At 41.7% G+C, this 136,001-nt stretch overlaps 2 protein-coding genes and 1 non-coding gene across 5 annotated transcripts; 2 read left to right on the top strand and 1 right to left on the bottom strand.

Moving 5' to 3' along the window:
* Positions 1–17,159: 17,159 nt before the first annotated feature.
* On the bottom strand, positions 17,160–98,157 carry KDM5A (lysine demethylase 5A). Of its 3 annotated transcripts, none has more exons than XM_060113708.1 (28): positions 97,621–98,157; positions 95,053–95,130; positions 93,585–93,707; positions 85,369–85,539; positions 83,272–83,406; positions 77,080–77,185; positions 75,824–75,915; positions 75,060–75,218; positions 73,508–73,627; positions 72,645–72,803; positions 70,377–70,558; positions 68,757–68,919; positions 67,541–67,660; positions 64,450–64,644; positions 56,494–56,675; positions 55,978–56,102; positions 55,379–55,529; positions 53,935–54,049; positions 51,667–52,022; positions 47,920–48,058; positions 45,106–45,195; positions 43,403–43,564; positions 41,193–41,744; positions 40,666–40,809; positions 33,990–34,149; positions 32,890–33,110; positions 30,605–31,012; positions 17,160–22,704 (listed from the first exon to the last, which is right to left on the bottom strand). In XM_060113708.1, the coding sequence occupies exons 1-28, from the start codon at positions 97,783–97,785 to the stop codon at positions 22,498–22,500; spliced, it is 4,980 nt and encodes a 1,659-aa protein (XP_059969691.1). In that variant the 5' UTR covers positions 97,786–98,157; the 3' UTR covers positions 17,160–22,497. The 3 variants fall into 3 exon arrangements, with proteins under 3 accessions (XP_059969691.1, XP_059969690.1, XP_059969692.1); XM_060113707.1 differs by having other exon boundaries at positions 45,106–45,285; positions 97,621–98,156; XM_060113709.1 differs by lacking the exon at positions 83,272–83,406 and having other exon boundaries at positions 45,106–45,285; positions 97,621–98,156.
* LOC132499645 (small nucleolar RNA SNORA33) lies at positions 61,138–61,267 on the top strand. Its single transcript, XR_009533881.1, has one exon. It is a non-coding gene; the product is annotated as a small nucleolar RNA SNORA33 (small nucleolar RNA).
* Positions 98,158–106,380: 8,223 nt separating the features above from the next.
* On the top strand, positions 106,381–135,512 carry CCDC77 (coiled-coil domain containing 77). The gene is made up of 12 exons (XM_060112419.1): positions 106,381–106,443; positions 109,466–109,518; positions 113,266–113,509; positions 116,510–116,652; positions 124,325–124,421; positions 125,314–125,386; positions 127,196–127,287; positions 128,214–128,362; positions 131,714–131,930; positions 133,169–133,294; positions 133,393–133,545; positions 134,613–135,512. Exons 2-12 carry the CDS (start codon positions 109,481–109,483, stop codon positions 134,757–134,759), a joined length of 1,479 nt encoding a protein of 492 aa, XP_059968402.1. The 5' UTR covers positions 106,381–106,443; positions 109,466–109,480; the 3' UTR covers positions 134,760–135,512.
* The last annotated feature ends 489 nt before the right edge of the window (positions 135,513–136,001 follow it).

Genomic DNA, 136,001 nt, shown 5'->3' with positions numbered 1-136,001 from the left:
TTCCGGCTGCACCATACGGCATGGGGGATCTCAGTTCCATGACCAGGGATCGAACCCGTGCCCCCGTCCCCGACTGGGAGCACAGAGTCTTAACCACTGGACCACCAGGGAAGTCCCAAACTCTGGGCTCTTTTTCTTTTTTGGTGGTGGCCAGTGCACAGCTCTATTAAGTAGAGAAGACAACGTAAAATGAATACAGAGCCGTAGTGCTACACCCTTCCTGGCCCTTTCCTAGACTCATCCTGGGATTGAGGATGAGATTGGATGTGGCCCACGTTCAGTGAACAACTACTGTAGACTAAGTGCTTTACATACAGTTATTTCGTTCAATCCACACAGCTCTGTGATGTGAGCAGTATTCCCTCTGCTTTGTAAGCAGGAAGCTGCAGTTCAGAGAGGCTGGGTGACACGGGTGCAGCCGTGTGGCGCAGCCGTGTGGCACAGCCGGGACCTGAGTCCACGCTGCCTTGCTTGTTCACTTACCTCCCTCAGTCATACTGGCTGGTGGGTCTAGTGTAAGCATCCCCGACTGTATATGGTGGCCCCCTCTCTGGAGAAGTGGGGACACACACTTCTTTCTACTCCCCAAGAAAAGTTCGCGTGAACACCACTTTCTCGCAGGAGCCCCAACTGGCCACAGATTCTCCTGTGGCTCTGCCTGCCCAGCGGGGCTTCCCTGAGGGATCCAGAAAGTCAGAGGGAGGTCAGGAACATATTGTGTATTTGATAAATGAATGGGCTTCAAAGACTGTGGGTTAAGAAGGAGAAACCCAAGCAGCTGGCCCTCAGAAGCTTCCCCAGTCCTTTTGGGAAGGTCTCCTCATGTCTTGTGCAGGTTCTGGGGCTGATGGATGTCTTCCAAGGATAAAGCACCATCTCCCTCACTTCTCCATTCCCCCAGACCCTAGAAGAACAGACCCCTAGGAACCCCTGGGTCCCTTAGCCACGCTGAGTACCAGTCCTCAGAGGCAACATCGTGCAATTGAAGGGCAAGCCTGGGTTCAAATCATAGCTCTGCCCCAGAGACCACACGACTTCAAGGAAGTGAATTAATTACTCTGAGCCTCAGTTTGTTCATCTGTAAAAGCGAGGGTGACGGGCTACACTCAGCCATGAAGATTAAATGAGGAGATATATATACATATATGCACTTCACAGTATAACAGGCACTCAAATTTTTATTTTCTTTTAATCCTGTCAAAAGTTTTACGTTCTTTCAACTTTCAATCTTGTCTCAGAAAACAGAGCCTTGATTTTCTTAGAAGTAAACCCAAACGTCTTTCCTCTCCATCTGGGGTTCTCTTTCTCCAAACCACATTGGCCCTTAAATCAGCAGCCACTGAAGTTTCAGAAAGTCAAGAAAATAGCATATAGTCTTTGCATATCACACATAAATGTCATAGTTTCTAGGAGAGGATCCAAAAACCCTTTGATTGTAGGTCCCATGAATCCTACCCGCCTACAGTCTGAGACCCAGAAGCAGGAGAAAAAGAGAAGAAAACAGCACCAACCTTAGTGTAGTTGCTACCAGAGGTCCTGTCAGAGGGGAGAAGAGCTATCCAGGGGGAAAGGGAGGTGCTGGCTATTTAAAGTGTGGTTCCCACTCCTCTGGCACTTGTAATTCTAAACTTGACCCCGCCCACATTCCGCCCTCCGTCCCCTGCTCTCCTCCCCTCCCCTCCGCCCCGCCCCGCACACTCACACACACACACAGACAGACACACACGAGTGATTCTGTGCACACCCACAGGTCATGCCAGCACGTGTGAGCTGGTGGGCAGTGCACTCTCCTCCTTGGTGGCCTCGGGTGTCTGTCAAGGGGTCCTGCCTTCCACCCCTCTCTCCAATGCAAGTGCCCCTATGAACCCGCCAAAAGTAGGCCTTTCTTTGGTCAAGTGCTGTGTAGGTTAATTAAACACATATTCATCTTACCCTTTTGCAGCTTAGGATTTGGAATAGACAGTGATTTAGAATAAAGATATGTAGATTACAGAACTCTGGACAGTTAGAAAAACTTGCCAAACACACACACACACACGTGCACGCACGTGCACGAGCGCACTTGCACTTATCTGCATATAGAAAAGTCTGAAGAAATATTCGCCGAACGGTTATTAGTAGCTACATTTGGAGAGTAGGGTTGGGGTCAGGAGAGGAAGTAAAGAGACCTTTTTCACTTCTGCTTTTTAAGCTTTAGTATTGTTTGAATTTTTAAATAATGTGCTAGAATTGATTTTTTAAATAATCGTCTCCACCAACACAGAAGAGGAAGTGCCAAGGTTCACAGCAAAGCAAAGTCCTACCCCCATCACGGCACGAGAGCTGACAGACGGGAAGAGGACAGAGGAGGGTGGAGGTATCGTAGCCCCAGCCCCACCGGGGCGGATGCGCAGAGTGCACGTGGAGGCTGCTCTCGGGCTCCAAGGCCCCGTGGTCCAGGGTCTGGGTCCTGCTCCTCTCCCTTCCCAGGCTGAGGCCGTGAACAAGGTGTCCAACTTCCAAGAGTCCGATTTCCTCACCTATAGAAAGAGGAGAAGCGAATGGACCTGGAGGTGATCATACTAAGTGAAGTAAGTCAGACAGAGAAAGACAACTACCGTAGGCTATCACTTATATCCTAAATCTAAAATATGATACAAATGAACTTACCTACAAAACAGAAATAGATTCACAGACACAGAGAACAAACTTACAGTTACCAAAGGGGAAAGGGGAGAGGGAGGGATAAATTAGGAGTTTGGGATTAACAGATATACAGGACTATATATAAAATAGGTAACCACCAAGGACCTACTGTATAGCACAGGGAACTATACCCAATATCTTTTTTTTTAAGTGTTCTTTTTTCTTTAATTAAATTAATTAATTAATTAATTAATTAATTTGGTTGCACCGGGTCTTAGTTGCGGCAGAGGGCTCCTTAGTTACGGCACATGGGCTCCTTAGTTATGGCATGCGAACTCTTAGTTGCGGCATGCATGTGGGATCTAGTTCCCTGACCAGGGATCGAACCCAGGACCCCTGCATTGGGAGCATGGAGTCTGAACCACTGTACCACCAAAGAAGTCCCTCAATGTCTTATAATAACCTATAATGGAAAAGAATCTGAAAAAGAATAGATACACATGCGTATGTGTAGCCAAATTGTTTTGCTGTACACCTGAAACATTGTAAATCAACTATACTTCAATAAAAAATAAAAATTAAAAAAAAGAAAGAAAGAGGAGAATATTCCTTACCTTGCAAAGTTGTGGTAGGTTTCAGGAGATCTGAGTGTACGTAAAGGGCCTAACACACAGCAAGCCCTGATTTACCCTTAAGAAAGTATTCGCGGTGAGCAAGGAAGTTTCCTGAAGGGGACGGGACTGAGAGACCCCTGAGCAAAGCCGGGTCCTGCCAGACAGAAGAAATGAGTCGGGGGGTATGAGGGGTGACTGAGTGGGATCGTACAGATGTGCCGGTAAGGAGGGTAAATCAGAGACTCTAAGGCAGCTTCTATCCCTCTCATTCCCCATCCCCCATCCCCCATCTAGGGCGCAGAAGCACGTCCTGAAAGCACCCAAGGAGCCTCATGGAAATGATTATTCTTAAAGTTTCTGCCGCCCCTTCCCTCTCCCCTCCACCATCCATCCATCTAATTTAAGTGTGTGAAGCAATAGACAGCAAGGGTGCCCTGAGAGAGGCTGCAAACTCATGCAAAAAAGCCCGTCTTCAAAAGCAATTAACTTCCATCCTTACTTATCAGCGAGCCGTACTTACTAATGACCTGGCATTTGTAATCTAAAGTTACCGGATAACTGAGGTTTACCGAGGTCTTCTGAGAAGCCGGATGCCGCGCAGCTGTTGGCGATGCTTCACAGCCCTCCTGTGTCCTGACGCAGGGGAGCCTCTGGGATCCCAGTGTCCAGGATCAGTGGGATAAGTCTGAGTCAGTTCTGAGTTGCTGCTCTTGTACTAGGCAACGTCTGGTTTTTCTTGTTGATCCTATTATTTTTGCATAACTGCTGCCATGTTACCATGTTGATTGCTACTTCGTTCCTCTCCAAAGCTTTATTCCTCTCCAATTTCTTTTTCTCTATAAAGCAGGAGCGATGCGGTAGGTCTTTTGCCCTGCCTAGGCTGACTAAGCTTAAAGAAGTGTGAGAACCCTGATAGATGAGTGCACGTGACAGTTCCTCACAACTCTGTCTGGGGTCGAGCGCAAGTCCAGGAGGACAAGCCTTGCCTCCCTCGGGTCACTAGCATCTTTGGGTCTCCTGGGTGCAGGGTCTGGGAACTGGAAACAGTGCTTGAATCAGCATTCAAGGGTCCCTTCTCAAGAGGCTGCTAAGTTTCAAGACGCACTTGAGATCGTTAGTGAGGCTGACTGGAGTCTTTCCTCCCAGAGCAGTATCTACGAAACAAGTCAGACCCTGGAGAAGCAGGCTAGGAGGCCTTGGTTTCTATCAAATTGACCCGGGGTTGTTTTTGTTTTTGTTTTTTGCGGTACGCGGGCCTCTCACTGTTGTGGCCTCTCCCGTTGCGGAGCACAGGCTCCGGATGCGCAGGCTCAGCGGCCATGGCTCACGGGCCCAGCTGCTCCGCGGCATGTGGGATCTTCCCGGACCGGGGCACGAACCCGTGTCCCCTGCATCGGCAGGCGGACTCTCAACCACTGCGCCACCAGGGAAGCCCGACCCTGGGTTTTTTAACTGCCAACATGCCATGATCTAGTCTCCCAACAATTTTTTTTGGTCTCTCCTAGGAGTGGAACAAGAGCAAATAAATTTTTAAAGGAGCATGATTCGTTTCAGAAAGGATTTTTCCAAGCAGCTTTGGTTTCAACATTGGAATGGGTTGGCCAAGGAAGTGGCCTGTGGGGGCGGTCCTCTCCTCGGGAGATCCTGTAAATTAATGGGCATAGTTTCGTTTAACCACAGGGGTGAGGGACCTTTCTGATCCCTGTTGACCTTTTTAATCTCTTTTCAAAGATCACACCAAAAGGGAAGAAAGGAGCAAGCGGAATAAACTAAACAACAAATCATGGTTTGCTAAAACTGGAACAATTTGAGCAAAAAAGTGAATGACGCTGGTCCTGAATTTTAACCCCAAAGAATAAAATACATTCACGAGTTCACACTAACATAAATACATAATCCATTACATAAATAAATGGGGGGAGGAAGGCCAGCCCTTCCATACAGTGGAATTCCAACTAATAAATGCAGAAGAGAGAAATTGAAAATCAGCCCTAGACAAATTTCACCATGATAACTGTTGTAGACAAGATCCACCAATGAATGCTAAAATCAGTGGGTAAAAGTTTGAGAGGGACAGAGTTTACACAGTTCCAAAGTATTTCCTCCAAGATATTTATTAACTACAAGGAAAGATAGGAACTTCACAGTAGAGAAAGCAGAAGGCAGTAGAGGTGGCAGAAGCCCCCTGAACCGAGTGACCGAGGTAACAAGACATCAATATCCACATCCTGAACCGTGTCAGACAATTACTAAGAAGGACACAACGGTTCTGTGGTATTCTTGCCAAAAATGTACTTCACTCATGAGAAAACATAAGACAAACCCAAAGTGAGGGACACTGGGCAAAATAACTGACCACTAACTCTTCAGGACAGGGGACTAAGGGGAAATTACAACTGAGTGCAGTGTGGGTCCTGGGTGGAGTCCTGGATGGGATGCCAGAACAGAGAGGGATGTCGACGTAAAGAGGTCTTACGTTTAGTTTAATCGTACTCTACCGGTGGTAATATCCTGACAAACGACGCAATAGTTATGTGATTTGTTAACGTGAGGGGAAGATGGGTGATGGGTATATGGAAACTCTCTGTACTATTTTTGCAACGTTTCTGTAAGTCCAGAATTAACTTAAAAAAAAAACTTTTTAAAAAAGATGATGCGGTCGTGCCAAGTACTTGCCCCTGCGTTGCTGACGCTCCTTTTCACTAGCATCCCACCTGCTCCAGTGGTCACCTGCTTTGTTAAGGGTCCTTACGTCATGGGTGATGGCCACACACGTGGTAATCTGGTCCCACCCACCCCACTTCCCCCTCTAGTAAAACTCTTTTCCTCGACGTACCCCATTTGCTCCTGTCTCACGGGCCTCCCTCCTCCAACCCCCTCCTGGCACATCAAGACCCAGCTCACACCCCACACCCTCCACGCAGCTCTCAGCTGCCCCCCCTCTCAGCCAACCTTCTGTGCACTTAATTCAGCCCTTAGTCCTTCCTGGGTTGCTCTCTAACTGGTTCCATTGCGGGAGTTTGTGAACTCCTTAAGGGAAAAAGCTTAGTTTTCTCTATTCCAAGGAACACCATGGTGATGGACACACCTGCCGATTGATCCGTGTCAGGCTCCCACCCCGGGGTGGGATGTGCATGTGAAAACTGAGGAAGGGGGAGGCGGGGGTGAGCATGCGCTTCTCCCCAGGCATCATGCAGCTCATGCTGTCACACATGCAGTGCTTTTCACAGAGCGCCTGCCGAGGGGAGGGGCAGCTAACCCGGGAGCACGTGATGCTTCCCTGGAAAGTGATTCCCAGCACGGACTGCAGCAAACTCACTGTAGAGCTGTATAATTTATAGAGAGCTGAGTGTACCTATGCACAGCTGTCTAGCTAGCTGGCTACATATACATATTGTCCATAACTTATGTATAATTTATAGCCTTGGCCCAGCCTAAGAGCTTCTGAGCCAGTATCTCCAGGTTGGGGTCCAGATCTCTCGTACTTTCTGAGCCCCACGAGGTGCTGTTAATGCACAACCAGGGTTGGAGCTACTGCATCTGAAGAAGTTCCCACGTCGAAACCTGGCTCTCAGACTTTGTCCTAAACACCCACAGAGCTAAGAGTCTATTATCCGCTGACGTCATTTGCAAGGAGAAAGGTCAGGTCACACCCCCCACTCCACGTCCCCCTCCCAAATCACATGATCCTTAGCAATTAGGCGTTTTACCTTCACCCTGAGCCTATGTTCGCAGCCGTGGCTGCCGCTGTAATCACCGGGGAAACGTGAAAAAGTGACTGATGCCTGGCTCCCAACCCTAAAGACTGGGCGCCAGAGCCTGAGGTGTAGCTCGGACACTGAGGTTTTTTAAGGCTCCTTGGATGACTCCGCTGGGCGTGGAGCTGGAACTCACGTTGGAAATCTCTGCAGCCTAAACCCTCCGGCTGCTGCTCCCTATCTCTCATTCTGTCCTCAGGGAAGATGTACTACAGCTGGTCTTATATTTCAAACTCTTTTTGAAACCCACTCTCAGCTTTTTCCTATCCAAGATAAATAATCACAAACCCTTTCATCTTTCCTAAGAGGCCTTATTTCTTACCCCACCCACTGTTCCCTTCTCTCTTCTCTGGATGCTCTCCAGGCGTTAAACATCCCCGTCAGGCTGGAGCATCCAAGACGTCCTCCTGACTCCCCCAAGCCGTGTCCTGCTGACGCGCTGGGCTGTGTTCGCTCCAGCGGTGGCTCTGAGTTGCTGACTCAGTTCTTGGTTTCCAGCGATGACGATTTCAGCAATTGGGGAACCCTCTGTACACACCAGCGGACTACCAGGCAGAAGCCTGAAGAAGTGACTATTGGAGCAGGGCAGTGAGCTCTGCAAGGTGACCCATGTGGGGGGAAAGGCAGAAAGAAAGGGTATAAATGGAAAATGAGGCAAGAGCGCATTTCGGTGTGATGAGAACAGTGGATATCCTAGAGGCAGAAGCCACCATTCAGTCCTGGATCTGACGGCCTTGGGCTATCCATTCCACCCCTCAGGCCCCCCGTTTTTCACACGTGGGATAAGAGAGAGACTGGGTCATCTCTTGGTTTCCCTTCGGCTCTGAATCTTCCACAGCTGATCTCAGGCTGTGATAGAAAAAAGAGACGGTCTGCTCATTCCGCATCTCCCTGACCTGCCCCCAGTCTGTCTCCCAGTAACTCCAGTCGTCCCAAGAGGTATCACTGTCCCAGTTCTGAGGAGCAGGGAGTAAAGTCCAGACCTAGCGCCACTAGAATGATCTTCTCTAAGGCAGTACACTGTGTCGTCCCGAATACAGAAACGTCTCAGAGCACTCAGGACATTCAGCAGATACTTGAAACATTTGAATGAACTGAAGATATTTTTCTCAGTCTCCAAGAATTAGCACTGTAGATAATGACTGCAGTAAGTAGTGTTCACCTCTTCATCAAGAGCTGTACCCACCGAAACGCAGCACCATAGAAAGCCATCCGTATTGCAGTGATGGCCCTGTGCTGGGCACTTCAACATACTTTTTCCTTAGTCTTTATTGACAACCCAGGAGGACTGGCATCATCCCTGATTTATAGGTAAGAAACCGAGCTTCTGAAAGGAGAACCAAATTGCCCAAGATTCCAAACCTACTAAGATACACAGTTAGGATTTGAGCTCAGGCCTCGCGCAGACCCTCCCGCTTCACCCAGCAGAGGCCGATACACCGTTAACGAACGTTAGTGAAGTTAATAAAGCTTGAGCTTCACGGCCCCTCCCTTGCATAGGGTGCCTTCCAATCCCATGGCTAATTTTGAATTCTTAATTATGCACCATTTTGCATAAGGAGGGCCTCCACAATTGACTAAACTTCAGGTCCTAGAAAACCTAGATCTAGCCCTGCACGCAGCTTCCCCAGTTCACAAAAACACCATCTTGTGTAGTAATTTCAGCCTGAGGGCATTTTTAAAACATGAATTCGAGAGGAATCGTGCTGGCTTTCTGCTCTGTGAGCGATGCTGGTACTTTAATGAAGCAACAGAATGTGAATTCCCCTTGTACCATTTGAACGTGGGTCGTTCACTACTCATTCTTTTTCCACCCTTTCTTGGTACCCGTGGGATTCTCCCCCCATGACAGCTGTGGGTTTCCTTCCTGTCTCCCTGGGGCGGGCCTGCTGGAAGGAGTTTCACCCTGTGGGCTCTCCACTCCGGTTTTCACAGCCCTCTTATTCTGCCCCAGAGCCGCCCCTCCTGCTGCCTTGTTCTCACAGTCTGCTCTTTGGACCAGAGCCTGCGGCTGATGGGGATTGAGCCTCAGCTGCTTTTAGTAACCATCAAGGCACTGCCTGTTGGTCACTTGGAAAGGAATGACTTGAAAAAAGAGGAGAAAAGAGAAAGCATTCTATACCTCAATTTCTGTTACATGGGCCCAGAATTTTTCACATTTCATTCCACCTTCTTCTCTAACCCCATCAAAAGGTTCTTGTTTTTGGCTGCGTTGGGTCTTCATTGCTGCGCGCGGGCTTTCTCTAGCTGGCGAGCGGGGGCCACTCTTTGCTGTGGTGCATGGACTTCTCATTGTGGTGGCTTCACTTGTTGCAGAGCATGGGCTCTAGGCAAGTGGGCTTCAGTAGTTGCAGCACGCGGGCTCAGCAGTTGTGGCTCGCGAGCACTAGAGCACAGGCTCAGTAGTTATGGTGCACAGGCTTAGTTGCTCCGCGGCATGTGGGATCTTCCAGGACCAGGGCTTGAACCCGTGTCCCCTGCATTGGCAGGCGGATTCTTAACCACTGTGCCACCAGGGAAGTCCCCCCCCATCAAAATATTTTAACACTAATTTTTATCTAGGTTCCCTTCATCTAAACCTTAGTTATCGGATCCCTATTCTTTAGATTAAAACAAATTTTCCCTCTTTCCTCCCCTCTCTGCAAACCAGAGAGAGTGCAGATACAACTGTGGAAAAATACAGCTTAGAAAAGAAATACCTTGGAAACTGGGGATTTTGTGTGAACTCAGAACACCACCTGCTTCTCCCCCAACCCGTCCACTCACCGTCTGCATAGCCTCGATACCCCTGCACAATGGCAGCCATCTCATAAATCAGAAAAACCTTAGAAAGAGAAAGAGAGAACTTAGCTATTCACACATAATATTTCCCAGACACATTTTTCACACAAAGATTAGCCATCTTTGAGGAATAATTTAGATACTGGGTTGGCCACAAAGTTCATTTGGGTTTTTCTGTACCATCTTATGGAAAACCCAAACAAACTTTTTGGCTCACCCAATCCTACCCTACTGGCAGCAGAAGCTTGGAAAAACTGATATTAGGATGCCTGGAAATCTTAAGACTATATAATACTAAGACATGATTTAGTAGATCTACCTAGATCTAGATAGAGAGGTAGATAGATAGATAGATAGATAGATATCCATAGAACCTAGAGCAGTAGGGGACTTCCCTGGTGGTCCAGTGGTTAAGAATCTGCCTTCCAATGCAGGGGACACAGGGTTCGATCCCTGGTCAGGGAACTAGATCCCGCATGCCACAACTAAGGTCCTGCATGCCGCAACTAAAAGATCCCGCACGCCTCAATGAAGATCTCACACGTGTCAACGAAGATCCCATGTGCCGCAACTAAGACCCGGCACAGCCAAATACATAAATAAATATTAAATTAAAAAAAGAAGAAGAAATGCAAAGCAAACACACACGGCTAGCCCTGACCCACGCTCTGCTGAGGGGTAAAGTTGCCATAGTCAAGTGAACGTACAGGAATTGCCTGTCAGTAGCAGAGATGACAGTCTTATTACCTTATTACCTTGGAAAGGAATTATTATTAGTTTACAAACCTGGGATGAGATACTTTCAAACTCTGAATTCTGCTTCCAGTCTCCTCTCTCGCCTTACCCTTTCTTACCACATACCAAGAAATCAATTTACTAAGCTGCCTTACCCATCCCTAGGAACTAAAAAATAGGAACTCTCAGGATGAATGGGAAAGATAAGAGTCATTTCCGTGATGAGGGAATCCTCCCATTTCCGTATCTGTGAATGGAGCTCGGGAATGGAAAATAGAACAATTTTTGCTGACAGCCTCCAAAAGCCTGAGGCTACAGAGGAAAAAAGAAAAACGTACAGAGAGGAAACAAATTTGCAAAGCCTCTTAATTACGCATACTGTGAGTCTTATGAATTAAAAAATTCAAGGAAACCTGATTTCTTCATCCAGAATTGTGACTTAAAGATTAAAAGAACGCTTTGCATAGACATTAAAAGGGATATGAACAATTTGGAGTGTGTTCAGAAGAGAACTACCAGTAAGATCAGGGAACTCAGAACACTAGAAATAGACTTGATGAGATTTGGAGGTTTCTGTTTCTCTAAGAAGAGAAAATGTTTGTTCTCCTGAATGCCAGAAAGCAGTTATGATTATCCCAAATTGCGGCGGTCTTATAAACGTTTAGCCCAAGTGAAAAAAGTTACTGCTTTTCTTCTCACGAACATGAGAGAAACAAAGCCATCATACTTTTCCTTTTCAATCTAACGTGAGGGCTCCCCTGGTGGCGCAGTGGTTGAGTCCGCCTGCTGATGCAGGGGACACGGGTTCGTGCCCCGGTCCGGGAAGATCCCACATGCCGCGGAGCGGCTGGGCCCGTGAGTCATGGCCGCTGAGCCTGCGCGTCCGGAGCCTGTGCTCTACAACGGGAGAGGCCACAACAGTGAGAGGCCCGCGTAACGCAAAAAAAAAAAAAAAAAAAAAAATCTAACGTGAACAGAGTGAGCTCCATTGCGCTTCCTTTCTCGGGCACTGCAGTGTGAATCTGATGCAGCGTCTGGCTCACAGGGACTGTGTGAGGTAGGCAGACAGATCCTGGGGACCCCTGCCTCCTGGGGTTCACGGCTTCTGTGACCTCCTCCCCTGAAGTGTGGGCAGGGCCTGTGACTTCAAACCAGGAGAACGTGGTGCAGGTGACAGGCCGTATGTGATCGCGGGTATGTGGCCGTGTTATACATGACTGTGATGTCCATCTTGCTGGTCACCCCCTGCCTTGCTGGCTTTGAGGAAACAAGTGGCCCCATTGGGGAAGCGCATGAGCCCAGGCGCTGAGGATGCAGCCAACGGGACACGGAGGCCCTCAGTCCAACAGCCCACAAGGAACTAAATGTGATAACAACCACGTGGGCTTGGAAGCGATCCCTCCCCAGCCAACATCCAACAGCACGTTGACGACAGCCCAGGAGACCCCGAAGCAGAGGTCAGAGCCCAGCCCTGACTCCCGACCCACAGAAACTGTGCGGTAATAACTGCTGTTTTATGCTGAGACATTTGTGGTAATATTGTTACACAGCAACAGAGAGCCAACGCAGTGGGTACGTTGAGTGTAAACACACACACACACACACACACACAGAGCAGGTAGAAGTTTGGGGGTGACCACTTTTCCACACGCGGAGACATGCTAGGTAGATGCTCAAACACTTTGAAGAGTGAATGCAGATGCTGTAGACACCTGAGAAACGTAGCCAAGAGAGGAATAATCTAAAGAAACTTGTCATTCCTCGCATCAATTAATTCAAGATGGAACAAAAATTTAGTGTAGACAATAAAACTATAAAAGTACTAAGCAAAATCGTGGAGGTATTTTTATTATCTTGTAGAAGAGAAAGTCATTCTAAGCATGTCAGGAAAATTAGGAATTATAAAATTAAAGAGGTTAAGTTTACAGCATGAGATTTAATAACTTCTATAGAGAAAAAATATAAATAAGGTTAAAAGACTAAGGTGGTCAAAATTTTGCAACACAAGACAAAGAAATAATGTCCTCAATATACATAACTCTTAAAAATCATTAAGATTCCATTGAATGCAAAACTATACAGCCATTAAAAACAATACAAATCTATATTTATTGTCATATACAAATGTTGACATTAAGTAAAGCAAGTTACAAAGCGGTACATTCATGTAAAGGTGTACATATCTGTAGATACGCATACCTAAATATACACAGGGAGCTGTCTGAAAGTAACTTTGCTTAAATCTTAATGTGGTCATTTTTGGGTGGAGGATGACTTTTCATTTACTTCTTTTTTTAAATATTTTTGAAACAAATGTGCATGTACTGTTTATTTAAAAAACAAGAAATATATTTTCCCCCCAATTTTTAGAAATATTAGCGTATTTACAAAGAAAAATCTATATTTGGCAGAGAAGTTAGTCAGACAGCAAAACATCTGATAAAGAAACACCAATGTGAAGGATTCTTAAAGGAAAGTAACTTTATGCACTGGCTCGACACAGATACTTTGTAATCATCTTTGGAGACATCATCATCTCAGGGAGAATGCTCTAAGAGAACTTCTGTCGCTGTTAATTGATGAACCAAAGGGGAAAAAGCAGACTAGACATGTTTTTAAATAGCCTGGGGAGAGCATGGGAGACAATTTTGAATCTGATGTTACAAGGTATAAAGGGAAAATAATAGAATGGCCCATCAACTCCCATTATCAAGTTAATGATCTCATACTAGTATTGGTTACGTGTGCCGGCTAAGAGGGAGACAAAAATGTGAAAATGTGTGAAATACCCTCCTTACACACAGTTCTGAAAAAAACACTGATTCCTTATCATGCATTTAGTGCTGCGATTCTCAACCCTGGCTGCATTTTTTAAATCACCTGGAAGCTTTTTTAAAAATCCTAATGCTTGGGTCTAGAAAAGGTAAATCTATAGAAACGTTAAGTAGATTCGTGGCTGCCTGGGGTTGGGGAGTGGAAACAGGGAGTGATATGAATGGGCATGAAGTTTCTTTTTGGGGTGATGGAAACACTGTAAAGTTAGATCGGAGTGACGGTTGCACAATTCTGTAAATTTACTGATCACCCCTGACTTGTACATAAAACAGTGTCATGGTGCTGTACCTCACTAAAGCTGTTCCAAAACATACTCCTGCTTGGTCTCTACTCCGAGATACTGTCATTCAACTGGTCTGGGGCGAGAGTGGCGGGAATGGTTTTTAAAAGTTCTCCAGACGATTCAAACGTGCCACCACGGCTGAGAACCACTAATGCAGTGACATGAAACCACGTTACAAAATTACTTGCAGGTTACCACGGCCAGGTTCTTTGAGATGGAGCGTATACAGAGCTTTGGACCACCTTTGGTTTCCACTGTCCATCCCCAACTCTACAACGGAACCTTGTCATGGTCATCGCGAATGCCACCTTGTTGGGGTGACTATACAGACATATGGTTCCACTTTTAGAACTGTAGCTTGAGATGCTCTGAATATATATGCTTAAGGTGGGTATGCAGTACGTTGGAGTTTGTTCAGATAAATCCAATGAGTTTGAATTTGAAGGCACTCAAAGTCACAGCACATGAGAAGGAATTAATATTAAACGGGAAGATTGAGGATGAAGGTCGGGAAGTAGAAATAATGGCCAAACGCTGAAAGGCTACCAAACAAGGGCAGTTGAACTAGCTTTCAGATTCTCTAAAGAATCAGGATTGCCGTAGAAGGCCACAGGAGGATGGATTTCAGCTCTCTGCAAGGAAGATCTTTACAATAATCTTGTTCTAGGCATTGTGCTAATCCTGGAAATACAAACGCAGTGACTGAGAGGTTCTCCAATGCCAGCAGGCACTGCAATCACCTGGAGGGCTTGTTCACGCGCAGGTTGTCGGCCCCGCCCCTGGAGTTTCTGACTCTGAAGGTCTGGGGTAAGATCCAAGAATCTGCATTTCTAACAGACTCCCAGGTGATGCTGATGCTACGGATCCGGGGACCACACTCTGAGAAGCTGTAAATCTAAATGTTATCAGAGCTCCACGAAAGGCCATCTAAAATCAGACCAGGAGGAGAGGAGTGATGTGAAAAGACTTCTCAGCAGAGGTTTGGGGTGCGCTGAACTTTGGAGAAAGTACGAAGGCACAGAGTAATGCGCGGGGCGAGCGAGGGTGAATGTACAGCGAGAACACAGGCACAAACCTGCAGCCTCTCGAGTTATTTATTGGATGTTTCTTCTACACAGGGTTTGTTCTAGGTGCCGGGTGTGGAGATAAAGGGAAGAGAGCCCCTTTTCTCACGGAACTTATAAACAATCACGTCGCATGCTGCAAAGTCCCATGAGGGAGCAGAACCAGCTGTCGTGAGAGAACAGGGGCCTCTGAAGAGGAGGCATTTACGCCCGCACCTCAAACGTGAGACAGAAGCGTGGCGTGTTGAGGAAATGAAAATCCACGTGTCGGAAGTACAGTGGCTGAGAGTGTGTGGAAGCAGATGCACGTAGAAAGAGAAACACGAGCAGATTCCGGAGAACAGCGCAGTGAACATATCGGCTCTTTATAGACGGTTTATTGTGTAGAAATTTGGAAGATCAACTGGAGATCGACCAGACTAAAGACTAGTCTGAAAAAACAGGTGAGAGTGGTGAGAACTTGAAGTGATGCATCACAACAGGAACGGAGGAGACGCAGATGAAGATGGGAGTGAATCTAAAGGATTCAGTGACCACCTCATTGCTCACGGGAAGCGAGCGGTCAGCAGGGATTTAGGATGGCTCGCAGAGTTTTGGCTTGGGCACCTAGCTGTGCTTTCGGTTAGGGTATAGAGAGGAACTGGTTTGGGGGCGAGAAGGTGCTAAGTTCAGGTTTTGACACAAAGAGTTTGGAGTGATTAAAACAAATACAAGTGGAAATGTTTACCAGTTGATTAAAGAGCAAAGCCAGCCAGCCTGGGCAGGTGATTTTGATTTGGGAAACAGCTGAATTAAAGAGTTAGCTGGCAGGGGGCGGGGGACGAGGAGATACAGGAAGAGCCTCTGATGACACCGTTCGAAGGGTAAACAGAAAAGAAGACTAACGAGCAGCTGCAGAGAAGAAAAACTAGGAAAAAGTAGTGGCCAAGAAGCCAATGGAGGAGTCTCACCAAGGGAGTGGACAAGTGTCAGATGTCGTATATGAAGTGGAGTGCCCACTGGACTCGGCAACATGTGGTCAGTTACGGCCTCCGTGAGAGCAGCCTCAGTGGAACGTGGAGAGGAGGGTCCAGATTACCGCAGATTGAGGGATCGTAAAGTGAGGTGGGGGGACACACGGGGCTTGGCTACAAAGGACGGACTGAGAGAGCAGGAGATGGAGACAGGGTCAGGAGCACGTCAGAGGGAGAGACCTGAGCTTACGCACTGAGGGAGGGTGCGAGGTCTTTGGGGAGGTGACGTGGGATGGGACTCACCGGCTCGCCCGTTTGTCTACGGTCTGTGTTGGCCAGAGGACAGACACCTGTCCTGAGACAGATGTGGATGCCGAGCCCTCCTGCTGGCTTCAGTTTCCTCCGTGTTACAGGGGAGGCCTCTGATGAGGGAATAGAGGTGGTGGGATGGGGACTGGACAAGAGACCAAGGTCTGAAGTGTCTTTAAGAATGGAAGGGGTTGCTGGACCTTCAGGGCTGCTGCCCTGCTCTGAGAGCCGGCCTCCTTGAGTCAGTTTGTAGAGCTACCCATCAAGGGCGTGTACTCGGCAGTATTTAGCAGCGACGACCTCGGATGGCGGAACAGACCAGGGATGAGGTCCTGCAGGGCCAGAGTGACGGAGAAACAACCGACCACGAAGCTTAGTGCCAAGCAGAAAGGATGGCAGGGTTCAGTCAGGAGACTAAAGCCACCAAGGCCCGGGTGGCCTACTGGTCTCAGCAGAAAGCGGCCCAGAATGAAGAGGGCAGGGGCCGATGCTTTGGCGAGGGGGCGAATTTCTCACTAAGGCCAGATAGCTACCAACTCAGGAGGAGGGAGGGGCACAGTTAGGTCTGTCGGAACGTGTCTGATACACTCGTCTTACTGAATAGCACAGCAAGATACTGGTCTTGGGGCACACGTCAAAGTGCGTGATGAACTCCACAAAATTCAGACCCAAGTGGAGACTATGGGTGTGCTCTAATATGAACATTAGTGACCGAGACTTACATTTTCTAACAACAGAATATTCAGTAGAGCCTGTGTGTTCCCTCCTCAGGAGTACGGAATGGGAATTTGGACTACATATCCAAAACCTCTCTACTATCCTCCCTTCTCAATTCCATCAAAGTTTTTGTAAGAAACGTCCTTAGAAACGTCTGTCTTACCCTCCTTCAGGGAGAGGGGCTGTAACTTAAATGTCTTTGTATCCACAAGAACTAACCCACACATGGTAGGAAACAGATTCCAAAAAGGGAAGTAAGCAACAGAACGTCATACAAAGAGCTAAAACCCAGATCAGTTCATTCCTAAATCCAACATTCTTTCTTATGTAACCCTAAGTCCTCACCTGGGCTTTTGAAGTTTTTGTTTGTTTTGAGGGGGTGTTGTTTTTGAAACTACATTAGATTCTGAGCTCACCGCTATGTCCCTGGCAACTCACCAGAGTTCCTTACTACAAGGTTCACCAGCTGGAACCACCAAACCATCTTTAAGGCTGTTTGTGGCATCTTTATTTTGCACTGACAAAGATACATCCTGGCTCCACAGACGAGCTTAGAGAAAATCCTCGCCTAGTAAAGAAATTTCATGGGACTTTGTCACATGGAAACATTAAATCATCTTTCTGCCTACTAAAAGCAGGGCAGAAACACACTTTAAAGAGCAAATAGGTGAGAAGAGTCAAGAAATTCCAAATTGTTTGGTCACAGCATACAGTCCTTGAGTGTGTTCTTCTGTATGGTTTGTTCGTTGTGTTATCTGAGACTTCCCAATGCAAGGCTAAGCTTCCCATGAAGAGATTCTGGATCTTCAACGTACTGGTATCAACCACAATGCCAAGGCGCCAAGAAATACGTGGTCTAAACTGGGTGGATTCCACACAACTTTTCAAAAAGAAAAGAATTTGTCAATCTTATGAAATTTCGTGGTTTTTTTGTTGTTGGCAAGAAAATCTTTTCCAAGTTGCGATAACCAGTTTTTTCTTCCTCCTCCTTCCCACTAATTCTCCTCCCTAACACATATATACACAATCAAACACTTCATGTTTGAGGCCAACTTCACTGCAGGCAGAACCTTCACATTTTCAGCAATGATCTGTCCCTCACGCCTGCATGACCTGATAACCTTGGCAATGAGAGAAAAGGGCCATTTACTTCTCTGAAGTGTAAGGTGCAGTTTGAGCTAGTTTTAAGTACTAGGAGGCCAAAGGAAAAAGGAAGTATTTCTTCATCTTTCCTGCTTTTATTACTGGTTCGCTACAAAGGGATAAACCACTTAAGAAATCAACGGTGGGGAAAACGTCTGCTGGCCATCGCTGGACTCTTGCTGAAAACAGAGAAACGTGAAATCCGCAGGAATCACTTCTTCTACTTCACACTTTCTGAAAACACTATTCTCAGCAATGTAACAGGCTAATCACACCACTGGTGAAGTTATTTGAGGCCAGTTCTTTATTTTATAGAGAGCAAATGCACATTAGAAACTGTTCTGCAACAGGTTAAAAGTGGCTCTCAGATCCATTACCAAAATCTACCTTTACTTGGTTACCACTTAGAGTTGCCACCAATGTGAATGACAGGGTAGGGGGGACCTGAGCACACACACAATTTTTTTAATTTTTAGATGTAATGCAAATAGCCATACCTAACATTCTTTCAGAAAACAAAAGAAATGCAAAACATGCTCAAAAAACAAGAAATCAAGTTATACTTTTCATAAGGCACCACCAAAATCCCTGGTAAATTAGAGTCCATATAATATTTAAGTGTCTCACTAACAGGTAAATAAACATGTAAGAGAATAATCAATAGATCTTGAGGCTTACAAAAGATATTCCTGTTTAGACATCTTGGAGTATTGCAAAAGTAAGAATAAGCAGGACACATCTTTAAAAACCCGTCACATCCTTTCCCAGTGCACATCATTCGTTGCATAGTGGTGACTGGATATGATCCAGACCAAGAGAAGACTAGAATTCCAAAATATATTAATATCCATTCTTTCCTCTCATGCTGTAAATACTAAATGTCATGGCACATCCACATCCAAAGTAATGATATGCCTTAATTAAAAAAAAAAAAGTGGGATTTCAAAAGGTAAAAGGCAAACCAATTGCCTGCTTTTAAAAATTTATACTTAGGGACGTACTGCAAAAGCAACTTCTTACACACATATGAAGCTAGTTCATACGTATACCTTTACTGAACCTGGTTATGAGTGGGACTTCACTTAATTTTCCCACAATTTTCAAATCCCACTTAAAATTGCCACTTTCTCCTTAAAAAGTGGATAATCCCTCCCTCTGAAAGAAGGGCTTTCTCAGTTTTCCCTTTCACCTTCCTACTTTTAAGCACTGGCTGATATTCACACAAATATACTGTAGAATTAAAATATTGCCAAGTAGCGAGTTTCTCTTACATCCACTGAATTACATCAGAATCTAAAAATTAAGAGAAACAAACAAACTGACGTTTCTTGGACACGCGTTGAAGACAAAAGTAGAGAAGTGAAGCACAGGTGAAATCGTTCTCATCTCACAGGTCAGCCCTTGCTGGGGTTTTGATTATTCAAGTACATCGCATCACGGGAGACCCAGGTTTCACACCTGCCGTTTCAGTTATCTGAAGTGTGACGTGCAGTAGCTGTTGTTCCATGATGCCCACGTGTGAGTCAGGAAGAGCTGGGAGGCAGCCGCTCGGGAAGGAGCCTGGCCCTGCATCTCCACACATCTCTGCAGGGTCACTACAGGCAGCGAGGCCAACCCCGGCTGGAGGGACCACAAGAGAGCTGTCGTTGCACTTGCGCGGTTCCAAGGACCTACTCTTGACCTACCAGTTTTCATCTTCCTTTCTATAACCTTTGCCAAAATGGTTTATAATGAACGTAGTGAGAAAATACCTCTGAAAGAATTAACGAATAAGTTAAAGAACGAGTGGTGCAGAACTGCGACTCTGAGGAGATACGAAGGGTAAAGAAACATTTTAAATTGTTTTAATACGAAATGTTACAACACCACAGAATGGAGTTACGTTGTAAAATAAGTAATTTCCTCTAAGTGAAAAAAACATCATTTCTTTAAGATGAATCTTAGTTCACTAATTACAAAATTACACACTTCTACATATTTTTCTTCTCTTTCTTTTTTTTAACTGTCTCTCATCTGTTCTCAACCTTTGGTCTAAATGGTCAAAAGTCAGACCAAATCCTCTGTGACTTTCAAATAAATACAGAAAATCCCACAGTATCAATTAAATGATATATTTGAGTTTCAAAATGTCAGAAGATAAACAGGGAGCTATTTATGGTTGGAGAAGATAAACAGGGAGCTATTCATGGTTGGAGACTGCCTTGCGTTTTTCTCTCAGTCAAATATGCAGGCAAATACCTATCATGAACATAAATTATTCCCTAAACAGCCCCCTATCCATCCACCACACTCCAAGCAGAGCACCTTAGCTGTCTTTCTCAGCACCTCATGCCCCTCCACTGATAGCTGAGGAATGAAGGAAAAACAAGGTATTCTTAAATGTATTCCGGGCAGCCATCACTTAAGACTGCATTCAATTTTTAACCCACAAGCACTTGAAGACTTTTACAGAGAAGACCGAAAGGCAAAAAACATTGTGCTTTCTTCTATAATATCAACCAGATGAAATTCTTAACTAAGTAGTAGGATCTTTATGTATTGAGAGACTGGCAAAATGATAACTTATGAAACTGGTTACTTAGTTACCTTGTAATTTCCATTGAAATCTTAAATCATACACACACTTGAGATGAGATTTTAAGATCCATGCACACCAACACTTATGAACCTCTGAACAGGCCAAGACACTCAAAATGTTATATGATATTAAGGGAGAAATGACTAAAACATAGGCCGTAGAACCACAGAGAAAGCATTTCCAGAAACTGGATTTTATAGGAAAGGTTTTGCTTTTTTTAGTAAGATGCCTTTTGAGTTAAATCTCATACCCACGCAAACTGTGACTGGACAGTACATTTCACTTCTAGTTACTAGAAGACATTTCTTTAAGAGATCGGGGCAAAAAGGGAAGACAAGACTGAACGCTGCTCTCTGGGCCCACCCTGCTACCCCCCCTTTAAAAGGAAAAACGGATGAATTTAAGTCAAACCACAGATCTTTACACCAAAATAAAGGGACACAGGATAGTGAAGACAAAACACCATTTTTAGTTTGTTTGGTGGGTTTTTGGGGGTTTTTGTCCTTAAAAAAAAAAATCAGTCCCCTTCTAATAAAGAGTTGCCATACAGCTTACCTAACACCTTCACAAGGACAAAGAACACAACAGGAGGGAGGAGAACACAGCACCGTAGTTCCAAACTTTCACACACAAAACAGAGCTACCATCGCAGATACAGTATGACCAGAATTCCCCACAGAAAGGGACACGTCCCAACACACAAACGAAATATAATTACCTGTTTGAACAAAACCAAGATGGAAGATCTGGTCGGGCCAGGATGGAGAAGGAAGTGCTAACTCCTTGTACTACAAGGAAGGAATGGGATTCCTTTATTAAAAAGCAAGACGAGAAAGCAAGCCCCCAAATGGATTTTTGATGCTGAATTTCTGTCATAAGCTGCTGGTAACAGTAAATATATATATATATATACATATATATATATATTCATATATGTATATTAAAAAAGGAAAAATAATCTATTTATAGAACAGTCAGTAGTCAGAGACATTTAGAAAAAAGTAAAAACAAGTCCTTTTTTCTTTTTTTTAAAAATGGATTTACTAAAACAATTTTGTCACCCAGAGGTACTCTAAGCCCACGTCCTCTGATGAAGCCACGTGCTGGGCAACAGCATCTGCCGCGGGCCACGTTCAGAAACGGCCAGTCCTGGAAACCACAGCCAGTGGGGGCCGGGCTGCAAGGCAAGAGCTGTTATTTGCTGGTCTTGCTCGGGGCCATGCTTGAAGCCTGGTGGCACCTGGTGCACTTGTGAATGAAGGGTTCCCCGAAAAGCAGGCACCGCTGTGGCTCAGTAAAACATTCTGACTTGTCTTCTTTGCTACCGCAGAAGCCTGGATCCACGTACCTGCTCTTCTTTAAAATGTAGACCCAAGGCAGCAAGACTTCTCAAAGCCAAAAAACGGATCCTTGCCTTGAAATAAAATCTCTTCTTCCCAGAATCCAATCTAGTCAGACTTCTGAACTAGATGCCATCCTCCTCCTTAGGAAGATGAGGTGATCTGCCTCTCAACTGGGGTTTTCTTCTTGGTACAAACAAGCACATGGAGCTGAGGTCTACAGGCTGTGCCACGACCCATGGCCTCTCACAGGACTATCTTCAGCCCTGGCCCTCTCCTAGCTGGATGTGTAGGGAGTCGAATGCCAGGGCAGAGTGGAAGGAAACTGCTACTGTACTCCTCCCCCACTGGCCTAACTAAGGAGATCCAAGTGATCACACCTCTGGATGGTGCTGGCTGCAAACCTCTAACTAGTACCAACTGGCCAGAAGCCGCAGCCTACATGCCCTGCCAGCACACCAATGCATTAATGCCAACCAGCCACCCTAGCGCTCAAATGTCTGGCCTTAATGTGACAAGCAATCTGAGAGGAGACACGAACTGAAACGCTGGCTGCTGGACCAAAGCAGACACCCTCGGCACAGATGTGCTGACAGAGAACGCAGATCCCACGTCCATGCAAAGAGGAAGTCAGCTGGGAGGACTTGCTCAGAAGGCCATTCGTCTTTGGAAGCAACATTCTGAGTGGATCTAAACCACTCTACTGACTACGGTCTCTGTGTGGTCCGTTTTCCCCCATGTCCCAAACTAACCCAGCATCTGCTAACTGGTCTCTTTAAGATCCTCCACTGGTAGTTTGTAGCTCATTATGAAAGAAGGAGGTGGTGCTGGACCTGGGCTATCTGGCCCCTGCTTCTTTGCACAGTTTGTACAGATGTAATCTTCATTTTCAGCCATTTCTGGAGATACACCCACACAAACTTGGTGAAACCACTCATCACAGCCACCATCACACTGCACCCAGTCTACCTGTTGGAGACAAGATCAGGGAATGTTTAGGTTACATACACATTAAGCCTGCAATACAAGCAAACCAAAAAGCTTTCTTGGCTTAAATGATAGCAAATAATTGGGATGCCCAGAGATAGACAATGACTTCTTATGGGGTTATTTTTTAAAGAAAGAAGCTGGGAAGTTAATACCCCCAAATTATTTTTCCCATATGTTCACAAAATTAGGCCTCTTAGGTTCTCCATTACCTCATCAATACCTGGGGCTCCTTGTGAGGCAGAAACATGTCTGAGAAAATTTGACAAAAAGGAACTTCTAATAGAGCAGCCAAGTAGTTTTAGCTAATATTAACAATTTCTAGGCTCTAAGACAATGCAAGTATCAATCAAGAAGAGTACAACAGGGCCTCCCTGGTGGCGCAAGTGGTTGAGAGTCCGCCTGCCGATGCAGGGGATACGGGTTCGTGCCCCGGTCTGGGAGGATCCCATATGCCGCGGAGCGGCTGGGCCCGTGAGCCATGGCCGCTGAGCCTGCGCGTCCGGAGCCTGCGCGTCCGGAGCCTGTGCTCCGCAACGGGGGAGGCCACAACAGTGAGAGGCCCGCATACCGAAAAAAAAAAAAAAAAAAAAAAAAAAAAAAAAAAAAAAAGAAGAGTACAACAATGTGAAGGCAATCCTGTGTATTAGCTTTATTTCAAAGATATAAGCCAAAGTACTTAGAGCATTAAATACCTTTTTAGAAAAGCAGTCACATAGGCCACTTTTTAAACTAATATTTTTTATTCTTCTCTTCTTCCGTTACAAATACAACTCCCTATAAAAAGTCAGCAAATTATCAGAGGTCAAATCTTACAAATTAACCAATTAAAACAGTCAAAGACACAGGTCAATAGATCACTCTGAGGTTTAAAATTAAAGTCTGGGGAACTGATAGGTCAGTGGCAGATGCCAGGCAAGCTCTGACCCTTCAGAGGACATTGTGATTATAGGAGGCTAGAAAAGGACTACTGTTTGGTGACTTTAAGCCCGGGGCATATAGTGAACAGCGAGGTGATCTGGGGCTTTCCTATTTGGCAGCTGATTGGGGTAGTTTTTACGGCGGATTAGAACCTTTAAGATAAAAGAGCTACTTGCCCTTCTCTCCCCAGTACAGACGTTGGTAACTTCACCAGCAACCAAGTCACTTAACAACAATGAGCTTTGCCAGAAAACAGGGCAAAGTATGGAGTCTGAAGGGATCAATTAAGTACTTCAGTACAGCTTACGAGAAAGAACAGAGGAAGGAGGTTTGGGCTAGGGAAATGAGTCTCAGGAAAAGTGAGTAGTTTTCAAAACCAGTGTCCATATACTAAAAAACTTATCAGAAGTGTGATACTCCTGGTTAGTAGTTTCCAGGTTTTTAGTAAAGGGTGGGAGAAATCATTTGTCAACATAATCTTTTTGCTTTCACCATTCCTAGAGTTCTGGTGTAAAATTTGAGGCAAGTCATTTAATCTCCCTAAGGCTCCATTTCTCCATCTGTAAAATGGAGATCAAATCTTGCTCACAGGATTGTTTAGAGGATCAAGTAAAATAACGTCTGGCAAGACACCTCACAGGATTGTTTAGAGGATCAAGTAAAATAACGTCTGGCAAGACACCTGGTCCACAGCCTGGGACGCTGAAGGCACTTTTGAAGATCACAGTCCCCCGGCTCCACTCACTATCCTACTTTCCACAAAGCATTCTCCACCTTCAAGCAACTGCCTGGGGCAGTACTGGTGTCAGAATTACCTGCTGCGTCTGTTAAAAGCGTAGCTGAAACCCATCCCAAACCCACAGACTCAGGATATCTTGGGGGACAAACCAGAATCCTGCACTGTGACCAGCTCCCAGGTTAATTCTTAAATATTCTAAATTTGACCATCGCTGGCACTATGTGATCCTGCTTTCTGTAAGTTCGGAGTGACTTAATTACTTCCTAACATAAATGTTAGCTTTGTTCTGCAATTGTTTGTGTGATATTTAGCTTCTGAAGTCTGTGCAGTGAAGAAAACAACTGATCTAAATGTCCCTGCTGTGGCAAACTGTCCTGGAGACAAAAAAGGGAGACAATGACTCAAAAATACACATGCTACCAGCAGGTGAAGATTTATAAAGTGCTAATCTGACAGGGGGCGAGCTCAGCCCAACTGTCCGGCAATTTGGAGCTGGTCAGCGGAACTGGGAGAGCTGTGCTTCTCTGGGCCACCCAGCCTGGAGGGGCCACCCTGGTTGTGACAACCCTGAGTCAACAAGTAACTACTCCTGCCTCCAGTTATCTAACCAGTCCAGCCCCCACCGGGTAAGAGGGTTACCACTTCACCACTATTTGCTGCCGAGAAAAGCGGCCCCATGTCTTTTAGAATCTAATTGTGCACTACACGCCCTGGCTTCCGGTCTCCCAAAATCACATCTATTGCTGTCTTTTCAATCTTCCTTTTGTGATTTTGGCTAGAGGTCCATTCCTAAGCCCAGCTCTCCCACCATCCCAAAAAAGTATATAACTTTTCTTGAGATGCTGTCCCAGCCTACATGTTACACAACAATTTACCCTAAAAATCTAGCAAGGAAAAAATAGCCCTCTTGGACTTCCCTGGTGGCGCAGTGGTTAAGAATCCGCCTGCCAATCCAGGGGACACGGGTTCGAGCCCTGGTCCGGGAAGATCGCACGTGCCGCGGAGCAACTAAGCCCGTGCGCCACAACTACTGAGCCTGCGCTCTGGAGCCCGCGAGCCGCAACTACTGAAGCCCGTGCGCCGCAACCACTGAAGCCCGTGCGCCGCAACCACTGAAGCCCGTGCACCTAGAGCCCGTGCTCCATAACATGAGAAGCCACCGCAATGAGAAGCCCGCGCACTGCAACGAAGAGTAGCCCCCGCTTGCCCCAACTAGAGAAAGCCCACACGCAGCAATAAGATCCAACGCAGCCAAAACTAAATGAATAAATAAATAAAATTATTTTTAAAAAATAGCCCTCTTTACGAATATCTTCCTATCATGTTCATCTACTTACAATCAAAATCCAGCTCTACTTTTGTCTGGAATATCAACTGAATCTGCAGACTATGCAGTAGCCTGAACACTCAAGAACAAAGAATTTGGCTAACCGCATAGTAAGTTCTAATAGTCATTTCCCCTTTCAGTACTTCTGGGAGATATACTTATCAAATCAAAAAAAGTAATTACTGAAAAACTTCACAGCAATGAGCTGTTCAGATATTAACTGCTAAGACATTTAACTATAGTAAAAATAGCTTACTGGGTTTGGATTGGGGGAAACGTGTGCTTAAATGAGAAATATAATGTTAGTTTGGCATTTCATGTTTTGCTATATGGTTTCATATTTACACTTAAGAAAAAATATTTGAAAAAAATATATTTGGCACATTACATTTCTTGTTCATTTCTTAGCGCATATTACTACACTGGGAAAAAAGAAAGCCTCGTGATTTAGTGACAGTCTTAGCTTAGTTACCCACCTGAGCTCTTTTTATTTTGGCATTCAATCTCTTTTGCACCGAAGTTTCTTGCAAAAGCCAGATTTCAAAATTAAAACAATTTAATCAAGTATGACACATGTTCACAATCCCCGTGTATGTTTTTTTGGTGATCTTAACAATAAGTAACCAACCCTCCCAGTCTGCCCAAGATTAACAGGTTTCCCAAAACACAGGAATTGCGGTGCTAAAACCAGGAAAGTCGCAGGCAAGTTGGGACAGTTGGTTGCCCTATCATAACATCACCAGTTTGTGTGTGTCTCTGCGTGTGTCTGTGTGTCTCTGTGTGTGTGACTCCCTCATTTAAGTAATCCAACCTTTGATTACCTATGCCAAAAGGAGATATGAATGATAAAGCCACTGATAACGCAAACACTTTTGCTGAGACAACTCTCCACAAAAATCTTTTAAAATCAGAGTGGCTGGGACTTCCCTGGTGGTGCAGTGGGTTTGAGCCCTGGTCCGGGAAGATCCCACATGCCGCGGAGCAACTAAGCCCGCGTACCACAACTTCTGAGCCTGTGCTCTAGAGCCCGTGAGCTACAACTACTGAGCCCGTGCGCCACAACTACTGAAGGCTGCACACCTAGAGCCCACGCACCACAACTACTGAAGCCCGTGCACCTAGAGCCCACGAGACACAACTACTGAGCCCACGCACCACAACTACTGAAGCCTGTGCACCTAGAGCCCACACTCTGCAATGAGAAGCCACCGCAATGAGAAGCCCATACACCGCAACAAAGAGCAGCCCCCGCTCGCCACAACTAGAGAAATCTCGTGTGCAGCAACAAAGACCCAATGCAGCCAAAAATAAATAAATAAATTTATTTATTTATTTTTAAAAAAATCAGAGTGGCTAACAAATAGTAAAAGTGAGAGACAGAAGTTTATAAACATAGTTTCTCTTTATGTATCATGCCAAACTTCTTAGGGAGGTAGTAATGGGTAAGGAAAAAGCCCATAGTAAGAAGGTTAAAAAAAAGTAGGGCTTCCCTGGTGGCGCAGTGGTTGAGAGTCCGCCTGCCGATGCAGGGGACACGGGTTCGTGCCCCGATCCCGGAAGATCCCACATGCCGCGGAGCGGCTGGGCCCGCGAGCCATGGCCGCGGAGCCTGTGTGTCCGGAGCCTGTGCTCCGCAACGGGAGAGGCCACAGCAGTGAGAGGCCCGCGTACAGCAAAAAAAAAAAAAAAAAAAAGTAAAGGGAAAAAAATCTATTTTCATAAGTAAGATTAAATATTTATTTTAATGCAGAAAAATTGTTACTTAAATATTAGCTTGAAAGAATTTGCTCCTTCAAGTTAACTCGTTTAACTCTTGGTACCAATAAGATTGAATGAAAGTGGCAAATTTCATGGAGAAAAAGATTCTGAACCTTAAAACTAATTTTTTGAAAACAATTCTTCATTATTATTTTTAAAATTAATTTCAACTTGAATTTGATCATGATGGAAGAGAGAGTTTTTTTTTTTTAAACCTTTTACATTTTCTGATAATATTTTTCTTTTTTCTTTCTAAAACATCTTGAAATTGAAGCTAGGTACATTTAAGTTATCCTTCAAAGTTTTCTCAATCTGCACATTTTTAGATAAAAATAATAGTAATTACTAGTTAGAATACATTTACCTAAATATAAATGAACCCAAGAAGTTGTGTGGGTTTTTCGCTACATGATATTTAAAGAACACAGACTTCCTTAAAAAACATTCTTTTCTTGTCATCCTTTTGTTCTGAAGATGCGTACTATGCATTAATTTGTTTTCCTTAGAGAAACACTATACTTCAAATTCAGAAAGTTGTAAAATTCTTTACCAAGTTTCTAAAGAAACATACCTTCCACTTAGTAAAACTGGTGTCAGAAACAGACTTGGAGAAACATAAAAATTGCAAAACAGGAATGACGGGCAAAATGTTTATAATCTGAAATAATTTGTTTAAAATGAAACACATTGGGCTTCCCTGGTGGCACAGTGGTTGAGGGTCTGCCTGCCGATGCAGGGGACGTGGGTTCGTGCCCCGGTCTGGGAGGATACCACGTGCCGCAGAGCGGCTGGGCCTGTGGGCCATGGCCGCTGGGCCTGCGCGTCCGGAGCCTGTGCTCCGCAGCGGGAGAGGCCACAACAGTGAGAGGCCCGCATACCACAAAAAAAAAAAAAAAAAGAAACACATTATAGAAATACATCATTCATAAGTGTCTTTCATGTAGCTATTGACAGGTTAAGGCACACCTGCTCACCTGTGTATGCGTTCTGACAATTTTTGTACTAATCTTAACAAATTAATGTGTACAAATCTTTGTATGTTTTAAACAATAGACATTTTCTCTAAATATTCAGCTAAATCTACTTTTGCTCCATCAAAATGTAGATGATAACTTTCCAGATTTTTTTTTTTCTTGACCATGTGGCATGCAGGATCTTAGTTCCCCAACCAGGGATTGAACCCAGGGCCCCTGCAGTGGAAGTGCTGTGGTGTCCTAACCAGTGGACTTCCAGGGGATTCCCCTTTCTAGATTTTTTTTAAAAAATACCTATAATGTTAGGAGTAAATCCCAGGGTTCATCTAAAAATAATGATCACATCTTAACACTTAAGTTGCATTTTTGGTTAACTAGTGCTTTCATATAGATGATCTCACCTTATTCCTTGACCACCCTGAGAGGAAGCAGGACATGTGTTAACAATTCTATGGTAGATGAGGAAAAAACTGCCTGTAGTGTTTATATGCTACAGGAAAAGAACAGGGATAGTAGATGAACTGAACTGTATTTTAAATGCTGAACAGAGGAGAGGGGAGAGGTTATTAAGTGAAAAGGAGAAAAAAAGTGAAAGGTTCATGATGGATATAAACACTGTAGGAAGGATGATAGGAAAGCTTGAAGAAGAAACATACCCTGTTGCCAGTCCTCCAACTGCCACACAATTAGTTAAAGGAGGAAGAAAAGGGAGAAGGTCCTGCCAGCACTAGGCTGCTAATACTTCAGACCCAAGGAGAAACTGCTAACCTGTCATCAGCCTCTTTTAATAAACAGATTCAGATGAGAATAAATTCAAATGAAAGATAAAATAATACACGCACATATAATGTATCTACCAAAATGCTTTAAAATATTTATAATATAGAAAAATACTTAGGAAACTAATAAAGCAGATACAAAAGTGAACAGACAGTATGACATGATATAAAACAAACTATACAGGAAAAGAATTGGAAGGAAACACACTAAAATATTTACAGCTGTGGCCCTCAGAAAGCTGGACTATGGGATATATATTTTACTATATATTCATTTTCCAAAAGTGAGTAGAAAACCTTTAATAAGTATAATTTAAATACGTGTCATTTAGTTTTGCACTGTGTTTTTGTACTTGCATCTCAGTTACCAGAGGGGTGGGGATATTAGCGGAGAGCACCTGGTCTGGGAGCCAGGGTTCTACTTTTGGTTTTGCCACTAATGAGCTCTGTGACTTTGGTCACATCATTTATCTTCACTCAGTCCTGGCTTCATCATTTGTGAAATGAAGAGGCTGGACAAGGGGACCTCTTCAAGCTCTAACAAGTATTTAACTGAGGAGGAAAGTAAGGGAATAGTGATGCAGCTGTGTTTATTCTGTTGATATATTCAAGTTGAGGAGCTATTAAAATTCTAAACATCAAGTGGTGTAAGGAGATAATAAAATTAAAACCATGAATTTACTAATAATCTTGATGGGAACACTATAATAGATACCTTCAGCCATTTAATGAACTAGGATTTTTCATAAAGTCCATCTATCTTTCTCAGAAGTCTATAACATCAATTATTACCTTAAGAAAGACCATCATATCCTTGCTAATATTTAAAATTGAGGGCTGACATTTTAAAAATAATACCTTTAAAGGTCTTTATTTTTTGCAAGGGATGTGAAAACAATCATATTCTATTTAGGAGAGTATATACATAGGGCTGGGTGTGGATAAGACACAGACCAAAAGGGAAGATTTAACCCCCTAGTTTTGGGTCTTCAGAACTGATCTCAATGCAATTTGCCACAGCTCTTAGGATACCGGCCCAGGACTTTTCGGGCCACTGTGGCTAACTGACAAGATGTCTAGTCCCTCGAGGCAACCTGCAGGGAAGGGACACGACTGCTCTGAGCCCTGCTGTGCCCACGCATGAGACGCACCGCTCCTGGTAGCACACAGCTTCTCTCTGCTCGGTCAAGACTATCACCAGGTATGTGATTTCTAAAACACAACATTTCTTCTACTAAGACCCTCATAACTGAAAATGTTTCTAGAAACTGAATTAAACATGTGACGTCACAAGGCCAAACAGACCATCATTACCTCAAACCCAGGTGTGCCCGGCCGCTGCTCCACATCCCCGCGCACACTTGGCGGGTGCAGCTAGACTCACCTTGTCCTTGCAGGGCCTCTGGCAGTTCCGCGCGGCACACACGGCGTTCTCGTCGTCAGACTCCTCCGCTCCTGACCAGTCATATTTGGAGGGGATGTCCAGCACCTTCTTCTCTCTCTTCTTCTCCGAGCTCTCCTTCACAAGTTCAACTTTGGCTGCAGCAGCCTTCTCCTTCTTTTTCTTCCTCTCTTCTTCTTTTGCTAGTTTCTTGGCCAGTTTGTTCAGCTCCTTTGATTTTTCCGCACTTAATTTTAATTTCTTCTTTTTAGGTTTATCCATTTTCTTTAGCTCCTTGGACTTCTGCTTTCCTTCGCCAAAAAGCTGTTCTTTTTCTAGCTTCCGTTTCCGTTTCTTCTCTGAAGAGTCCTTTCCTTTTATTTTTAATGGTTTCTCTTCCATGCTGTCATCCTTCGTTAAGTATAAAAATAGAAACAATTTTAAAGCAAGACATTTAAAAACTGTTTTATTCTCTTACATGAGGTATCAGGAATAGGCAATTTCATAGAGACAGGAAATAGAATATGAGTTACCGGGGCTGGGGGGAGGGAAATGGGATTTATTATTTAATGGGTACAGAGTTTCTGTTAGGAATAATTTTAAAGTTCTGGAAATGGATAGTGATAACAGTTGTATACTATTATAAATGTAATTAAAACAACTTAATTGTATACTTAAAAATAGTTGAAATGATAAATTTTATGTTGTGTACATTATACCACAATAAATATTCTGAAGATATTTTAAGAAGGCAAATATAATATTCAAAGAAGATAACAGCAGAAAATAATGGCAAGCCCTAAATAAAATATCTGACTTATTTTTAGCTTATCAGAGGGAAAAAAGGCAAAAAAAAAGTGTCTGCATATATTAATATAGTCTGTAGCACCTCTACGTAACTGAGATGAAAACATACACAGAAAGCTAGATGTATACTAAATAATTATGTAATAACTCTTTGGGTCTCCACTTACTAGTACTAAAGTTCTTTATTAACTCAATAAATCCTTGGTGGTTAAGAAGTTATCAAAACTGTCCGCAAAACACAAAATTTTATCCATGATCTCATTACAAAGGGTAGGTAGTGACTTTCACAAGAAAACAGTTGCTGTCACGAAGCAAAAACACTTGCCTTTTTTTCCCAACTGTCTAATACTGTTGCTATTTATGTGCCAAGGTAGTAAACGTTAAAGATTTTAATAGTAAAAGTGTGTCTAGTAACAGAAAGAACAAGGGGTAAGGGAGAAAAAGAAATATTGAAAAACATAAGCTTGATAAGTACTTAAGAAATAACACTTGAGAATTTATTTTCCCACAGATTTGATACTGGAATATCTTTGACAGGAACTCAGAATCTGCAAATTCGTAAAGAACACTGGGTCACAAGTGTCTTAAGTCTATCGTATCTTGAATAAGATATTTAACTTCTCAACACTTTGTGTTTCCTTATATGTAAAATAAAGATCAGATGAGATAACAGATGTGAAGAAAATGCTCTGCGACTGGAAAATACTATCTAAGTTAGGCACCCTCAGTCTGACTTCCAAACCAAAGACAAACCACAGTGCACCAGGCGTATCCGTGTCAACTGCTGCTGACAGTGTACCTTCCGCCTCATGGAAACAGTCATGGAAAAGAATAATGAAAAGGATACTGGAGTCTAATGCCAGAGAGAGAACCCAGGTCTCTGTTTTTACTCCACGTGTGACCTCAGGCAAGTTTCTACGTCTCTGACCCTTACTTTCTTCACAGGTAGAATGAGCTAAATACTTGCCATGTCTATCCTTTCCCCCTCCCCCTCAGGGTTATGGTGAGGATGAATGAGATCATGGATAGAACAACATGTATAAACTGTATAAATAAGAAACTGTGTGATTTAAAATTGTATAAAAGTGTGTAAATTGTATAAATGTATGTGGACTCCCCCTCCCACCCAATCCACTTCTATTTAACCATTCCCTTGCTTCCTGTTTCAACCACTATATTGCCCCCTGCCTAACTTTTGGGCCTTTCACCAGTGTAAGTCTGGGCTAAGGAAGTTGTTCTCAACTTGTGAATTACAGTAACCCCCTTTCTTTTCGGCAGAAATGGCCTTTTTAAAAATTAATTATTACATAAAATCTCAATAAAGAAAACCACAAAGCAGAACTACTTTGGCTTAATGAGAAAGTAGGACAATCAGAGTACTACCCACCCAGCCACCCCTTGTGGCAATCTGTGGTACCTCCAAGGAACCTGGACATTCTAATTGGTTTGAAAACCACTGTAAGTAAGCTTCAAAGCCATACCTCCATGATATGCAGGAATCTGTCTTCAGAGGGTGGGTGTGTGGCCTGCAAAATCCGCCATATGTGTTGAGTCTCATCCAGAGACACCTCCAGGAGATCTCCAACCATCATAAGTTCTTCCAGCTGGGCCTTAGCTCCAGGCGATAACTCTAGCACCGGAGGCTCCAAACTACGGGGCACCAGAGGGCTCTTCCGAGGTTGTTTCCTTGGGGTGCTAGAACCTTTCCCCCAAAATATAAGACAAAAAAAATGAAAACTATTGAAAAAATGTAATGTTTTGAAAGTAAATATTTAGAAGAATGGTCCCCCCTCCTCCAACATTTAATTTAGAAGTTTGGGTTCACTGCATCAGTATGAAAGTGAAAATAAAATTTTTAAAAATACAGAACAGAAAGACCTAGAATTCTAATGACCACTCTAAAAATCTGGTTTAGAGTGAAAAAACAGGTTCCTTATTGATTCTTTACCTTGTGACTGGAGGGGAAGGGGAATGGGAGAGAATCTCCTACCCCATGCTCTCTCCATTTCAGAGAATACCAAAAGACTAAGCATATAACTGCCCCATATGAATAATATCTACTTAACAAACAGCAATAATATGCTGTTCCATAAAATCCTGAATTTTACTGTGAAGAGAGAAATACTCTCCTTTTTCCAGAGGTGTGACCTAAAGCAGTCTGACTTATTTTCACTAGGGACAAAGAAAGTGAACATAATAGAGAAATTATTTACCAAGGGATGAAAAACTAACAAAGCTTTCCAAAACCAGAATGAATATTCTTAAAAAGCAGCAAGTTCCTCAACAACCGGTAATAAACAAATAGAGGATAAATAACTACCTATCAGGGATTTGATAAAAATAAAATGGGACTAGAATGGGACCAGATGGCCTCTAAAGTCCTTCTAATTAGGATTCAATAATTCTATGGAAAATTTCAGGTTATGACCTAATCACAGAAAAATGCTAACAGAGACTGGCTTTTCCAAAGTTGCATATTTTCAGGTTCTATGGCATTTCACTGCCAGGATTTGTACTGAAAGAGAGATTCAGTATGGTTTCAGGCTTCTCTTCTCCATACCACTACCAAGGGCCGTAATACCTTGAGAACAGCTCTTAGAAGCAGACGAATAAGCATGCTCAGCACAGAAGGAGGGTGCCGTCCACATGTGCGTGACCACCTCCTCGGACTTGATGGGAATCTCTTCATCACAAAAAAGGCTGGGCTCCAGACTGCTGGAGGACTTCACACTGGCTGTGTCCTGCAGAAGAAACGAAGCAGGTATGGAGAATTAGAAACAACTTATCCCGTGACAAGAATCTAAATACAGGCTTTCAGGTTAAAGTTTCTAATATAACACAGTATATATATTTAAAAAATAAATAAATAAAAGATCTTAAAATTAAATATATGGTATTTAGTAAGACAGAAAATGTCCATTGGGGAAAAAAACAGAAATCACCAGTTTTTCAAGCCAAAAGGGAAAGAGTAAAGCTCAAAAGTAATCCTCAGGGCTTCCCTGGTGGCGCAGTGGTTGAGAGTCCGCGTGCTGATGCAGGGGACAGGGGTTCGTGCCCCGGTCCGGGAGGATCCCACATGCCACAGGGCGGCTGGCCTGTGAGCCGTGGCTGCTGGGCCTGCGCATCCGGAGCCTGTGCTCCACAGCGGGAGAGGCCACAACAGTGAGAGGCCCACGTACCGCAAAAAAAAAAAAAAAAAGTAATCCTCAGAGATAATAAACCTACAAGAAAATTACGATTACATAATCAACTTTCTACAGTCTACAACTCATAAAAACTCCTGTAGCCACAAGTTAAGGAACTTTGACCCTTTGAGAAAAAATAAAATGGACTTAGGAGGGGAATAAAGGTTTAGATGTGACATCTTAAGGACACAAATTATTTAATCCTCTCTAAAGGTTTTCAAACCTAGATGCTTACCAACTGCTCTTAATATAATAAAGAGCCTGACAGTATTCGAGCTATACAATTCTGACAAGTCTAATTAGGGCTCAGACGATCCTCCCCTGCAGTTAGGAGAGAATACCCCACAAGTACAGCTTCAACGGTCACAGTGCAATCAGGCAGACAGAAATCACAGGAAGTTCAACAAGGAGAATTTAATAAAGTGAACTCGTTAAATATACATTAAAGTCTTTTTTTGTTGTTGTTGTTGTTTTTTTTTTTGTACATTAAAGTCTTGAAAAGGCAAAACAGAAACACCAAAGTAACACTAAGGCGACTGCAAGAAAAAGAGTTGCCATCCCTAAGGGTTGAGGTAACAGAGAAAAGAAGTGGGGTTATTAGAACCAAGAAGCTCAGAGAAGGGGCCTGCAGAGTGGGGACGCAGACCTCTGAGGAGGAAGTGCTGGTCCTGCTATCCCTAATAGAACACAGTATGGCTGGCTTCTGGAGTGTGAAAAAAACATCAACTAGAAATTGGAACCAGTTGCCACTGCCAGGGTCAAAAAACAAAAATCAAACAAAAGCCCCCCCGAAATGAAAAACAATTGTAGTTCAATGATGACAGGAATGGGGAATAAAACAGGGGAAGGATCAACTCCCTTCTCACTGCGCAGGCCTTTTAATGTTCTCTAATGCCCTTTGCTGGCAGGGGGAGGGGGAGGGCAGCAGGCAAAGGATAAATGTGTAGAGCAGGGGTTGGCAAACCACGGCCTGCAGGCCAAACCCAGTTGGCTGTCTATTTTTTTGTTTGGAGTGTGAGCTAACGATAGTTTTTACATTTTTAAAGAGTTGTTAGTTAAAAAAAAAAAAGAGTAGGGAAGAGAAGGTGTAACAGAGACCAAATATGGCTTGCAAAGCCCAAAATATTTACTTTACATTATATACCTATAGAATATCACGACATATAATGTATGCTAATATAGACATGTATTACTCTACAGAAAAAGTTTACCAAGGCCTGGTGTAGAGTCCCAGACCTAGCATCACCTAGCAGAGTAGAAATGAGTAGCTTAGGAGACGAGAGACCACACCTCAATGACTAACGTAACACCTGATTTTCTTTGTAGGGTGCATGGGAGGAAGGTCTATTGTTACCACGAGCCTATCCTTAATGAAACAGGATACTTAAAAGGTTTCATAAAAAGATTCTGGAAGACAGTGTCACTCACTGAGAATTCAGGAACAGCGCAGTTCATGTAAGTCTTATTTCCTATTGAAGAATTTAAGTCTTAAAAGGCAACAGATAGGAGAGTACTTTAGTACTCGCCTACTGCAGTCCCCAGATGCGTCATCTCACTGACTGCAGTGTTTTTTTTCTAACCTTGACTCTACTCACTTCATTGTAACTCATGCAGGAAACTTTCTGTTAAGCTTCCTAACTAGGAAGGAAAGTGATCAGAAAATAATGATTGAGGATTTCCCTGGTTCCCTGGTGGTGCAGTGGTTAAGAAACCGTCTGCCAATGCAGAGGACACAGGTGTGAGCCCTGGTCCGGGAAGATCCCACATGCTGCGGAGCAAACTAAGCCCGTGCGCCACAGTACTCAGCCTGCACTCTAGAGCCCGTGCCACAACTACTGAAGCCCGCGCACCTAGAGCCCGTGCTCCGCAACAAAGAGAAGCCACCACAATGAGAAGCCCGTGCACTGCAACGAAGAGTAGCCCCCGCGCACAGCAACAAAGACCCAAGGCAGCCATAAATAAATAGATAGATACATACATAGAAAATAATGATGGAAAGTAAAGATAGGTAAAAATAAATTTAAAAAAATTACTTCCCCAGGGTGAAGTATGAAATATGAAGAAGTACTCATTGACTTTGGTAAGTTAAGGAGGCACTGTTAGCCCCAGAGCAATCACTGAAAAAAATAAAAAGGGGTATAGGTAAGAAGCCAATAAAGGAAATAAAATGATACCTTAAAAAAATTGTCCATTAACCCAAAAGAAGGCAGGAAAAAGCAACAGAGGAACAAAAACAGAAAAAAATGAAAAATAAAGATGGTCAACTTAAATCCAACCATGTCAACAATTACATTAAATGTAAATGAACACCCCCAATTAAAAGACAGAGATTGTAATACTGCCTAAAAACCAAGATTTAACTATGTATTTTACAAACGCATATATATGCAGAATGACACACCAAAAAGAACCCTACCACATGTGCTGTCTACAAAAGACACATTTTAAATATAAAGACACAGATAGGCTGAAGGTAAAACAACTGATAACAGCAAGCTTAAACAAATTACTCTTCCTAAGAAGGAAAATTACAGTTCAGTCCCACTAATAGCAAATATGCAAGAAAGGAGGAATGGCTTCTCAGTGAGAAATGTGTTTCACACACAGATCTGTCACTCCACCTTATCTGATATTAGCAGGACTAAAGTCTCAGACAAAATCTACTCTACAGTAAGTCCCCTACATACGAACGAGTTCTGTTCCGAGAGCACCTTCCTAAGTCCAATTTGTTCGTAAGTCCAACAAAGTTAGCCTAGGTACCCAACTAACACAATCGGCTATACAGTACTGTACTGTAATAGGTTTATAACACTTTTCACACAAATACATAAAAAACAAACACACAAAAAAACATTTTGAATCTTACAGTACCTTTTTAAAATACAGTACCTTGAGAAGTACAGTAGTACCAGCTTTTACGCTTGTTTCTGGACATCCTGGGCTTGAAATAAAGATGCTGTACTACTGTACTCTATACAGTACTATACAGTAAAGTACACAAAAGCACAACCACTTGTAGATCCCAAATGCCGCGGAGCAACTAAGCCCATGTGCGGGCTTAGCTGTCACACATGTGACAATGTACGCCAGACACGTGAACAAACTTAGGTGACTGGATATGCAAATGCACGTTCACATCTTTCAAAGTTTGCAACTTGAAGGATCATATATAGAGGACTTACTGTATTTCCACCAAAGCTCAAGCCACCCAAGTGTTAACAAGCATAGAGAAGAAAAAAAATGAAAGAATCCAACTGCTTAACTTACCTTTCTGTAAATTAAGCAATTACCAGGATAAAAAAAAAACTTCCTGGGAGATAATACCTACTACTATTTTATACCCTCCTTTCTGGTGTGTAATTGTACACATGTATGCATTTGAAAAATATAAACTGTAATATGGACAGACAGTTCCAGTAAAGGTAAACACTATGCCTTAAAAGGAAATAATCATATGAATATCTGAAAGGTTATCCCAGACACAATCACAAAACATCTGTGACAGACTTTGTTTCATTAAATATATATTTTCCTAAGTAACGAGTTTCTTGAATTGCTTGCTCCGATTATTTTAGTGATCACAGGGTATCACATGCAAAATGAAGTAATCAAACAATGCAAAGCACAAACTGTCTGTTTTAAACATTTCAACGCTATGATAACTAGGATTAAATGACTGATTTTATTTTTCTTTATAATTACCTACTCTTCTTCCTAAACCAGCAGGGGCTCTTCATCCTAGCAAAGATATTAAGTTTGAACTATTTTAAGGATGATTTCATGGTCACAAGCAGGGGAGATCATATAAAGGGAAAAATCACCAAGCCAACTGCAAATAAACTGGCAAATAAGATTTTCATTACACAATCGGTGCTTGAGCTGTAGGAAAATCCTCAAGAGTATAATTTTTTTAGTGCAAAGATTACCGCCGTCAAGGTAAATTTGACCTTGAATTACCATGTCTTGCCGCCATTCTTCCACTGTCCTAAGCTGTCAAATACACTAACATTATAAAATCCATAATCTTTATCTTTCTACCCTTCCAACACCCTCTCCTCAGATTGTAAGCTAAGACACCCATATATATTTTGCAAACAGAGGACTACTCCATACAACCGTATCAACCACTGCTTTGATCCCTAGCCCTGAAATCATATAATACTTGTGATGTTTTGTTTTCATAGGTTACCAATCTGCTTCCAAGCGAAGTCCATCCTGTTTAGCAATTCTAGAGTGCTGGCTGATACCTAATGTGCTAGAAAGATAACAACCCAGGTACTGAGGGCCTCTAAGCCACGGCAAACAGGCAATTCTAGTACTGGCTAACTTATACGTGGCGTGGGCAGCATTCCCTTTCAGCTGCTCCTGGTCATTCTACCAACTTTATAAATAAAGATGGTCATTAACCGCAAGGATAACAAGGTGCTTAGGAACCTTATTATTATTTTTTTGGTATTTTTGGTAATTAATTAATTAATTAATTTTATTTTCGGCTGCATTGGGTCTTTGTTGCTGCACACGGGCTTTCTCTAGTTGCTGCGAGCGGGGGCTACTCTTTCTTGCCGTGCGCAGGCTTCTCATTGCAGTGGCTTCTCTTTGTTGCAGAGCACGGGCCCTGGAGTGCGCAGGCTTAAGTAGTTGTGGCACGTGGGCTCAGTAGTTGCGGCTCACAGGCTCTAGAGCGCAGGCTCAGTAGTTGTGGCACACGGGCTTAGTTGCTCCACAGCATGTGGGATCTTCCCAGACCAGGGCTCAAACCCATGTCCCCTGCATTGGCAGGTGGATTCTTTTTTTTTTTTTTTTTTTTTGCTGTACGTGGGCCTCTCACTGTTGTGGCCTCTCCCGTTGCGGAGCACAGGCTCCGGACGCGCAGGCTCAGCGGCCATGGATCACAGGCCTAGCCGCTCCGCGGCATGTGGGATCTTCCCGGACCGGGGCACGAACCCCTGTCCCCTGCATTGGCAGGCAGACTCTCAACCACTGCGCCACCAGGGAAGCCCTGGCAGGTGGATTCTTAACCACTGCGCCACCAGGGAAGTCACTTAGAACCTTATTTTAAATGCTAATTCAAGTTTCAACTTTTCTCAAGTCTTTAATTCATGTAAGTTTTAAAAATTCCCTCATTAAAGCATCCCCTTGATCCATTTTTATCTTGAGAAAAACATTTTCCAGCGGGTAATTTACAAGCATCTATGATGGATGGTTTAACTTTATATCCTAGGAGTTCTAATGCTGATGGTATTCATGCTCTAAGAATGAGCTTACCTAGTATGCTAAAAAGACAAAGGAAAAGACAGTGAACAGACTGGGAAGAGAATACACCCTAGTTTTTTCATACATCAGAGTATGAACTCCCCGGTTACAGGCACAGATGCTAAACATTAGCTCAACAAGGAATAATACAAAACAGATCAAGAGATTAACTGTAAGCTGGCAGAGTGTCTGCCTAGATCATGATGTTATTACTAGACAAAAGACAAAGGTCTTGGGCCTGACACAAAACAACAATAAAAGGCCAAAAGGATCCAACACAAAACCTTCCCTTCATCCCAGTGTGGTGTCATTATCAAAACAATCATATTGAGGGCAAATACTTTGTTCTAACTGTGACTGTAACTCCACAAATTCGAACCATGGGCCCAAGTATAACCCATCCCTGAATATGACATGCTGTCTAGCACCATTCAGATAGGAGATCAGAGAAAAAGACTCGAAGCAAAGCTAGAATGGGATTCTTAAAACTACAGAGACTTTAACAACCCAAAGGAAAAAACAATGAAATCAGCCACGAAAGTTTTCAATAACTTAAATGTATCCTTTTTCTAGTCCCTCTAAGCCACAGGGTGAGGAAAATAAATACAGATTTTAAACAATTCCATCCTTTAAAAAAATTTGAGTTTCATCAATCTATATTTTTTTTGGAGCACTGAAAAAATGCTATCACCATAAACTAGGATAGATAGATGACTAGCTTTCTCTTCCACTTTCAGGCTTCAAACACCAGTGTTCAACAGCTTTTTTAACAAACTCAGTGATCAAGTACGTACCCACACAGCCTGTCCCTGTAATTACCTTCATGTCATAGCCATATGTCTCCCGAATGTCTTCATCAGAATCTGTCTCTTCATCATCATAGTCCACCGTTTGCCGAGGGGAAGAAGATACACTGCTCACCACCCGGTTAAAAGCAGACTGCTGGAAACTAGGTAAGTGTCCCTAAACAACAAGCAATCCCAAGATGAGCAGAGAGACACACTGAAAAAACATGAGTAATTAATGTACGCTTAAGACCACCAAAACGTAACAAACTTGCAAACTGGCTAACAGAATTCAAGTTAGTACAGATCAAATTATTTGATTATAACGCTAAGGTCCACCTGAATGATATTTCCAGGTAATACTTCACTGAAACGACCTTACGTATATACCCAAAGAAAATCCTATGGGCGTACATGCAAAGAGGAAATAATGTGTAATATAGTTGCTAGCAACTTACTGTTATTTTCCTAATCTACTGGTAAGATAGATTTGATTTACTACTTACACGCTGAGAAATATTATCCCATGAAACAGGAAAAAAAAGAAAATTCTAAACTTGCCTGTAAGTCTGGATTGGCAGCGGCCTTTTGGAGCTCTGCGCTGATGATCTTTTCAGTTTTCTCCCGAGCTGCCTGCTCCACCATCCGCTGGCTCAACACAGAGAGCTTGGCCAGGGCAGAGGACAGCTCATCTGTGGCCAGGGCTTGCCGGGCCCTGTCCTGCCAACTCATTGCACGTTCTGTCAAACACTGAAGGGCCTCTCCTTCGGGCAGCCGTACAGGCAACTTCTGAAGGGATACCAGGAGGGACAGAATAGTCTCTAGCCTCGGTCTTCGAGACCGCATACAGAGAGGGCAAAGGAATTTTACTTCTTTGGCCTGCCAGCTAGACCCTTTCTTCTGGGAACTTGACTTAGGAAGAGGAACACAGCTGTTATGAAACCAGTCTTTGCAGAGCTCACACTGGAGCATAAACCCACTCGCTGTCTTGCGGCAAATGCAAAATTTTACTTCTTCTATGCGGTCTACCATTGTCATCTTGGCTAGGTTGGCTGCTCTGAGGGAATGCATGGCTTCAATCTCTTTTTGCTCCCGTTCTTTGAAAACTGCCACCTGTGTACAACAAACATTTAAGTGAAGGGAGTCACTGAAAATACTCCAAAAGTACCAAATCTTCAAGGCTAAGGGATCACCTCCATGTTGTAGCCTCACGGTGACAGAGAACTGTCTTTTTTTTTTTTTTTTTTTTTGGCCACACTGCACAGCATGTGGGATCTTAGTTCCCCGACGAGGGATCGAACCCGCCCCCCTGCACTGGATACACAGAGTCTTAACCACTGGACTGCCAGGGAAGTCCAAAGCATTGTCCTTTTTAAAAAAAAAAAATCAGCAATGTCTTAAAATTTGGGGCAGCGTGACAGTTTCTGTGCAAACATTCCTCACCTGCAGAATCTACAAGTACTCACAATTCGCATCAGTAGAGTACTTTGTAATTCTTCTACAGGGCGCAGCAGAAAGATGGTGTGCCATGAAATCAAGCAGCCTTGGTAGGAGGCCTGGCTCTTGCACTTAACAGACCCCTGATCCGGGTTACAAGTTTTCTGAATCTCAGTTTTCCGAAAAATGAAACCACTATTAACCTCTTTTTGCTGTTTTAAGGATTAAATAAGATAACATATGGAATGCCTAACTTGGTGCCTGGCATAAGCTAAATATTCAATCAATACTGACTCCTCATCCCCTTGTAATTCATTCTCTGGGGGAAAGTTTGATACAAATTGATATTTATTTCTTTCTAGGACTTTCCAACTTATGTAGAAGAAGAATAACAAAGCCTGATGACTAATTATAACAAGGTTTTAAGTAACTCATTTCAAAAAAGTATATAATAACAAAATTTAATTATTATGAATATTGTCAGGGCATTTTCTTTTTAAACTCTGGCAGCTTTGAAGCAATTCTGAAATAATGTCCAGTGCTATTTTTCTGGCAAGACTAACTTATTAGGCAGGCTCTCTAACAAGAAATTACTTCCATTGGCCTCGAAACGGGGTCATTTGTAGGCAGGAAGAGCCATGTGAAGTCACTTAGTCTACGCGAGTCACTACTACTACATATCGCCCAAACTCCTTTTATTTTCTATTTCCTCAGTCTCCTTGTAATTGTAACATATTCCTCCTACTCTCCAATAAAACCCATAATTTTAAGTAGCTACAAACATCTTATTGCACACTCACTATACTAATGAATGCTACCAGTAGAGGTAGACACTGCAAATAGCAGCTGCTGTCAGTCAGCTGGTGTGAGTCCTTTGAAAAGCACAATAGCACTAAGCACCAAATGCTCTGAAATTCTAGCCCAGTAATCCCATTCCTAAGAGTCAACTGTAGGAAAATGATTTGAAAAAAAGGAAAAGGCTATACAAAGAAGTTCACTTTGCTATTATCCACAACAGCGAACTCCTAGTAACAACAAAAATGGTCAATATCAGAAAATTATGGATAATTTGATGGAATATTAGATGACTATTAAAATAACAATAAAGAAGAGAGATGGAAAAGCCAATGTTAGGGAGAGAGAACAGTAAACTTTTTATATTCTTTGATTCCAAATATGAAAAAAGATGTGAAATATGTATAACCATACAGCCAAAGATAAAGTACACAAAAATAAAAATAGTTAAGAACATTAAAAAACAGTGATTCTGCTAATATCTTCACAGAATTCTGTATTCACCAAGCAAATTCAAGATGCACTACATAATTTCTTACCACTGTGGCTGTATCTCTGGTTTCCTCCAATCCCTCCTCCAGATCACTCAGAGGTTCAAGGTCCAGATCCTTTTCTTTTTCTTTTTCTATTAGTTCTTTTACTTTTTTCCTTCTATTTTTTCCACTCCCATAAATACCAATGTCAGTTCGGGGACTAAGCACCTACAAAAAATAAAACCAAATATGGAGCTCTGGTTTAAAAAAAAAATCTCAAAACTGAAAATAAAATGAACCACTTACTGACCACTCACATGTCCTAGACATGTTCTTATGAACTTCATATGCATTATCTAATTCAAAACTCCCAACAAGCCTCTGAAGTAGGTGGTATTATCGGCACTGTACAAACGAGGGAAACCAGAAAGGCAACAACTTGCCCACAGACACAGGGTTAGCACTAGGAAGTCAGTCCTCAAACTGGAAAATATCTTACTCCAAAGTCTATGCTCTTAACTACTATGTTCAACTGTTCAACATGAAAAGGGTACTGAGTATTGAAATCTGTGCTTCTCACTATTCACAACAGCCAAGACACGGAAGCAACCTAAGTGTCCATCAACAGGAATGGGTGAAGAAGATGTGGTACATACATACAATGGAATATTACTCAGCCATCAAAAAGAATGAAATAATGCCATTTGCTGCAACACGGATGGACCTAGAGATTATCACACTAAGTGAAGAAAGACAGGGAAAGACAAATATTATGATATCACTTCTATGTGGAATCTAAAAAAATGATACAAATGAACTTATTTACAAGACAGACACAGACTCACAAACATAGAAAACAAACCTATGGTTACCAAAGGGAAGAGGTGGGGGGAGGGATAAATTAGGAGCTTGGGATTAACAGACACATACTACCTGTATATAAAATAGATAAACAACAAGGTCCTACTGTATAGCACAGGGAACTATATTCAGCATCTTGTAATAACCTATAATGGAAAAGAATCTGAAAAAGAATATATACACGTGGGACTTCCCTGGTGGCGCAGTGGTTAAGAATCCTCCTGCCAACGCAGGGGACACAGGTTTGATTCCTGGTCCGGGAAGATCCCACATGCCTCAGAGCAACTAAGCCCATGCGCCACAACTACTGAGCCTGCACTCTAGAGCCCACAAGCCACAACTACTGAGCCCGTGAGCCACAACTACTGAAGCCTGCGTGCCTAGAGCCTGTGCTCCGCAGCAAGAGAAGCCACAGCAACGAGAAGCCAGCGCACCACAGTGAAGAGTAGCCCCCGCTTGCCACAACTAGAGAAAAGCCCACTCACAGCAAGGAAGACCCAACGCAGCCATCAATCAATCAATCACTCAATCAATTTAGAATATATATGTATAAATGAATCACTTTGCTATACACCAGAAACTAACACAACATTGTAAATCAACTATACTTCAATTTAAAAAGTTTTTTTTTTAGTTTGTGCCTCTGAGAAATAGTATCTTTCAGTGACAGAGTCCATTATAACAGCAGAGATAAGATCAGGCTGACTTCTTTTTCTAGACATAGATGAACCGGAAACAAGTCTGCCCAAGGTTCCAGATTACTGGTCAACATCTGATATTACCCAAAACGAAATCACCTGTGTAACCATGACCAGATAAACTGAAAACAACCCTCACCTCAGGTATTAAATCAACAACTGCTGATGAGGGTGCTGAAGTGCACACACATAAAGTAAACCGCCCCTCACCTGGAGCAACGTGTGGCTGGAATTCTTCTTAAGAAAGGTCCTCCCAGTCCGTTCTCTCCAGGCCCGTGCTGCCGCCACTTGTGACTCCACCTGGGGCAACGCATCAAGACGCACAGGGAGAGGGCGGCCTTTAGCAGATAAGCTTTCCAGCTGCTCCAAGTAAGCATAATTGCTGCCACTCTGGAGAACAAAGGGCATCCTTACACAATTTGCAATCTCTTAGGAAGTCTGGCAATATATTGTTGGTAGACCTCACAAAGACTTTAGCGTTAATTTTTTCATTAAATATTATTCTTTGAACCTAACTGTATCAGTATCTCTTGAATTAACAGAGCCTTCCAACGTCCTTTAAAAAAAGTTTGTGTAAATTCACAGTCAAAGATTTTTGTTTTATTAATTAACAAGGGACCCAGTGAGATGTAAAAACTAGTTCAAAGGACAATCTAAAAACAAACATATATAAATGCAATTAGGAATGAGGAAAGGAATTTGCTAGTAGATGGAAACAGGTATTTAATATCATACCCGTCAATGGAATCATCTTTTCTATAGTGTGGAAAATCACTTGTTCCTTACAAATTTAATTGCTTTTCTACAGACTAATTCACATTACTATCATTTTTAAACAACTGAGAGAGTTGTAAAATAGCTTAGTCAAAGAAAGTCTAAGGCATACACTCCTAGAATCAAATAATCCTGGATGGTTCGCTAAACAACATCCACCGTTCTACAGAAAGGGCATCAGTAATCTCTTCTGCCTGTTTCAAAGTCTTTCACAATTTTTCCAACTACTACAGAGCAGTATTTTAGTTCTGATAACCACCTCCATTTTATGTCCTACAAACACAAACAAGAATGGATATTTTCCTTCTAAGTCACAATGTTTCAATACTTCCACGTAATGAAGTAATTATTGTCTTTCGAATTTATACGGCTTTAAATTCACCAAATAACTGAATCATTACAGGAAGTGAGAGTTAACGAGTAATCCATTCCAGGGACTTGGCAAGAATATCAGAAGTAGTAGGTTGGCAGCCTGCAGACAATAATTCAGCATGACAGCTCAGAGTGCATCAATCCCCCAGCAGACAGAACACCTAACCTTTCCTATAAGAAACTGTGTATATCCCCATAACATTCATCACTATTCAGAAGCTATGAAGGAAAGGCATAGTGTTTCGTGCTAAATTGACATTCCAATAGTTACTTCTCGTGTATTAACTGACATATTTGCCTATATATCCATTTTAGAAGTTACAATGAAACACAAAGACAAGAAACTTAAGTCCAACTTTTAAAAAGAATAATGAGAAGGTTCTAGCCATAAGAGATATTATAGTGGTATCATTAAATCACTATGATACTAGGATAAGAATAGACAGAGAAGAGAATAATTGAAAGAGAAAAGAAAGCTCAGATACAGACAGGCTCAAGAAATATCATACTTACTACTACTCCCTTTCGTGCCCAACTATAGCCATCTGACTATAGAATACCTTCTGGCTAAGCCCAGACATAGACAGCCTCGCCCAGGAGTGTACCCTAAAGGGCAGCAGAAGCTGTCCACTCTCTTAGAGCTGACAAGCCAGTCCTCCCACTGAAGGGAAGAGCTTGGTGAGGAACAGTCCTCTATAATCACACAGGAAAACCATGACAGCTACCTCTACTTGCAGGCTCGGTCCTTCAATCAAAAGCAGCCAACTAAGGATTATCAGTCATCTGAGAACAACCAACTGCCTGAAATAGGTCGAAGATGAAACAAACAGAGGAGCTGTCCTGATGAAAATAGATAATTTTAAAAAACAGAACAGAAAGAGTAGCAGTTAAGCAGGTCTCAGAAAAAGTCAACTGAGAAGAAAGTAAAAGAGAAGTCATTAGAACTTGACACTTAGAATACTCTTTCTAAGGCCAGCAGTTTAGGGGGAGAGTTGGCTTCCTTTTTCTTTCAGTGTAGTTCTACAATAAACAGTATTTACATACTCAATACGGTAAATGCTGCTTAACGGTTTTGTAATTCAGAAGAAAAATTATGTATTCAAGCACACTTTCATCTCTATCTAACACTTAACTCATTGTTTTGAACTATAGATGTATGATATATGTCTCGCCAACTAGAATATGCAATTTTGTGGTCCAGGGTTCTATTTTTACACACTTCCCTTACATTTCTGCTCCCAAACAACCAGAATAGTACCAAGAGCATTTATGGGGTTCAGTAAATGTTGATTTCATTTTCTTTTTCTGCCACTTATTTTAAAAGTAGTTGGGGGACAGCAGGGTGGAGTGGGGGGAATAAATTAGGAGTTTGGGATTAACATATACACACTACTATATATAAAATAAGTAAACAACAAGGACCTACTCTATAGCACAGGGAACTATACTCAATATCTTGTACTAACCTATAATGGAAAAGAATCTGAGAAAGAATACAAATATATGTATAACTGAATCACTCTGCTGTACACTTGAAACTAGTATAACACTGTAAATTAACTATACTTCCATTTTAAAAAAAAGTAATTGGTGTACATGGCAAACAAGTCAAAGAACACAGCAGGAAATAAACTCCTACTGCTAAGCATTAACTAAATGGCTAATTCTGTCATCTTTCATAGCAGGGAGTCAACAGAAACAAGTAAAGTTTAAACAGGTAATATATATTCTGAAATAAAAATCAGATGGAAAAACAAGTGAATTTTAAGTACATAATTATTTTAGTATAGTTATTCTATTCTAAGAATTAAAGGCTTAAAGGATTCATCTATGAGACAGCATTACCTGAACGGTAGGACAATTCAAAAGGCTCTTTACCTGAATAGCTTCCACTTTAGTTGTCCATTCTCGAGCCTTTTGTAAGGCTTCTTTCAGGGACAACACATTGGGTAGAAAGGCTGGAATGTTCTTAGCTTCATTCACGATGTTTTCTAAATTTGCCACACTGTGCCGTGGTCTTAAAAAACACAAAAATAGGGTGGATGCATGAGGAAAAGTCAAACTACTACTACCAACACTTAAATAACATTTTAGAATGTGTAATGAACTTTCATACACATGACTTCACTTAATTCTTACCATAATCCTATAAGGGAGGCAAAACAGGTATTACCTCTATTTCTATTTTACAGACAAGAAAAGTTTAAGTCAAAGTAGATCAATTATTTTCCCCAAAGTCATTTAAAGTAGTAAATGGCACACATGAAACACTGACTCAGAATGAATCTCAGATCCCATGCTCTTTTTTTCACTACACTAAATTACTTCTACTTTAGTTCTCCACGATATCTGAAATTGTCAGAGATGCATATTAAACAGCTATGCAGAAAGCAGTAGGCTAGAAATCCATTAACGTTGACCAAGTATATTTAATTCAACTACTTTCATTAACACCTTGTTACACAAAGATGAATAAAACATAGACCTTATCGTCAACTCATCAAAATACACGGTAAGAATGATACTTGTACTGGGAACTAAGAACAAATTACTAAAGGTTCACTACCACCAGAAGCAGTAATTAATTCTGCCTGGGAGAGTTGAGAAGGGTTTTGAATTAGGCCTTAAAGAAGTATAATGTGGTCAAGTGAAGGGTTAAAGGAAAAACAACAGGAATATAATGAACAAAGATATAGAGAAAAATTTAAAAATAAGTTAAAAATAAGTTCAAGATGGGGGATGGTGAGAATGGGAGGTGGGGCAGGAATAAAAGCAACAAGCAGGGGAACTTGGCAGGAAAGAAAGACACAGATTGAGAGATCTTGAGAGACATGAATGTTCCTGTGTGAGCAACAGGAAGCTACTAAGCATGGAAACAGTTTGACCATCCATAAATCCTGCTATGTGCTGGGCATTGTGCTAGGTCCTAGAGATGATGAATGCACAAGACCGACAGAGTCTTTGCCTCAGAAACTTTTTCATCTGAGGGGAGGTGATTATTAATAAAAAGTTACGATACACTGTAAGTGCAATGCTAAAGGAAAGTAAAGATGCTATCAGAATATACAGTAGGGGGACTTAATTGACTTGGCAGTGAAGGAAGAATTCCCAGAAGTGACCTCTAAGCTTGCTTACCCTTTCTTAATAGGAACTATTCAGGAAAGCTGGGACCAGACACTGGGTAGGGGTGGTGGAGGTGCGCCACAGGGGGTGGGCAGAGGGCAAGAGTGTTCCACAGGGGAATAAAATAAACATGTGCGAAGGTTCAGAGACAAGACAGAACACGGCAGGTCTGAAGAACCGGGGGGAGGAATCACTATGTTTAGAACACAGAATGCAAGAGGGAGGATGGCAAGGGGTGAGGGTAGATACTTAAGCAAAGGGCTAGATTACAGATGGCCTTATAAGTCAGGTTAAGGAAATGTGAACTTCATCTCAAGGGGAATGGGAAACAGTGAAGGGCTTTAAGCAAGGGAGTCAAACAGTCAAACAGTCATTTTCCTGTATTTTAGGAAAATACTAGTTTCAGTGCGGACAATGGCTTACAGAGGGGTAAGGTCATGGACAGAACCTGGTGCTGTGATCCAAGCCATCCGTAACAACAGTCCAGAGAAAAAGAATGAAAGTGAAAAACACCGAGGAAATATAATCAGCATGACTTGGTAGCTAACTGAGTCTGACGGCAAAGAAATAGAAGAGTGGGGTCAAAGTTAAGTTCCAAAGTTCTGGCTTGTTCAAATGAGTGAAAGAGGGTATAAGTCAAAGAAAACAGGAACAAAGGGAAAGAGCACGGGAAGGAGTTAACAAGGGTAATTTTGAATATGGGGAATTTGAGGTACCGATGGGACATCCTGTGGAATTATCTAACAGGCAGATGGTATCTACAAAAAAAAATCTATGTTACAGATGAGAATTTGGAGTTAATCAGTATAAAGATGGTAAATGGCGACAAGAAATTAGATGAAATTTCCAAGGAGGTGTAAGAGTGAGAAGTGGTCTAGGCCAGAATCTTGAGGAAAGCCATTCTGAAAGAGGCAGAGAGAGATGGTCAAAGACAAAGGAGGAAGAATGGTGAGCAGTGAACCAATGCTAAGAGATGAAGAATACGAAGTATGCGTTTCAGAAAGACAACTCAACAGGAGCCAGAAAAGGGAGGATTCACCTTCCCACTAGCCCCACCAAGCCCATCAGTCCTCTCTTTACCAACTTTATTCTCTTCATGACACTATCTGAAATTCGCTCACTCATTCACTTATTCACCTGTCTCTCCCCACTACGTCGGCTCTATTTTAGAGCAGGGACCTTGTGTGTCTTTTCCCTATGGCCTCCACAGCACTTAGAAACAGCACCTGGCGTGTAGTAGGTACTCCATAAATACTCACTGAATTGCAAAGATCAAGGGAAAATGTAACAGTTCTGTAACTAGGTCAGTGAAAGTGGAGTTGAAGAAGAGAAATTCAAAAGGCATTCTGGAGGCAAAAATCACTAAAACTGGTTAAATGTAGGAAAATGGGAAAAATAAAATTTTCAAGTATCACTACCAATAAAATTTCACTCAGCAGACTACTGTCAGTTCTATCAGGTATACCACATCATAGTCTGCATTCCAAAGTTATTTAACTTTTCCCATTTAATACACTCCCACCTCCTAGAACTATCATGAATCTGAAGACATAGAGTAATTTGAATGTTTCAGATAGGAAAAGCTATAAACTTTATTATGTATTCTCAGTGGCATCTGGAGAGCAAAATATCCAGCACACATGGAGCCTTTTCTTGGCTGAACAGAACTGTGTTGATTAAATCATCTAAGGGAAAGCCTATCAAATGCATCCAAAATAAGTGACTGGCAAAGTAATTAAGTACATGGAGACTTTGGAATGAAGTGGAAAAGGCTTTAAATTTGTGCTGTTATTTGACAACTATGTGATCTCTGTAAGCGTCCCGGTTTCCTCATCCTCACAAAGGAAATTACATACCTACTAATCTTAGGTGCTGAAAAAATACTTTCATAAAGAGCATTACAGTCAAACCGATGGATGCTTTACTTCAATCTCACAAGTCCAATGGGTGCCAATGCTAACACCTCACACTCCTGCCTGATGGTCATCTCCCTCTACTTTCCTGCACGAATCCCCCACTCATGTAAAGACCACTTCACTTTTGTCACCTGAGCACATCCTACACGTTCCTTAAGCTTAGCTTAGGATATTTCTCTTACCTCCCCTTCCACTTCAATCCCACTCATTCTTCAAGGCTCTATGTAAGTTCTTACCTTTCTCTCGAGCGTCTCTTCTGACCAAACAGGCTAACAATGACCTCTCCTCCTCTGAATCCCTCTAGCATTTGTCTGGACCTCTCAGTGAACAACATACTGCTACACAGCTTTATATTTCTTAGCTCCTAACTAGAGTATCAGTAATGGAAGGGCTCTTATTAAAACAAGTACTCTGCATACAGTGTGCACACAATACTTGAAACTGTCTATATGCAGCCCAATCTGGTAACTTAGTGACCAGTCAGGGAAGGCACAAAACATTTAATTAAGACCCTCATGTTCCTCCTCCTTTTCCACTCTCTAACCTAGTTATTAAAGACATGACAGTCACCAACGTATGTGTTCACCTTGCCTGCAGGCAGACCTTGGCCTTTTCCTCCCATCGCTCAGAGACCGTGAGCAGCTCCTGAAGCTCGGCCATCGCTTTCTCCACCGCATGGTGGGGTGCCAACCCCACGCCAGAGTCTATCAATTTCTTCATGACATCCAAAGTGACCTGTTGTGGATCTGACAGGGTCAGTCGTACTTCATCCAACCATCGAGCCTGCTGTAGCTCTTGCTTTAGTCGGGCTAATTCAGGTAGCTCCACGTAGAGACCAGAGCCCATATCTATCAACATCTGCAGTTTGGAAGAATCTGGGGTTTCATCCATCATGGCCTCCTGAGCACGTTCATGAAACTCTTCCACATCATCCAGTAGATTCTGAAAAGATCAAAAGAAAAAAAAAAAAACTTAAAAGATACAAAATGAGTATGGAATACATACAGTTCAGGCAACTACCAAATTCTAGACTATCTAATAATCTCAGCATCATAGCACCAAATAGATAAGATAAAGGCAAAAATATGTTTCTCTGTAATTACATCTCCTACTTTTAAATATGATTAATTCACTCAAAAAATATTTAATGACTGCTGACTTAGTTACAGGCACTATTCTAGGCATACAGCATTAAACAAAAGTACAAAGTCCTTGTCTTCAAGGAACACATATTTTAATGTAAGTGGCCAGACAGTGAAGACATGAATAAAATGTTCTGCTTAGTTTTAAGTGCTCTGAAAATCAAATAGGGCAATACAATACAATATAATGCAAAAGTGATCAGAGGGGATGGGGGGAGGGGCATATTACTTCGCAATGACGGTCACAAAAGACTGATGAACCAAAAGTAACATGAGGTGGTAGAGGAGGGGACCGCATGGAGACCTGGCAGTGAGTAGTGCAGGCAGGGCCAATAATCACTGCAGAAGCTTGTAAAGAGGAATGAGCCTGTGTCTTGCTCCTAAGTGGCTGATGGGGAGCAAAGTGGAAGCAGGAGAAAGTAGTTAAGGAATAAGCAGAGATCAGATTACATAGTGCCTTGTAGATTAATTACAGTGAGTTTGGATTTCATTTGAATGGCTTTGGGGAACCACTGGGAGGATTTTAACCACATGGAAGTGGTATGATTTTATTCCTGTTTTATTACATAATCACTCTGGCTACTGAATAAAAAATAAACTATCGGGGGCAAGAGCAGAAGAACAGAGACCAGTTAAGAAGTTGCTGCAGTAACCTAAGTGGCAGATTCCAGTGGTTCAGAGCCTAACTGAAGCAGTGGAGGTGATGACTAGCAGTTCACTCTGGGAGACCTTTTGGAGATAATACAATAGGAACACCTGTTTAGAGATGGAATGTGGTGTGCATAAGGGAAACAAAGGAATCAAGAATTTTGATTCATTAGAAGGCTTTTAAGATGTCTTTTAGTCTGCCAAAGGCAAATGCAGAGTATGCAACTGGATGTACGAGTCTGCAGAAAAGAAGAAAGGCAGTCAGAGCTGGCAATCAGCTGGACATAGCTGGATATTTAACGTCACCAAAGAAGGTATTAAAGAAAGGGCCAAGACTCCCAATATACTCCAAACTTAGAAGCCAAGCCAAGGAGAAATCAAACAGCTTCCCTAAAGAGAAGGAACTGTGAATTGTGAATCTAAGAAACCCAGAGAGTATGGTGTCAGATGTTTAGAAAAGAAAGTCTCTCAAGAAGGAAAGCATGGTCAACTAGCAAAACGCTCTTATGACACGGGGTTAAGACAACACAAGTGATACTGGATTTCACGGTTGATAATCTTGGTAAAAACCAGTTTAGATACACAGCCGTCACCAAATCACAAAAACACACCACAAACTATCAGAAGATTACTAACTATGCAGATTCATGTATTTGATGCTTTTGAGATCTTACATATTCATTAAACCACGAGGGCCCTGGTAAGTTCAGAGTTCTGCGTTTTTAAAAGTTCATGAACTAGTAATCACTGACACATTCAGATTCCTTTAACTAATTTTTTACATTTCAATTACATCTAAGTTAAATGGAGGTTCTGGCTTAAAATTAATATAGAAAAAAATACTCTAAACTAGCCTTAGTTCCAGAATTTTAAAGGGGGAATCAAAGACTAAGAATGAAGCCAAGAGATTCTTACTGCCTACTAAAAAACCTTAAATAGCAGCACTTATTTGAGAAAAGAAACAAACAGAACAAAAAAGTGAATCTAGACACACTATTCTCTTTACCCAAAACAGGAGCCCATACTACAAAGGATATTACCCAAAAAAGAATGTGATACTCCACCTTTACTTGTCGAGCTTGGCTGATGACACATGGAAGACTAAAAAGCTGTTGGACAAAGGCCTTCAACTCTTCCACTGTCAGTTTGGTCCGAGTCCTCCCACTATCTGGGCTCTGCCTGATGTGAAATAATATTGAGACGTAAGTAAGAAAAATTCACAGTCATTCCCATATCAAAGGGGCTTCTAGTCTCTTTAGAATTCTAACCCAAGAAATCCCAGAATACTAGTGTGTGAGGGATTTCACTGCAATGGTGATCACTTCCAAATTAAGTGTTTAGCTCTTCGGGTAATGACTCAAAGATTCAACTCTCCAAGTTACAGTTCCTCCAATCTCACAAGTATTAAACATTTCAAACATTTAATAAATTCCTCACAGTAAAATGTTAAGTTCACTGATAAAACTAAATCTTCTACCTTAAGAAACTTAAGATATAGAACAAAGACCTTAAAAACCTGGCTTAGGAGACTATAAACCCTCAGAAACTGATTCAAAACTATGTCAGTATGTGCATTTTTCTAAGAAAAGGGTCTCTAAGCTTTTGCCAGATCCTCCAAGGGGGTCAGTGACCCAATGACAGGTGAAGGGTCACTGGATCAATGTTGCTAAGAAAAGTTCTCTGATAAAACAGAATATAAAAAAACATATAAAGTAATTAGAGACCCAATGTGAACTGCTATAGAAAAAGGCATTCAGATACAAGAAACGTGTTGGAATTACTAAGAAACAATACCACAGGGAATTAAACACACGTGAATTACTTGAAATTAAGGGCACATACTTCCAGCTCCGTAACAACAGCCTCCCCGGCACCCAGGTTACTCTTTGCTGCCACCTGCCTTCAGCCTGTAGTATCGTTTATTTACAAATGCTTAGTACACACCTACGCTGTGCCAGGCATGCTTCAACGCACAGCAATAAGAAAAAGGATGAAAATCCCCAACGTTCTGTCCTAGCATACCTCCTAGTGGGGTTGGGAAAGGAAGAAGGAGGTAAGATAATCAATAAGTAAATCCGTCTATCAGGAGGTGACAGGGACAGGAGAAAAACAAAGCAGGAAAGAAGAATAAAAAGGCTGCAGTTTTACAGAGGTTATCAGAGAAGGCATCTCCAAGAATGCAACGTCTGAAAAAGACCTGAAAGAAGTGAGGGAATAAGCCACCTGGGTATCAGGGGAAGAGAACGCCAAGCAGAGCCAAGAGCAAGCGTGAAGGCCCTAAGCAGGAAGACACTGGTGTATAAGAAGAACAGAGGGAGAGGGTTCAGGGTGGAGCAAGAAAGAAGGGAGACCAGTAGGAGACAAGGTTAGGGCATTACTGGGGGAGGGAGAACACAGCCTCAAAAGACAGGGCAGGACCTCACAGGCCAGTTAAGACTTTGCCTTTATTCTGGTCAAAACAAAACAAAACAGAAAACCACTGGAGAACTCAGCTCTTCTTAGTCTTACCTGTGCTTCTGCTTTTTGCTCAGAAGCAGCTGAGCCACAGAAGCACAGGTCTCAGCTTCTTTTACAGCATCCCTGAGTTTTCGAAAGAGATCATTTTCTGGATATTTCCTATCCTCAGCATCTTCCAGCATTACTCGTAATTCAATCAAATCTGTAAGAATAAATAAAAAGCCATATACTAGGACCACAGAAAATAAAAAACCATTCACCAACCAATTAGCAGAAACACACCACAGCTGTGAAAATCTCACCAATACAACAAAAGCTTATGACCAGGTGCTCGTTTCTAATCCTTATAAGACAATTTCTCTTTCTCTATAAGCCTTTAATGTTAGTCCACTGGTAACAATGGGGTTCCCCCAAATATATGATACATCTACTGCAAGTTAGCTATTTGCCCCATTTTACATCAACTTTTTCACTTAAAAGAAGATTCTCAAACAGGAAATTAATTCTGTAGTGGACCAACCCATTAGTCTCAAATCTCATATGAAGCCTAGGATTTTTCCTTCCTGGAGGAAAAACACATGAAACAAAACAACACCTCTTTCAAAGTGACAACCATTTCAGTGTATGCTTAAAAAAGGAAGAAACTTAACCTTTCTTGTGGTTGAAGTTGGCAGATAATGCTTCTGTAACACGACTGACCCAAGTGTCATAGGACTGTGCCCTGACTTTCACACCATACAGCAGAGAAGGGAGGTCCTCTAATGGGTAGCGATATCTAAAAAAAAAAAACAAAACACACCACACAAGAAAATAAAAACTTCCAAAAACCAACAACTTGAAAATAAATTAAAATTGACATACACAATTAGCTTAAGGAAAGTAAAATGGCCAGGGGAACGGGGTTTTAGTATACACATAAAGAGAAAATCTCAGAAGCCCACAGAATTTTAATTCAGGGAGAGACAAGGAACATGTGATATCAACTTGATAAAACAACTAACTTTAGGTGCCAAATTTAGGGCCAACTTTAATGGGCTGGTCCTCAAGCAAGGAGGCAAACAGACAAGAGGTTACCAGTCCAAACACAGGGAAGGGCTTTACAAAGGATAGTACTGACATGAATTTTAAAAGACAGTACAGAAGTTTTACAAGAAACTTCTGGATACCTAAGACACTTTTTCTGCATGGGGCAGGGGCACAGATCAGCTGGATGGTGGAGACACACAAGCCGCTCGGGATTACAGGAACACGTGAGAGCAGAGAGGAAACAGGTGGTTCTGCACGCTGAACACTGGCGCTCATCGTCGGGAACAAGCTCAAACACTTCTTCTTCCGACATCAGGACGCCCTGAAACACAACTGATGTCACTACATCAAGTCTTTCCAGTCTTTCAAGCATCAGAGAACTTAAGTTATTAAATTTTTTTCTACTCTGACAATATAAACATGGGAGGTACAATGGCACATCATCAAAATACTTTCTGAAAACACCACCAATTTTTTTTTTTATGAGCAAGACTAAACCTTAGTGTCTAAGAATGCACATGTGACTGAGGAAACATTTTTAAATACAGGAAATGATTACTACAAATGTTAAAAGTCATTTTCTGGGGCTTCCCTGGTGGCGCAGTGGTTGAGAGTCTGCCTGCCGATGCAGGGGGACATGGGTTCATGCCCCGGTCTGGGAAGATCCCATATGCCGCGGAGCGGCTGGGCCCGTGAGCCATGGCCGCTGAGCCTGCGCGTCCGGAGCCTATGCTCCGCAACGGGAAAGGCCGCAACAGTGAGAGGCCCGCGTACCACAAAAAAAAAAAAAAAAAAAAAAAAAGTCATTTTTTGAGGGAAGGAAAGGAACCTGTAATTGGGAGGTACTTTGAAGATGGCCGACAGATTTTTTTTTACACAGTAAGCCAATATTTTTTTATTTACTAGCATTATTTTCTAATATATTTTGCCCAAAAAGCCTTTTTGTATACACAATTTTTACAGGTTACACTCTATTTATAGTTATTACAAAATATTGGCTAGCTGATAAAAGTTCTATTTCCTGACCATACCTGTGATGACAACAAAGTTTACTACATAATAATTCACGAAGTTCTGTTTGTCTTATGTGGTTTTGTTTCCTATATAAAATAAGAAAAAGATAAATCGAAAATAAAAATTACTGTCCCCAGGGACAATATACCCTTGAACCAGAAATATTAGTAATCTATAATCTAAAAATAACACTGATCAAACATATGCAAGGATAAAGAAATGTAAAATTAAACTATACAAATCTAAATATAATCTACTTCAAAAAGGCATCGAAAAGAAAGTTAATCTTTTTAAACAAATTTTATTCTATTTTTTATTTTTATTTTTTGGCCTCCCTGCTGCAGCTTGCAGGATCTTAGTTCTCCAACCAGGGATTGAACCCTGGGCCCTCAGCAGTGAGAGTGCGAAGTCCTACCACTGGACCACGAGGGAATTACCAAGAAAGTTAATCTTTTATATACAGAATGGATAAACAACAAGGTCCTACTGTATAGAACAAAGAACTATATTCAATATCATGTGATAAACCATAATGGAAAAAAGTATATATGTAAAACTGAATCACTCTGCCATACAGCAGAAATTAACAACATTGTAAATCAACTGTATGTCAATAAAAAAAAATCAAAGTTAAAAAAAAAAGCTTATCAAATTCAGCATGCCACTTTAACAAAGTAAAGGCACTTGAAGTGCATTTTACAAAGACTTCCATTTAATAGACAAGGGGGTTCCGTTTACAGTTTCTACTTACTTGAGCAAGGTACTTATACACCAGTAAATAAAGAAGTAATCTGGGGGAAGGTAAATGCCGTGTATTATATCCCTTCCAACTTAGAGATTAACAAATACCAGCATATTAACGGATCAGAGAAGTTTTACAGTAAAGAATTCCATTCATTGGGCTTCCCTGGTGGTGCAATGGTTGAGAATCCGCCTGCTGATGCAGGGGACACGGGTTCATGCCCCGGTCCAGGAGGATCCCACATGCTGTGGAGCAGCTGGGCCCGTGAGCCATGGCCGCTGAGCCTGCGCGTCCAGAGCCTGTGCTCCGCAACGGGAGAGGCCACAACAGTGAGAGGCCCACGTACCGCAAAAAAAAAAAAAAAAAAAGAATTCCATTCATTTTATCTTGGTTCTTTGAAAAATTCAATAAAATTGATAAGCCTCTAGCCAGGCTAACTAATAAAAGAGAACATCACTACAGATGCCATGGACATTAAAAGGATAATAAAGGAATACTAAGAACAACTCTATGCCCACCAATTCCTTGAAAGACACAAGCTGTCAAAACCTACACAAGAAGAAATAGACAACCTGAATAGGTCTGTATCTAGAAAGAAATTCAAACAATAATTAATAACCTCCAAAAACAGAAAGCACTGGACCCAGACAGGTTCACTGGTGAATTCTACCAAAGATTTATGGAAGAAATTATACCAATTCTCTATAATCTCTTTCAGAGGATGGAAGAAGATGGAATATTTCTTAACTCATTCTCTGAGGCCAAGCATTACCTTAATACCAAAACCAGACAAAAACATCACAAATAAAGAAAAATACAGGCCAATATCTCTCGTGAACACAGATGCAAAAATCCTCAATAAAATGTACGCAAATTGAATCCAACACTGTATATACACCACAATCAAGTGGGATTCATCCCAGGTATGCAATGCTGGTTCAACATTCAAAAATCAATTAAAGTAATCCTATTGATAGGCTTCAGAAGAAAAACCACTTGATCACATCAATAAATACAGAAAAAACATTTAACAAAACCCAACTCCTATAGCTGGTAAAAACTCTCAATAAACTAGAAATAGAGTGGAACTACTTCAACCTGATAAAGAGTATCTACTTAAAAAAACCTATAGTTAACATTACACTTAATGAGAAACTTTCCCACTAACATCAGGTACAAGGCAAGGACATCCTCTCCCACCACTCCTTTTTAACATCGTTCTGGAAGTCTTAGCTAAGCAATAAGACAAGAAAAGGAAATAAAAGGTATACAGACTGGGAAGAAAACAACAAAACCATCTTTGTTCACAGATGACAAAATCAGCTATGTAGAAAATCTGAAAGAATCAACAAAAACACTCTTAAAATAAACAATTATAGCTAGGTTACAGGATAAAGGTTAATATACAAAAGTCAATTTCTTTCCTATATACCAGCAATGAACAAGTGGAATGTGAAATTAAAAACATAATGCCATTTACATTAGCACCCCTAAAAATGAAATACAGTTGAACCTTGAACAACACAGGTTTGAACGCTGTGGATCCACTTACATTCGGATTTTTTTTCAATAGTAAATACTACAGTACTGTACAGTCTGTGGCTGGCTAAATCTACAGATGCAGAACCGTGTGTGCAAAAGAACAGCGTATACAGAGGGCTGACGATAAATTTTTTTTAAGTAATTTTATTTTATTTATCTTTTGGCTGCATTGGGTCTTCCTTGCTGTGTGTGGGATTTCTCTCTAGTTGCGGCAAGTGGGGGCCACTCTTTGTTGCAGTGCGTGGGCTTCTCATTGCGGTGGCTTCTCTTGTTGTGGAGCATAGGCTCTAGGCACGCAGGCTTCAGTAGCTGCAGCACGTGGGCTCAGTAGTTGCAGCACACGGGCCCTAGAGTGTGCAGGCTTCAGTAGTTGTGGCTCACGGTCTCAGTAGTTGTGGCTCGCAGGCTCTAGGGTGTGTGGGCTTCGGTAGTTGTGGCACACAGGCTCAGTAGTTGTGCCTTGCAGGCTCTAGGGTGTGCGGGCTTCAGTAGTTGTGGTGCAAAGGCTTAGCTGCTCCACGGCATGTGGGATCTTCCCGGACCAGGGCTCAAACCCATGTCCCCGCACTGGCAGGCAGATTCTTTTTTTTTTTTTTTTTTTTTTTTTGCGGTATGCGGGCCTCTCACTGTTGTGGCCTCTCCCGTTGCGGAGCACAGGCTCCGGACGCGCAGGCTCAGCGGCCATGGCTCACGGGCCCAGCCGCTCCGCGGCATATGGGATCCTCCCAGACCGGGGCACGAACCCGTATCCCCTGCATCGGCAGGCGGACTCTCAACCACTTGCGCCACCAGGGAGGCCCCAGGCAGATTCTTAAACACTGCACCACCAGGGAAGGCCCTGACTATAAATTCTATGTGGATTTTCAATTCAGTGGAGGGTTGCCACCCCTAACCCCCACATTGTTCAAGGGTCAACTGTACTAAGGTATCGAACAAAATATGTACAAGGAAGAAAACTACAAAACTAATGAATGAAATCAAAGAACTAAGTAAATGGAGAGATGTTCCACATTCACAGATAGAGAAACTCAATATTGTCAAGATGTCACTTATTCCCAACTTAAATCTGTAGATTCAGTGCAATCCCAATCAAAATTCCAGCAAGTTATTTTATGGATATTGACAAACTAATTCTAAAATTTATATAGAAAGGCAAAAGACCCATAAAATCCAACTCAACACTGAAGAAGAACAAGGTTGGAGGACTGACACTACTCAACTTCAAGACTTACTATAAAAACTACAGTAGTAACCAAGACAATGTGGTGGTATTAACAAAAAAATAGACAAATAGATCAATGGAACAGAATAGAGAGCCCACGAACAGGTGCAAGATTACGTCCACACAATAACCTGCACACACATGTTTACAGCAGCTTTATTCATATTACCAAAACGTGGAGGCAATCGATGTCCTTCAGCAGGTGAATGGTTAAATAAACCACCCAGACAACGAATTATTATTCAGTGCCAAAAAGAAATGAGGAAGCCAGCCAATGAATCTGCTTACCTGAATGTGTTTCTGCAGAAATTTAGAAAATGCTGGCAATAGGAAAGCCATGTTAAGAGCCTTAAAGACATTGAAGTCTTTAAGGTCCCTGAAAATGGCTATAAGACATTTTAATGGTGGGAAGCATTTTCACGAGACGTGCTGATTTTTTTTAAAAAGCTTCATTATAAACTAGTGCTAACAATTTAGTTGAGTTTCTAAATTTTAGATAAATCACATGTTTTTTTTAGGACTATGGCAAACAGTCTCAGGCCAAGGATGTCATCGAGGAGTACTTCAAATGCAAGAAATGATCAAATAAAAAAACTAGGCTCTTAAAAAAAAAAAAAAGAAGAAATGAGGTATCGAGCCATGAAAAGACACAGAAGAACCTGAAGCACATATTACTAAATGAAAGAAGGCATTCAGAAAAGGCGACATACTGTATGATTTCAACTATATGACATTCTGGAAAAGGCAAAACTATAGATAGTGAAAAGATCAGTGTTTGCCAGGGATGTGGGGGGCAGAGAAGATAAACAGGGAAGTGAAAATACTCTGTATGATACCTTAATGATGGATACATGTCATTATATATTCATCCAAAGCCATAAAATACACAACACTAAGAGTGAACCATAATATAAACTATGGATTTGGGGTGATTATGATGCGTCAATGTAGGTTCATCAATTATAAAAAACGTCCCACTCTGGTGGGGGATACTGGTAACACAGGAGGCTGTGCATGGGTGGGGCAGGGGATAAATGGGAACTCTCTGGACCTTCTCTCACTTTGCTGTGAACTTAAAACACTCTAAAAAAATAAAGTCTTGTTAAAAAAAAATAAAATACAAAAGGTTAATAAGAAAACATGATCAGGGCTTTCCTGGTGGCACAGTGGTTAAGAATCTGCCTGCCGGGCTTCCCTGGTGGCGCAGTGGTTGGGGGTCCGCCTGCCGATGCAGGGGACGTGGGTTCGTGCCCTGGTCTGGGAGGATCCCGCGTGCCGCGGAGCGGCTGGGCCCGTGGGCCATGGCCGCTGGGCCTGTGCGTCCGGAGCCTGTGCTCCGCAGCGGGAGAGGCCACAGCAGTGAGAGGCCCACGTACTGCAAAAAAAAAAAAAAAAAAAAAAAAAAAGAATCTGCCTGCCAGTGCAGGGGACACGGGTTCGAGCCCTGGCCCAGGAGGATCCCACAAGCTGCGGAGCAACTAGGCCCATGCGCCACAACTACAGAGCCTGCGCTCTAGAGCCCGCAAGCCAGAAATACTGAGCCCGCGTGACAAAACTACTGAAGCTTGCGCGCCTGGAGCCCGTGCTCCACAACAAGAGAGGCCACGACAGTGAGAAGCCCTCGCACTGCAACAAAGAGTGGCCCCCGCTCACCACAACTAGAGAAAGCCCACGCACAGCAACGAAAACCCAACACAGACAAAAATAAATAATTTATTTAAAATAAATAAATAAATAAATGAATGAACATAATCAAAACAAAGCTTTAAGAATACAGGTATAAAATGAGAATAGTAACTATCAGGCATATATTAACACATCCCCAAAATGTAAAATAAAATGTTTTAAGAAGATGCATTTGTATCTTACTCTTTCTTGTTTCTTTCACAGGTAATTCAAGTAAATAGAAAAAGAAATCTAACCATTTAGCAAATATTCTTATTTCTAAGTTAACTTAAATTCTTAAAAATAACCAGCATTAAATATTTTGTAATAATAGTATTTATATCATTTCTAAAATGTATAGTTATATATTTTGGTTTATAGGGTTTTTTTCCCCCATTTGTGCCAATAAGAGTAGTTAAATTGCATCAGCTTTACTTTTCAGATCCAAATTGCTAGTCCACTGTATTCTTCCTTAGCTTAAACCTATTTTCATTCTCTTAAGACTTCAGATCTAGGGCTTCCCTGGTGGTGCAGTGGTTAAGAATCCATCTGCCAATGCAGGGGACACGGGTTCAAGCCCTGGTCCAGGAAGATCCCACATGCCACGGAGCAACTAAGCCCGTGCACCACGACTACTGAGCCTGCACTCTAGAGCCCGTGAGCCACAGCTACTGAGCCTACGCACCTAGAGCCCGTGCTCTGCAACAAGAGAAGCCACCGCAATGAGAAGCCCATGCACCACAAGGAAGAGTAGCCACCACTCACTGCAACTAGAGAAAGCCCGTGCACAGCAACGAAGAGCCAACACAGCCAAACATAAATAAATAAATTTATTTAAAAAAAAAAAAGAAAGAAAGCGGACTGTACAAGAGCAGGAGGAAGCATGGTACAAACCCAGTGAGGCTACCTATGTAGTGAGGGTTAGGGAAAATGGGCCTAGATGTGGCTGAAGACATAGATTTTCTCATTTACTATCCATTTCAATATGATGAACGTTTAGTTTATTCTAAGCATTCAAAATCCCAACACTGGGTTATTCAGTCCTTCTTATATTCATTAAAAACTCAGAATGCAGAGAAACACAGATTGATTAACTCTGACAGTCTGCAATCACCAGAAACATAATTTTTATTCAATTACAAAGCTGAGAGAGAAAAAAAGAATTTGAATTTTCTTGCTTAAAGAAGTAATACTATATGTAGGAGATTTTTAAAAATATGTACATACCTAAGAAATTCTACCTGATAGGATTGCATTTTAAAAACTCTGGAGGGCCTCCCTGGTGGCGCAGTGGTTGAGAGTCCGCCTGCCGATGCAGGGGACACGGGTTCGTGCCCCGATCCCGGAGGATCCCACGTGCCGCGGAGCGGCTGGGCCCGCGAGCCATGGCCGCGGAGCCTGTGTGTCCGGAGCCTGTGCTCCGCAACGGGAGAGGCCACAGCAGTGAGAGGCCCGCGTACAGCAAAAAAAAAAAAAAAAAAAACTCTGGAGATGAAGACATCAAGATTCCTAAAACTTTTTCAACTTAAAGAAACCAAAACGGCAAGTACAGAAGTGTGAAATGTTCTCCAAACCAGTAATTTTTTTTTTTGCGGTACGCGGGCCTCTCACTGCTGTGGCCTCTCCCGTTGTGGAGCACAGGCTCCGGACGCACAGGCTCAGCGGCCACAGCTCACGGGCCCAGTCACTCCGCGGCATGTGGGATCCTCCTGGACCGGGGCACGAACCCGTGTCCCCTGTATCGGCAGGCGGACTCTCAACCACTGTGGCACCATGGAAGCCCCAAACCAGTAATTTCTGCGTTCAACTTCTAGAGGGATCGAAGATGAAAATGGATTCTTTCCACAGGTTTAAATTTTGGTATATCCCGTGAGCAGTATCAACTACAGGCAACGTGCTCAGCAAACTCACCATCTGCATAACAGACTCCCTTAACCGTGTCTCCTCTTCAGTCAGGAGAGTCAACTCCTTGCACACCATGGCGGCAAGCCCCACGTCCAAGCATTCCGGATCTGCTGCCATCTTGAAAATTAGTTCCTCGTGCGAGAAGACACAATGGCGCCTCAGCCGACGGTAATGACTGACACACTGACGGCCAATGGGCAACTGAAAACAAGATTCTCAAATTAAATTACTTGCTTATAACACATTACAGAACAGAACCACTGCTTACCCCCCAGATCCTCTCTTTTATTATAAAGAACAGAGAATAACAATGTCCATTTGAACATAAGACGTAACTGTAAGTATTAAACCTTTACCGCCCAGCAAGAATTTCAAAGGCCTTCCCACAGGAAATTCCCATAATTTGAGATGTTGAGCTTCTGGCCTAAGCTGATTTTCTCCTCATTATGTACCTCAAGAAGTATGAGTTCCTTGATATGTAAATGAGGTAGCAAACTCTTTTAGACCAGTCTAGTATGAGACTGCTCTTATAGGAAAAAGAAAAAAAAATTTCAGGCTATCAAGGGATAACTGGACATATTCAGCATTGATGTTTCCACAGAACAAACAACAGATGCTACTATCAATACAAGGCAGGGAGGGAGGGAGGGGAAAAAAGCACTACTTAAGCAGTTCACATGGACTAACTTTATTTTTTATAAGGACCAAAGCAAAAGACAATTTAGATTTTAGCATCTAGAGATTATTTTTAAAACTACCAGTCTGGCCTAAAGAGAATTCAAAGTGAAACCATGAGATTATATACTTAAATTTTCCTAAGTGAAATAAATCACTAAATGACCACTTTTCATAAATCAACAGCTACACTTTTTAAGATAACTTCTGAAAATCTATCAAGCTTTAAAACAAATTGATACTAGCTATGCTACACAAACTCTCTCTCTCCAGCCTCTTTCCTTCCCTCAAGTAGAAAAACCTCGTGTCTGAAGTTTTGGTTTGTATTTGAAAACCGTAATATAAAAGAGAAAAAATTAGAAAGTGGACCTTTAAGAACACCTTTTAGAGCTCGCCTCCATTCAGAGAAAGGCAGAAGGGAATCACAGGAATCAGAGTTCCAGAGTACAAGACTATCTCTGAATCAAGCATTATTTCCATACTCTTCCAAAGAAACAATCTTTCCCAAGAAAATATATATACTGAGCTTATGATTGGCGACTATCTTGTCTAATAACAATATACAATTCTTTCATTTCTTAATTCTCAGAAATTTACTCTTTAAACATTTCTCAAATACTTAAAACAAGAGCAAGAAGAAAAACAAAACTGTAGGATTTGCAGTTTTTAATTATTATTGATACAATATACAAGGAAGCCACATAAAATAGAACTGATTGTCCATTGTGGCTTATAAAAATCAGTACCATCACTTCATTCTAGATATAAAGCTGCTTTTACTTTTCATTTATATCACCCTTCTCTCACAAATATCATCTCACTTGTTTGAGGTTAAGTGAACCTTAGCATCTTTACATAGTAGGGAAAAAAAAAATTAGGACCAGTGAAATTAAAAGTGCTGTCCCGGGACTTCCCTGGTGACGAAGTGGTTAAGAATCCACCTGCCAAGGCAGGGGACACGGGTTCGAGCCCTTGTCCGGGAAGATCCCATATGCCGCGGAGCAACTAAGCCCGTGCGCCACAACTACTGAGCCTGTGCTCTAGAGCCCACAAGCCACGACTACTGAGCCTGTGCGCCTAGAGCCCGTGCTCCCCAACAAGAAGCCTGCACACCGCAACCAAGAGTAGCCCCGGCTCGCCACAACTAGAGAAAGCCTGCGTGCGGCAACGAAGACCCAACAGAGCCAAAAAACCCCACAAAAAACCAAAAAACAAGAAGTGCTGCCCAAGGGACTTTCCTGGCGGTCCAGTGGTTAGGACTCCATGCTTCCACGGCAGGGGCTGCGGGTTCGATTCTTGGTTGGGGCACTAAGATCCCACATGGCACATGGCACAGCCAAAAAAAAAGCGCTGTCCAAGATCAAACATCAATAATAGTCATCACATTAAAGGCAGAAATCAACTCTAACTCATCTCTGAATCACCTCCATTTCCCACCCTACACCTACCTAGCCAAGGAACAAGTAAATCATAAATACATAGTACATGTCAGCTGAGGTTTTAAAATAGAGTTCAAGTCCAAGGCAAAGTCCTAACCTCAGTCTTGCTCCTGTTGCTTTCTAACAAGTAAGAAGTTTAGAATTACTAGGTCATATAAGATTGTCCATTATACAATTTCATTCATTAGCCAAGGAAACAATATGGTTAATCATGAAATTTAACAAATTAAGGTGCCCACAGAAAATATAAGATCCAATATTACTAAAAAATATCCCCCCAAATGTTAGGAGAGGTGACAAAAAAACAGCCTCACTAAAAGAAAAATAGAGTCAAAGAGTGTATGATAGGTTTGCAGTCTTTTCCCCACCGACACGACGTAAAAGTAACTAATTACTTTTTGATATCTACCTCATTTAAAAGCAAAATAGCAATCAATGGCAATACCATTTACACAAAAGTGCAGCCCACAAAGATCTCAATATTATAGCTACCCTTTAAAATAAAATTTTTTAAAAGAATATAGAAAACATAAAATAGCAGGAAGAATAAAATCTCCTAATTATCTATAAGAAGGAAAAAAATAAAGGAATATTTTAAGATAAAAATCAGAACTGGATATTTTAAGATAAAAATCAGAGCTAGATATTTGTAAACGTGGTACAATTAATTCTTGAAAAGATGTGGTCACCCTTCTAAAATCCAAAAGCGCTCAGAGAAAGCAAAGACTAGAGGAATTACATTCTCCGAAAAAGATTCAGAAAACATCAACTGCCCATTTAAAATTCAAATAAAATGAGAAAGTAGCACATGAGACGTAACGAACTATAAAACCTTCCAAATAAAAACTACCTGGAACTCTGTAAACGGCAACAGACATTCGAGTCTCCATGGGCCCTCCCTCCCCAGCTAAGCAAGCACAGCTATTAAGATGCATTTTCCGGGGCTGTTAGTAGACACAACAGCTACTTGCTATCGAACAGACCCAGTCAGCAGTACAGAAGTTCACAGCCTCAGCGAAGTTGTAGCCTTGATTAAATCCAGAGTGATAGGCCCGAGGAAACGTCACAACAAACTCGCCAGCACACTGATTGGTCCTATACACCTAAATGCAAATTGGGAACAGGGTACAAAAACAAAACAGAAGAAAAACAACAAAAAAGGGAGACATTTTATGCCAGTTTCAGAAGCATTTTTCAAACTTGAAAACAATAAAGCATTAACCTACATAGACCAGAAAACAGTATCAGGGTTGAAGAAGCAGTCAGAGTTTCACCTTCTTAAAAGAGTCACTGATAAATTACAGTAATTCATGACAAGAGTTCACAGCCTAAAGAAACGTTCAAGGAGAAAACGCTGCTCTCATGAACTACTAGTTTCCTAACCTAATAAACTGTTTACAGTTCAGAGAATTTTTCTTTTATTCCTCTCATTCTCGTGTTGTAAACAGTGGGAAAGGATGGAATTTCATCCTACTTTTGGATAATTTTTTCTGGAAACTAATTGATTAGCTCATATGTCATATGGAGAGACCCCCCCAAATCAGTTATCCTGAATCTCTTTGTTTTATGACAATACTATGTCTTCTGAAAAGTCCCAGATTCTGCATAAATTTACTCTTTAAAGACAAAGTAACATTACTATCACTCGATCTACTTTCTCAATAAGGTTATGATGACTACTTGACTACATGTAGCAAACATTAAATTTATACTTTATCAGGTGTTCGTAGCTTAAATTTAATAATCATTTTCAAACTTAAAAGTTTAAAAGCAGAAAAGGTATTCATTGTATATTTTTACTTCATTATCTCATGTGAAAAAGAGGCTATGAAATCTTTATACGAAATATGGGAATATGATCTCCACAAGGATAAGCATTAGTTATTAGAACTACCACTTAAAATACTTATACTTTGGTTAAATGGGGATAATAAAGAATATGAGGTTTTTATTAAAAGCAGGATATACTGAAAACATGGCTATTCTGATAGGTTGCCGTACATAAGGTAAATGTGGTTCATACTTTACAACACCCCATTCTTAATCAAATAAATGCTGTTCCCTTCAGAGTATAAATTCTAATTTGGCTCCAAGATGATGTGATCTTTTATTTCCCATTACAAAACAAGCATATACTGTGACTCTAATCAAAAGCGTACATAACTTTAAAATACTGAAGGGAGATGCAAAAAGACTCACAGGCACACCATGCTCCATTAGCACATTGGGGTTCATGATGGTGACTAACTGATGTAGGAGATCAGGCTGGGATTCAAATAACTCAGGGGCCAGCTCCCTCATCACCTCCTCCAGTTGTTCTGCAGCATGAGATGGCACACCATACCATGTCTTTGGCTCCCCCCTAGCAAAAGAAATAACTGTTTATCTAGGTAGAGCATGGTGCCAATGAGGCCAGGGTCTCTGATTCAAATCCACTAAATTATAATTAACTTTGTCTTGCTCCATGGCCATAGGTTATATGCCCTGAATCCTAGCAACCATCTCAAAAATCTGAGCTATTATTCATAATAGGGGGCAAGGCAAGAGTATATGGATAAGTAGGTACGTACTTATCACTACAGAAAAGTAATTCAAAGTATATAAACTCTTTAAGGTATCTTAAAGCATCTTCAAATAGGAAAGATGCTATATGAAAAGCCAAGCATTGTTCCAAAGGATACTGACATACTGCCTGATTCACGGGTCCACTGGACATTCCAATTATCCCCACAATGATCAAAGTAAAAGTCACTGCCCTTCAGAGTACTTTTACATAACTTCATTGAGTTCAATTTTACTATCCAAGGACATAAGCCAAGGCGAGAAATTGTTGAAACCCTGAATATAGTTCTGTCTATGACTCTTAAGACCAAACACTTGGCATCATTAATACACTAGACTTTAGTGGACTAGAGTTTTATTTATAATACTAAGTTGAACTTTAAGGAACTGGATTTAATTAGTCATGCTATCTAGAGCTGAATTTCTTAACCCTCATACAATTAACCGTGCTGTCTCTATAGAAACGTACTGAGATGACTGAAAATGTTCTGCATCTATGCTGGGTAATACAGGAACCGCTAGTCACAAGTGACGATAAAGCACTTAAAATGCGGTTAGTGCAACTGAGGAAGTAAACTTTAATTTTACTGAATCTTAACTAATTTAAATAGCCACACGTGGCTAGAAGCTATCATATTACACAGCACAGCGATGAAGCAGAGAAAAGAAAATCATCAGAGTTTTCCAATGCATAGTGTGATCTGAGCAGTATCTTTCAAATGGAGAGAAATACATCATTTGGTTAATAAGATCAGAATACTGGACAAGGAACTGGATAAGTAAATAAAAGCTGTGGGTGTGACACAAAAAAACCAGCGAAAAGATTCAATGAATACACATGCAACATAGGCATTTTTAGAGAAAATGTTATTAAAAAGGAAAAAAAAATCAAAAATTTCAATTTGAAATTTTTCAAATTTCAACCTTAAATACTGAAGGTTAGTCAGATCTTAATTATATAAACTTTAAAAAATATCCTGCCTTGCACTTCAAAAGTTATACCAAGGATATTTTCATGTACGCTAAATGTAAGTATAGTTGGGTCTGAAACTCGAGGCACGGCTGCATGCACATACTTGAAGAGGGAAAGTGTCTGACATGTTGTACCCTGAGACCTCTACACAGTACATTATCCCAACCCAGTACGTTGGGGTACAAAATACCTTAAAGTAAGCTCTCCCTAACACATCATCTAACGCTGTTACGCCTTTAGAAAGGTCACTGAGTATGTGTGCTGGTAACAAAGGCTGTGCATACCAGTGCAAGTAGTTGATGGAATAGCTCCAGTGATCTTCGATGTGCCAGCAAAAGGAAGAGAAGCACATTCCCACATAAAGCCATGGCACCTTCATGCCAGAGATGTCCACATTGATATGTGCAAGAACAGACTGCTCTAGAACAGGCATGTTATTCAAGTTCCAACCAGAAAGCGCATATTCCTACAAAAGGAAAAAAATGTAAATAAGAGATCAGAAATGACAAGTGCCCAATAGAAACCTCAAGGGAGTCTTCGAAAACAAAAGTAAAAATTTTATAATAATTACAATAATCTAGTCCATAGAATCTATGCTCTTTGCTCTCTACATGTAAGTTATATTCCTAAATATTTAATCTTATCTCCTAAGTGTTATTTATATTTCCCTTTAATGATTTCAGATATCTCTGGTTTACTCTGAAGCATATAAGGCTTTTTATTACTCCCCACCCGCCCCCATAGCCTACCAGTAAAATACTGTAAGACTCATTTTAATAGGTTGCTATTATATTTCTACTTTATCCCCGGTAACATAACTTCCCAAAATGTTTACCACTATATTTACAGAATGGTGCCAGATACAGTGAAGACAAAACATAAGATACAGAATCCTGAATCTGTGGCAACACTGAAGACCAAGATGGTGCAGAAAGCACCCCCAACTCCCATTACAAACACATCTATTTACAACACCAAAAAAAATTTTGCTTCATAGATGAACTCAAGAGAAAAAAGAATTCGCAGTTTCCAAAAACAAAGAAAGAAAGCACAGCCAGAACGAAAATGGAAAGCTGTTGTCTTGAGTTTTCATAGAGGTTTCTAACTGGACATAAGCTCCAGACATGAGTTTCAAACACCCACCTCTCAAGTGGTATGCGGTACAGACTTAAAGTGCTATCATCCTGTGCAGAGCAGTCCTCAAAGTGGGGTCTAAGGAACCCAAGCCTATTTCAGGGGACCTGCAAAGTCAAACTACGTTCATAATAATTCAAAGATGTTATTTGCCTTTTCGCTCTCATTCGTGCAGAAGTGTAGTGTGAGTTTTCCAGAGGATATGTGATGTGATATTGCAACAGACTGAATGCAAAAACGGGTAAGAGAATCCAACCGCCTTCTATTAGAAGGCTGATAACTGTTGAACCTGGATGCCAGGTAGGGAGGGAGGGAAGTTCATTACTATGTTTAGTTTTATACATTTGAAAGTTTTGATAATATGGAGTTAAAAATAAAACCCTCAAATTAAGAGGTTAAATAGCCAGTGACAAAGCTGAAGGGAGAATCTGTGAACCAGAAAACTGATTTGAGGATACCATCCATAATGCAGCACAGAGATAAGGAAATTATAAAAGTGTAGCTAAGGGCTTCCCTGGTGGCACAGTGGTTGAGAGTCCACCTGCCGATGCAGGGGACATGGGTTCGTGCCCCGGTATGGGAAGATCCCACATGCCGCGGAGCGGCTAGGCCCGTGAGCCATGGCCGCTGAGCCTGCGCGTCCGGAGCCTGTGCTCCACAGCGGGAGAGGCCACAACAGTGAGAGGCCCACGTACGGCAAAAAAAAAAAAAAAAAAAGGAGACACACACCAGATTCCAAAATACAAACAGCTTCAAAGTAGAAGAATGGAAAAGATATGCCATGCCAATGGTAACCCTAAGAGACCTAGAGTGGCCATATTTTAAATTGTATATCCTTCTCCACTATGTAACTTTTTTTTAAAACCATGTGTTAACTCTTTTAATAGGAGATAAAACTCTCAATTACTGCCAATTATAAAGGGAAAGAAAAGGTGACAAGGACCAAAGTAAAGAGAAAAAGAAATAAATGATCATCTTAATTCAGGTTTACACACAGAGGTCATCTCCTAGGTGACAGTACTTCATTATCTGCTACAGTTTAAATGCATATTTGAAAACCTACCTGCCCAGGTTTTAAAGGAAAATTAATTGTGGACCTACCAGTAAAATGAAATTTAAAAAAAAAATCTTACGTCGCCTGCTAGATTTCCAAACAGAAAGAGCTAGGCACAATCTTAACTAAAGTTAAAGTTTTAAAACAATTTAACTGGTTTTAAAATGCAAAGTTAAATAATATTTAACGGTACTTTGAATTTATTGTTTTCAAAACTGAAGATGATTTTCACTGTCCAAATTCTACATATTTAATATTTTCAATGGACGCGGTCCCTTAAGATTAAAGAAAGGCAGTTTTCTACTCCGTAAAGGCTGAACCAGCTTCAGGGTAAGAAATCTGGGTACTACTATGGGTTCTGCACCTCTTCTTCTGGCAGCATCTTTCTCCGACCATCCTTTACAGGAAATCCACTTCCAAAGTCTTTTGAGGAGATGTCAGCTCCATACTCTACGATAACATCTTCTTCAATGCTGCTCACCAGCCGCCAGAATTCCTTCTCCACTAGTTCTGTGGGAACCATCTACACAGGGAAAACAAAGATTACAGATTACCAACTCTCTGTAACCATAACCCACTAGGACATAATACACAGGTCAAGTGAACAAAAGCCCATGAAAAAACAGAAAACCTTCTCAATTCCCAGAGCTGAAAAGACTGCAGTCCTAGCTTTTCTGACTGACGATGGGAAAAAGCTAAAGACAACTTAGATGTTCAGGAAAACATAATGAATTTGAACTGCCTTCTTCTGCAAGCGGCTTTCCAACCAAGAAGGATAAAGATGACCCAGGACGTAAGGAAGGAAAAGGAACTACAAACATCAAGGCTGAATTTTAACAGCTTTGGAAAATTATTTCGAAAGGGATTTTTTTAAAGTCCAAGATCCCCCAGGAAAAGAAGCAAACCTCATACTACAAATAACTAAACCAAAGCAGCAACTGCCACATCCTCCATGCTTGTCTGCAAAGGACAGCGCTCACAGAGCACTAAAGAACAAGTGGAAGACAGAGGTCAGTTTCTCCACAGTGCCCACTGCCACGACAGAGGGTACAAGAAACAAAAACAGATCCCAGGCCCCTGATCTTCAGATCTGGTGTTCTATCATCTTCTTTATGCTGTCCCTGTTTTCTACAAAATAAGGAAAGTTTTTAAAAAGCAACACAAAAGCTTTGGAATCAGATAAACCTTTCATACTTCCCCAAAGTGACCTAAAAGATAGATACTCACATGAACTGGCATATTGAAATAGTCAGACTTAAAATTATCTGCCATCTCTCCAAAGCTCTGAAGTGTATACTCTCGTACAGCTTGTTCAAATCCAAAGGCTTCTCTAGGTTTATTACATTCCTGGGAAGAAAAAATATCTAAGATTAACTTACTGAAACTGAACTGAAGGACTCATTAAGGCCCTCAGGTACTACCTTCTTTGATCATTTCCCTAGGTGAAGCAAGTCCAGTCAACTCTAGACCACAAAACAAGTATTAATGTGGAATCAGGAAATAATGTTCTTAAACTTCAAATGCATTTTCACACCTTCCAGTAGGAAGGTGGCAATGAGACAGTTTTAGGCTTTGGAGTTGGCATTAAGCTGTGGCACCAAGACAAACACCTGGAGGACTACCAACCTGGAATCAAGCCCAGGGATGTCTATCATCCTCAGTGGAAAAAATTAATGTTCACGGAGGGAGGAAAGGTAAAGGACAAAGGGATATTCACCGGGTTGTTAGGATATTTAGCCAGAAAAATGTTTTTTTTTCATACTATCAACCACCATGACCAATTTCTTAACACAAATACTGACTTCAAGTAGCACTGAATCATCTACCCTTGAGAATAATAATAAAAAATAATTCAAGGGACTTCCTTGGTGGCACAAGTGGTTAAGAATCCACCTGCCAATGCAGAGGACATGGGTTCGATCCCTGGTCCGGGAAGATCCCACATGCCACAGAGCAACTAAGCCTGTGCGCCACAACTACTGAGCCTGCGCTCTAGAGCCCACGAGCCACAGCTGCTGAGCCCACGAGCCACAACTATTGAAGCCCGTGCGCCTAGAGCCCGTGCTCCACAACAAGAGAAGCCACCGCAATGAGAAGCCTGCGCACCACAATGAAAAGTAGCCTCCGCTCGTCGCAACTAGAGAAAAGCCTGCACACAGCAACGAAGACCCAACACAGCCATAAACAAATAAATAATTCAAAGGCCATAAATATCCATCTTTGACTACATCTAGATATACCCAGCCATCTCTTTCCCTTCAACGTCCTATCACATTTTGTTAAAATAAGTAAACAGACCAGACATTTCATGATAATGACATCATTATAATCTTTCAATAACAATTTAGTACAATCAAGTCAAAATTTAAACAAGTTAATAGATACCACCAGTTTATCTGGTAGCATGAAAGCTGGATGCATGAATCCTAAGTTCTAGAGCTTCATGTCTGATTTTTACTTTTTAAAATAAATAAATAAATAACAAATAACCTACAGACTTTCTTCATTTTTATTGTTTTCCAGGAATATGAATATTCTGAGCAAAGTCTGCAGCAATAAACAGAATTATCTAACCAACAGTCAGAAAAAGACCCTTTATAAAACAAACTGCCACAGTAGAATTGTTACATTTCCAGTCACTACCACTCTTTAAAAATCCTGGAGATTTCAAACACTTTAGAACAAAGAGAGAGGAGAAGAAGCTTCACGGGATGTGTTCACTGTACATGTGTATGTGTGTTATGGTTCTTAATTTAAAAAGGTAAGGTTAGGCTTATACCTCAGCGACACATTTAGGACACCTCCAGTCTCCTTTGGGCACATCAGGTAGTGGGGGAATTAAGCAAAATGTATGATAGCTGTCATCACATCCATCACACAACAGCAATTTATCTTCATTATTTCCCCGACCACAAAACATACAAACGTAAAGATCAACCTGTTAAAAAAATAATAAAAGTTTATTTTCTGTAATAAGTAATATTAAATTTTTACCAGGAACACCTTAATTGAAACAAACAAAATAATGTACACTAAAAAGTAAACATAACTTAAATCCTTAATATTTATTTTAAATAACTGTATTTAAATAGCTTTGTATAAAACTTTCTAAATTTCCTCAGAGCTTCTACAAGCAAATTAATAAAAGCCTATCAAGGTATGAGAATAAAGGAAGACTACAAATCTAGGATACTTGAAAGTCAATTTATATAAATAAAATATACCACGTCACCCTTTCTATACACAAATACTCTTTACTGGTAGAGGACTGAACACTGAGCATTAATCCAGCTAAGGATTTACAGATTCACCTCATCCTCTCACTCACTCACTTACAAGGTTTAAGACTCAGGGAACAGTCTGTGTATACGGGACAAAGCAAAGTCAGTATTATATAAACCAAAGCTGCAAGTTCAGATGCACCATCAAGTCTTACAACTAAATGAACTAACTAGATGACATACTAAGATACAGCAAGGTAAAAAGTGCAAAACAAAAACATAAATAAATCCTTTCCCTCCTGGCACATCTCAGAACACTTACAAAGTTAACAGAGAGAGTTCCTTTCCGTTGTCTCATTTGCATGTTAAATGCGTCTGACCTGCTGGTAACTTTTCGTCTTCGGGAGACCTCATCTTGAAATAAAAATAGTTATATAATAATAATAGTAAAAACTAATGTTGAGAGCTTACCACTGACCAGACACTATTTTAGATTATTTAAATCAGTTAAAATCTCACAACACTATTAGATAAACTATTATCCCCCACTGAAGATAAAGAATCTGAAGCACAGAGAAGCTAGATAACTTGCCCCAAATCACACAGCCAGTCAGTGGTAGACTTGGGATTCTAGTCCAGGCAATCAAGCTCCAGAGAACTTAACTACTAATTCTACACTGCCCGTATGTAGTACTTATCAGGGACCAATCTGGGACTAGCTTTGAGATCACTGCCAGCTAATACAATTACAAACATAAAAAAGATAAAGTACTTAATCTTTTAAAAGAGCAATAGTAAACATTATAATGTATCTAGTAAGTCTTATCACACTGAATGTTTTGAGAGTGATGGAAGAATATTACCTGATTATCCAGAGTTCAATCCATAATCTGAATAAAGACTTAGTCATATCATAAAATGCACAGTAATCAATATGACTTGTGATTATAGCAATTCATTAAATTCTTTTACAGTAAAAACATATCCAACACAATCTTTGTTAAACTGAGCTTTAAAACTGACATGCACATAGAACTGTGAAACTTGATCTCTGCATTAGCAATGTTACTCACAGAAGTTTCTAACATGCTGAGCTGAGTACTAGGCATTCTTCAAACAGGTTACTTAAATCAAGTGTCATAATATACAAAGGCGATTAAAGGAAAATCTCAAAATTACGGTTAGAATCTAAATCATTAGCTCTCCCCAGTATATTTTGATACTGAAGGTCAGAGAAATCCTCTATTTCTCTTTAAATTTAAAAATAATAAGCTTTAGATCACCAGGTGAGAACCATTAATTTTGCGATTCTCTTATAAACTAGCCTTTAGAAACTACAATTTCTGTGTCATGTGTTAGACATGGAGGAGGAACTTTCTCTCTTCCAAAATATTACAAAAATTCAACATAATATGGCTCCTCACACCTTAAGATTATCTGCCACTAAAAAGGGGATCTGTCTAGGAACTATGCTGCCTAAGAAAATCCCAAGGCAGACTACGATCGAATATCATGTGAATCTTGTTATAACCATATTGTTGTACCTTATTTATGTTTGTGACCAAATAACAGATTTACCTTCTTTATCTTTTACTCCCATTGCCAAGCCCACAACCTTAGGCCCAGCCCCAAAAATCCGAAGTTTCTTCAGTTCCGTGTTTCTATTCACTTCTCCAGATTCTGACTAAAAAAAAAATAAACTCACATTAGTCTAATTATTGTGATTCATAAATTTATTTTCTTACCCAAGAAAAGTCTCAAGATCCAATTCAAAATGAAGGAAAATTTTATTTTCATTTTTCTAAATCCACTTGCTGCCTCATTGCTGAACAGTCACCAAAGCACTCTGCAACACCAAGATTCCTTTCCACAAAAGAAAATCTACCTTTCATAAAAGCATAGTTGTCAATTCGGTTCTGTCCAGAGACAGACACTACTGGTAATTACTGGTGTAACAGTGGTAATAACTCGATAGAAATGCCCACTTCTAACTTGCTAATGGACACCCAGCTTTGATTAGGGCAATTATGCCCATCCTAGGAGATGAATAATGACTGTCCTAAGACAATCATGCCAATGCCGTTTCTCTTTGTTGGCGATCACCTAGCTAAGGGTGGGAATGCTATCGTGTTCTAGCCAGTGAGACATAAGGAAGGTCTACTGGAAACCTCTGGGCAAGATTTTCATCTTCTAATGAAAGAGAAAGCATCTCAAAGAGTCAGTCCTTTTGACCCAACTTCCTTCCCCACTGCTACAAGACTCAGTCTGATGGAAGCACAGCACTGGACTCTACAGCAGCCACAATGCAATTAAGAGGAGATATATATATCACCTATACACTGAAGAAGACCAGGCAGGAAGATGGAAAGAGCCTGGCCCTTGATGACAATGTGAAGTTGCTATACGAATCCTAGAACTACTTATCTCTGAAAATCTAATGTGGAAAATGTGTTCGCATGTGAAAACTGTGTTGTCCATGTTTAAGCTACTGTCATTTGGCATTCTAGTACTTGAGGATTAGAGCATCGTGACAGACACCAGTGTTACATCTTGAATTTAGATAATCTCTGAATGCAGGGTAATAACCAAAATTTACTTAAAATATACTTAGTCGATATGAATAAAAATAAACCAGGATAAAATACAGACTACTTTATAAGTCTACAGCGACCTAACGGCATCCAGACACAGGCAGCCTGGACTACTAAAAGAGCATATTAAGAACCAAACCAACCAAAATGGCATTTCAAAATTTATCTTTAAACTTTGGTAGGCTGACTTGGTTATATTAACCTACAGTCAGTCCAATGAAAAACATTAACACTACACATTCTTTACCACTGTTAAAGCAAAGTACATAGTAATAAAAGCTAACACAGTGAGTACATAGCATGTGGCATATCAAAGTATTCTAGTCAATTAATCCTTACAACCACCTTTTCAGACAGACAATAAAGTCCCCAAAAGTGGAAATAATATAACAACATTCTCTGATCTTACTGGAATAAAGCTAGAAATAACATCAAAAATCAAAAGGCCCTTCCACCTGGAATTTTTTCTCTATATATACACATACCATATATCAGAATCTCTGGAACAAAGGAAAGAAGTAATCACAGTCTTAAACACAGCAATCAAAGCAAAAGAGCAGGAATAAATCAATTAAGTTCCCAACTCAAAATGCTAAGAAAACAATTACAACATAAATCAAAAGAACTTTGTGATGCTGGATTAGGACTAGAATTACCAGTATAAGCTGAAAATATAAAGTCAGAATTTTTAAAAATTGATTTCCCAGCCCTGACCACCAGAAGGGGCTACAAGCAATGGTATCCCAGTAGGAACAAGCACACCTTGTTCTCAAATCTTGGCTTCTAAATACCATTTCCCACTAAAATGAACCAGCATTCCTTGGAGAAATGGCTGATTCCAGGTCTAAGTCACGGCAAGAAGACAATGGGATTCTTTGTGCTAGAAAGTAAGTGCTCAACAACTGATGGAGAGGGCTTCCCTGGTGGTGCAGTGGTTAAGAATCCGCCTGCCAATGCAGGGGACACGGGTTCGAGCCCTGGTCTGGGAAGATCCCACATGCCGTGGAGCAACTAAGCCCGTGAGCCACAACTACTGAGCCTGCGCATCTAGAGCCTGTGCTCCGCAACGGAAGAGGCCACGGCAGTGAGAAGCCCGCGCACTGCAGTGAAGAGTGGCCCCTGCTCACCACAACCAGAGAAAGCCTGCGCACAGCAACAAAGACCCAACACAGCCAAAGATAAATAAATAAATAAATAAATTAATTAAAAAACAAAAAAAAAACTGATGGGGAGACTTGTCAAAGAACATATCAACCTCTTGAAGGGGCTCCCATCAGCCAAATTTGGAACAATTTGAGTATCAAAAAGGAATAAAAAGTAGTAATAGGTTATAAGACATTTATCAAAAAACAGTCATGCTCTATAGTGAGACTAAAAAGGAGGAGGGTCACTCAAGGTTGGTTCCACAGGTATAGACAATCATCAAAATTCATCAAACTAGGGCTTCCCTGGTGGCGCAGTGGTTGAGAGTCCGCCTGCCGATGCAGGGGACACGGGTTCGTGCCCCGATCCCGGAAGATCCCACATGCCGCGGAGCGGCTGGGCCCGCGAGCCATGGCCGCGGAGCCTGTGTGTCCGGAGCCTGTGCTCCGCAACGGGAGAGGCCACAGCAGTGAGAGGCCCGCGTACAGCAAAAAAAAAAAAAAAAAAAAAATTCATCAAACTGTACACTTAAGATATACACATTTTACTGCATGAAAAATAATCAAGCGTGAGAGAAGAGTTTTTTAAAGAAAAACGCTAACTAATAAATGTAGAAGAAATGATAGAACCAGAAAATCACCTAGTTTGCAACCACCAACATAATTAACTGAGACAAAGATTATCAATGAATGTTAAAACTATTGGGTAAAACAAGTTAATGGAATAATGGAAATATTGTTATTGAAAAATAATGGAAAGTTAATGGAAAACAAGTTATTCCCACAGTCTTACAGTTTACTCTGATTACTTTTATTACAAGGAGAATAGTACATTATAGTGAAGAAATGCTGGCTCAAACTTAGTGTCACCAAAAATGGGACATACTGGCATTCTAATGTATAAGTGTTAAGGGTTTGGTCATTCTTGATATAAACAAACTGCAATCTCAGCTTTCAAGGAACTCATTCTAGTGAGGTCACAAATGAAAAAACAATTAAAGCAGAGTATATCAAGTGATGTGATAGAGACAGGAAAGGGAAGTAGGATAACTTTCTTAACTTCCATTTCTTATTTGGGAGACTATTTGACGGCTGTGCTTGTCACTATCACCAAGCTAGAAAGTATTTTTTAAAAAAAACAGATTTAGGGGCTTCCCTGGTGGTGCAGTGGTTGAGAGTCCGCCTGCCGATGCAGGGGACACGGGTTCGTGCCCGGGTCCAGGAAGATCCCACATGCCACGGAGCGGCTGGGCCCGTGAGCCACGGCCGCTGAGTCTGCGTGTCCGGAGCCTGTGCTCCGCAACGGGAGAGGTCACAGCAGTGAGAAGCCCGTGTACCGCAAACAAAACAAAACAAAACAAAACAAAACCAGATTTAGAAAAGGTGATGTTTGCGACATACTGAGTTTAGCTGTGTGTGGCCACCAAGGCATACATATACACACATGCACTCAAGAACCCTGGTGAACAGGGAAGAAGCACGGATGTCATGACTTATTTAGGAGTCCTGAGAGATAGGTAGTAACTGAAATCACAGGGTGGAAGAGACAGCTGGGTAGAGTGAAGATAAGAAAGAAAGATAAGAAAGAGAGCACTTCGTGAAGGGCAGAGAGAAGAGATAACAAAGGTTACTGAGGAGTGGTCAGAGAGTGACGAGGGAAAAGAGGAGAGGTGTCACAGAAGCCAAAGAAAGATCAAATTTCAAGAAATGCAAACATGATCAGAGACGAAGTAGGTTAAGAAATGAAAAAGGGGCCTCAGCATCTGACAATTATTAACTCAGTGGTAACCTGAATAGTGTAGTTTCAAGGAAATTATTTAGCTCGAAGTCAGATTACAGGGTTTAAAAGCTAAACATATACTGAGGAAACTGAGAAAATATAGATGATTTTTCAGGGAACTTCTTCATGAAAAGAGGCAAGGAGTAAGGAACTATCTAGAAGAGGGCTTCTGTTTTTAAAGCCGGAAAGGATGGGAGAAGGATTACCCTTGGAGAAAAAGGCACACTCTGCCCACAGAGATAGGTAGAGATTAAGAATGAACACCAGAGAGTTTCATGTATGGGGCAAGAGGCTGAAGTTCTACCAGAAAGCCTTTACTGTCTTTCTGAAATAGAAGACTAGGAACGAGGCAGACTGGTAATATTAATTAAGGACAAACTACAAGTTGAAGAAATTCTTAATTGCAAATCCTCAAATGGTTCTACTTTCTATCTAATATCAACCAATCTGACTATAGCAACAATTGCTGCAATGGGTAAAAGCATTCTGTGCAGTCCCTATTCTAACATAATGAATGGCAATCATTATATAATCTGATGAAAGGCAATCAGAAATAAGCAGGACTTTTTTTTCATGGTTTCAGAAGGAACATCAAGAGATTTCATCACAAGCTGGCAACTGATTAAATGGGCCCACTTGGGGCAACTCTTCAAAGTTGAGTCACCATGTCAAAGAGACTACTCTTCAAGTATTTCAGGTCTTAAGACAGAATCTTCACTATATACCCAAAAACGATCAGAACTTCTGAGATCAACCATGGTAATAAAAATCACTTAACGACTAAACCAGAGTTTACTAATTTAAAATAGAGCTATTGGGACTCCCCTGGTGGCGCAGTGGTTAAGAATCCGCCTGCCAATGCAGAGGACACGGGTTCGATCTCTAGTCCGGGAAGATCCCATATGCCATGAAGCAACTGAGTCAGTTTGCCACCGCTACTGAGCCTGTACTCTAGAGCCCGCGAGCCACAACTACTGAAACCTGCACACCCCAGAGCCCGCACGCCACAACTACTGAAGCCCACGTGCCGCAACTACTGAAGCCCGCATGCTCTAGGGCCTGCGTGCTGCAACTACTGAGCCCAAGTGCTGCAACTACTGAAGCCCACGTGCCTAGAGCCTGTGCTCCACAACAACAGAAGCCACCACAATGAGAAGCCCGTGCACCGCAACAAAGAGGAGCCCCCGCTCGCCGCAACTAGAGAAAGCCCGCGCGCAGCAATGAAGACCCGATGCAGTCAAAAAAAAAATTTTTTTTTAATTAAAAAAAATAAAATAGAGCTATCACTTGCCAAAATTTTCCATTAAATTCACATGCGCCATTCAAGACACCTACCTTTCTGCTATCAGAGTACCTAAGAAGCTAAATTATTAATCAGGAGGTTATTTAGCGAGCATAAACTCGGAACAAGGAAAGTAGACATGGCATGAAAGAGACATATCCCCTGAGCTACAGAAAAGCAAGATGAAGTATCATTAGCCTGCCTCTACAGTGATAGGACTCCTAACAACCTTAGATCCAGGATCTCTTGTTAATAGTGAACCCACTTTCTATGTGAACCACTTCCATCCTTAAATGTGTTTAGGACCCAGGTAAGCTGCTATTCCAGTTGACCCATGTGTTAATTTATATGGGCCACATCTCAAGAGTCCTAAGGGCACCTCACTCTCCCCAGCCTACAGACTGTCTTTACCAAAAACCTTTAGAAACACAACTTCGAGGACCACAAAGAAAGGGGAATAGGAAAAAGGTAGAGGGGAAGAGGGGCAGACAAAAAGAAATTAGGGCATTTTTCTTCTGATGTATTCATTAGGCTTTAAAATTATTCCAGGTCACAAGAACACTGTAGAAATTACACTGGAATGGTTCGGAGACTAAGAAACTTATCCACTGGTTTTTAAAGGAATGATGAGTAAAGATAAAAACCACTCTTTCCTACTCTTCTCACTTATACTAACCATGAAAATAAATATACTAGAATTCATCAGCATGTCTATGAAATTGGCCCTACAGTATCCAGAGTCACTCTCTGAACCACCACCCCTGTCAAAGCTGTTCAAAATTAACAAAGAACTCTCTAAATCAAATCAGACTGAAGTGTACAATCCCTTCCTCGTTCATCTCAAAGGTAAATGGAAACACGTCTCCGAGTTTTAAAGAACGACAGCACGTGAATGACCTCCCAGAGCCAAGGAAGTGTTCTGCACAGTCAACGTTCTAGAAACGCCTGTCAAAAGCGGCCCATGGAAACTGATACCTGAGACTTGACACGCCTTGTTCTCTTCGGCAGAATGTTCACTCTTGTGCCCGGCTCTGGGGGAGTTTGGACATCAGTGCCAAGAACCTCAGGCTCCACTTTTTCCTTAAGATCTAAATTAGGCATTTGTACACCCTGAAGAATTGAGAGCACAGGAAGAGGGCAGATTCACTTATAAGAAATCAGATTTGAGAATAAGGAGAAAAATAATAAATTTCTAAAAAAATCCCTAAAACTACATGAAACGAGATGACTATTCTCCCACCAAACTGATCTATAGATTCAAGACAATCCCTATCAAAATCCTAGCAGGCTTTTGTTGTAGAAATTGAGAAGTGGATCCCAAAATTTACGTGGAAGTGCAAATTGTTTGGAAATTTTGAAAAAAAAAACCAAGCTGGAGGACTTACACTACCAGATATCTAAACTTACTATAAAGTTATGGTACTCAAGACAGCATAGTATTGGTGTTAGGGTCAAACATACAGATCAAACAAAGAACAAAACAGACTAGAAATAAACCCACATATTTATAGTCAACTGATTCTCAACAAAGGTGACAAGGTAAATCACCTTGGTAAGGTAAATGGGAGAAGGGTTGTCTTTTAAACAAATGGTGCTGGAACACTTGGATATTCCTATACCCCCTCCCCACTGCCCCCAAAATGAACTTATACCTTTACCTCAGACTAAACACAAAAAAACAACTCAAAATGGGCTACAGACCTAAACATAAAAGCTAAAACTATAAAAAAACAAACACCTTGGCCTTAGGTGAAGAAAAGATTTTCTTAGATATGATAACAGAAGCACAATCTATAAAAAGGGAAAAAATCAATAGATTACTCTTCAGATAGACACCATTATGAAAATGAAAAGACAAACCACAAACTAAAGGAAAATATTTATAAAATCATACATCTGATAAAGGACTTATATCCAGACTATTTAGCAAAATCTTAAGTATAAAATGACTGACAACCCAATAAAAAAAAGATTTGAGCAGACAGTTCATCAAGGAAGATATACAAATGGCTAATATACACATGAAAAGATGCACAACACCATTAGTCATTAGGGAAATAAAATTAAAACCACAATGAGATACCACTACACACCCACTAGAATGACTGTAAGCAAAAAAACTGACAATACCAAGTGTTGGCAAAGATGTGGAGAAACTGGAAGCCTCTACATTACTGGCGGGAATGTAAAATGGTTCAGCCACTTTGGAATACAGTTTGGCAGTTTCTTAAAAAGTTAAATATAAACTTACCGTATAACCCAGCAATTCCACTCCTAGGTATCTACCCAAGAGAAATGAAAACGTATGTCCACACAAAGACTAGTACATGAATATTCATAGCATTATTCATAACAGCCATAAACTGGAAACAATCCAAATGTCCATAAGTGATAAATGAATAAACAAAATGTGGTCTATCCATACAACAGAATATTATTCAGCCATAAAGAGGAATGAAGTACGAATACTAAAACATAGATGAACCTTAAGAACATCAGGCTAAGTGAAAAAAGCCATACACACAATCACAGTGTATGATTCCATGTATGTGAAATTTCTAGAAAAGGCAAAACTATAGAGCCAGAAAGCAGATCAGGGGTTGTCCAGGTTTGAGGGTAGAAGCAAGAACCAGCTATAAACAAACACAAAGGAATTTTGGGGGCTGATGGAAGTGTTCTAAAACTGGATGGTGATGATAGTTGCATAAATGTATAATTTACTAAAGCTTATTGACTGTGTACCTACAATGGGTGAATTCTATAGTATGTAAATTATACCTCAATAAAGCTGTTTAAAAAAAAATACATGAAACCAAGTGGAGGAATTTTTTTAAAAGCGTTAAGTCTTGCATAAGCTTACACATTTTAATAAGAAAACTTTCTTCATTCCCATTAGCCTTTATCTTGTAAACCACCAAAAATAGCTGTGATTCTTAAACTACACCTTGCTCCCCCCAAATTTCAGTACCTGGTGAAATCATAGCCAACTGCTAACTTGTTATAGTAAACAATCTAAAGTTTATATATGGCAGAGTGGATTTATCCACTCCTAAGAAAAGTGATGCATCTCACCATAAGGCTGACACCAGACTGGAAAAGCTCATATGGGTAGAGAATTCTTTCATAATGTGACTTCAAAAGAGACCCAGTTCCTTTTCCTGGCAGATATCCCAAGCGGCTACCCACTTTAGACCATTTCTTCTCTTTGGTGACCATTTCAAAACCACCTTTGCTGGCAACAATCTGAAAAGAAAGTAAAAATTATTTAGGGAAAGAGGTAGATTCATGTATTCTGACTCTACATCTTGTCTGCTAAATGGAAAAATTATTCTGGGCCCAGATTTTAAATTTCCTTTTACGAAATATGTGACAAAATTGAAACTCATCAACATTTAAAGTATGGAAAAGAGACAATAACTTCTGGAAGTTTTAAACTCTATTACTGGTCACTGTGCCTACCTTCAATGAACCAAGCATTCAAAAATATTTAATGAGTTTATGCTTTGCATATTATGCACCTGGAGAAAATTAAACACATATATGTACTCTATATCCACATGGAATTCAAAATATAAATAAAAATTAAAAACAGACCAAGTATAGACATGTGAATGTTATTATATAATGTAAAATTAATGTAAATCCCGATACTAGAAAATATAGCAACTAACTTACAGAATTTAACAAAAATGTCAAACAAACAGTGGATTCAGAGGATATTTTGAAAAAGAGGCTATAATTTTTCAAAAAGAGAAAAGTTTTACACAGAAGATTATAAAGAAATGATGGGGAAAAATAAATTCCGGAGATGTACTAGAACACAGCACAGAATGTACTAAGGTAGGAAGTAATGGGATAAATTGGCCAATTTTTGCTGAATGCTCACATCAAACCAGCCACAGTATAGAACAGACATGTGCCAAGGCCCCCATCTTCCAGAAGCTGATATGTACATCTCTCACACTCTAAAATATAGGCAGTTTTCAGTTTCACTGATGACAGAATAAAGAGTGTGATGACGTTGAATTCAAAAAAATTTTCCTCTTTGAGTGTACACTACTGTATTCTACTGTACTAAAAAGTTAAGAGAAAAATTAAACAGAATTACCATATGACCCAGCAATCCCACCTCTAGGGAGATAGCCAAAAGAACTGAAAGCAGGGATTCAAACAGTACTTGCATACCAGTGTTCACAGGAGCATTATTCACAATAGCCAAAAGGTAGAAACAACCCAAATATCCATCAAGAGATGAACGGATAAAAAAAATGTAGTAAAGGCATACATGGAATATTATTCAGCCTTAAAAAGCAATGAAATTCTGATACATGTGACAACATGGATGAACCCTGAAAACATTATGCTAAGTGAAATAACACAAACACGAAAAGATGAATATTGTATGATCCCATTTAAATGAGATAACCTAGCATAAGCAAATTCATAGAAAGTATGATAAAGGTTTTACCAGGTGCTACAGGGAGGGGAAAGTTCTGGAAATGGGCAGTAGTGATGGCTGTACAACACTTTGAAAATACCTAAGGCCATAAGATTGTACACTGAAAAACAGTAAACAGTTATGTATGTTTCACCACCATTTTTTTTAAAGGCTAAGAGCATGGACTCCAGAGCCAGATTACCAGAGTTCAAATCCCAGCTCTGCTAACTCAATAGCTGTGTGACCTTGGGTAAGTTACATAATTTGCACCTCAGATTCCTCACCATTATTAAAAGAGTAATAATAACAGTATCTATTCCTTATTATGAGGCTGCTGTGAAGACAAATGAAATAAAACATGAAAAGCACCAGGACAGGGACTTTCCTGGTGGTCCAGTGGGTAAGACTCCACGTTCCCAACGCAGGGGGCCCGGGTTCAATTCCTGGTCGGGGAACTAGATCCGACATGCATGCCGCAACTAAGAGTTCGCATGCAGCTATGAAGATCCCGTGTGCGGCAACTAAGACACAGCGCAGCCAAAATGAATGAATGAATGGATGGCACCGAGACACAGCAAGCTGTATTCTAAATGTCTGTGTGGGGGTCAAGCTGGGGGTGGGGGGGAGAACATACATGCTATAAATAAGTAAAGGACACATTTTCTACTTGTGCTTAGGATTTTATTATAGCAAAGATGAAACCATAGCCAAAGCAAAATTCTCCTCTAGTGAAGTATCTGAAAGCTTGATAGAAACACAGAAGTTCATGTGCACAAGAGTGGAACCCATCTTCAATTCTTAGCTTTTCTTATTACATCCTCAGACAAGCTCTCTCTGTTAATGAGAGCCAACCAGGGAAAAATCATGTAGAGAAAAATATTTATTTTTCAAATTTTGTAGTGCAGAGAAAGACACATTAAGGGTGACTTGGATAGAGGGCTGTCTGGAAGCAAATGGATGAGTGAGAATGCCTTTCATTCATAGTTTCCCAGGGTTTCTACTCTGTCAGCTACTGTTCTAGGTACTGGAAATACACCTATGAATAAATTAAAGATCTTTGCCCTGTTGGAGCTTACAGCCTAGTGGAAGACTAAACATAACATGACAATTTTGAAGTGACAAATGCTGTGAAAAAAAATTTTAAAGCCTCCCAAAAGTAGGAGAATGAGGGTAAATTGAAGCATCAAACAGTCACAAAAAGCCTCATTATAAAGGTGAAACTTGAGCAAAGACTTGAAGGAGGTGAAGCAGTTACCCAAGCAGATACACAGGGCAGGGAAGAGCCAGAGTAAAGGCCCACAGGAGAAGCCTGCCTAGCATGTTGAGGAACAATAAGGAAACCACTGTGGCTGAAGCAAGTGGGGAGAAGCAGTAAAAGTCTGAGAGGAAACAGAAGCCCTCTCAGTAATCTGTATTTCCCAACACAATTACCACCATTACATAATAATCTGCTTCCGTCAGTAATGATATAGCTGCACGGATCCAGCCATGCTTCCCACCCAGCTCTGACCATTTCTGGCACACAGCTGTGACAATGACAGCACCATCATCGGGGACGGCCAAGAGTAAGACAAAACTAACAAAGAAATCAAAGCCATGACTTTGGCTTCATGTTTAAATACTCTATAACAATCTAACTGGGCCTGATACTATAAAAACACACAAAACCTTCATACTTGCTTTTCTTCAGCTGAGAGATTCAAGGATTACCATGCATAATTTCAAAGTATAAACCATTTATTCCAAACATTTGCCATGCACTATATCACACCACTGTCATTAGAAAAACATCACAGGACCCATGCCCTATAAAGAAATACATGGCATGCACTTAAACTGAACACAATGAAGACAACCCCTTAATTAAAACTTAACAAAAGAGTAATGTCACTCAAGGCCAAAATTTCAGTCCAATGAAAAACTAAGTCCAGTTAGCAAGAGACAATTTTAACAGACAAAAAACAGCAGCCGTCTTCTACTTAAAAGCTCCCTCTCAAAGCTCCACTAAAAAGGAAGGGACAAAAAGGCATACTCCCAAGAGGACAAAAAGACCAAGAGAAAAGCAGATGTAGGAATGATAATCTAGCAAGCAAAAACAAAAAACAGACAAAAAAGCCCCAAGCACTTGCAACGGAAGGAAGCTAAAGAGAAGCTTTCGCAACATAGAACCTGGAAAGGCTTAAGAAATGGAAGCAGCAATACCTTTAAAATTAAATTTAAAAACAACAGTGTTGACTGAAAACCTGTATAAAAGCAATCAGACCTCCCCCAGTCAGCACGCCAGGCAACCATCCCTCTCCAACAACAGCAGAAGACTGGTGATTTACTCTCAGGAGAGTTTGAGAAGAAGGGACTCTTAACCTAAGAAAGAAACAGGTAAGTAAAGGAGAGGATCGGTCTAACAGTCTCACATCCAACCAATAAGAGTTCAAAAAGAGAGAAAAAGTAAGTGGAACAAACTGTCAAAGAATTAACACAAGAAAAGTTACAAGAACTCGAAGAGGTGAGTTCAGATTAAAAAGGTCATCAAGTGCAATAAACGTATTCACTGAAAATTAACACACACCTGCGCATATCCACTGTGAAATCTCAAAACACTGGGAATAAAGATTAGACCCTGCGTCTTCAAGAAAAAGTCACAAGAATTAATATAGCATCATTCTTCTCAACAGCAACACTGCAAGCTAGAAGACTATGAAGTAAAGCTTTCAAAACACAATTCTGAAGTAAAATGATTTGCAATCTAGACTTCTAAACCCACCAAACTACCAATGAAGTTTGAGTAGAACACTTGTAGACAAGCAAAAAATTGACATTCCATTTACCTTCTTGCTCATCAAACTAGCAGAAGAAATGTTTTACTAAAATAGGAATAAACCAAGTAATAGGAAGACTTAAAACAAGGAGAAAGACAAAGGGAATTCCCAGAATGATAATCGTGAAAGAAGTTCTAAGCTGAGAGCCTTAAAAAAAAAAAAAAAAAAACTAGTCTGGACTGGAGTAGGAAAGAACTCCAGAGAAAGGGATCCAAGAAGGAAATGAAACTGGCAGATTTTCTAATGGGTGAAAGCATACTGAGAGATTTATACTTCTGGAAAATCTGAAAATAAATTTTTAATAGTCACAAAGAAAACTTACAAAATGAAAAAAGGCAAAGGGACTATTAACTCCAAGGAAAATAAAAACTGGTAACATAATTATAGTACACTATTAACATGAGACACAATCACAGCACACCATTAGGCACAGGTAAAAATAAATTTGTATTTACACAGTCACAGCAATAATTTCTGATTAATAAAAAATTGACCTAACTACACTATAAGGGAATAGGGGACCTGAAGTACATAAGAATTTAATTTTTATACCCATTGCCAATCTCTAATGGGCAATCAGTACGTATATGATATTTAACACTTAAAAATGAAGAAATAGCATAATGAGCATGTTTTTTGGAAATATGGAGATCTAAATCAAACAGCTAAAAGAAATGAAAGTGATTAGCTCTAAGGAGTAGTAAAGCGAGTGGAGAGATGAAGAAGGGAGAATGCTGGTTTTTATTTTAAGCTTTTTTTTTTATGTATTACTTTGACAAAACTTTCTTTTAAAAATGGCTAGAATAAATGTTCCTTGCTGCACTGATTATAAACAGTAATTGTTAATGCAGAATTCCACTAAATTACAGACATTCCAAATAACACTTTTTACTATCAAAAATAATAACCAGGGAGAAAGACAAAGTGACTTAATCAGAACAGGAAACAATCACATTGATAATTTAATGACTCAGGAGATTGAAAATCTGCTTCCTGTTAAAAAGTAGTGGAAATCAAAGTGTGTCAAAATCACGTCTAAAATAACAAATTCAAGAGATGCTCATCAGCTGTGAGCCAAAAATAATGTTTTTTCAAAGTAAAGGGCATACCTAACAACCTAAAAATATCAGAACTCTCAGTATTTTGTGCAGTTTTCAGCCTGAACCTCTTGCTAGAAGGTAAAATGTCCCTACGCCATTCACCAGTGATGGAGGGCAAAACAGCAGTCACCTTTGGGGAGAAGTACTGACTGGGAGGGAGAGGAAGGAGCCCACGAGAGTGCTGTAGACGCTCGGTGGTGCTTACACAAGTGCACACATACAGAAAGATCTACCCAGCTGGACATTTAAGACTTGTGCATGCCACTCTACTTTAAGCCTCAAGGTAAAGAAAAAAGTTCATGCGGTGAGAAGCAGCAATCTCACTATGACATTTAAGGAACAAAAGTATTATAAAGTATAACAAAATAACTACAAATCAAAATGTCTGCCTTTAAGCTTTAAATCTCAGATTTATAAGCATTCTCAAGGTTAGGGGAAAGAGATGTCCATGGGCACTTAAAGACGAGCCTCCAATAAACCCCAGGACAATCAAACTTAACCTCTAATCACAATACATTTGCTGATCAATATATACTTTATAAGCAGTAGTCCCTCTCTGCGCAAAAAGGAATTGGGTTTCTCAAAATGGAGTTAAACAGTCCAGATGGCAAATGTTACACAGAATTATAAACAACTAGGTATTCAGATTAGGTTACTTCTAAAGCCTCTTCCTAATTTTGAAATGCTGTAACTCTGTAAAACCAAGAATGCAATCTACCATCAGTATAACCTAATGTTTACCCCTTAATTGGGAAATTAAAGATACAGGAACAGCTTCAATCTAATAGATTGTCTGCTTATATATTTATTCTATCAAATTCCCTAGGGTATTAAAAAAATAAGGTACATGGCATGAGTTTTGGTTGAAGATTACCACAACACTACTGATATTAATAACTAATTTTTGAAAATGTTTTTGTATTTTATTTAAGCTGCATAAATCAAACTAAACATATTCAGAACCTTAAACAGCATCACATAATAAAAGTTAGTAGGGCTTCCCTGGTGGCGCAGTGGTTAAGAATCCACCTGCCAGGGCTTCCCTGGTGGCGCTGTGGTTGAGAGTCCGCCTGCCGATGCAGGGGACACGGGTTCGTGCCCCGGTACGGGAAGATCCCACATGCCGCGGAGCGGCTGGGCCCGTGAGCCATGGCCGCTGAACCTGCGCATCCGGAGACTGTGCTCCGCAGCGGGAGAGGTCACAACAGTGAGAGGCCCGCGTACCGAAAAAAAAAAAAAAAACGAATCCACCTGCCAATGCAGGGGACACGTGTTAGGAGTCCTGGTCCGGGAAGATCCCACATGCCGTGGAGCAACTAAGGCCACGAGCCACAACTACTGAAGCCTATGTGCCTAGAGTCCGTGCTCCACAAGAGAAGCCACCGCAATGAGGAGCCCGCACGCCGCAGTGAAGAGTAGCCCCCTCTCGCCGCAACTAGAGAAAGCCCCCGCGCAGCAACAAAGACCTAACGCAGCCAAAAAAAAAGTTAGTAGGTAAGTTTTCACTGAATAGAAATGTCAAAAAAGAGAATTCTCAAAACAAATTTTTTATCCTAATGGTTTCCTACAAGACAAAAACCTATCTCTCAAATTCACTATAATTTGCCCGTTGGTATCACAGTTTTTTTATACAACTGCATGAGATGATATTCACACAGTCCTTAATTACTGATATCATTACCTTACTGATAAAATAAGCCTAGCACTGTTATTTTAGCGTAAGACTATACTTTCCAAAATGCTTAGTACTACATAAAAGAAAAATTCTAGAGAATTCTGACCTGACATTAATTTTTAAATGTATCATAAAAAATAATTTAAGTATAATTATTCTAGCTTTTTTTTCCCTTGAAAGTGGAAGCTTCCTAAAGTGAGAATAGATTTTTACTTCAAAACAGCCTATCAATCATAGCATATGAAAGGCCACAAAAATAAGTTGTTTTGGGACATCCCTGGTAGTACAGTGGTTAAGAATCTGCCTGCCAGTGCCAGGTACACGGGTTCGAGCCCTGGTCCGGGAAGATCCCACATGCCGTGGAGCAACTAAGCCCGTGTGCCACAACTACTGAGCCTGTGCTCTAGAGCCCGTGCGCCACAACTACTGAACCTGCAAGCTACAACTACTGAAGCCCACGCGCCTAGAGCCTGTGCTCTGCAATGAGAATCCACCGCAATGAGAAGCCCGTGCACCACAACGAAGAGTAGCCCCCGCTCACCGCAACTAGAGAAAGCCCACGCGCAGCAACGAAGACCCAACGCAGCCATAAATAAATAAATACGTACATAAATAAATACATAAAAAATAAATTGTTTTGCAAAATTCCTCAGATAATCAAGCTATCTTCATTCACAAGTCAAAGCAGTCATAGATTTTTCTTATTGTATTAACAAAATATGTCATCAAGGTAATCGTTACAAACCCTGTTGCAGGTCAGTTAGTTTTTTTCACATTAGGGAACGTAACATTACAAAGTTAATATTCATCCTACTGGATAATGCTGCCCTCAGTTAACCACTAACACTACTTACAGGTATTAATACAACTGGTATGTACCACACATGAGAATGCTGAGCGACATTAATCTCTTTAATGTACCAAATTTTCAATTAAGAAGCAGAAAGAAAGCTGACAAGCTCAATATAGGACACTGTTCATTTCATACAAAATAATATTAGGAGGTTTGTGTCATTTCTTTTGCATACTGTGTAAACAGAACCTACTAATCTGAGTAGTTATTAAATATTAATCTCATAACAAACTATAGATTTTAAAAATAACTTGGAAATCTATCATTTCCATTTACTCATGCTTGCATTTCATTGTCAAACAAATCCTACATAGGAAGCGATGTTTTCCATCAAGTATATCTGAAATTCCTAATTTCATAAATTCACTAGCCCCTGTTCAATTTCTTAACAAAGTACAAGCCTCACCTTGCTCAAAGCATAGAGATCCAGAATTTTTCTCTCCACCACAGGGATCTTAAGGGTAGACCCCTGAAGCTCCCAAAATTTTGCTAGTTGATCCAAGAAGTCCAATCTCACTCTGGTCATTGCCTAAGATTATTAAAATATAGAAATGAGAGATAGGAATTAAGTTTTGGTGAAAGTAAATGAGTTTTACTTAACAAAGGTACTCATTTCTTTAAATAAATTCAGACTTCTCATTACTGCTTAGTCCAACCTTATAAGTCAATAAAAAAGAAGCAAAATACTTCTATTAAACTTTACTAAGACAAAAAAGTTACTCTAATATATGCGAAAAGTTCTCTTATTATCAACTAAAGCAATTTTTGATAAAAGTTAACTTTAATCTAATCAGAAAATTTAGTAAATCGAACTATTTTTTCTAAGCATTCTAAACCTGTCATTTCATCTAGAGATAATGTGCATACTTCAAGTACACCAACTCTCCACCTCACTGATATTAAGATCCTCCATCAAGTATCTTATAAGAGACTAAAGGGGGGGAAAAAAGGTATTAAAATCTCAAAAAATAACTGTTTTAGGAGCATCAAGGAAAAAAAAACAAACTCAGCATGACACATTAAGCCCTAACTGTCTAAGATTTCTTTTGTACTCTGGAAGTTTTTTACCACATTGAAGAATCTTCTGAAAAATCTCAGAAACAGGAAGAACAACTATGTAAACAGATTTCAACTTAGAAGTTTAAGAGACATTCAAAATGTTTAAAGGGAGATCTTAATAAATCAGATTAAGAGTCCTAGAAAAGTTCTGTTAGAGCAAAAAACCAAACAAACATACAAAAAACACTTTTGAAAACTAGTTTTTTTTAATAGAAGAATTTTTAAAACTATTTTCCAAAGACTACAAGATACAGAATCTTCCAACATTAACAAAAGAAAAATTTATCAGAATAATTGGCACTGAAGAAAGCAGAATTTAAGAATTCCAGTTCTGGGCTTCCCTGGTGGCGCAGTGGTTGGGAGTCCGCCTGTCGATGCAGGGGACATGGGTTCGTGCCCCGGTCCGGGAATATCCCACATGCCGCGGAGCGGCTGGGCCCGTGAGCCATGGCCGCTGAGCCTTCGCGCCTGGAGGCTGTGCTCTGCAGCCGGAAAGGCCACAGCAGTGAGAGCCCCGCGTACCGCAAAAAAAAAAAAAAAAAAAAAAAAAGGAATTCCAGTTCTCTAAAGCTAAATACTGGATATTTCCACCATGAAAAACATGGCTACAGATAGTGTCTCACAATCCCAGTCAAGCAGAAAAAACTGTAATAACTACTATAAACATTTTTTTTTTAATCGGAAACTTCCTTCCATTCAGTCCCAATTAACATTAATTTTGAGCCCTGGTACATGAGCTTCTTAAAGTTCTCTATCTGGAGTCCTGATATAAAGAACAGATCAGGAGACAGAAACGGTGATGTAACAACACTTACCTCAAGTTCATTCAGACGCTGGACTCTGGGAGTAAAACGGAAGCTTTTGACTTCACATGCAAATGGAGGCTGCCAATCCTAAATAGAAAAAATTTCTTCACCATGTTGGTTAATAAGCAAGGAATGCACTATTCATTCCCTTAATTTAAGGGGTGAGTTGCCACAAATCAAGATGACAACAGATCAACTTACAAGTCTTCTTTAGTTAGAGACCGAAAGAATAATATTTAGATAAAATAATTTATTATTACTTATCTCTAACGTTCTAATACTAAGCTTATTTTATCAATTTTCTCCTCAAATCTCACAGTCCCATTATTTATATCTGACAATTACGCTTTCCCCAATTACTCAAGTGGAATGCAATAAGCTCAACTCAATACAGCATCTAGTAAACATCCAAGTTTATCAAAATAAAAAGAAAATAGAATTTGAAAGAAATAAAAAAAGGTAAAATTAAAGACCAAAAGGTAATGTTTTAAAAGTACTTATGTAATTGGACAATGTGTTTTTTCATTCATGTGGAATGTGACACAGCACTTTAAAGTCTATGTTATATAAATGTTTTGTTCAAAGCCCAGCTTCTGGGCACCCAAATTTTCTTTTTATTAAAATTTTTTTAAAAATTAGAAAACCCACAGAACAAGGACAATTTCCAGATTGGAGATGTGGTATAACTGAAATGAGACAGCTCATTTCAAGTAGAGTTCCAGAGACCATAGTATGATTTAGCCTAAATAGTAATCTATTTAAAAATGTGAAAAGTAGTAAAAAAATTTTTATCTTACCTTGGAAACTAAAGAAATCCACCAATATTGAAATTAAATTCTGCTTGTAAACAACATTTATTTTCAATAATAACATTGTGACGCAAAGAGAAGGTATATTATTTCAACCTTTGTAAGTAACAAAAAGCTATACATATATATATATTTTTTTTTTAACTAGAAAGAACCTTGAATAGAATTTCTAATTCATTAAAGCAACAGAATAAATGAAAATATGGTTTAGGAAAAGCCTCAGTGCTTAAGGTTTTGTCAATATCAGGTAATCTTGATAGAAAAAGAATTAAATGAAAATAAATTTTTCATAAAAGAGTTAAGTGAACTTTGGGGAGGATGCCAATACACGTACCAACACTCATCATAGCAATTATTTGTTAATCCTTTGCTTGCAACTGATAGTCTGTAATCTTAATCAAATTCATTGAGCATAAGGGAAGTGGCTTGCCTGAGTTTTAGAAACAAATAGATTGATCTAGATTCAAAATCTACTTTGCCATTGCCCAAGATCACACATCTGATAAGTTATTTAACTTATCCAGACTTGTCGCATCTGTAAAATGACCTTATTTACCTACTGAGGCTTCAAAGAATATTAAATGAAAACATCTGTAAATGCTACACTAGCTGCTCCTCCTCCTCCCTCAATCTAAGCTCTTTTTATTCACTGTGGTAGTTTGCACACTTCTGTGGTAGTTTGTGGTGAGAGCAGAAGCTTTTTAAAATGCAACAAGGTGTAAAAGGACTGTATTTTATTTTATTACTAGTAGACAAAACATAAAGCAAGATATCCCTTTAAGGAGCACTAAGGCATGGTTCACAAACTTTAATGTTCATTAAGAATCAAGAGAGTACTTGCTAGAAAAGCAGTTTCTAGAACTTCCATATCCCGAAACTGATTCCAGTCTGGGAATGAGGCCTAGGGATCTGCATTTTCACAAGCATCCGGTCGACCCTAGTGCAGGTGGACCAGGAACATCATTTGGAAAGCACTGGACCTGACGGGTAGAGAAAAAAACCTTTTGACCTTGAGCAAACCCTCAACCTCTTGGAGCACTAATTCCCGCAAAACAAAGAGTAGTATCAGCTTTCCTCACCGTAAAGACTGAGAATCGTAACTAACCTAGAGGCAAACCCAGTTATGTGCAATAACTGCGATTCTTATGTTTGTAAGATTTCAACGTTTTCTTCCACCTCCATTACTGACAAATTTTTTTTAAACCTCTAGATGTTTAAAATAATTGCTGCTTTTTCCTTCTCCTCCCCCGGGAAGACTTTTTTTCACTGCAGCAGTAATCAGTCTGGGGTGCTTGTTTGGGGATACCACACCAAGGGACAACTAGAGCTCAGATTACCATTTAAGAAACCTTAGCCCTGAGATGAGGCCTGCAGATACTTAATAAATCAAGCGTCAGCAAGGCTAGGAGAAAGCAAGAGCCGACGGAACGGCAGTTTTTCCTATCGCACTGTAACGAGGATTATACGCGAGGGTAGGGCTGTCGCGTCACGATACTTCAGTCACCTTACGGCCAACGAAAGGCCGAAAGCCTTTGTTACCCTTGCCCACAACCCAAGAGGGGAAGAAAAGTATCGGTTCCCAAGCTCTTGGCGGATAGGCCCCGGGACACGACTCTCTCGCGTCCACAGACGTGCCTACATAAGACCCCAAAGAAACCAAAGCGGAAACACGGAGAAACTTAAAGTCGAGGTGTCGAGAGACCAGGGCAAGCGAACGCGAAAGGGCAGCGGACCGGGAAGTCGAGCTAAGCCGATCAGACTCCAGTACCTTGGGCGGTCGGATTTTGCAGATGCCGGTTTTCTCCGCCAGGGGCCGGATGCGGCCGATGAAGCTGAGCGGGTCTGTGAACTCCTCCCAGCTGGGCTCAAAGACCGGGCACTCCGGAGGCGGCACGAACTCCGCCGCGTAGCCCCCCGGCCCCACGGCCGCCATGGTGGCACCGGGGGCCCACGGGGAGAAGGGCTGGCTGGGGCCCGGCGATCGCGCTCACGTCCCCTGACAGGGGCCGAAGCTCATCTTCTCGGACGACACCCGCTCAACACACGTACCCCAAAACCGCTTCCTCCTGCGTTTGTTATTGTTTCCTTCGGGGCTTTTCCTCTCGGGTCGGGGCTCACCGGAAGTCAGCGTGCGACCAAATCCCTCCGCCACCAGAAACAGGATCCCTCCGCAGCGACGTGTCGCCCCGCTGCGCGACCTTCCTTCCTCCTCCCTCCCCCGGCAACGCAGGTCGCTCCCTGGCTTCTCGTGCGCCCAAGTTCCGCGCTGCCGACGACTCCCGGCTGCACAGCCCGGCGGCCCAGCCGCCCCTCCTACTGGGCGGTGGGGGAAGCGGCCGGACCGAGCGGGGCGCTCTTCCGGCGCGGAGGATGCGTAATGCGCCGGGGGCAGAGGTTCTACTTCCGGCGAGCGGAGCCCGATTCCTCCTTTGTGTACAAATGGACCGGAACACAAGCAACCGGACCTCGCAGGGCTGCCTGTTTCAGCCTCCGTGTCTGTCTGTTTCCAGATAACTACCTTTTCCGGCATCGATCTTTTTTTAGCCCTTTCACTGTTAGTGTCCTTTTCGAATAATCTCGTTCGGCCACTTTAATCCGCCCCATCGCCATAGCAACAGGTTCGGGTCCAGCCCACCCGCCCGAATCTCCCCGTGGGCCGGCCTTCGCCACCATCCGGGAATTGATTTCGTCCTCAGAGAAGCAACAGCTGTTGACCTTGCTTTTCCAACCGTTGAAGCCTTTCTCAGTTTTCTGTGACAGCTACGGCAGCTGTACTGGCCCTGCTTGTCGAACATCTCTGTGCCGGCGGGCGTAGACGCTTCCTCCCAAGTTGCTGAGAATGACGCAGAAAGTACTAAAGAAGAAACCGTGAAACAGTAGTTCTTGTATTATCTATTGGAAGGAAGACTTACTTCCCAGGGCTCGATCTCATGCTCCCTGTTCAATCTCAGCTTCCCCCAGGACCTAAATTGCCAGCTATGGCTAATGACTGCCGAATCTGTACTTGCAGCTTGGACTCCTCTCCTGAGTTACAAGCCAGTACATCTAGCTACCTACTGGACAACTCCACTTTGGTAAACTAAATGTGCCTTGAACTCATAGTTCCCCACTGTTTTTTCAGTGTTTCCAGTTTCCACGGATGACTTCATTCATCTATTCAGTTGCCTGATCCAGAAATCCAGAAGTAATCCTTAAACTCTTGCTCTCTCACTACCCACATACAACCCTGTGTCAAGTCTGGAGATTCTATCATCTAAAAACCTTAAATCCACCCATGTCTCCATCCAAATTATCACGATCCTAATTTAAATTCTCTCTCCCCTGGACTGTGATAACAGCTCAGTTCTTGCCCCCTGTCATATCTCTTTCCACTCATTTATCAGGTTGCTTGGTCTAAAGTCCAGAATTCACCTAGTCACTTTTCATCTCCAAACTCAACTCCAGGGACTTCCCTGGCGGTCCAGTGGTTAAGACTCCGTGCTCCCAATGCAGGGGACATGGGTTTGATCCCTGGTCGGGGAACTAAGATCCCTGCAAGCCACATGGCAGGGCCAAAAACAAACCAAAACAAAAAAACAAAAAAAAAACCAAACTCGCCAACTCCAAACTCCTTTATTGTTTGCTGTCTTACCCCCAAGCTTCCTTTCTTATGCTTCTCCATGCAGTACAAAGAAATTTTTCTTTTTTTTTTTTGCTGTACGTGGGCCTCTCACTGTTGTGGCCTCTCCTGTTGCTGAGCACAGGCTCTGGACACGCAGGCTCAGCAGCCATGGCTCACGGGCCCAGCTGCTCCACGGCATGTGGGATCTTCCCGGACCGGGGCACGAACCCGTGTCCCCTGCATCGGCAGGCGGACTCTCAACCACTGCACCGCCAGGGAAGCCCCACAGAAACTTTTGTGGTGACTTCAATGCACCATGATTTCTCACCTCTGAGCCTTCACAGATAATGTTTCCCCACCCCCACAGTTTCCTATATCCCTTTTCTGGCTAAATTCCTACTCATTCTTTATCAGATGAAGTTTGAAGGCAGTTTGCAGGATAATTCCATCTTGCTTGAGGAGGCTGGCTTTTTGTTCTAGTCAAGCCTTCAACTGATTGGATGAGGCCCACCCACATTATGGAGAGCAATCTGCTGTACTTAAAAGTTCATTGATTAGATGTTAATCTCATCCAAAAAAACACCCTCCGAGTTAACACATCACACACATTAACATAAATATATTTGATAAGTAATAACAATATTCTCCAAAAGAAATTTAGTGAAAAGAGTGGCATTGGTTTACAGTTTTTGAAATTTTAAAAAAATATTTAGGGCCTCCCTGGTGGCGCAAGTGGTTGAGAGTCCGCCTGCCGATGCAGGGGATACGGGTTCGTGCCCCGGTCTGGGAGGATCCCATATGCCGCGGAGCGGCTGGGCCCGTGAGCCATGGCCGCTGAGCCTGCGCGTCCGGAGCCTGCGTGTCCGGAGCCTGTGCTCCGCAACGGGGGAGGCCACAACAGTGAGAGGCCCGCATACCGCAAAAAAAAAAAAAAAAAAAAAAAAAAAAAAAATTTAGCTTAGTGGCATCCAGCTAGATTCTCACATCTATTTCTGCCCTCAATCTGTTGTGATATGTTGTTTGGGTTAAAATATATGAAGAAAATCCAACACCACACAGGTGTGAATGGAAAAGGGACAAGTATTTTTTAAAATTTTAGCCTTTTCAAATCATTGTAATTTCTTTGAGGCTAGCAATGTGGAATCTAAAATTTTATCAATGAACTTTTTGTACTCTGTTGTATTAAAATGGTAGTCAACATTTGTCCTTGAATGGACTTTTTACCCAGTCATTTTGTAACATCATGCATTGATCATTTCAAAAATGTTGGTTCACTGAGTTATACAGATCTTCCAAATGTTGATGCATATCATATATTATTTTTTAAATCACAAAAATATTACCATTGAACTTATAAAAAATTGGGAAGCTGTCAAACTCATACTGACAGAAACAAGTTTCCAAAATTACAATTTTCACTGGAGAAGCTCAAATATTCAATCAATAAATACCATCCATTGTTTCTACTGAAGAGATGGGCTCACATTGTTCATCTTCAAGAAAATGTCTGTCAAAAACCTAGATCTGAATAACTATAGTTTGTCTATTAGGCCTTCTGGTGTTCCATGGAAAAAATGGCTAGTTTAGCTTGTGTTTTCCCTTGAGCAAACACTCCCACTTCTGTGTGCAGAAGTACACCACGTGTACTTCCCATTTCATCACAGACTATTAGAAAAGACATGTATTAAAGAGTCAAGGTTTATTAAAATGTATCATTTTTACTGCTTCATCTGGTATTCTTAAGTAAAACTGGCTTTTTTTAAACCATGAGTGCATGTGATGAAGACCACTTCTACAGTGTGTTGGTGCCACTGTGATGTGTGTGTGCTACAGGACCAGCAATTTCACCCACCATCGTATTTGCACCATTGGGACAAATATCATTGGTGAAAAAGGAAAATAGCATCTTAGTATTAGTATGAAAATACTTTTGACTGCAAGACCTTCAGAAAGTATCTCAGGAACCAAAGGGTCCTGGGGACAAATAGGAGTCTGTAGACCACACTTTGAAAACTGCTGGTTTATCCTATAATTTGAATTAACATAATAAAGGAGAAAGGACTGGAAAAGACCTGCTTTAAAAAGAGGAAAGAGGGACTTACCTGGTGATGCAGTGGTTGAGAGTCCGCCTGCCGATGCAGGGGACACGGGTTCGTGCCCTGGTCTGGGAAGATCCCACATGCCGCGGAGCGGCTGGGCCCATGAGCCATGGACGCTGAGCCTGCGCATCCGGAGCCTGTGCTCTGCAACGGGAGAGGCCACAACTGTGAGAGGCCCACGTACCGCTGCACTCTAGAGCCCACAAGCTACAACTACTGAGCCTGTGTGCCATAACTACTGAAGCCTGCATGCCTAGAGCCTGTGCTCCGCAACAGGAGAAGCCACCACAATGAGAAGCCCGCGCACCGCAATGAAGAGCAGCCCCCACTCGCCGCAACTAGAGAAAGCCCACGCACAGCAACAAAGACTCAATGCAGCCAATAAATAAATAAATAAATAAATAATTTTTTAAAGAGGAAAGAAAAGTAAATAACCTATTAGAGCAACAGTCTCAACAACAGATCTTTGATTCTTAAATATTTAAACATTCAAGTTTTTACACTGTATATGTCACTAGGTTCTTCTAAGATGCAATAAAATGGGTTCTCTGACATACTTTAACATTACAAGAACTCAAGTGTAATTAACAAACCCTTAAATTCATTTAGGCCAAAATAATGACAGTTCATTTTGTATCTGGTGGTCTGTGATTGAATTAAATTATGTTCAATTCAATAAACATGTCTATGAATATTGGGTTCCCACCCAACGCTACGTTTGATCACTTTACTCCAGTGCTTCTTAATGTGCGTCAGAATGGAGTCTGGGGAAGGCATGTATATGGACCTAGCAAAACCAGACTTAGTATTTAGAAAAGAGACAAAAATTGTTATTTGTACTACAAAGTAGAGAAAGTAAAAGCCAACAGAGTCAATTAATAGGAATACATATACTATATACTTAAGACACATTTTTAAGTGGGGTTTGGGAAGACAGACTCCAAGTACTTCACAGGGGACAAATCAGAATAGGAGGGAGAAATTCAATTTTTATGAACTATATAGGTTGAAAAGCTATGGCTTAAAATATTCCTTCTTCCCTTATCATGATGTTTTTTGTTTGTTTGTTTTTATTTGGCTGCTCCAGGTCTTCGCTGCCGCACACAAGATCTTCGTTTTCCCATGAGAGATCTTCATTGTAGCATGCGGGATCTTTAGCTGCAGCATGCAGGATCTAGTTCCCTGACCAGGGATCGAACCCGGACCCCCTGCATTGGGAGCATGGAGTCTTAACCCCTGGACCGCCAGGGAAGTCCCTATCATGATGTTAATAAGGAAATAAGCTGACCCTCGAACAACACCGGGATTAGGGGCAGCAACCCTCCATGCAATCAAAAATCCACTATGATTTCCAGTCCGCTGTGTCCATGGTTCCTCGGTATCTGCAGTTTCTCCTTATCCACAATTCCACATCCATGGATTCAACCAACCTGGGGTCATGGAGTTCTGTAGTATCTACTATTGAAAAAAAATCCACATATAAATGGACCCATGCAGTTCAAACCTGTGCTTTTCAAGGATCAACTGTAAACATCACTTGAAATATTGCATGAAAAAAATCTTCAGATCACGTTCCTACCAGAGCCGTTAAATATGATGTAGGCCTGACACAAGCGATCTCCAAATTCTTATGAACTGCTGCTGTGCAATATTGAATTAATCCCTTCCTTTATAACTTCCTTTTCTGTATCTTAATGTTTAAATGAAAGATCACTATGTTAAAAACTCTGGGGACTTCCCTGGCAGTCGAGCGCTTAAGACTCTGCACTTCCACTGCAGGGGGCACGGGTTCGATCCCTGGTTGGGAAACTAAGATCCCACATGCCATGTGGTATGGCCAAAACAACAACAACAACAACTCTGATATAAATGTATTTTCTTAACCAAAGCTCCTCTATATTTACCTTCTCTTTCTTCTCCTGGAATACTATGCTGTACTAACTGAACTTATTATTGGCTTCACCATTGCCTTAAAATTCCACAATTTTTGAAAAAAATTTAAACCTTGACATATTCTTCATATGTAATTGATAGTTTTATTTTATCTCTTCTTCAAGACAATCAATGAAAATATTTGTACCTTAATTGAAGTCAACAGAAACTACTTGCAAATTATCACTTTTTATTGTCCTCCCTTAATTAAGGTATCAACAACTACTTTCAAATCATTCATATTTAAACACTCATATTTAATCTATGGTTACCTTCCCTCAAAGTGTCCACAGCTTATGCTTTACCCAAGATATAAGTATTAGTTACTTCACTATGATTTAATTTGTATGACCTTGAATGGATTCCTAATCACCTATCCTTTTCCACTGAGCAAATAAAGGACTGCTGTAAGACGAGGAACATCATTATCGATGAATTTAGCTAGGTGCCAGGCAATCTTCTATGTGCTGGATATATGGGCAGTGAGCAACAACAACAAGAAGACAAAGTATGTCTCCTCACAGAACTTAGATTCTAGCGGTGAGGAGAGACAAAATCATGAGCACTAGCAAATATATACTATTCTAGGCAGTGATGAGGTAGAGAAGGGAGGGTGTGGAGGGTGTTGGGGGGGGATAGGGCTGTCAGAGAAGGACTCAAGATTGATGACATCTAAATAGAAGCTGTGCTATAAAATATATAATGACAACTTGCTACAGAATATCAAAGGGAAGGAATAACAACCGATTAAGGAAATGGTATTTGCATTGGCCTTGGTAGAAATGTATGAAGATGCATGGAAAGGGTCAATCCAGATAGAAGCGTGTGAGCCAAAGCTGGAAAGTACATGCTACATTCAGGAAATAACTAGTTATTTATTATAATAGAGAAAGTATGGTCAGACTGTGGCAATGTTTGAGTGCCCTATTACTATATGGATTTCATTCTCTACTCTGTGGGGAGTCACCAGAAGTTATGAGCAGGAGTATTGAGACAGGCTGGGACCTGGGACCTGGGACCCTTTACTGCAGTGCTTGTAGCTGAACAAACATCTTCTCCTCCAGCAACAGACCACAAAGAAACTATAAGGAACTAAAAATAACTGCATGCATCTGTGGTCGGGGCAAATTATGAACAATAAGATACAAAAAGGCCAAAACCCACCTGCCACGATCCCTGCACACAGCACCACCAGGGGGGTGGGCAGACGCCCTAAGCCACCCCTCCGGCCGATCCACCGATCCATCCACACCCTTACCCCAGTTAAGGGACCATCTCACCACCCCACCTTCGGCGAGCCAGCAAAGACACCTGTTTACTTGTTTTCACTCCTCCCTGCTGAAGCATGAGCTCCAATAAAGCCTTGCCTGAATTTCTCTTCTGGCCTCATCAATTTCTAATGATTAAAGAGTCCAAGAACCCAGGTCGGTAACAGTATGACCTATCCAGAAGTGTGCTTTAAAAAAAAAAAAAAAGAAAAAAAAAAAGAAAAAAAAGAAAAAAAAAAGCAGCTTTTAAGGAATGGATTGGAGAAGTAAAAAAAAAAAAAAGCCTGAGGCAAAAACACCAGTTAGAAGCCTATTGAAGTAATCCAAGTTAAAAGGAATGAGACACAGTGGAAATAAATAAGCAAGATATAAATTTGAGAACTAGTAGGAAGGTAAGATCACCATGATTTGTTTTTTTAAAAAATGCAGGTGCCAAAAGAGAGACAAAAATAGTGAGCCAAGGTGTCTGGGAAAATCTTGATGTAACTAACAGAAAATCACAAAGGGGGAAAAAAAGCAGATTTAGAAGATGGCAAGTTCCTTTTAGACTTCCTTAGGTCTCAGACCAGTGAAGAGTCCCAGCTTTTCCGTACCAGTAGTGTTACTAACCAGGGTCCTTGGATTTTTCAATCAACAGAAATTGGTAAGAGGCCAGACGAGGAATTCAGGCAAGGCTTTATTGGGACTCATTCTGCAGCAGGGAGGGAGTGAAAACAAGTAACAGGTGCCCTTGCTCAATCCCGGGCCAGAGGGGTGGCTTAGGGGGTCTGCCCACCCCCTGGTAGTGCTGTGTGCAGGGATCGTGGCAGGTGGGTTTTGGCCTTGCTGTATCTTCCTGTTCCTGTTTTGCCCCAACTGTGCAGGCATGCAGTTATTTTTAGTCTCTCATAGTTTCTTTGTATGCTGTTGCTGGAGGAGACGTTTGTCCAGGTGCAAGCATTGCAGTAAAGGGTCCCACATCCCAGCCTGTCTCAGTAGCTGCAGCTCTGAGATTAAAGTGCCTCTCCCCCTACACCCAACTCTTCCGCAAAGATGAGACCACAATTAGCCTTTGAACTAACATATATATGATTAAAGACAGTTTCTCACACCTCTCAGGAAAAGGAGGATGTGTCTGCTACCTGATAATAACAACATTTATATACATACTCCTCTGACTGTAGAAACTGATCCACAGGTCCTGTCTTAGCTCTACGCCATCAGGTCATTGAAGGAGAAACTATCTTCTTAAGACTCTTCACCTCCTTGAGATAAACTCGTACATTCCAACTCATAATAATCCTGTGATTATGCACAGCATTTCTGCATCATCTTTCATGAAAACAAGCTAGTTGAGAAAGCCTAAACTGGGAGCACTAAAGTGCGCCAGAACTAGGGCGTCGGACCCCAAACATCAACACCACCAGTACCGGGAGGCGCTGGGTTGCTGCCGGGCCACCTCCTCCATCCAGAGAGCTGTGTGCAGAAGGAAAACTACATTTCCCGGCGACCTCTGCGGGGCAAGGCGCGCGAGGGAGAGCGGGAATGGGGCGGGCCTCTGTGTGAACAGCTTTTCTATTGGTGCGCAATCCAGAGGGCCGTGTAAACCAGTGGGCGATTGGACGGGCTCTTGCACGTTCCGTGGCGCCGCGACGCCCGGTAGTTTGACTTGTTTTTCGGTTGGGCTCTCGGCGTCTGCGGCTCTGAGCGGCGTGAGTAGAGTTCCGGGTTCCGGAAGGGGGGTCAGGGAAGGGGTCTGGGGAGGAAAAGGTCGGGTGCGGGGAAGTAACTGTGGGAAGAGTGCGAAGGGGAGGGGTGTGAGTCTGAGAGGGCTCGTCGGGAGGCCGGAGGGAACCGTTAGCATCTGCCGGAGGGCTGGTGGGGGGCGGGGAGGGCGCTGGAGGGCTTGTGGGGGTGGAGGGAGGGCGCTGGAGGATGGGGGACTGTGGTCACCAGGGGTCAAGACGGGGAGAAATGGAGAAAAGCGTACGGAATGTGGGCTCCTGGAATTCCCTCACCCCCGCCGGTCTCAGCCTCACTTTCCTCACTTGTAAAGTTGAGGGGTAATAAAAATGCTAAACAGAGTTGTGGAGTAAAGAAAATAATAAATGTTCAAGTGCTAAGCAGATGTTAATTGTAAATAGACAAGCTATAAATATATATATACCTAAACAGGGGTATCACAGGGATGGATAGAAGCTGGCTGAAGCTAAGTAGTTTGTCTATAAACAAGGGTATCGTTCTTTAGGGAGATAGAACCATGTTCCCACCTACAGGGAACGTACACCATCGTGGGAGAGGTGGTAGCCACAAAGAACTCTACTGTGTTCAGTTTTAGACAATTACAAATGGGATTCTTTTGCAGTTAGTTCATTTTTGGATGGAGAGATGCAGAGAAGAGATGGAGGAGGTAGTATTTGAGTTTTCGTGCTGAGATGGGATTTCATTATGTGAAATTATGAGAGTGGAGGGAAATGTGGTCCAGCTGGAGGGAGGCTCATGAACAAAGGCACAGAGGCAAGGTTATCTGGAAACCAAGGGCACGTTAGGGAAGTGGAGGGAAGTAAGGTAGGAGAGGTAGGTTTGGTCCTTAAATTTAAAAAGGCATGACGTTTAGGCAGAGTTTGACTTAGTGCATTAGACTCTCAGGAGCCATGGATGAATGTTACGACTTATTAGAAGATGGTCCAGGAGAGGGGCGGGGTGGTAAAACAGTTAAGCCATTGTAGTAGGGTGGGTAAGAAGATGTGGAGATCCTGAGTTAACATGGCCATTGTCCGAATATAGAGGATTTTCATACGGTTGGATGAAAGGGTCAAGAGAAGGAGTAATGAAATGATGAATTTAAATTTTCAAGTCCAACGTAGAGTATGGATACCAAGGGGGAAAGCGGGGGTGGGATGAGTTGGGAGATTGGGATTGACATATATGCACTATTGATATTATGTAAAAAGATATCTAACGAGAACCTACTGTAGAGCACAGGGAACTCTACTCAGTGCTCTGTGGTGACCTAAATGGGAAGGAAATCCAAAAAAGAGGGGATATATGTATATGTAGAGCTGATTCACTTTGCTGTACAGTAGAAACTAACACAATATTGTAAAGCAACTATAATAAAAATAAAATTAAAAAAATAAAATTTCAAGTCCAGGTGGTTTGGAAGATGCTGAATTATTAACTAAAATATGAAAGAAGGAATATGTTTGGATGACAAAGATGCTGTATTTGATTTGGGAAGTGTTAGCTCTGAGGTGCTAAAAAATATGTGACTTGAATGATTTTTTTTTTTAATATTAAGGAGTTTCATAGGTAAATTTTGACCAAATCTTTGGGTTCGTGACCCAAGAGTGAGCTGCTTCAGTCTGGGATTTTTTTTTTTTTTTTAAGTGAGACATTTCAAGCTCCAGTGGGACATATAGGTGAAAATGTCTGTTACATAATTGGGAATTCAAGTCAGGAGATGGAAAGAGATGTCATTTATTCATTAAACAAGTACTTGTTAGTTACTCTTTGCCAGGTAGTGTTTTAGATGATAGCGGTAATCATAAAAGCAGTGGGAATAATGATGTTCCTGAAGAAATGGATAGAGGAAGTAGTCAAGAAAGTTGAAGACAGAGCCTTTTTTTTTTTTTTTTTTAATTTATTTAGCTCTGCCGGGTCTTAGTTGCAACATGCGGGACTAGTTCCCTGACAAGGGATGGAACCAGGCCCCCTGCATTGGGAGCGTGGAGTCTTAACCACTGGACCACCAGGGAAGTCCCTGAAGACAGAACCTTGTGAACCAAGGGAGTAAAATTTTCAGTGAAAACAGCAGTCATCTGCATTTATTGAGTGCTTAAATGTGTTGGACACGTGCTCAGCCCTTTTGTTCATTTAATCCTTACACCAACTTATGACATAATGCTATTATCCCCATTTTCTAATAAGTAACTGAAGTTTAGAGAGGTTAAGTAAAAACTTGCCTGAGGTCACACAGCTAATAGGGGACAGAACCTTGACTCAAATCCAAGTCCGTCTGATTTCAGAGCTCTCAACGACAAAGCAGTATTTTAAAAGGGAGGTTAACACTCTCAGACACACAAATCCAGGAGTGACTTGTTGAGTGGAGGAGGATGGGAAACAATGGACACAGCACACCAAATAAAGATAATATCAATGGCTTTTTATTTACCTTAAATTTAGCATGATGGGTCCTCTACCTTAATATCCACTTAATTTCTCTTGGTTATTAGAAACTTTTCTGCATCTCCCTCTCCTATAATTTCAGCAAAAGGATTGTAAATTTGTTTTGCATGTAAATTTGTTGCAGTAAACCTTCATACTAAGGCTGTTCTTTTGTGTGCTTGTCCATCGAAATACTAAATGCCATTCTGATTTTATTTGAAAATAATAATAAGGAAGAATGCCTTCATAGAATTTCAGGATTTGGCACTACTTTAAAGAATACTACATTCTAAAACATCACATTCTGGGGTGTCCCCTGGTGGTCCAGTGGCTAAGACTCCACCTTCCAATGCAGGGGGCATGGGTTCGATCCCTGGTTGGGGAACTAAGATCCCACATGCCCAGCAGTGTGGCAAAATAAAATAATAAACAAAAAATAAAAACAAAACATCACATTCTGATGCTGTCGGAAGCACATCTGATGCTGGTGGGGAGGGACCTGTCTGTACGTCCTGTGGTTTTTTTCTGTTCCTGACCCCTCATTCTGAGTTTTTGTGTATTTGACAGGTGGGAAAGGACAGCATGAACTTTACCCCGATGCAATCCCCTGTCTGCAGAAAGTAAGACATTTGCTTATTTTTGAGTTGTTGAAATAAAGAATCCAGACTTCTGTCACCTTAGTACACATGGGCTTAGGAACTAGAAGAGTTTTGGATTTGGACTGTATTAGACCTCATTTCTCTAATTATGTGGAATTTAGATTAAAAACTAGGACATAGTAGATGTTAACACAAGGATACAGGCATTTTATGTGGGCCTCATACGGTACCAGTGGACCCTTGGATGACAGAGGAAACAACCCATAGACAAACACAGGGGACTTTGGACTCTGCCTCTGTGTCAACCTGCATGACGCCTCATCTTCATCCTCACTGCCACACTCTGGTTTGCAGAATCTCAGAAATACCGCTTAGTTTATCTATTAACCTATATCCTAGAGTTATAAGGCAACACCCTTTCAAAACATGAAACTGAGTACAGTAATATTTCTGTTGTGAGCTTTTGTGTTTTTTTTTTTTTTATTTTACAAATTTAATCAGTTATACATATACATATGTTCCCATATCCCCTCCCTTTTGCGTCTCCCTCCCACCCTCCCTATCCCACCCCTCCAGGCGGTCACAAAGAACCGAGCTGATCTCCCTGTGCTATGCGGCTGCTTCCCACTAGCTATCTACCTTACGTTTGGTAGTGTATATATGTCCATGCCGCTCTTTCACTTTGTCACAGCTTACCCTTCCCCCTCCCCATATCCTCAAGTCCATGCTCTAGTAGGTCTGTGTCTTTATTCCTGTCTTACCCCTATGTTCTTGATGACATTTTTTTCTTAAATTCCATATATATGTGTCAGCATACAGTATTTGTCTTTCTCTTTCTGACTTACTTCACTCTGTATGACAGACTCTAGGTCCATCCACCTCATTACAAATAGCTCAATTTCATTTCTTTTTATGGCTGAGTAATATTCCATTGTATATATGTGCCACATCTTCTTTATCCATTCATCCGATGATGGACACTTAGGTTGTTTCCATCTCCGGGCTATTGTAAATAGGGCTGCTATGAACATTTTGGTACATGTCTCTTTTTGAATTATGGTTTTCTCAGGGTATATGCCCAGTAGTGGGATTGCTGGGTCATATGGTAGTTCTATTTGTAGTTTTTTAAGGAACCTCCATACCGTTCTCCATAGTGGCTGTACCAATTCACATTCCCACCAGCAGTGCAAGAGTGTTCCCTTTTTTCCACACCCTCTCCAGCATTTATTGTTTCTAGATTTTTTGATGATGGCCATTCTGACTGGTGTGAGATGATATCTCATTGTAGTTTTGATTTGCATTTCTCTAATGAGTAAAGATGTTGAGCATCCTTTCATGTGTTTGTTGGCTGTCTGTATATCTTCTGTGGAGAAATGTCTATTTAGGTCTTCTGCCCATTTTTGGATTGGGTTGTTTGTTTTTTTGCTATTGAGCTGCATGAGCTGCTTATAAATTTTGGAGATTAATCCTTTGTCAGTTGCTTCATTTGCAAATATTTTCTCCCATTCTGAGTGTTGTCTTTTCGTCTTGTTTATGGTTTCCTTTGCTGTGCAAAAGCTTTGAAGTTTCATTAGGTCCCATGTGTTTATTTTTGTCTTTATTTCCATTTCTCTAGGAGGTGGGTCAAAAAGGATCTTGCTGTGATTTATGTCATAGAGTGTTCTGCCTATGTTTTCCTCTAGGAGTTTGATAGTGTCTGGCCTTACATTTAGGTCTTTAATCCATTTTGAGCTAATTTTTGTGTATGGTGTTAGGGAGTGATCTAATCTCATACTTTTACATGTCCCTGTCCAGTTTTCCCAGCACCACTTATTGAAGAGACTGTCCTTTCTCCACTGTACATTCCTGCCTCCTTTATCAAAGATAAGGTGACCATATGTGCGTGGGCTTATCTCTGGGCTTTCTATCCTGTTCCATTGATCTATCTTTCTGTTTTTGTGCCAGTACCATACTGTCTTGATTACTGTAGCTTTGTAGTATAGTCTGAAGTCAGGGAGCCTGATTCCTCCAGCTCCGTTTTTCGTTCTCAAGATTGCTTTGGCTATTCGGGGTCTTTTGTGTTTCCATACAAATTGTGAAATTTTTTGTTGTAGTTCTGTGAAAAATGCCATTGGTAGTTTGATAGGTATTGCATTGAATCTGTAGATTGCTTTGGGTAGTAGAGTCATTTTCACAATGTTGATTCTTCCAATCCAAGAACATGGTACATCTCTCCATCTATTTGTATCATCTTTAATTTCTTTCATCAGTGTCTTTTTTTTTTTTTTTCTTTTTGCGGTATGCGGGCCTCTCACTGTTGTGGCCTCTCCCGTTGCAGAGCACAGGCTCCGGATGCGCAGGCCCAGCGGCCATGGCTCACGGGCCCAGCCGCTCCGCAGCATATGGGATCCTCCCAGACCGGGGCACGAACCCGTATCCCCTGCATCGGCAGGCGGACTCTTAACCACTGCGCCACCAGGGAGGCCCCCATCAGTGTCTTATAGTTTTCTGCATACAGGTCTTTTGTCTCCTTAGGTAGGTTTATTCCTAGATATTTTATTCTTTTTGTTGCAATGGTAAATGGGAGTGTTTCCTTGATTTCACTTTCAGATGTTGTGAGCTTTTAATGATTGAGAAAATATTTGTTCTTCATGGTAGCTGAAAGTGGATTTTAATGTCTTTCCTGTACGTGCTCACTTATTAAAAGTGCTGCCCATAACCCTCATTAACTACAGCTCTGGGCTTCTGGTATAAAATTTCTCTACTCTGTGGTCTATTTTGTTGTTGTATAATAAATTGCAGGCAGTTAGCCAAAGTGGATTAATTCTCACCTGAGGATTTCTCCACTTCTGTATCATTTGTTTTCTAACTTTCATTGTTTTCACCTTAAGTCTCTTGTTTGCTAAAAGCAAACAAACAGAACAACCCTCTGGTCCAGCCTTTGATTAGCCTTTGATCTTGGCTGGTCTTGGTCCCTGTAATTCAAGGCTTTGATGCTAGACACTAGGGTCTGATTGGTCCTGTGGTTACTGACTAGGCTGTATTTTCTAATCCTGAATCTTTATCATGCCCTTCCTTAATAATTTTCCCACTTATATATCTACCCCTAAAAATAAACTGTTCCATTATGCATGTTCTAATCTTAAATGGCAATATCGTCTGTATATGCATCTACATACATTTTTGCATTTAATATTTGGATAATTCATTCATATTCATACATGTATCTGTAATTCATAGTTTCTATAACTTTGAGAATATTCCACTGTATGAATATACCATAGTTTATCCACTATCCTATCAAACAGACGTTGGAAGCTTTACTGTTTTTGTTATCACAAATAATGTTATTATGAACAGTTTTGTATGTGTTACCTTGTATGTCTGTGCGGACAAGAGAAATTGCAATTTTACTAGATTGTGCCAATTTACTGTCTGTAGTTTCACCAAATTACACTCCATCAACATATAAGTGTTCCTATTGCTGTATGTCTTATAGTATCAAATTTTCTGACTGTCACTATCTGGTCTTACTTAGTTGATATTCCTTTTTTTTTTTTAATGATTTGTTTTACTCTCTAACTTGTATTTTGAATCCAGCCTTAAACCTTTAATACCTGGAAAGCAGTTCATAAGATTATTCACAAACCTGTAACATCAAACTTTCAAGGTTTGTGAGCACCTTAATTATAAGCACTTTAAGGACATAAACCCTGATTTTTAATTTAAGAAATTGTAACATCTCATAAATGTTCAGTTTATGAACGTGTCCTTCCTAATCTCACACAGGCTGACGGCTCTCCCCAAGCATGAAGCTGCCGGTGGCTTCAGTGGCCCCACCAGGTGGAAGGGGGTGTCTTTCTCCGATTCCGTGCAGTCAACTCCCTTGCCTTCAGTGGAAGATCGTCTGGCCGTCCTCTGCCATTCTCAGGAGCTTCTAGAATATTACCAGAAGATGATGTCTGAGTGTGAGGCAGAAAACGAGGGCCTGTTGAAGAAGCTGGAGCTGTACAGAGAGGCCTGCGAAGGGCAGGTGAGGAGGAGCCGGTGCACCGTCGCGCCCTCTGAGTGAGCCCGTCCGTTGCTGAGAAGGCCTTCGAGTGCCAGCTGGTGTCACAGTACACGTGTCAACGTCCTCTTTATGTATTTATTTATTTATTTTTGGCTGCGTTGGGTCTTCGTTGCAGTGCGTGGGCTTCTCATCGCGGTGGCTTCTCTTGTTGCGGAGCACAGGCTCTAGGCTCACGGGCTTCAGTAGTTGTGGCTCGTGGACTCAGTAGTTCTGGCTCACGGGCTCTAGAGCACAGGCTTAGTAGTGGTGGTGCACGGGCTTAGTTGCTCCGCGGCACGTGGGATCTTCCCGGACCAGGGCTCAAACCCACGTCCCTTGCTTTGGCAAGCAGATTCTTAACCACTGCGCCACCAGCAAAGTCCTCAACATCCTCGTTTGATCCCCTCCACCCAAGCCGAGCTGCGCACCCTCTAGGTGCTCTGTTGGATCACGATACCCTAAAGTGCTCCATCTCCAAAGTCTTCACTCTTTGTCTCAGCCTCTTGTGCACCTCTGGTTCTCTCTCCCTCACACCTGACTTCGCTTCGGTGTCGCCTCCACAGCTCCTGGCTTCTCGGTGAGCTCAGGGCAGCAGGGCAGCTTCTGGCCACCGTGTCCCGCTTCTAACCCGAAGCCCATGGGCTTCTCTCCAGTAGTCTAGTCGCTGTGCTGCCTGCACGTGGCCCTGCTCATCTGTGCCCCTTCCCCGGCAGAAGCCCTCCCTGTGGCTTAACCCCATCCTCGGCCACCTGTGTCCTGGAGCAGGGCTTCTCAGCCTTGGCTTTACCGACGTGAGGGCTGATGATTCTTTGTTGTGAGGACTGTCCTGTGCATGCAGGATGTGTAGCAGCATCCCGGGCCTCTACTCGCTGGATACCGGTAGCCCACCCCACCCCCAAGTTGTGACAGTCCAACACACCTCCAGACATTGCCAGATTTCTCCTGGAGGCATAGGCAAAACCACCCCAGTTGAGAACCACTGTCCTAGAAAGGTCACAGGTCATTACAGGATAAATTCATGGCAAACAAATCATCTGTATCCTCAGTCAGCACGCAGCAGTTTTCTTACCCATCAGTGGTCGGCTCCCCGTCCCTGCACGCCTGTGCCCTGCCTTCACTGCTCTCCTCCGGCCCGCAGGCTCCCTCTCTCCTCAGGCAGCCTTGCTTCCCAGTTCACAGAGGGAACACCAGCTTCCTGCCCATCCACACACAGTCACCTGCGTCCATATCCATCTCCTCCTCCTCACTGATCCAGGACCACAGTGAGCTGAACCGATCCAGCACTTTCTCTGTTCCCCACCCGCCTTTCCTTCCTGAGAAACCCTGCTTTGCTACCTCGCCTCTTTGTGTTCTGGGTTTTTTTTTATTTATTTATTTTTTGGCCATGCTGCACGGCTTTCAGGATCTCAGTTCCCCGACCAGGGATTGAACCCAGGCCGTGGCGGTGAAAGCTCCAAATCTTAACTATTAGGCCATCAGGGAACTCCCCTTTGTGTTCTGTTTTTAACCTCTTGCCTGACATTGGCTTTTCCTCCTCAGTATATGGACAGATTCAAGTCTTTCCCAACAAAAGAGAAAGGCACCCCTCTAGCTGCACCCCCAGCTACTCTCTCAGCGGGGAGGCGCCTTCCTTCCCAGCCACCCTTCCGGAATAGTTTGACTTCATCACCCATTCGGCGACTCCTTGACTGCAGTGGGGTCCTGTCCTCGCTGCTCCACCTGTGGACTCCAGGACCTCATCTCTCTGTGCCCTTTGCAGTGTTGGTCACTGTCGACGTCTCCTTTCCCCAAACTCTGCTCCCGTCTTGATTCCGGTGTCATTTTTCTTTCCCAGTGTCCGTCCCCCCCCTCTGACCGGTTCTCAGTGTCCGTTAACAGCTCTTCTTCCTTAGTCCTCCGAAGTTGTTCCCAATTCCACCGTAAACGATCTCGTTTCACCCGTGCATTGTCGTTCTGCCTATGGGACTGTGACATCCAGGTAACTAGCGCTGACTCGTTCTCCTCCTGAGCTCCAGGGTGGTGTGTCTGTATCTGAAGGAACCTCCTTTTCCTCTCCCCGCCCATGCGTGCGCACAGACCGCTGCCATTTCCCTCCGTTCACCCCGTCTCTTCACTCTTCTTTATTCTGCGGCTTCGTGACTGGCGTCATTGCCTGCAGTTCTGCCCAGGCCTCCGTTCAGTCATTCGCTAAGACCCATTGATTCTGCGTCCTGAATGTCGCTCAGCCCCTTCCAGCCACCTCATCACTGCTGCTGCCGCACTATTCAAACTCCAGTTTCCTCTCACCTGAGCACCTTCCACGGTCCCAGCCTCCAGCGCCACACCGCCCCGGCCGCCTCTCGCTTTCCACTCCAGTGATGCTGAGGTCCTCGTGGTCGGCCAAGCATTTCCGGCTCTTTGCTGGTTCGTGCTGGTTTACCACGCTCTTTCCTGAGAGCACTGCCCTCTGCTTGTCTCTAACGGCCTTCCTTTCAGGCTTCAGCTTACTGGTGGTGGCCTCTGACTTCCCCAGCATGCTCCAGGGATCCTTCTCCTGCCGTGCCTTCCCTCCCTCGACCCTTTTACCGTGCGTGCTTCCCCGTTAAATAGTTCTTGCATTTTAATGGCTGGCATGTCTGTCTCCCCACACAGTTCCTCCGCTCTGTGGGCAGGAATCATACCTTTTCATCTTTGTTTTCCAGAATTTCATAACAATGCTTCTTACATAGAAAGCATTAAAAGTGTGACTAGAACAGGTGGATCATGTGGTGTCCTGGGTTCTCTCGTCTGTAAAAGGAGCCGTGAGAGCTCTGAGGTTGAATGCAAACGTCATGCTCACTTTGTAGTTTTAAACTTGTCTGTACACAGCCTGTTGTTGTCATTTGGATCCTGTGTTACTGAAACCATCCACTTTGTAACATTTCTACATGAACTGACTCTGCCGCATCCAACGAGAGATACTCCTATGAAGCCCAGTGTCTTTTCAACTACCTTTTTCCCCAGCATAAACTTGAATGGGATTTGCAGCAGAGGGAGGACGAGATTGCTGAGCTGCAGAAAGCTCTAAGCGACATGCAGGTCTGCCTCTTCCAGGAGCGGGAGCATGTCTTACGCCTCTACTCAGAAAACGACCGACTGAGAATCAGGTACCAAGTGAGAGAAGGGAACTGTTGGGGGTATATTTCTAAATCAAACTCAACAAGATACATTTCTCTGTGGTCCTTCTCTTAGGTTGCATTCCCAGGGGACAGGCTCTGAGATGGAGATTTGCCTGCACGGTGGTTAGCAGGGAGGCTCTTAGGAAGAACAGCTATGAGCGGATTTGGGTTGAGGGAGAATTTGAACTGTGGTAGAGTCCACCGAGGTAACAGAGGCCTTAGCCAACCCCACAGGGAGTGGTCAGTCATTGCATGCAGGCTGCCACCAGGGAGATAAGCTCGGGAGAGGCAGCCCCCTTCAGCCAAGGGCAGCTCCCGGGTTATGGGCATCTTGGTCCTGAAGGCGGCATCTGAGCAGTGTTCCATGGCATCCACTACAGTGCACTTTTTTTTTTTATTGTGGTAAAATATACTTAACCTAAAATTTACCATTTTAATCATCTTTAAGGGTAGCGTTCAATATCAGTAAGTACATTCACGTCATCATGCAGCCATACCACCCACCATCCACCTCCAGAACTTTTTCATCATCCCAAACACTAAACCCTAACTCCCCATTTCCTCTCCCCCAGCCCCTAGTAACCACTATTCTATTTTCTGTCTCTATGTATTTGACTATTCTAGGCCTCATATAAGTGGAATCATATGGTATTTGTCCTTTTGTGTCTGGCTTATTTCACTTAGCATAATCTTTTCAAGGTTCATCCACATTGTACAATATATATGTCAGAATTTCATTCCTTTTTAAGGCCAAATGATATTTCATTGTATGTATACACCACATTTTGTTTATCCATTCATGTGTTGATGGACATGTGAGTTGTTTGAACAGTCTAGCTGTTGTGAATAACACTGCTCTGGACATGGGGGTACAAATACCTGTTCAAGTTCCTGCTTTCAGTTCTTTTGTGTATCTATCCAGAAGTGGAATTGTTAGATCAAATGCTAATTCTGTGTTTAATTATTTGTTTTGAAGAACCAGCATACTGTTTTCCACAGTGGCTGCACCATTTTACATTCCCACCAGCAGTGCACAAGGGTTCCAATTTCTTCTAAAGCACACCAGCAATTGTTTTCCTTTTTTAAAAAATTTTTTATTTATTTATTTATTTTTGGCTGTGTTGGGTCTTCGTGGCTGCACACAGGCTTTCTCTAGTTGTGGCGAGAGGGGGCTACTCTTTGCTGCGGTACACAGGCTTCTCATTGCAGTGGCTTCTCTTGTTGCGGAGCACAGGCTCTAGGTGTGTGGGCTTCAGTAGTTGTGGCTCGTGGGCTCTAGAGTGCAGGCTCAATAGTTGTGGCGCACAGGCTTAGTTGCTCTATGGCATGTGGGAATCTTCCCGGACTAGGGCTTGAGAACCCGTGTCCCCTGCATTGGCAGATGGATTCTTTTTTTTTTTTTTTCTTTTTGCGGTATGTGGGCCTCTCACTGTTGTGGCCTCTCCCGTTGCGGAGCACAGGCTCTGGACGCGCAGGCCCAGCGGCCATGGCTCACGGGCCCAGCCGCTCCGCGGCATATGGGATCCTCCCAGACCGGGGCACGAACCCGTATCCCCTGCATCGGCAGGCGGACTCTTAACCACTGCGCCACCAGGGAGGCCCGGCAGATGGATTCTTAACCACTGCACCACCAGGGAAGCCCTGTTTTCCATTTTTTAATAATAAGCCATCCTTATGGATGTCAAGTAGTATCTCATTGTTATTTTGATTTGCATTGCCCTAATGATTACTGACGATGAGCATTTTTTCCATTGCTTATTGGTCATTTGTATATTTTCTTTAGAGAAATGTCTATTTCAGTCCTTTGCCCATTTTTGAATTGAGTTTTTTTTGCTGTTATTTAGTTTTAGGAGTTCTTTATATATTCTGGATATTAATCGCTTATCAGATAAGTGATTTGCAAGTGTTCTCTCCCATTCTGAGAGTTGCCATTTTACGCTTTTGATAGTGTTCTTTGATGCACTAAAGTTTTTTTTTTTTTTTTTGTCTGTTTGTTTTTGCGTTACGCGGGCCTCTCACTGCTGCGGCCTCTCCTGCTGCAGAGCACAGGCCCCGGACGCACAGGCTCAGCGGCCATGGTTCACGGGCCCAGCCGCTCTGTGACACGTGGGATCCTCCCGGACTGGGGCACGAACCTGCGTCCCCTGCATCGGCAGGCGGACTCCCAACCACTGCGCCACCAGGGAAGCCCTGCACTAAAGTTTTTAATTTTCATAAGGTCCAATTTGTAGATTTTTCCTTTTATTGCTTCTGCTTTTGGTGTCAAATCCAAAAAATCACTGCCAAATCCAATATCACTATGTTTTTTTCTAAGAGTTTTCTTTTTTTTAAATTTATTTAGTTTATTTACTTATTTATTTTTGGCTGTGTTGGGTCTTCATTGCTGCACACGGGCTTTCTCAAGTTGAGGCGAGTGGGGCTACTCTTCATTGTGGCACGCGGGCTTCTCACTGTGGTGGCTTCTCTTGTTGCGGAGCACAGGCTCTAGGCGCATAGGCTTCAGTAGTTGTGGCGCATAGGCTTCAGTAGTTTTGGCACACAGGCTCAGTAGTTGTGGCTCACTGGCTCTAGAGTGCAGGCTCAGTAGTTGTGGCACATGGGCTTAGCTGCTCCGCGGTGTGTGGGATCTTCCCGGACCAGGACTCGAACCCGTGTCCCCTGCAATGGCAGGAGGATTCTTAACCACTGCGCCACCAGGGAAGCCCAGAGTTTTATAGTTTTTGATGTTACATTTAGATTTTTGATCCATTTTGAGTTAATTTTTGTATATGTATTAGGTAAGGGTCCAACTTCATTCTTTTGCACGTGGATACCTAGTTTTCCCAGGACCGTTTGTTGAAAAGACTTTTTCCTCATTGAAAGTTGAAAATCATTTGACCGTCTATGCAGGACTTATTTCTGGGCTCTCTGTTGTATTTTGTTGGTCTGTTTGTCCGTCATTATGCCAGTACTGCACTGTTTTGTTTGTGTATATGTGTGTGTGTTGTTTTGTTTTGGCCATGTTGCATGGCATGCACGACCTTAGTTCCCTGACCAGGGATTGAACCCGTGCCCCCTGCAGTGCAAGTGCAGAGTAGTAACCACTGGATTGCCAGGGAATTCCCTTTGTTGTTGTTTGGAGTAGCACACTGTTTTGATTACTGTAGTTTTGTACTAAAGTTTTGAAATCAAGCAGTGTGAGCCCTCCAACTTTGTTCTTTTTCAAGATTATTTTGACTATTTGGAGTCCCCTGAAGTTCCATGTGAATTTTAGGGTAGATTTTTCTATTTCTGTAAAAAATGCTGGGATTTTTATAGGAATTGCACTGAATCTATAGATTGCTCTGAGTAATATTGACATCTTAATGTTACATCTTCTAGTCCATGGACACAGAATGTCTTCCCATTTGTTTATTCTTTCATTTCTTTCAGCAGTGTTTTCAGTGTGTAAGTCTTTCGCTTCCTTGGTTAATTCCTGCATGTTTTATTCTTTTAGATGCTATTGTATATCAAATTCTTAATTTCCTTTTCGGATTGTTGACAGTGTATAGAAATGCATGTTGAATTTGTGTTATGCTCCTTTGCTGAATTCACTTACTAGTTCCAAGAGTTTTTTGCTTGTTTGTTTTTTGTGGAACCCTTAGGGTTTTCTATGTATAAAATTGTGTCATCTGTGAACAAAGGTAATTTTATTTCTTGCTTTCCAATTTGGGTGTCTTTTCCTTCTTTTTCTTCTCTACTTGCTCTGGCTAGGACTTCCAATACTTTGTTAAATAGAAGTTGTAAAATGGTCATCCTTGTCTTGTTCTTGGTCTTAGAAGAGAATTTTCAGTCTTTCACCATTGAGTATGATGTTAGCTGTGGGTTTTTCATATGTGGCTTTTATTGTGCAGAGGTTGTTTCCTTCCATCCCTAACTTGTTGAATGTTTTTGTCACAGAAGGGTGTTGAATGTTGTCAGATGCTTTTTCTGTATCAGATGATGATCGTATGTTTTCTTCCTTCATTCTGTTAATGTGCTGTATTACTTTGATTTTCATATGTTGAACCATGCTTGCTTGCATTCCGGGAATGAATTCCACTTACTCATGGTGTATAATCCTTTTAATATGCTGCTGAATACCAGTTTGCTAATATTTTGTTGAGGATTTTTATATCAATGTTCATAAGGGATATTGGTCTGTAGTAGTTCTGTAATGTTTGTCTGGCTTTGGCATCAGGGCACTGCTGGCTTCATAGGAAGTGCTAGGAAGTGTCGCCTTTTCTTCAGTTTCTGGAAAAGTCTGAAAATGATTGGAGTTAGTCCTTCTTTAAATGTTTAGTTGAATTCACCACTGAAGCCATCAGGTCGAGGGTTTTTCTTTGTTGGGAGGTTTTTGATTACTGATTTAATCTCCTTAATAGTTTCAGCCTTGACCTAATGCAGAACTTCCCTGGGCCATACTGAAACCTCACCTTCCACGTCACCTGGTTTATGGGTCAGAGTAATGTTCCAAAGTATGGAAAAGTTGTCTTCAGAAACTGAGGAGTTCTTCCTGCATTACGCTTCCTTCTTGGTGGTGGTAGGTGTGAGATGCAGGAATTTGTCCTTGCCAGTATCCTGGCAAGCCTAGATCAGACTCCTAAAACTTCACGGATATGCTTTGTAGGGTTTACCTCTGACCCTTTAGAGCTCATGTGAGGTTCTAACACACTCGCCACTTCTTGTCTATCCAGTCTGATTTAATATGATATCTCAGCAGTGAACTGATATGATGTGTGGAATGGCCAGATCCGGGTCCTTTTGGACAAGTTTGGTAGAGAGCAGAAGAGTGAACAAGGTCCTGGGAAAGCCTGTAAAAGTGTACTGTTGTTCACCTCACGTGAATGAGAACTGCTCTGGTCCTGTTACGAGTGGGAAGGAATACGTTTGCTTAATCAGTAGCCACATGCTGTGTACCTAAAACCAAGTTAATTTACTCTAGCAAAAATTCTGCTACATCTGGCACAGTCACCGGAATTGGACCTACTTGGTAGTAGTCCACTGTTACTGTGTGGTTTTGCATGAGTCATACTTGTGAATTGATGGGGATTTGATGGGGACCTCCACCTCTGCATCCTTGAGGTCTTTATTTGCCATCGTGGCTGGGGTTGGGGGTGCAGTTTCAGAGGCTGCCACTTGCTTTAGCACAGAAACAAAGAAAGCAATTTGGAGGCTTTGCCAACTACCAATTATGTCCATTCCAATTACACATTTGGAGATGGGGGAAATGACCACTGACTGGGTCTGGATCCAGTGGACCCACTTTGAGCTTGAGCTGGACCTGGACCAAAATTCCATTTATTGCATGGGTCCCAAATGCCCTAGATAATGCTCACATCACCAGGTGTCAGAGTCAGCTCAGACTCTGTATCCAGCAATCCTTGAAATGTCTGGGTATTTCCTTTCCCACAGTGTACAATTACTTGAATAAATGGCATAAGCCCTTGGAGGTAATGAGGGAATCATTACAATGTACACTTGCTGTGGTATCACCAGGTCTTACTTCCTGGGAGATACAGCTTCTCCTTTAGGTAACAGTCTCTGGGTCTTAAAACTAGCAGAAGTGTGGAAAATGGGTCAGAGATTGTGAGTTTGTATAGAATATACAGCCCCCAGCTCCCCCCCATTTTTTTTTTCTTTTTTGGCTGTGCCGCGCGGCATGTGGGATCTTAGTTCCCCAACCAGGGATGGAACCCATGCCCCCTGCAGTGGAAGTGCGGAGTCCTAACCACTGGACGGCCAGGGAAGTACCCCCTGCATCTTTAATTGTATTTAATTGTTTAAGCTATACCCTGTTGACCACTCATCTGTCTTGCTCCTAAGAACACTGTGTTCTGTAACACATCATATCACAGGCTCTGAAATGTCATTTTAAAATTTGCTTCCTTGGTCCATTTCTGGTATCAACTGTCTTTGGTTGGGTTCCCTGGAAAACAAACTCTGCGGTGGAGATTTGCTTGCAGGAGGTGCGTTGGGGAGTGCTCTCAGGAATAAACCACCTGTGAGGGAGTAAGGGACGTCTGAGTGGGCAGAAGTTGAACTGCGACTCAGTTACAGCAGGCCTCAGTCACTGCCATGGGATTGACATATATACACTAATATGTATGAAATAGATAACTAATAAGAACCTGCTGTATAAAAAAATAAAATTCAAAAAGATTTAGAGGTAAGGTCTAGATAAATCCTATGTAATTTAATTTAGTTAATTAATTTTTGGAGCCTGTTGCAGATGCTGACTCCTCTCTGTTGACCTTTTCTTTTTTTAACTTATTTTTGGCTGCATTGGGTCTTCGTTGCTGCGTGTGGGCTTTTCTCTAGTTGCGGCGAGCAGGGGCTACTCTTTGTTGTGGTGTACGGGCTTCTCATTGCGGTGGCTTCTCTTGTTGCAGAGAACAGGCTCTAGGCTCGCGAGCTCAGTAGTTGTGACTTGCAAGCTCTAGAGCGCAGGCTCAGTAGTTGTGGCACAAGGGCTTAGTTGCTCCGCAGCATGTGGGATCTTCCTGGACCAGGGCTTGAACCTGTGTCCCCTGCATTGGCAGGTGATTCTTAACCACTGCGCCACCAGGGAAGCCCTGACTTTTTTTTTTAATTGATGTATAGTTCATTGATAGTGTTTCAGGTGCACAGAAAAGTAGTTCAGTTATACATATGTATATCTATATGTATGTATGTGTGTATACATATACATCTATTTTTCAGATTCTCATATGTTATTACAGAATACTGAGTAGAGTTCCCTGTGCTATACAGTAGGTCCTTGTTGGTTATCTATTTTATATATAGTGATGTATGTCTGTTAATCCCAAACTCCTAATTTATCCCTCCACTGCTTTCCCTTTGGTAACTGTAAGTCTGTTTTCTATGTCTGTGAGTCTATTTCTGTTTTATAAACCGTAAGTTTGTTTTCTATGTCTATGAGTCTATTTCTGTTTTGTAAATAAGTTCATTTGTATAATTTTTTTAGATTCCACATATAAGTGATATCGTATGTTTGTCTTTCTCTGTCTGACTCACTTCACTTAGTATGATGATCTCTGGGTCCATCCATGTTGCTGCAAATGGCATTATTTCATTCTTTTTTATGGCTGAGTAACATTCCATTATGTGTGTGTGTGTGTGTGTGTATGTATATGTACCACATCTTCTTTATCCATTCCTCTGTTGATGGACACTTAGGTTGCTTCCACGTCTTGGCTATTATATTCAATAAATAGTGCTGCTGTGAACACTGGGGGTGCATGTATCTTTTCAAATTAGATAGTTTTCATCTTTTCCAGATATATGCCCAGGAGTTGGATTGCTGGATCATATGGTAATTCTATTTTTAGCTTTTTAAGGAACCTCCATACTGATCTCCATAGTGGGTGTACCAATTTACATTCCCACCAACAGTGTAGGAGGGTTAATCCTATTTAATTTTAACTTGAGGTTATCATTGCTTTAAAAATAAATGAGGGACTTCCCTGGCAGTCCAGTGGTTAAGACTCCGTGCTTCCATTGAAGGGAGCATGGGTTCGATCTCTGGTTGGAGAACTAAAGATCCTGCGTGCCAAGTGGCACCACCAAAAAAAAAAAAAAAAAAAAAGTCAGAAGGAAGAGCCTTTAAACAAAAATTTACGTACTCTGGACACTGTTTGCTTATTCTCTATGAGAATTGCAGGGAGCTAGAAGACAAGAAAAAGATTCAGAATCTCTTGGCTCTTGTGGGAACAGACACTGGAGAAGTGACCTATTTTTATAAGGAGCCTCCCAACAAAGTAAGTAATCCTTTGTATAGCAGGGTGGGCATGGCTTTTACAAAATACAAGCTGGGGTCCATAATCAGAATAATTTTGGTTCTTGTTAAAGAAGCTAGAAGGAGAAATAGCTATGGTAGTCTCACATTTACCTAAGTTTTCAAAGCATTTTCTCTAATTACAAAGAGCTTTGTGGTTTTTTTCTTTTTTTTCAAAAACCTTGGAAGTAACATTGTTTACCCCGTTTCACCATTTGGAAACCTAAAGCTCAGAGGAGAAGATGTTTTGGATGAGATTAGAGAGGATAGCAGGAGCAGACTTAGTGTGGGAACAAGTTTCGGTACTAGTTTCTTTTTAAATCTTTGTTTATACTGATGACAAAATTCATGCATGGTCTTTGTTAAAACAACACACATATTTCAGGAATCTAATATAAAAGTGGCAGTCTCCCATAAGAAAGATAAAGCTCTTTCTCCATTCATATAGAAATATTTGTGTATTTGAGATTTCCATTTTTTCACTTCTGTAAGCAGTTCTTCAATGAGCAATTTTTATACATATCTTTATATGCATACTTCTGTGTTTCTGTTACTTTCCTAAAGGACCTTGTCAAAGGCTGCTTTTTTTTTTTTTGGCCGATATTGCCAAATAACCCTGAGGTTTTATTTTTTCATTTATATCACCAACACTGGTTTTATCCAATTTATATTCAAAACACTGGGTTTTATCCAATTTGTTACTTTGTCCACTTTGGTCTCTCATATGCATGACATCCTCATATGATTGTATCAATTTTGACCAATTTAATTTACGAATAATGTTTAATCTTCAGAACTAAAGCTAAAAAGTGAAATATTGCATTTATAAGAAGGCTATTTCTGTACCTTTTTTTCTCTTTTTTTTGATTCTTCAGGTCAGCATTCTCCAAAAGACTATCCAAGCTGTAGAAGTAAGTGAACAGAATGAATCTTCAGCTTTCAGAGCAGGTACCAACCACATTATTAGAAATTCTTATTGATGCAGAGTTAAAAAGCACAGTACAAATAATTAGAAACTTTTTCATACCATACAGTGATAATGAATGTTCGTACTGATGCCTCTGGTGGTCTAAGGTCTTACTGAGCTGCCTTGTTTTTTAAACCTTTCCATGTTGTTTTAATGAAGTAGAATAAAAAATATATAATTAACATGCTTATGGTGATAAGTCATACAACAGATTTGGACAACTTCTGGAATCACAGACTATTAATTAGCCTCTCTAAGCCTCAGTCTCCTTGTCCTTCTCTCTCTTTTTTTAATGGAAATCCCAATTTTCTTTCTTTTTCTTTTTTTTTAGTTGAGATATAATTGACATACAACATTAGTTTCAAGTGTACAACATAGTAATTTGATATTTGTATATATTACAAAATGTTCACCACAGTAAGTCTAGCTAACATGCATCACTACGCATGTGGTTACAAGTTTGTTTTTTTGTGTGTGATGGGAGGTTTTAAGATCTACTCTCTTACAAAGAAAATGAAAACTTTAATTTGAAAATATATGTGCATCCCAATGTTCACAGCAGTATTATTTATAATGGCCAAGATATGGAAGCAACCCAAGTGTTCATCAATAGATGAATAGATAAAGAAGATGTGGTGTATATATATACACAGTGGAATACTACTCAGCCATAGCAAGGAATGAAGTCTTGCCATTTTCAGCAACATGGATGGATTTAGAGGGCATTATGCTAAGTGAAATAAGTCAGACAGAGAAAGACAAATATCATATGTTATCACTTATATGTGGAAGCTAAAAAATAAAGCAAACTAGTGAGAATAACAAAACAGAAACTGACTCACAGATACAGAGAACAAACTAGTGGTTACCAGTCGGGAGAGGGAAGGGAGGAGAGGTGAAATAGGGGTAGGGGATTAACAGGTACCAACCACTATGTATAAAATAAATAAGCTACAAGGTTATATTGTACAGCACAGGGAATATAGCCAATACTTCATAATAACTATAAATGGAGTATAATCTATAAAAATTTTGAATCACTGTGTTGTACACCTGAAACTAATGTTGTAAATTAACTATACCTCAATTTAAAAAAAGAAAAAAATAAGCTTCTTCTTTTTTTTTTTTAATGTTTATTTATTTATTTTGGCTGTGCCGGATCTTAGTTGTGGCACGCAGGATCTTCGCTGTGGCATGTTTAGTTGCGGTATGCAGGATCTTTAGTTGTGGCATGCAGGCTTCTTAGTTGTGGTATGCACTTGTGATCTAGTTCCCTGACCAGGGATTGAACCCTGTCCCCCCGCATTGGGAGCATGGAGTCTTACCCACTGGACCACCAGGAAAGTCCCTAAATAAGCTTCTTGAATTATCTAAAGAATTAAATTATGTTTAGTGCAATTTTAATGTTGCTTATTTTTAAAATCATCTTATCCATTGAAAATTGGGTTATACATTATAACTAAAATGTTTGGATTTAGTATTTTTATTCATTACCCTTTCTAATTAAATAAGATTTTACAAAGAAAATAGACAACTCCAAAGGAAAATTGAGTAGTGTATTCTTCAGAAAGATGAATATTACTATCCAGATGACACCCTAGCAGAGTTCCCTTAAGAGGTTCCTCTTTGAACAATTTAGCACTATAGTTATTGTACATTGTCCTTTTTCTTCCTTTCCTTCCCTTACAGATAAAGGAAACCAAACTCCTCTGCAAAGGTAATGTTGATGCTTGAATAGCAGAAAGAAAAGCTAAGTAGAGGTCTTGCCTCACTTTTATGTTCTATTTTAGATTCTAAAGGCAGCAGGAGAAAACCAGCAGTGAGACAGAAGGAGGAGAGTGCCCAGCTGCACCAGAGGGACGTGCAGACCCTCATCCTGCAGGTACAGACCACAACCATCTCTGTCCACCAGCCTGGCTCAGGCGCCACATATGCCGAGTGCCTCCTTGCCCACATGGTCCATCCAGACGCCATGTGATTGGAAGGCTGAGGTTCCTAATTTCACAGGGTTCTGTGTTACAAGCGTTACCTTGTTTCCCACCATTCTAGCAGTGCTTTTCTGAACCTGCAGTTCGTTCAGCTTGTAGGCCGAGTCCTCCCAATAGGGCCATCACGGTCAGAACTCCCTCTGCAGCTGGCGCCGGGACACACAGAGCTGCAGTTGTCTGTCCCAATACACTGACCTTTGGGGATGAGTCCATTTGTCTGGTGCATGTGTTCTAAAGTCTAGGGAAGTAGCAAGTCATCCTCTAACCACCTGGTCTCTGTATGTCACTTGCACCATGATTTTTCATCTTGCACTCAAGTTCCTGTCCTTATCAGGGGGCGTATTGATTTAAATGACTGTTTCTACCTTTGGCCAGTAGCTCCATTTGGGGTTGTGACAGCCAGACTCAGAGAAGGAAATTACATTATACACATTCTGCTCTACTTTTTAAATTTAACAGTGAAGAAACGAGTCATTCTCTGTCTGTGCAACTAGGAAGTCTTAAAAGGGAGACGGTCCTAAAAGTCCAGAAAGGGAGATGGTGAGAAGGTGAGAGTCCCAGGTAGGGGAGACTGGCTTTTCCAGCTTTCCTGGTGTGATGTAGGTGTTTTGCTTGGTGTGGACGGAGTCTGTTCTTGTGTAGCCCACTTGCAAGACAGTGAAGAGGAGTCCAGCTGAGGTTTTTCTCCTGTTTGTTGTGCTGCTGTGCTTTTGTTGGTGGGGTTTTTGTTTTTAAATTTTTCTGGAGAAAGGCTCACCTAGAGGTGAGAAGTGAGTGGGGCAGGGCGGGAGTGGACACCTCGCCCCTTTGGCCCGTCCAGGTGGAAGCGCTGCAGGCCCAGCTGGAGGAGCGGAGCAGGCTCTCGCAGGAGCAGGTGGCAGGGCTCGTGGAGGAGCGGCGGATCCACATGGAGGAAGTGCAGGCTCACCAGCAGAGGGATCGGGAGAGAGTCGCAGAGCTCACCAGAAAGTGAGTGTTGAAGAAGGCCACACCCAGTGGGTTTAAGGTGTTTGCCGGCTGGTTTAGAAGGAGGCAGTCCTGTCCGCTCGCAGCACAGGGTCCTGGCGCTGAGGACGTGTCTTGTCAGACGCCCGCCTCTCTCCAGGCTCCTGGGTGCTCTGATGCTGATGCTTCTCCTGAAGGGCTAAGGGGATTCCACACACTGCCTTCAACCCATTTGCGGGTTTTAGCTTGATCTTATTGTCAGGAAATGTCCTTTTCTCCACTGATGTGTTACCTGACTCAGTATAACATACCTGCACAAGAAAATGGAAACTATCTGAACCTGCTGTTTGGCCCCAGACCTGCCTGCCTGTCCCCCCGCTTTCTGCAGTCTGCTTTCGTCCCCCCATTTTACTAAGTGTGCCCTCTCTGACGTCATCACTGATTTCTTAATTTCTGTGACCAGTTACCTCTGCACAGTCCCAGCTGTAATGAGTGTCTTTCTATGTGTCTGGCCCCTCTCATCACCCCCTCTTTGAAATTAGTCTCCCTTGGTTCCTTCAGCACCTGTCTTTCCCTCCTGTCTAACCCTCCTCAGCCTTCTGTCTGCTTCCAGTGGCCAGAGCTGGGCTGTAAAGACATCTTCAGGCAAATATGTTTGAACACCTCAAATTTACTGATTGAAACTCAACTTTCTCTTTCCCAACGAGCGCCCCTCCCCCACCTCAAACCTGCTACTTCATTCTTTTCCCGTTTCTTTTGTGTGTGTGTAATTTATTTTATTTTATTTATTTTATTTTTGGCTGCGTTGGGTCTTCATTGCTGCACGTGGTCTTTCTCTAGTTGTGGCGAGTGGGGCTTCTCATTGCAGTGGCTTCTCTCGTTGCAGAGCATGGGCTCTAGGCGCACGGGCTTCAGTAGTTGTGGCACATGAGCTCAGTAGTTGTGGCTCACGGGCTCTAGAGCGCAGGCTCAGTAGTTGTGGCGCACGGGCTTAGTTGCTCTGCGGCATGTGGGATCTTCCCGGGCCAGGGATGGAACCCGTGTCCCTTGCATTGGCGGGCGGATTCTTAACCACTGCGCCACCAGGGAAGCCCCCCATTTAGTTTAATGCTGTCACATCCACCTAGTTTACCAAGCTTGGAACCTCAGGATGATCTTCGACTCCCGGCTCTCCTGTTCCCTAATTCCAGACCCTGTCAGGTGTGAGCCTGGGAAACCTGTCCAGTCCATTCTCTGCCCTGTTTTTCTTACCACCTCGGCCCAGGCTGTGTTCTTGTTTAAATTGTTGCCGTAACTAACTGCGCTTCCCGGCACTGGTCCCCTTGTGCTCTGCAGGCTTCCTCACTGCGTGCATCTTCTGATGGATTCCTGCTGCGTCAGCCCTCAGGAGCCTCATCCCTCAGTCTCTGCTCCTCTGGGGCTGTAGTTCACCTGGTTCTTCAGTCAGACTAGTAACACCGTTGTTCACAGAGCACTTGCGGTGTAGCAGGCCCCTCGCTATGCAGTGTCACCCCTTCTCTGACACCTTTCCCAAGCAGAGGTACACGTCTCCTCCCCCATTTCCCGTGGTGACCAGCATGACTGCGTGGTGGGCCTTTTCACCTTCTGTTGTAACTGTGTCTTTGTTCCCAGGGTCTTGCTGTAGCCTCTGCCCTGCCCCGTGTGCATTACAAATAATTCTTGAACACCTGCTGATCTTTAGCTTACCTTCTCTTTCCTGCATTAAACTTCCAACATTTTAAAATATTTTTTCACGTTGCATTCTTCGTCCTGTTGTGTTTTTTATTTGTCTTCTCAGACTTCTTTTAGTGTCTCTTCCTCCATTTTAAAGTGTGGCCACTAAAATTGGAGGTGATACTCAAGTTGAGCTCTCTGATCAGAGCAGGTAGAAGATGCCTCGCAGCCCTCGGCAGGCTCTGCTTCTTTTAACATAGTGTCATGTTTGCATTTGGCTGGTACTTCTCCGTTTTTATTTTTGGTATTTTGTGCTTAAGCATAGCAGCTCCACTCTTTGTTGGGTTTTAATTGTTTTTAAGGGAACAGTATTTTTAAATTGTCGTAGTAAATTGTAATTTGATATCTGTCTTCCAGATTATTAATAACCATCCTAGTTTAGCGTCACCTGCGTATCCGAGCACACAGTCAGCTCCTTCCATTACATCATCATCCTGAGAGTATTGAATGGCGTGAAATCCAAGGCTATTAATGGCTGCCCTTTAGGTGTCACTTTCAAACCATTTGTACGCTAACAAGATCATGCTTTCCCAGTTTGTAACGGAGACCATAACATAAGATAGAGTAAAATAACTTGTTGAAAGCAAGAGCAGTCCTTGTGGTAACTGAATCAATTTCTCCCTTTTTATACACGTGTGCACGTACCTAAATAAGGATATATATGTGTATTCTCTGTATATAATATATATATTCCTCTGGTGACAGTTAGCTTTCTGGCATTATGTTATCATTTTCCCCTTATCTCTGTACTGTGTTACTCGTGAAAAGAACTACGTGCATCTGACAACATTTGTTCAGTGGAAAACTGCAGCGGTTGCCTCACGGTATTTAATACCCTTTGCAAGCAGTTTGATCATTTGATACAGTATTTTTCTAGCTGTTGATATTAAACTAATGAGTTCTAACTCTTAGGGATATTCTTTTTTGAAGATGGAAACATCATTTGCCTTTTCCTAAATCTCAGTCAGCAGGAATCTATTTAGTACCTGAGTGTATCCAGTAGTTGGTACTGTCCTTGATGATCTAGTGGTATCAGGGCAAAAATAAATGATAAGTAAGGTTAAGCAAGTGTCAAATTATAGCACAGAGACGTAGATTTAAAGCGATGGGGAATTTCAGAGAATGGAGAGACCGCGTGGGCTGAAGTTGTTGAGGCGCCTCCATAGAGGAAGTTGATCTCGAAAAAAGGCCAGGATTTGATGCTGGGCAGCTTACATGTGGAGCACAGCACAGAAAAAAGCAAAGCTGTTTTGACATTTTAGAACTCGTGTTAACCTTCACTCAGAACACCATGGTTTAGTTCTTTATTGTAAAGTCTGGTGCCTGGGAAAAGTCCATACTTAGGCTGTATGTAAATATTTCTATAGTCCTTCTAATTATATAACCTGAAATCAGCGCTCGGGATAATATCTGTAATGACCAGTCTGTGAACCAGTGTAGATGCATTATACTTTGTCCGATAAAATATGTAAGATTGCCAGTGAACAGATGAAACGTGTTTTTAAAACTGCTAATAATATTTTATAGAATTTACATATTGTGCCATCTTTAAAGGACCTGTGTCTTTGCTTTGTTTGGAATAACTGTGTCACATGTGCTGTAGAAGCATCTTCTTGTCCACATTTGTACATTCTTTCCTAGTCTCCATCACACCAAGGAACTGCTCTATGAGAGCACCAAAGACTTTTTGCAACTCAAATTTGAAAACCAAAATAAGGAGAAGTCCTGGATGCTTGAAAAGGATCATTTGATGTCAAAGATTAAGCAATACAGGGTGCAGTGTAAGAAGAAAGAAGATAAAGTTGGAAAAGTTTGGCCAGTTCATGAGAGTCATTACAACCAAAATGAATACATTAAGGTAGTTTCCTCTATCTTTTACAGAATTTTTTTTCCTGGAATTGTTGAAAGAACTCAGAGAATTTCAAAGAACCTAATAATTGTCAAATAAGATCCATTCAGTCCGGGAAGCTGTTGTAGCAACACCCTCAAGAAGTATGTTTCAAAGAGTAGCTCATCATTATAGTGTTTGCAGATTCAGAAAATTAAAGTATGGCTTGATCGATAAATTCATTCAACAATTACTTGTCGCAGTCCTACTTTGAGCTAGGCCCTGGGGCAGTAAACAAGCTATTACATTCTAATGGGTGAGAAAGAACAGCAACATTAACAAATAACCAAGAAAATGATGGGTTATAAAAAAGTGGTACTGGAAGTTCCCTGGTGGCCAGTGGTTAGGATTCTGGGCTCTCACTGCTGTGGCCCCGGTTCAGTCCCTGGTTGGGGAACTGAGATCACGCAAGCCACGTAGCGTGGCCAAAAAAAAACAAAAAAAAATTTTAATTAAAAAAAAATTAAGTGGTACTAAGGAATAAAAGGGTTGTATGAAGATTATATATTGTTGTTGGAGGTGTACTTTTGTAGAGAAGCACAGGCATACCGTCTTAAGTCTGGTGTTTTTGCTGAGACCTGAAAAATGGGACTGAACTTGCCAAACAGACCTCAGGGAAGAGCATCAGGCAGACGGGGAAGAGCCGGTGTGAGGGAGGAGGTCGTGGTGGGCGTGGAGGAGTGAGCACGGAGGTGGGCGGTGGGCGGCCCTCGCGTGGGGCCTTCCCGGTCCTGCTGAGAAGACACAGCTCTCAGCTTTTCTATGTCTTTGAAGGATTGTGTGTAAGGAGGTGACTTCTGATTTGGGTTTTTTTCAAGATCATTCTGGCTGCTCAATGGAACATGTGTATTTTAAGTGTTGTTGATGTTTCTTCCTTTCTAAAGGAGGACTTCAGAAATGTGTCCCAAAACGTATGTTGTAATGTCTTACTTGGTACAGTTCTGAACTCCATTATCTGATTCTTCCCAGAGCCAAAAATATTTGTTTTATTTTAAAGAATTTCTACTGTGTACACTTCAGGAAAAAAGCTAAGAGAATCCTCTAGAAATAGGTTTTCAAACATTCTCCAGAGTTCCTTGCTGGAGTCTTATTGCTTAACTCATTTTGTACTTCTAGAAGTCCTTTCTCTCCTTTCTTTACCTAAGTGCTATATGAGTTGTCTGAATTCCAGAACAGAGTATTAATTTCTTTTTCCTTTTGACCTACAGTCCCTGAAGGAAAAGATAGTACAAGAGAAAAAGCTGTCCAGCATGTACCAAGAGCAGTGCATTTCCCTAGAAGAACAACTTGCCCAAATTCGTGAGGAGGAGGGAGTGAGGAGAGAGATCTTTAAGGTGTGAAGTTCTCTGCACTCGCGACGGGGTGGGCAGTGCAGCTGGCGCGGGGCTGCTCCCTCAGCTCCACCAATGCCCTCCCGTGTCCCTGTGTTTAGGATCGCACCAACAAGATGGGGAGGCGTCTACAGGTCATGACGAAACGCTACGAGGCCTTGGAGAACCGACGTGTCTTGGAAGTAGAAGGCTTTAAGACGGATATTAAGGCTCTCAAGCAAAAACTGAAGGACTTGGAGCAGATGCTCTATAAGGTAATTGATCCTGAATTACCAAGAGGGAGAAAAGGGGTGCGGGTGAGCAGACGGGCACGAGGGCCCCTCAGAGGAAAGCTGGGCCGCACCCCCACCCTTTCACTCCCACAAAAATCAGTTTGAACAGTGCGTGCCGGGGGGAGGACAGCATAGACTGAGGTAATTGAATGACGGCATCATCTACCCCCACCTCAGCTAAACTCAGCAGAAATGTTCGTCCTGCCCAACTCAAGGAGTAGATTAAAAGAACTGTGTCTGTGGGGAACTCCCTGGCGGTCCAGTGATGTGTACTCGGCGCTTTCACTGCCAGGGCCGGGGTTCAGTACCCGGTCGGGGAACTAAGGTCCACAAGCTGCACGACGCGGCCGAAAGGAAACAAAGAACTGTGTCTGTTTTACAAATGGGGAAAGTGAGTAGCTGAGTTAAAAAGCAATTTTTCCTGTCAGACCTGGCTTTGTGTAGAATCCGAGTTGCCCTCCTTAGAGAGGTTGAACCGGTCATCCACACACCCTGAATGATCACTGTGTGACAAGCAGGTTAATGACGGAAAAGAAGAGATGCTTTCTTTCATTGTTCGGCAAATTTACTAATAATGTTTATATTGGTCTCTTCTTTTTACTCACTGTTAGTTGCTGATTGACCTCGATCTCAAGGCTCCTTTACTATCGTGTGGGAAAGCAAAGCGTCTCATGCCTTTTGTGCCTTAATTCTACTCCATATTTCCCTTCTTTTAGCTAGTCACTAAACTAAGGATCGAAGCTATCCTATGTACTAAAAGACTCATAAAAAGGAGCCAACAGGGCTTCCCTGGTGGCGCAGTGGTTGAGAGTCCGCCTGCTGATGCAGGGGACACGGGTTCGTGCCCCGGTCTGGGAAGATCCCACATGCCGCGGAGCGGCTGGGCCCGTGAGCCATGGCCGCTGAGCCTGCGCGTCTGGCCGCAGCAGTGAGAGGCCCACGTACTGCAAAAAAAAAAAAAAAAGGAGCCAACAGAGCCTGGTCTTTATGACTGGTTTCTCTCCTCTGGCATCTGCCGTAATCATTTCTTCTTCTTTTCAAATCTCTAGGCAACACTTAACACCCGGGCAAACCAGGACCTTGCCATCTTGTATGAGGTTCGTGACAGCAACAGACGAGCACATAAGATACAAGGAGAACTGAGGAACCTCAAGTCCAAAGTATTCAGCCTGGAGAACGAACTTAGACTCTGCTGATGTTTACTTTTTAGGACTGGCACATATCTGGAGTAGGTCTTCTTCCTGAAATGTGAGGAGAAGGTCACCCTCTCCCAGAAACTGTAGGCACAGAGTTGTCTAGAGTAGTGGTATCCATTGTTACAAAGGTAAGGTGAAGATCAGCTTTTTTTGCATCCTAAGCTTTATGATTTTTGCTGTCCTGTTAACCTTTTCTGTGTGTGTGGTTTGTTTTTTGCGGGGGTGGGGCTGGGGGTGTGATTTGATCTGGATTATACTCTGAATTACTTACAGACTTTCCCACATTATTTCTCCCATTTATAATGACAGGGTTTTGGGGTTTTTGTTTTTGTTTTTTTTTAAGAAGGCAATGACAAAAAAGAGCATTTTTGCCGTGAGCTTGGCTGAGTGTTCGTGGGAGGAACGCCTACCCCAGGAGATAAAGGCGCCGGTCTCAGTTTGACTTTCTCCCGGGCAGAGGGCAAAGGCTGCAGATCACAGCCTGTCACAGGCCGCAGTTCTGTCGTCCCTGAGCTGTAGAGCCCGAGTTCCTTTCTGGACACCCAATCTCAGGAAGTTCCACCAGAGGGCACCAGAGGCCCTACTCTTAAGCAAAATGTTTGTCTAGGAAAGGAAAGGTGCCACTTCGGTAAGCATGAGCGAAACTTCAATGAGCCTTGTATGAAATTTTCAGTATTTTACCAGTACTGTGGTTTTTTAAAAATAATGTATATATTTTAATTTAACCATTTTTCAATAAAATATATAACTGAACATATTCTATTTGAGTTTTCTATAATTTCTTGTTAAAACCACGTTTATACTTTATTGATGACTCAGTTTACTTACCTAGTCCATGGTTTTTACAGTGCTGTACAAGTATTAAAGTTCTCCTAAATGCATCCCTTGAAATCGTCTCGTTTTGGAGGTAGCGAAGATAGTGTAAGACGATGACACTAAAATTGTGTCCATTTTTTCCATCTCTGTCCTTTTTCTCGGCAAATAGCTGTGCACTTGGGGCAAAGTCATTGTGAATGTACCTGGACAGCCTCTGGGAATTCAGTTGGTCTTGGCTTAGCATAGCATCATTCTCTTACCCACGACAAAGGGAAGAACTCAGGGTTTCATATTTGTGTTAAGGAAAAGTGGTGATTTAACTGCCAGTAGGAGATACTGCTTTTTTTTTTTTCCCCAAAGCCTATGATAGCAGATCAAGTGCCTTTCGCTAATAAACTGAGACAGATTCCCAGAGGGACCAGTCCT

Source organism: Mesoplodon densirostris, chromosome 11, assembly GCF_025265405.1.
Source record: "Mesoplodon densirostris isolate mMesDen1 chromosome 11, mMesDen1 primary haplotype, whole genome shotgun sequence".
Classification (NCBI taxonomy): Eukaryota; Metazoa; Chordata; class Mammalia; order Artiodactyla; family Ziphiidae; genus Mesoplodon; species Mesoplodon densirostris.
The sequence above is the reverse complement of the archived record's forward strand: the minus strand, read 5'-3'. Positions and strand labels throughout refer to the sequence as shown.

What these genes read in the sequence shown, in the direction of transcription:
- CCDC77 (XM_060112419.1), top strand. Translation starts at nt 109,481, where the DNA reads ATGAACTTTACCCCGATGCAATCCCCTGTCTGCAGAAA. An exon ending in AACGACCGACTGAGAATCAG is followed by an intron (nt 116,653 to 124,324) that starts GTACCAAGTGAG and finishes TGAGAATTGCAG; the next exon opens with GGAGCTAGAAGACAAGAAAA. An exon ending in TGGAGCAGATGCTCTATAAG is followed by an intron (nt 133,546 to 134,612) that starts GTAATTGATCCT and finishes TCAAATCTCTAG; the next exon opens with GCAACACTTAACACCCGGGC.
- KDM5A (XM_060113707.1), bottom strand. Translation starts at nt 97,785, where the DNA reads ATGGCGGCCGTGGGGCCGGGGGGCTACGCGGCGGAGTTCGTGCCGCCT. An exon ending in AGCGTCTGAATGAACTTGAG is followed by an intron (nt 93,708 to 95,052) that starts GTAAGTGTTGTT and finishes TAATAATCTTAG; the next exon opens with GCAATGACCAGAGTGAGATT. An exon ending in TAATGGAGCATGGTGTGCCT is followed by an intron (nt 67,661 to 68,756) that starts GTGAGTCTTTTT and finishes ATTTGCATTTAG; the next exon opens with GTGTATAGGACCAATCAGTG.